This window comes from Lutjanus erythropterus, chromosome 13 (assembly GCF_056507025.1).
Source record: "Lutjanus erythropterus isolate fLutEry1 chromosome 13, fLutEry1.hap2, whole genome shotgun sequence".
Taxonomy (NCBI): Eukaryota; Metazoa; Chordata; class Actinopteri; order Lutjaniformes; family Lutjanidae; genus Lutjanus; species Lutjanus erythropterus.
This window is the reverse complement of record NC_139329.1, coordinates 13683062-13827240: the sequence shown is the minus strand read 5'-3', so window position 1 is coordinate 13827240 and position 144179 is coordinate 13683062. Positions and strand designations below refer to the sequence as shown.

Genomic DNA, 144179 nt, shown 5'->3' with positions numbered 1-144179 from the left:
CACATTATCTTTCTTCCTATGTCTGTGTGTGTCTGTGGGGCTTTGTTTTGTCTTTGTGGAGACTGTGAACCGGATGGTGCTGATCTGAACCCGAGGTTGTCACAACACACCTCCTGAGATCCATTACACACTGTGACTCCCTCCAGAAATAGTTGTACCTTCCCACAAGCCGGAAAAACAAGGAAAACAGGGACAAGTTGGCTACTGCTGTTCAAACTCAGCAGTCACACTATGTGGTCTGTGAAGTTTTTAGCGCTTCAGTTCAGCCACTACTGTCATCGTCTACGTGTGTGGAAAGCATATTGAAAGGATATGATGTTGGACAAAACATTTCATTTAAAGAAAAATGAAGATGTACTGAATTTGAGTCATATTTTATTCTTATAGCCTATATAACTAGTGAGGCCTACTGTTTACATGATATCTATTACTTTTTTCCTCAGGTAAATAAATAATTTGTTTTAACTGAAAATAGAATAGAATAATTTTTTTAAGCTGACTGAATTTGAAAAGACAAGTCAAGGTGATTTTGTAAGAATTCAAAAGAAATTTTCCAGTCAATTAAACTTGATATTGATTCAGTTGGACTGCTTACAGTATTTTAATTTTTGTGAAAACAAGCAACCACAACATATCTTTAAAAGGTATAACATGCAACTCTTTCCTATAAAAAATACAATGTATAGACTCACATAAACATAATCTCGAAATCATCAGTTATGACCTACTAGAAGTGACTTATCTTCTCATGTTTTGTTATGTTCAGAATGCTTCTGGCCTTCAGACCCCAGCTGATACAGCACACAGGTTCTGAGGTCAGAACTCTAAGAAAACAGAGCAACCAACGGTTACATTGCCTTTCCTCTGCTCTCTGTCTGTGAGAGCTGCAGGAAGAGTTTTACACAGACACACACACACACACACACACACACACACAGGCAGGGCAGACTGAGGTTCACTTCAGCTGTACTCACACTCACAAAATCTGACATTTTGCAGAGGTGTGAGTATGTTTATTTGTGCTTTAGAACATAATCACAGTGAAACAATAAGAAAATCTTTTTTTTTTTTATTTCTCTGATTCACTGCTTTTTTTTTTTTTTGCTCTTTTAATTCACACGCTGTGTCTCTCGCCTTCTCTCTCATTCACTGAAGCTGGGAGGACAGGCCAACTTTGTTTGTTTTTACGTTTTTAACTTCTGAAAGGAAATACCAGAAATGTTAAGTTTAACTTAAATAAATAAAATGTGTATGTTTATATTAAGTTAATGAAAATAAGATTGGTTGAGATCACTACATTCCCGTGTGATTTTTTAAAGTGTAACATTGACACTGCTGCAGATAATTCGTTATTCTCCAACCATCCTCAAAGGGAAAATAAATGATGATTCTTACATATGCACTTGAATAGACACAACATATTTATCCACACACACACATGTGCACACAGTCTCTGTCTCACACACACTTGGCCCTCCTTTGGCAAACCCCTCCAAAGTAAGGCGCCCCACCACATGCTGAGTCACTGCCTGGGCATGTCTCTCAGTCTTCACCGCAATATTCCCTCAAATAAAAACCTATATATGCACACATGTACACATCACACACACATGCTGCCTGGCAACAAAGAGAAAAAGCCCCTGAAACAAAGAGGCTGGTAAAGAAACGTTGGTGAACATCCTTGTTCAACAGAAGCCAACATGATGTTTGACTCGGCGCACACATGTGGTTTCCTTTTCTTTAAGATCAGAGGATTTAACTGGTCGCTACATCACGCTCCACTGTCATGCAGGGGTTTCTCAGCAGTGCTAATTTAAAGTGAGTCACTGTGGTTACGCCTTTGGTGCTGTCAAATGTCTGTATGATCACAGTAGTGTTGATGTGTGAAGTCTTTTGGGTGGTTCTCTCTAACTCACAGGGACACAAAGTGGTTTGATTTCCATAAGGTCACCCAGTTATTTGAATAATTGCTGGAGAACACTGGAGAACTGGTGCATTTGCCAAGGAGGGCTGGGCTCCACAATGACATTTCACTTCCTGAGGGGGATGTTTCCAACATGTCTGTGAGAGGAGACTCATAGTCAGGCAGACGGGAGGGCCTGAAGTGGGTGCTTGATGCATGTTCGCCACTGTGCACACGAGTGATGAACCCCAGTTGGTGTGTCTGAACTGGACTCTGAGGTCAAGTGTTCATGTGGGCGATGATCCCACAGCAGGACAGGACAGGCTGCAGGGGAAGAGTCGCTGACATGTGGCTTCTTACAACCTCCTCCTGCTGATCCACACAGGGCAGAGGTGGGCGATGCCACAGAATATAGTTTTGATCTCATACCAAGTAATACCAGGGCCAGGATCTTTAAAATCAATACCAATATTGCTTGTTGTTATTTTAAAAGCTGCTAATGTACTTCTTTTAATAACCAACAAATAATTTGCCAAAGAAATCACTTAATCACAAGACAGATTTTAATGGTAAATAAAGAAATTTCCATTATGTGAATGATCTCTGAAATGCAAATTTTGTATCACTAAGAAGAATGTTCCTGTGCTCATCTAAATTGTGATGTATCGATTCTATTGATGCAAGTATCAATACTTAAATCAATAGCGTCCAGGAGCTCAGTGACACACATCGTAAGTCTGAGTAACACTGTGGTCAGTATTTAATGAAGAGGATCAGCAGGGATGTGGCAGATGTGAGGTTGAGTTGGACACACCTATGCAGTGATATCAACGGTCATCTGACTCATTCATTACAGCTTTCATTTTTGGTCACACTCACCTCAGGTTGCATCAAAGTCATGTGACTAATCAGGTATTAACTGTAACTGACTTTTCTTTCTCCTTCTGTGTGTCATTCTTTAAACATGCTGTAACACAAAGTAATCAACTGAACTTTTGTCATTAACTTAATGTAAATAGACATGTTTTTTTGATCTAAAGTTAATTTAACTTGACATTTCAGATCACTTCAGAGCTAATAAACATGAGTCCACCTGACTTGAGTATTTTTAACTTGATGTAATTAGTTGAATTTGTTCTTCCTAGCATGAGTTTTGTGTGAGTTATCCAAAGACTGATTTTTTGTAGTTTGAAGAAAAGATTACATAAACTTAGTTTTTGTGGATGTGGAGGTAAGTCATGGCTGTTTCTTCTCATAATAAAAAAGCCATGTTTTCAAAATGAAGAAGGGTCAACCATGACAGTTCAGTCCCTACCCTCATACTCAACATAATTTAATACAGTCACAGGGAGAAGCATCGCATGTCTCAGTACGAACTTCAACAGTCTCAAACTGAGATAAAGAAAAGGTTACAACAACCTTGAACCAAATAATCAAGGTTAGTTCAGTTAAATCACATTTTGAAGGCAGCAGAGAATTTTATTTATATGTTGAACGAGCTTAAACATTTAAGAGTTTATTAAAAACACTGTTCTGGGCTCTGTGACTGCAGAGGAGCAACATATCTACCTTCTAAACCTGTCACCCATTCTCTTTTTGCTGCTGTTGACGTCAGATGAATCCTCCTCTGCTCAATGAATGGAAACTGAGCTCGTGGGCTGTTTGGTAGCATTTCAGCAGCTTGACATCTACAGCCAGGAATAGCAGAGTTTATGTAAAAACACCACTCAGATGAAACAGGTTTAGTCTAAAGCATGTTTGAAAGCAGGGTGGCACAGCACCTACTTGGCACAGTGAAGAGTTATAGAGGAAATGAATGACCAGGCTGTCGCAGAAAAAGTCTGGATCATGAGCCCTATGGGTAAATTCATAAACCCCTCTGAAATAATGGGTGATCTTAATGGTTTAGACATTCAACTAACAGCCTGTGGTCCGGATATGTCCCTTTTGAATTTCTTTTTTTCTTTTCTTTTTCTTTCTATGGCCCACAAGAGGCTGTCCATGAATCAGGCTGTGATATGATGAATGAAACAAAGGTGCATATCCCTGAGCTACCTTGATACATCTGAACCTTAGACTGTGATCTGAACTAATATTGTATTGGTTATATAAAACATGTGATTGGCTGTCACAGGATTACACTTGCCCCGCCCCTGCCATTCACTCAGTCAAACCTTACATTGCACTCTATGCACTAAACTTTCATACTATATTGAAACAGCAAAATCAAGGTAGTGTTGTTTCTCTCACCGACTCAAACAGGCTCAATAACACGAGTCTGATATGGTTCTATAGTAGGAAATCACCTGATTGGTGTCTGTAATGTTATAGTGAGAATGCAAATACAATAGATTTGTTTTATGATTCAAACAGGCCTACTTACTGTTAGTCTGAATACTGTTTTACTGTTTTCACCTTTAAATGTTGATATGGACCTGCCATAAGAAACTTATCTGAAGTGTGGATGAGGATATTATAAATGAGATGAATTATTGTTAGTCTGATGGATAGACCTGCTGTTATTGTATTCATCTACTTTCATATATAGATATAATTCCTCACCATAATGGTAAAATAAAATAAAATACTTGCATCAATGCATCTTATATCAGGTGAACAGTATATAAATCTAAATACACAACACCAAAAATGTCATGGTGGGGTTCCACTTCAAGGCAACATTTGCATTGTAAATTTCTATTCCTTAATTAACAAAAAAATAAATAATCAAAAATTTAACTTAAGTAATCTATTAATGTGAATCCTTTTATTGAAGATTGTAAAATGACAGTAATTGACAGACCATTTTGTGGAGGGAGGTGATGGAGCTGAACCATGTGAGAAAAGGAACAAAAAAAGCGATTCGACATGTCATGTGACAATTTAAAAGACTACTATTAATTTCCTCAGTGTCCTGCCTGTTTTTTAAAGTATTTTTAAAGTACATATAACTGAGGATGTATAGTGTAAAGAGCCAAAAAGGGCCTACATGACTGGTTGACTGGTTTCGTGGCCATATAGTAACCCATCTATTACCATTACCCTGTAAGAATTATTTGAAGCCATTCAAATGAGAAGTGTTGTGTTTGTATTGTGTTATGTTATGTGTTACACAAACCCCCTGTGATATTACTTTGGGCCCACTTTCTACTGAAGTTGAGTATCCCTGGTTTGTAGTGATTTTTACGCATGCGCTCAGCTCCCTCAGCGCACATCTGTTAATGAACCATATTAGACTGAATCACTTGCTGCAGAGTGGGCAAATATTTGGACTAATCTCCGCAGCAGGATGTGGATTAGTAATTAACATGTCGGCGGTGTAATTAGGTCCACGTTAGGACTTCCTCTGCTCTGCCCTCTCCCCCTCCTGCACCGCAGCTTCCGCCCACGCTGCCTTGAATTACTCCACTGGCAACTGTTGATGCATTCCCAAATCATCTGACGTCAAGTGGGAAGGGCCCGAGCCAGAGTTGACTATAAAAACTCCTCTGCCTCTGTTCATTCACAAAGCCACTCTGGATTACCGAGCTTTTTGTGAGAAAGCTCTTTGCTCGGGTTCCTCGGGACGACGCAGCGGGGAAGCTCGGAGTTCACCGACCTGAACGATGAAAATGTCAGCGGAGGAGATCAGCCAGGTCCTCAAGGAGGGAGAGCTGGAGAAGAGGAGCGACAACCTGCTCCAGTTTTGGAAGAGGAAGACGTGCGTCCTGACCACGGATAGCCTCAACATTTACGCCGACACGCAGAAGCGCTCCAAGGGCAAGGAGCTCAAGCTGCAGTCCATCAAAAAGGTGGATTGCGTGGAGCGCACCGGGAAGTTCGTCTACTTCACCATCGTGACCACAGACAATAAGGAGATCGATTTCAGGTGCTCCGGGGAGGAGAACTGCTGGAACGCGGTGATCACCATGGCCCTGATCGATTACCAGAACAGGAAGGCTATCCAGGACTTTAAAACGCGGCAGGACAACGAGAGCGCGTCCCCCGGACAGCAGGAAAGACGCATGGCGAGGGCGCCCTGAGGTGCTGGAGGGACCCCGGCAGTTAACCACTCCTAATATGGTGAGGGAAGCACCATGACATCCAGCTGATACATGATATATGACTAAATATATGAGTAAAATCAACTTTGACTATAAATGAAGGCAGAGGGAGACTCTAATGTTTTTCTTTATCTCATTATAGTGTCAGACGTGGACCATAAAGAAATAATGCGCGGACCAAAAGGAAGACAGATGAGGTCATCCGGTCCAGAGATGAAGGATTGTTCAGGACTGAGCTCTCAGAGAGCGAAAGAGGACAGATGGAGAGACTTTCACATACAAGACTGAACCCTTGAATTGTCAAAACTATTTCAAGTTTGCTCTCCTGCAGGAGGAATGACTCCTAAAACCATGATGTTAATTTATTTGTTTCCAGGATATGGTGTTACTGTACTGGCAAACAGCTTGTCTTGTTTAAATTATTTACTATTTCAATGTGTGTTTGAGTGTATATTTATTTGAATAAATATTCATGCATTTTTGACATAACTTTATGCTCTCCTCTACTTTTTGTTTCATTTTTTTGAATAGAATTTTTTTTTATTGGGTGTTAAGGTTTGATAGTGTCTTATTACAGCATTACAGCCAGTTACAGTATATATGATACTTATTTCTCAGTAAATGCCAGACATACAGCGGTAAAAAGGGAGTGGAGGGCAGGAAAGTCCCTCTCCTCTCTGCTGTCAGGTGGAATGTGACTCTTTATTGTCGCTGGGAGGGTTTCAGGCTTGAGTCATACTCATATCTGATAAGCGGTGCAGATTTAGTCAGCAGCACAGGACACTTGAAAGACTCAGTGGTGCCTTTGAGCACACCTTAACTGCTACCAAGGTGTAGTAGGTTAAAGGTACATCCTGTTGGGATGGAAGTGCTAAAAAGTTGCACTTAAAAGGAGACTTTTTATTCTGTTATATTTTCCTGATGCAAGATAGATTTATTTAGCGTTATACCATAGGGTTGTATTGTGAGATTTAGAAAAAAAAACATTTAAAATTATATACAGTGGATTGGTTGAACAGAAAATAAACTAAACTATCTTACACTGGAGCAGTGCTGAGGACGAATTAAATTGTCTCACAGCCTGAAGGAAGATGCTGCTCTGTAGTCTCGTGGTACAGCAGTGGATACTTTCTGACTGTGAGCTTCACAAAAGCTAACACTGGTTTGAGTCGATATTCGGGCAGCTTTGATCAGATGACAAATTCCTCCACAGCGCCCTTATCAGATGCCTTTGTTCTCATCAGAGAAAACACACAGGAAGTCCACTTTACTGCCCTGTTATCATGTTTGAATGGATATGATGTGAAACCAGGTACACACCTATTTAATTACTGTTGTAAACTCAGTGGGCAAAGCATGGCGTCATACTCAAAAAACCTTGTAACACCTATAAAAGAGATAATGAAGAGATAATGACCTGAAATAGATGATGTGAAACAATTAGTTATTTTAAATTAGCTGTATGTAGGTTATGTTTAGAACTACAAAGACAGAACATTAAGTATAGGCAAACTTTATTTCTATAGCACCTTTAAATGAGAGTTACAAGGCTGAATAAAAAATCCACAATGTATTTATGTTAAAAAATATCTTTTATTAAATAATACAATACAGCATTTTTGTTCATATAAAATTTGTAATTTATTATATATGAATGCACAATTGCAAAACAAAAATGCAACAGTCCTTTTATAAAATAACATAAAAATAATAAAATAATAAAATAATTAACCATGTAATGTGACAGTAGATATTATCGTAGTCACAGGGGGAAGCTGTTCATGTTAGAGATCCACCCATTCAACAATGAGAAATACATAACCATAGAGAAATTATAAGAAAATAGAAAATTAAAAGCATGTTAAAAAAAAAAAAAAAGTAACAAAAATACCTCCATAAAACTATATAACAAATGAGAATGTAACAGAAACTTACAAAAAGAAATATATAGACAGAAAATAGAAGAAGTAGAAAACAAACAACAAAATAGGAAATATAAGAATTATGTCCTAAAATGTGCATCATGCTACTATATATAACAGTGTAAATAATAGTGGTGTATGTAGTGCTGTTTTAAAAGATTCAGCTGATCTGATATGATGTGGACATTTGATCCACAGTGTTGAACTGACTAACAATGTTTTCTTTAATGTCAGAACAAGAAAACTGAGGACATTTAAAACAAAAAAAAAAAAAGGTCTCTCTGCTCTGAATGGCCTCCTCTACATAAATACCTCCGGTCGTGGATCTTGTGGACTGGAAGTGTGTTATGAGCCCAAATGCCGGTCAGAGGTGACAGAAAGTCGAATCTTGGGGCCCACAGTAATGAAGTGTATAGTGGAGTCACACCCCCTCCACGTCCCATCCCATCCCAGTGTGCAGCTTTGAAGTAGGATCGCACTACAATGAACGCATCAAAGGGTTAGACTGATCTGAGGAGTATTACCGGAGCGGACGGGCCTCCTTTCTAAAAATACTGCTTCGCAAATTGGCACCAGTTTAATCTCACACACACACACACAGACACACACAGACACACACCTTTGGGCCATGAGCCAAGGGCCACACAGGGGGTTTTGTCACCAGTGCGTGCTCTTCTGTTCTAAACAAGTTGATGCAGAAAAGTGCTTCTTATTTATTCCTGAAATGCATATGACATGACTGTGAGCAGGCTGATAAAAGACATCATGATCCACATGTACATTTGGCACTAGTGGATTGAAAGGACAATGTAGGGAACCTTTCCGGTGGACAAAACATGGTAAAAATACACACAAGGTTGCTTTCCAGAGGACAAAATGTGTTAAGGTGGCCTTTTTTAACATTTGCCTTTCCAGTGCCATACAGGCTGCCCGACATGCTATAAAATTACTTGGCCTCTACATGCTTTTAAATGTTTTAAATAGTTGCCCATGTGTTTTTATTACAGAGGTGTCATACTTTAAGTGCATCACAACTTTAGCCAACTGATGCTTTGCTGTATAGCTGGTGTCCTTTTGGCCACAAAATGTAGGGTTTTCTTACATACAACAAAGACACACCACCACCCAGAGGGTGTCTTCCTGTGTCTTCCTCTCTGATGTCAGGCAGTCTAAACATCCTCTGACGCAGCACTGGCACACACTCAGGCCATACTTGTAGCCTTGGCGTCATCACTCTATAGGCTGTCATTATGCGGACGGAGTTACTTTCTCAAGATAAATGCAATAAATAGAGACGACCCATGACCCCTATACACATCTTCAATTAATCTCAGTTTTTTTAAACTGAGCAGGACAAAACAAGAGACTCAGAGGTTCTTTTTGTAAATGGTAGATGTTGTGCTGATGATCTGAGGCGTGTGTATGGAGTAACAGCTAAGCAGGGTGGTGTGAGGTGAAGGTTGGAGACCAGAATAAACATGTCTCACTCCCATTTCATAATCAGCACACCCACTGAAACTCCTCTCACATCCTCTACAGCATTAAGTCTACAATACGCAGATATAAATCTTTTATATTGTCCTCTTCATGGAGTAGTTTGCCTCAACATGAAAAATGAGCACAGCTGTGCTGTATGGAGAGCACAGCCAGGAAGGACAGAATGAAATCTGGGGAAAATTTGAGAAAATGTGATGGAGTTTTTATAGTGTTTGTGGAGCAACTTGTATGCTCGGAAAAGTCAGAGTAAACATAAAAAGTTGAGCAGACGTCATCTGTATCTTGATGTAAATTATTCCTTTCCTTCACAGACAGAGTTCATGTCCAGTCATGTCCTCAGTATTGTGTATCAGTATTGAGGGGTTTGGGTGCAGTTTACATTCATTAGTTGCACACAGATTACATTTTCTGGATATCAGTTTAATTGGGCTAATAGTTTTAAAACTAAATTCAAAAATAATAATACAATTTCTAAACTTGCTCTGTGCCAGAGAACATGCATAAAAATGTGTTAAAAGCCTTGAATATCTAAAACTAACAATATTTACTGATAACATGGGTATAAAAATCTTTTTTAATGGTTTGTTTGGTGTATGAATTTGACAGGTGGTCAATTCTTTGATATAGCTCCTTTAAAAAAATTAACCAAATTAAGACAATCAACACAATACATTTTTGTTTGCAAGAAATTTCCTCAGGTTCTTTCTAAAAATGACTTTAAAGCATGGAATGTGACTTTAAAGCATGGAAGTTCATCTCAGAAGCTTGGAAACAACATGTGTAATAAAATATTCTTGTCTCAATGGTCCACTTACTAGCTCTTCAAATATTTTTATCACATTTCATCAGCCTCCTTCACCTTTCTCACGGTCTTGTGACAAACACGGTCTAACCAAAAGTTAGAAACTTAGATTACATGATGCTCTGCCAGCTCCATTCTTTGATAAGATATAAGATGCAGTTGAAAGTTCTGAAAGGATAATAAGAGGGCACATAGACGATTTTGTTAAAGGTGATCGATTTACATAATCCCAAAGGATGAAAAGATCTAAGCATGGTGGAACCATCTGTCTCTGGATTGGAAAATGAAAGCTGGGAGGTTCAAACTCTAAATATACACAGGTTGTGATTCAGGCTGTGATGACACGTCTGTTTTTATGTAAAATCTTACCTTGTGTGGTCTTACAACTCACACAGAGCCTGTCTGGCCATTTCAAGGGATAATAACACTTCAAGGTTTGGTAGAACAGCTTGATGACATGTTAACACAACTTCTCTTCACCTCAGAGTGTAAGTTACGGGTTCAGGTATGCGTCATAGTTCGATGTTCTGCCCCACACTGAATGAGGATATCACGCTGTTTCCTGTAAGTCACTACAATATATGTAGCTTGTATTTTGTGTCATTTCCTCACCCGCTCTTCCCGTCAGAGTCCAATCTGATGCAATCAGGCCAGCAGGACACAACACTCGTGTTTCATATAAATAAAAAACCTCCTAAAACCCAAACAGCAGAGGCAATCAGGATGTTAGGCAAGGTCGTGGGAGAGTGTCATTACTAACTAAATCAAAGATCTGTGTCATGTGTCTCTGAGCACTGCAATCATCTCAAAAGGCTGGCAGTGTTGTAGCTTGTCTTTAGTTTTTTTTTAAGCCATAAGAATGGGATTATCTCAGAGAAGTGCTATTCATGGGCTCGTTTTACTGGAAACAAACTTGGTATTTCACTGTGTGACGCATAGCTCAGGTGAGTGCATACCTGAGCACATACCTTAGCAAAATACAGAGAGACGCACACCCTGAGGCTATAGATGACGTAACGTAGAGTCATCAGGTTTCTACAGTAAGCTGAACTTTCTGAGAGTCAAAAATGGGGCACAAAAGAGGAAAAATGAATCTGAGTGTTTGACCAAAGTCCATGTTTCACTGCTGTTTCCCATTTATCATTCCTTCATCCAAGTAAAGGTCATCTGATTCCCAGCTCTGGTCTTGCGGATAAATTGAACGAATTTCCCCCCTCATCTTATCCACAAAGGCGTCATTCTCCTAATCGTCTGTAGCCATGACAACGGTGTTTGTTTTTTATTGGACATCCATTTTTATCTGCTGAGTCACAGGAAAAGAACTCCCCAGATCCACGTCTTCAGGTCCACCTTCCCACTCGTGTTGATATTAGTCCTATAAACTCAGACTGAAAACTGTCTTAATATTGTCAGAAAATTTAGATTTAGTTTTAGTTGTTCTGACTATAATGGCAGTTATTTTGAGTTATATTTTTATCAGTCTGAATTGTCTTAACTTTAGTTTTTGTTTGTATATTTTAGTGTCAGACTAATCATCAGTGTTCTTAAAGTGTGAAGTTTGCGAGTGAAAAAAGAAGAAAAAACTGGCGTGCTTAGTGTGTGTCAAGAGTGAGTTTTGGTAGGACAAGGTGGGTATAAAAATAAAAAAATGAGCCAGCTTACCCAGTGAGTAAGGCTGAGTTATCTGTCTGTCTGGTCCAAGACACTTGTATAGAGAGGAAGGGAGAGGAAAGTTTGCATTTTGGAACAATTAATTTTCTATTAAGTAAATATTATTTTATGAGCATTTAGTGTACTTTTATGTCCAAAAGTGTAGTCGGTATTCTCAAAATATGTGGCTGTGTATGTACTAATACACATGCTTGATCAATGAAATTAAAGTTCACCTTGTTTGAGCTATACTTTTACTGTATACTCAAGTACAGCTTTAAATAAACACATTTACATAACATTTAATGTTTGTATCTATGAACGTCTCTGTGAAATTAAACTACATTTTCATAAATCAGGCTAATAGAATTACAAAGAGCTTTGAAATAATTATACTTTTCAAACCTAACTAACTTACCACTATAAGCATTTGTAATTTAGTATACTTTTATGTAGTACACTAATGTACAATTTACAACACAATTACAATAAAGTACACAGAAATACCACTTTAAGTATTGCAAAATGAGTTTATGTATTTTCAGTATATTGATATCTATTTTGAAGTACACATTTTTTAAAAGTAAACTAAATATACTTTAAATTAAGTAAAACAATTATAATAACATTTATATTCTTAGCATAACATTACACTGCATTTCTGCTCCTTTCCTCCATCATACATCTAACATTAAGTAGGTTTTACTCAGTGTTAGGCAAATTATTGAAATTTAGTAATTCATTACAATTACTAGTGATGTCTCTCAAAAGTAAATCATTTTACCAATTACGCCATATAAAAGTAATTAGTTACCTGGGAAAGTAACTTTTGTGTCACTTTTAAGTGTCTGCTTTAATTCTCTCATGATGATGAAGATGAAGAAGAAGATGAAGATGCTGGATGTACATGTTAACTAAGCTTTTCTACGTAGTGTAGTTAATAAATATTTATATGATGAACAGTTTATATTATACTATGATGAAAAGCAGCTCACATTGCCTGAATGATCTTCCACCACCATGACGTCCCTGATATTTTTGTCTTGTTTTTATTCACTGACGAACATGTTGATGGATTTCATCATAGTTTTTATCACCATAAATTACTTTTAATTTAGTTATCGTGTTGTTTTCATCAGTGAAAAAAAATGTTGATGAAAAATATGATGAAAATGATTATTCAACGAAATTAACACTGACTGAAAAACTCTCAAAGCATCTTGTCAAGAATCATGGGACCCTTCAGAGATTACGACACCAGAACATCAGCAGTGTTGACTCGTCGTTTACTGTTTATGAGACATTCCCTTGATGCAACCTAATCGCTCTCTACGTCCAGACCACATCCGCTCCTCTGTAAATATAGAAGAAAAACGTCTACAACCACAAGCAAACTCAACATATGTAGTAAGGCGATATTTTCCCAAATATAGACAGAGTCTCTCTCTTTGTAGGCCTGTTTTTCATTGAGAATCTTATGAATGTGGCACCTCTCATATCTAAGACATGCGTGTGTACTGGACATACACAACCACACACACACACTTGCTGTATATATACACACAAAGTGTCGGCAGGGGCTGAACTGCTGAGTGGGGATCATGTTGCTTAAGGCCCAGCTGTCCGGAGAGAAGCCTCAGACAGAGAGAGGAGACGCTGTCAGGAATGTCTACAAGGCAGTGAGGGGGCGGACGGCCAAAGATGAGGGAGCTCCACGTGCAGAAAGGAAGGCAAAGATTAATATCAGATAGAGCAGACTTAAAGTTTAAGACTTGAGCTGGACGTAAATGAGGACTTGAATACTTTGACTTGGGCTCTGACTTGAAAGCATTGATGTAAAACAGGACTGACAGCTTTGAAATGAAACTGTTCCACTGACATGTCATTTTAATGAGACCTGAAACAAGTGTAGCTTAACTTGCAGTTTGCTACTTGTGACTTGACTTGGACCTGTCATAAAGACTAAAAATCTGCTCTGATTGATACTGTAAGACAAGTAGTTTCAATGTAAATTTCATTAAATCTCTCCAGTTTTACAGATTTTCTCGGTTTTATCTTCCCCAGTTTTGAGATACGGATAAAATTTTAACTGATTGAATTCAAAATGACTTGCACAGTTTTTATTTTATTTGTCAATATTCATATTTACCTTGGCCTGGGTCACAAGATGGAGGATTAGAGCTGTACAAGGACTTCCAACAGGCCGGTTTAACTTGTGCCCACTTCTTCCCACTGTGTAAAAAAACTGAAGCTAAAATATCCTGGATATGAGCGCTGCCATTCTGTGTTGGTGATGTTATTTGGAGCCAGAGGTCTGTGCAGTAGTGATCAGCTTTGGAGCCACACTTTCAGATAGATAGATAGATAGATAGATAGATAGATAGATAGATAGATAGATAGATAGATAGATAGATAGATAGATAGATAGATAGATAGATAGATAGATAGATAGATAAAAATTACATGCAATAAATACAGAGACAAAATACAAAAATTATACATTACAAGTACACAGGATGCACAAGGTACGCCCAGTGGCAATGCAAATAAATAAATAAAAAAATAAATGTGGTGGCAAGTACGCACTGGAGATCAATGGACCTTGGACACTGTCCGAATGAATTTGGTGTGCAAGAGTGATACTGACAGCAATGATAATAATAAAAATAGTAGTAATAATGTAGTTATATATGATAAAATATATATAGAACAATAGCATAAGAATGTAATAAAATGTAGATGGTAATACCACAATAAACATAAATATATATTCTGATAATATAATACACACATATACTCATGACAAAAATATGAATACAATAACATTAGTAGCAGAGGAAGATAAGTTACAGTTAAGTCTATACAATTCACATAATCCACAGACCCTAATCTCAAGAGTTTTAATTAAAGCTAAAATCTACCAAAGAATAAAGTGACATGGGTGTTCTGTGGGTTATTCTGAGTTAACAGCAAAGAAATACTGCTTCTACAATTTAAATGTACTTTTTCAAGACGGGTATAATTCAATTAAGTGATTCAATTTTATTCTTATGTTGAAATGGAGGAAGAAATCTCAGAGGCAATATTTTCCAAAACTAGAAAACCAAGACCAAAACTATTTGCATGGCTGGACGTGATTTAATTTTGGTGAAGCAATCCTTTAACTTGTCAGTAACAGACAGATGTGGATCACAGCAGATGACGGGACGGTCTGTGAGCAGCGAAGCAGAGCAGCTGGGGTCCAGGGGTCTGATCAGTCTACTGTAACTGTGCTCCTGAGGGGGGGTTTGGTTACCACCACCTGCCTGAGTGGGTGTGTGAAGAGATGACCAAGAACAGATTACAATAACATTTCCCAGCCTGGAAATCTAATGTGAGACATTACACACAACTTCAAATCCTCAGTTTTTTTTATCTTAATAAATGTCTGTTTTGATCATCTCTGCAGACAATGCGTGTGTGTGTGTGTGTGTGTGTGTGTGTGTGTGTGTGTGTGTGTGTGTGTGTGTGTGTGTGTGTGTGTGTGTGTGTGAAGTTTCTGTCATGCACGGTGTCACGATGTCTGGAGAAGAGCTGAAGACAAATCCTTAGATGAGATGTTTGATTAACGACATTATTTCCTCATTTCCTCCAGATTCTATGTTCATTAGTACAACCATGTACTCTTATAAATGTACTAACTAGAACTAGGGTTCTTTGGCTTATCATCATAGGAGAACCCTTTTTATGTCTGGTAGAACCTTTAATGAAGGTTCCACTTTCAGAGGATTCTACCAAGAACCCAACATAAAGGGTTACATCTAAAACAATCTGTCACGGGAGGTTCTACAGAGAACTCTACTGTGGTGCAAAAGGTTCCACCCAGAATACTCAGAACCTTTCCACCTAATAAGGGTGCTGACAAGAAACCCCATCCAGGGGGTTCAAAAACCCTTTTATATTACAAGGGTTTCATAGAACCCACCCAGGTTGTTCTACTGAGATCCCTTCTATGAGGGTTTTATGTAGATCCCACCAAGGGTATTCTGCCCATAACCCCTTGATATTTAACGGGTTTCTTGTGGAACCAACCTGGGGGAATCTAGTTGTAAATATAGTTTATAATGGTTTCATGTCCTCTGACAAAGTCCTCCTTCACAGAACCATTTTGTGTTCTACAGATGAGGCCAGAATTATTAAATGTTACCGTTGTTTGAATGAAGAAAACTTTTAACATCTTTTACCATCCATGATTTCAACAATCCTTGAAGAACCCTGTCTTCCTAAAAGGGTACTTGGATAAAAAGGGTTCTTAATGGAGCCCTTAGTCTTACAAAGAGAACTTGAGGAACCCTTTCTTCAAAAAAGGCTTCTTCACTACACTACACTCTTCTAGGAGTGTGACACAATCAGAAAAAATGGTGTCTTTTGGGGATAAACAGCGAGAGCAGAACAAGAAAAGGGCAGCTGGAATGAGCAGTGACAGTTGTCGTGGCTGGATAAATTATAAAGAAACTCAGCAGGAAGTCTGAAAATATGAGGGCAGAGTGCTGGTTAAACCGTGTCATAGCCATGTTAGTTCTTTAAGGTGCCACTTAACTCCACAGACCTTCAGTCACATGAGTTACAGTAAGTTGCATCAGATTCTCAGTGCAGCAAATAAGCCAGCAACATGATCAACTTTGCCTGACGTGAAACTGAAGGTGAAACAAATGGCTGTAATAACCTGTAATGATGACCCCGGGTCCAGAGCCGCTATCAGGGCGAGAGGAAATTAGTTCACCGTAGATATTACACAAGAGGGAAGCGAATGAAAGAGAAAGAAAGATAAATGAGCACATAAAGGGAGGGAGGAAAAATTCCAGCACAGAGAATATTACAAGTCAGACAAGAAGAGTTTGCTGAGAGGGAGAAAAAATGATGCAGGAATTCCCCAGTGCTGCACCAAAGTTCTCGACTATCAGTCACAATCTAATCAACAGGTCATTTAACAGGGATACTGCGCCCTGCACAAACAGTCCACTAAATGATTTTTAATCTTTCGCGCTGTCTTTACGTTTGGGAAATAGTTTGACGTGAGCAAAGAAACTGCACATGATGAAGAAAGACAGGAGTTAAAGTTAAAGTTAAAACCGACTTAAAAACTCTAGTATTTAGTTTCAGAACACAAAATTTACAAACATGAATAATATCTTAAGCTTACTGAACATGTTTTCTTAAGCACAACTGAATTAGTATGAAGTTTATTTGATTGGAAAGGTTTATTTGTTTTGAATTATTACAAAATTACCTCAGTTTGACTTTTAAAATTCAGCCAACTTTAATTTTTAAGGCAGTTCAAACACTAACTTTTTAAAGTTAAATCAAATCATTTATTTTTACAGTGGTTTATTTGGCTCCAAACACTATTACTTGTCCGGCAGAAGCATCAGTATTTTCCATAATCTTATATTGTGACATTTTAAAGTTCAAAGTTAATTAAAATGTGACATTTCCTATGTGACATTGTTAATACAAAACAGCCACATTACAGGTGTAGTAAATCATTATAAACTTTGAAAGAAACCACAAACATCAGTTACTTTATTGTCAGTCTGTTTTATTTCTGTCTGGACAATGTTTTGTTAATATTTCCAAATTAAATGCTACTTTAGAAAAAAGGAGATGCCTACTTATCATCTACCTTTGGTCAGAGAGTTTTATGGGAAGCATTTGGAAAACGTTATATTTTACTTTGTCCAACAGGGAAATTAAGGCTGTTTGTCTGAAAATGTCTTTCTCAGTGTGATAGGACCACAAGGAGTAGGCAGAGGAAGCTGGAAAGTCCCTTTATAAGAGTACTGCAGGTTCTCACACAATGCATTCCTGCAGCCCCAGATCCTATGTATTGTTTCTCTGCTTGGCTCCCGCTCCCTGATCACTTCAGCAGTGTGGTATTGACCCAGCAACAAATGTCTCCATCAATCATAGCCGGACACAACAGGGGTGTATTGTTCAAAGACACAGCAGAGAGTGTTTAAACACGGATGATCAGGGTGTAGGCTTGTGTTTCCGAGTCTCTGCATACCTTCGCTGAGGTGAGGTGATCTCTCAGCAGCCGCCCAGGAGCAGGACGCCTGCGTGGGTTGATCTATGAATGGACAGATGGGTGGATGAATGAAGGGCAGGAGGCTCACTACAAAAAAAAATACACGTTTCATTTGTTCTTCTCTTATTCACTTTCTTCTTATCAAAGGTTGTAGCCTACGTTTTGAATAGAGTGATAAAAGAATAGACGGAGCAGATGGCTGGCATTATAAAAATAATATTCGGTTGGTGATTAACTGCAATTTTTGTTTAAAATAAGTACAAAATTAAAGTAGCTAGTATACTCTTAGAGATAAGGGTTTGAAAAGGGTTCCTCCTGAGGGGCTGAGGTTCTACTGCACATGCAAACGCACCGTGCATGTACATACACATAATTCATGCCATCCCTGCAAAAGTCAGTGGCCCACTTGGCCCATTCCAGTGAAAAAAGTCTAGAAACACCCTTCCATCAAACCTGCTGTTGTCCAAATCTTAATTTATGTGGTATAACAGAGCTGTAAGTGGCTGCTTTATAACTACTGTAAATCCCCTATAAGAAGGACATGGGAAGACTGAAGCTTGAAATAGAGGAAATCCTGTTTGTCATGGCTCAAGGGTCTTTCCCAAGGAGCAGGAGAATTCACAATGGTCCCCTCTGTGCACATGCTGCCCCGACACTGAGCATAGTGGCAACCTTTTGCCAAATAGGCTACGGGTGTATTGGAGGTCAGCATTAATCAAATTAGACAGCACACTTAGAATGCAGCACGAGCACATTTCAGCAATGTAAACACAGCATTTACACAGACCATGGACCTATTATATCTATGGAAATATGGGGCATTATTCAGAAAAATGTTCCGTAATCCTTTATCTATCTTATTTTTTGGAAAATTATAATTTGGAAAAAGTTGTTTCTTTCATCACAACTTTAAAGCTGGCTTTAGTTTTGACTTAAGAGCAAAAATGTGTGTACGCACCACTTGCAAAAGAAGTTTGAAAGCCTTGTCAGTCACAAAATGTGACATTCTCCTCCCATGCAGTTCACAGCCGCCTCACTGACTCCATTTGTTCTCCACCCTGTTTCACAATTCACATTGAATTAGTCTGAAAAATTGGCACAGTCAGTGAGCCACTATGCAACGTATTTAAGCTTATTGGAAACATTTTCCCATGAATGCAGAGGCAAATTATTCTAATGCATTGTGAATTGCTGTGCATTTGAAACTGTAATTCTGCTCTTTGCACTCCAGACAGGAAGACCAAATGATGTCATCTCCTACAGATGTCATCTTTAATGAACACACTGTATAGAGACACTCAGCAGTATGTTAAAAACATACACATCTCTTGGACCAATGGCTAAAACATGGGCGCAGATGTCTGGGTTTGTCCCCACGAGGTCTGCAGATGTGTGTTCACACACCAGTCAAAGGTGGGGGTATGACCAGTGTGAGCTGTGGGAACAGGAGTTTGTGGTGTAGGTTTACACAACCCCAGAGGAAACATGAAGAAATGAGTCCAGCAGGAGAGATGGAGGCAGAGATTAGGATGTCAGGTTTATACATGGAATATTTGAACATTAAGGTTGAGTTGCACCAACAGGATTCACTCTTAACCCTGATTAAATCATGGTTTAACTTTAATTTATGTAATAAATTTTTAAACTAACATAAGAATAAGAAAGATTACCTTTAACCTCTCTTTAAACTTCAGTTTAATTTATATTTTCAAACTTAATTAAATTTATTAATTCTGTTGCACCAACTTTAAACTCTAACTATGATCCAGTATTAACTTTAACTTACATTTGAGGAGGTTTAACTTTTAAAATGACTGTCTTTTTTTAGATGGATTGAGCAAAAAAATTAGCTGTTGAGCCATCATGAGTAGGCTAACCAGACAAACCAACTGTTTAGCTAGCAAATAAACAATCTAACGTTTAGTTTTTAGTTAGCAAACAGCGTGATGTTTTATTCACTTTTCTTGCTAGCAATAATATGTATGCTAGCAATGTAACATTATGTTAAATTTCTAAATTTCTACAATGTTTTGTTAAGGAAAACAGAACACCCACCTCTTTTATATTTTCAAGATCAGACAGCACTGAATTTAATTTTTTATTTATTTTAATTTGGGTAAGCAAACATCTCCATAATTTCAGTTTACATCAATAAACTTGCATTTGCTAAACTGAAATTTGTTGTGAATTGTGCAACAGACCTCTGCTTAATCTTAAATCTGGATTTACTAATTTTAAACCTGCTTTTGCTAAACTCTGATTTTACCCAATTTTAAATTTGATTAGATTAAATTCATATGTAGTACCACTCACTCTAAATATGAAAACAGAGAACTGATCCAATTCATTCTACATGCTATTAAAATTGAGAAATAATAGATGAGCTGTTGCTCCCTGACATACAATGCAACATACACACACACACACACACACACACACACACACACACACACACACACACACACACACAGAGGAGTCTTTCATGGCGGTTCGGTCCACACAATCCCTATTCCACTGAAACAGAATCTCTTTTCTTCAGTCAACGATCAACTAGTGTGTGTCTGTGTGTGTGTGTGTGTGTGTGTGTGTGTGTGTGTGTGTGTGTGTGTGTGTGTGTGTGTGTGTGTGTGTGTGTGTGTGTGCCAGAGGACAAGGGGCTGGGGCTGGGGCGAGGATGGAGATGTTTGGGGGGTGTAGAGGACATGAAGGGTGGGTGGATTGTTGGGTAATGAGTCACTGGAGCCTCCTTCAAAGCCTGCTCTCCAACCCCAACACCCCCTCCAACAACCCGAGCAGGGAGGTCCACTGGAATCTGGGCCCATGGATGGAAGAGCTGAGTGGGCAGGCCACATACAGTGTGCATACACACGGACAACAGCGTGCACTCACACACACTTCTAATCCCTCTAACTAGGGTCAGGATCCTGCTGCAGAGGATGTGGCCCAAACAACAAAGGCTTCTACTGTAGAAAATCAGAAGGGTAGATGTACAGTGTGTGCTTGTCTGTGCTCTGTGTAAGTGCAATGCAATATATTATCTTTCCATAGTGAGCTGCTACACACACTGTGAAACTGTGGCTCGTATGTCTGTGTGTCGAGTTTTTCATAAAGTCATGAAGAAATAAACTAATTATAAGACATGGGATGTAACAAAGTACAAATACTTAACAAATGTCACGACACCTGTCATGAAAATAAAGTCTTCATGAATTTTTATGACTGTTGTCATGAAGTGTTAATCTGTCAATGATATCATTTTTAATGCAAAGTTGATTTGGTTGTTTGAAATGTCTTAGTTACAACTTGACATTAACCAAGACGACATAACCTGTCAATGTTTTGTCATGACAACGTAACATTATCAAACTTAAAGAAACGTTCGTGGTACATTTTGAAGTTGTCATAAAGATAAGTAAGGAAGTTAAGTTGTATTAGACTGTCAATTATTCATAAAACTGTTACAAAAGCATTTGGACAGTGTAATATAATGTTAGAAAATAAGGCTGGTTTAATTTTGATAATGTCAAGTTGTCAAAACAAAGACATTTCAAACAATCAAATGTCTCTGGCTTTCATTCTGTCATGTAATGTCTTTTAATGTGGAAATTCGACCTGGGGACAGAAGTGTGTTTGTTCACAAAAACAACAACAACCTGCTGGCAACAAACTCCCCTGTGTCACATCTCTGTGTTAATGCAGCAAGTATGACGTGTGTATAGGATTTCAAACACACACACACACACACACACACACACACACACACACACACACACACACACACACACACACACACACACACACACAAACGTATACACACACCAGCTGTGACCTCATGTCACAGCTTTCACTCTCCTGTTTATTAGATCATGAGCAACTGTGTGACTGACGGGTGGAGAAGTGAAGAGAAGAGAAGAGAAGAGAAGAGAAGAGAAGAGAAGAGAAGAGAAGAGAAGAGAAGAGAAGAGAAGAGAAGAGAAGAGAAGAGAAGAGAAGAGAAGGCTTTAGTCTTTATTAGAGGGTAATCAGAGACGTGTCGTCATCAACAGAACCTGAAGTGAAAGCACATTTCTGCTACTTGAGACACAGCTTCTTTGGCTAGTTCTCTCTTTGGCCAAGATCAAACAAGTTGTTTCATCAGCTCACACTATCTGCCTGCCAAACTCAAAATATTCCTCTACTTCTATCATTTGGGCCTTTACTTTGTAGATCTGGTTCATACTCTGTTTTTAAGGTCCTCAGGTATTTCTCTCTTGGTTTTTCCTTGGGTTCGGTCTAAGACCCACAGCGAGGCCCTGAAGGGAGGAGAGAGTGTTGATATTTTTTAAAAGAAAACTTAAAATACACCTTTTTATCCATGCTTTTATCTACTGTCATTGACTTTCACTTGCACTTTACTGTGTTTATCTCTTACTATTTTTGTTTTATTTTTGTCTTGTTGTTGAAATATTTTTATGTGTGTTTTATAGCTCTTTTTGCATTAAGCTCTTGTATTTGATGCACCATTTATGACACATAAATAAAATTTGATTATAGTTCTGTTCTAATGTGTCCCTAATTACCCTCTAATAAAGTCTAATAAAGGATATACTATTGTTTAATAAAGAACATATATCTTAGTTTTTGTCTAGTTTCATACAGAGTATGACTTGTTATGTCTTATTAATGTACTGTAAAATAAAGTGTGACTGAGAAGAGTAAAAAGTGGCTTCCCTCACCTGCAGTAACTGACCGACGCTTAGAGGACAAAACAATGAGACACAGACAGGAAGCAGGAAGCAGAGATCAGTCAACAGCAGCTTTTAACATACATAAACAAGACATACAGAGGAGCAGGATCAAACACAAATGTCTTGGCACTACATTCAATATGTAGATGCCATGACTATATTTAGACACCATACATCCTCCTGCAGAATGGCACGCATGCTGTATAGGTCAAAGGTCACTCCTCCAGTGACAGCGCAGTTCATAAATGTTTAGGAGAAGTGATAAAAATGATCGATTCAGAGTAATATATGCCCTCTCTTTGTGTTTAAACAGACAGAATACTATGGTGTGTTTCTTCCAATGAGAACTGAAGTGATACTGAGGTGGTGATGGGTGTGTAGTGATAAATGTCCTCAGAGCGTGTTTGTCTAATAAAACTGTGGGACGGGCAGACTGAGTGCAGGGACAAGACTCGACAAGAGCAGCAGCTCTGTTTGGAAACCCGACAGGCGGGCAGCGCTGCTACCATGGCGACAAATCACAGCATTACACTATACAACTAGTAATAACTGTGTTTGAAAGTTATGTAATTGCTGGTTAGTAGTGATTTCTGTACATTAGAAAAGAGAGACTTTTCATTATCACAACTCTCTGGTTTTGGATCAAGATGATGTATCCTGGGAGGTAAAAGAAAAACGAAGATCCTCCTGTCTGAGTTTTAACAGGTCATGTCTACCTGTCTGCACAAGAAGACCACCCTGCTCCCTTTTCTTCACAGTTGCACCACATGCTGTGGGTGGATGGCACGGCAACAGACAGGCAGGGCATGACTACAGCCATCCCGACAGATCAGTACTCGCCTTAAAGAGTTTTCCTTTTTATAGCGAAACATAATGATTCAACCTTTGAATCATCAAAGGCCAGGTTTAATGAGCTGATTTAAAGGGAAACAAAAAGTTTGAATTTGGTTTCATTATCTCTTCAAGGGAAAAGGGATGGTGAAGTTCTGGAAATACAAACACAGACAAAGGTTTATACCACATAAATTACTTAAAATGAGTACAGAGTTAAGTTACATCATAAACTTAAGGGCTTTGTCGTGGCTCCGACATGAGTCATCCTAAACAGTTTAGGTGAGAGGAGATTAAAATAAAAAACAATTAACAGAGTTACGAACATCAAAAACATTGATCTACTGATTTGGAACACCTGATCAGCGGTGGAGGAACTCATCAAAATTTTAAGTAAAAGTAGCAATACCACACTGTTAAAATACTTTTTTACAAGTAATAGTTTAGTAGACGTAGACACCAACATTGACACTTGACTTAAAGGTCCAGTGTGTAAGATTTACTAGGATTTATTGGCAGAATGTGGCCGAAATTAAATATGATATTCATATGTTTTCATTTGTGTATATTTACTTGAAAATAAGAATTCTGTCTTTATTACCTTAAAATGAGCCGTACATCGTACATCACCGTAGTCGCTCAATACAGACAAACCAAACACACCCTCATCCCCACAGGACAAGGTGATTGGCAACTACTCCCAAAATTACATAAATTATAGGTGGACAGCGACACTCTTACTTAACCTTAACTATGTCACATAAGTCATGTAGCTTAGGTCACATGTGTTTCACACTGGATAACACTGCAGTTTGGTTAGTTTCAGTCACAAAACTTGTGACTGTGGTTTTAAAGTAAGCACATACGTCACGTGACGGAAGTCACTTTCATAATGAGACTTCAGTAACTTAAACGTTTAATGCTGACTTTTAGTTTGACACAGGACTCAGTCCAGAGTCTCCTGAGTGAAAGTCCTGTGCAGGATGCCACTAAATCCTAAATATTTGAAAGGGACTTTATTTACATGAGCTTTGACCCAAGCTCTTGGGGCTCTGTGTTTTGCACTTCGACATGTGAATCATTAATAATACATAATACTTTACAATCTGATCATTTTGTACATATAAAACATTATTCTGTAAAGTAACTAGCAACTAAATATAATGGAATATAAATGTAAAATACAATATAAAGACATTTCAAACATTGTTATCACCATATTACAGTAGGCTGAAAGCTCCTTGAGTGGAGATTGAACAGTCAAGTTTTACTTGATGCCAACAATCATGAGAAGTCCTAAAAGTACTCATAATGAAAAGTTTGTTTTGTGGCATCTGTCAATCATAATCTGCTGATGAAGACCATGTGTTAGGGTATAAAGCTCCTGAACAAGCATACAGGAGGAATTTAAGTGCAGAGTGTTTTGTCAAAAGTATAAAAGAGAGATACTCAAGCAAAGTACCAATACTTGTATTCCAGTATCTTAGTTACTGTACTTAGTTTCCACCCAGTTCAAAGCCAGACAGTTGCTGAGAGACGGAGTTCACCTACATAACAGGACTTCTGTTCTAATTAAGATCTGAGCAGTGATTTACTGGTTTACTCAGTGGTTAACTTAACGGCTTCTGATCTCGTGCAGCTGAGATAAAGGAACAGACGCATGACACACACTGGCCTCAGGCTGCACCAGACTGCCAGACTCCCTCCCTCTGTTCTCCATCTTCCCTTCTGCTCTCTGAAAGGCAAGTCCAGACAAGTCCTCTGTCTCTGCGTCCCTTCTGCCTGTTCGGGACGGCTCTGAGCTACAAGAGAGCCGCTGCAACCCACAGAGCAAACATCCGACCTGACTCCTACTGCCCTTCAGCCAAAACAAGCAGGACACACCTCACTGCAGCTGGTCTCTCACTCACTTACCTGGGGAGAAAATACAGGGGAAGAGAGGGCGGGGAGGCCACGGATCATAGACAGAGAATAAAAGGATTATATTTGTCTAAGTTTGGCTCGGTGATGTTGAAAGTTGGAGGAATAAAAGCTTAAAAAAATGACTCAAGGACTCAAAATAATTTTTTAAAAAGAACATTATTCCCATTATAGAAAAACATTTAAGTTATTATTGGACACCTTTCATATTAGATAATATTATCAGTGTCACATTTTAAGCTTTAGCTAATAGCTGGTTAGTTTAGCCTAGCATAAAGACGGAGTTGAAACATTACAACATAACAGGCATTTTACTGTATTTTTGCAACAGTTGCTCAATGACCTCTACATTGCATTTCCTGTATTTTATATAATAATGTCCAAAAGCCCACTGTCCCACTGCGAAAATACTGACCGTCTTTGCAGTTGTTGTTTCAGTGACAGTCCTGTCTAGCTTTCTGACCTTACACTAAATGACATTTGACATTCAGAGACGAATTTTCCAATGTTGGAAAAAAGATCATGAGAGTTTGATCTCACTTGGTACATGACCCTGTCTCTCGAGTCATTAGATTGGTTCAAGTTAGCAACTGCAGGTTTGTATTTTCAGACAAAGGGCTGTCTGGCATGGCAATGAAACTTCCTGTCTCCACTGATCATGTGGCAACTGTTGTTTAGATACAGCATGTTAATTAATGGGCTTCAGAGGTGCTGGTGGGTGGATTTTGTTATTTCGCAGAGCCAGGCCAGCCGTTTCCCGCTGTTTCTGTTTTTTTCTGCTTCGCTAACCAGTGCTAAGCTAATGGCTTCCTATGCAAGAAAGTAAAAAAACATATTTCCAAAAATGTGGAACAGTTCCTTTAAAATGTTCAGCAACATCAGAAATGTTTTTTCCAGGATATATGACAAACATTTTGACTAACATTAGAAAAAAGAAATGTTTTGAAAAATGTATCTCGTCTGGTTGAGGTCATACTCCTCCACTACCTCCTGTGACTCAGTGCTGTTTAAAAGTTCCCCTCAGTGTGTTCAGTGATGCTGGGAGTATGTGGGTATCTGACCGGAGAGCTGTTTACACCCCTCACTTGTCTGGTGCCAGGAGAAATAAACACACACTGACACACATGGAGACAAAGACGGAACCAGAGCAGGAGAACTGTTACAAACTCAGTCACACACTGAGAGGAACCTCCTTTGAAGGAGCGCCTACTGCCTGGAAAATAAACACACACACACAGACACTCTCCTTTGGCCTAATTTGGACTGTCGCTCCTTCCGTCATCCGAACACATACAGTCAGACAACACAATGGTCCAGTGTGCACCCACTCAAACATCCACAAACAAGCCTTGATCTTTACTCTGCTACCAATCTGCCCACTCTGCTGCTTCAGTCCTGTTCTCCACCCTGTTAACCCCACGAGTTCCATGTTTTATAACAGAAAACAAAACATGATTATGTTGCTAAGATTTGGGTAAAAGGTGGTAGAAATGTGGATTATCTGGTTTAGATCCACAGTTAGTTCTGAGCTGCTGTTGCAAATATCTCCAGGGTGACACGGGGTAAATTTTGGGTTCAGTCCCCTTATTATATCAAATATCTGCCCTGCTTTAGTCTAACTGAGCAGGACACTGAATCCCTGCCACCTTCATGTACTTTTTCTGGTGTTAAACCTGTACTTCGACTGTGAAGGTGGAGAGCTGCAAATAAAAACCTCTGCAAGATCAATAATTTTCATCTTTTAATGAGATGCTTCCAGGTTTACAAAAGCAGAGTCAGGACATCAAAGGAAGGCATTGATCAACTCAACATTTGCTTTCATGGTGACTTGAAGACAAAATCTATAAGATAGTACAATGTGGCATTGTCCAAAGAATCATTATAACCCATGGCACAATACAGAATTGACAGTTTCTAACAACTGACTGTTAGTAACAGAAAGGGGCAGTTAAGCTGATGTTGAGTGACACATGAGTCTCCAGGTAATTACTGCGCACACTACACCACAAACACATTCCACTTCTGCAGATTAATGTCTGTTTGGATAGATCTGACACTCTAATATGTCGGGTATTCACCGTATCACACTTCAAAGGCTTTCTCCGTGCAGAGGATGTGAACGAGACTCTGCAGTGCTGTCATTCACATTGTCTCAAGTAGAAGCAAGAGAAGCTGAGAGACACAAGAAATTTAATTTGTGATTAATCTTAACAATGGAGTGTGTCTCATCTCATCTGTGTCACTGACTGATTTTAAAGACAAAAAGACAGCCCTGCACTGTTAACCTGAGATTACAATTTAACGAAAACATGCCAGCAAAATACCTTGTCTGAGAAAATGTCTCCCTTTTACTGTAATTCACAAGACTTTTTTTCTGGTGCTGTCTGGCCAGTTTAGTCAGGTACATGGCTTTTACTTATGCAAGGAATGTAGTTCAAATGTTGAGACATTTCTTAATATAAAAAATGGTGCGGTAAGTGATTCTGATAACTTGCCAGGCAGTCAAATACCAACGCTGTGGGTAGCGTTGGTATTTTGACCTGGAAATGAGACTCAGCAATCAACTATCTTCCTCCCGAATTACTCACCCCACTTTAAAGCATCATAAAGTAGACAATCCCAGGGTAATGTACAGTCATAGATTTCGGGATAATGAAGGGGACAGGTCCAGCTCAATATTTACAAAGTGCATTTGTCCCCTCTAATACAAATATGAAAGTAGCAGAGGACTTTTATTTTGACAAGTGGCTTGCCTGAGACTTTTCCTGAATTATATTCCATTATACTTCAAATTGTCACCAAGCACCTAAATCCTGTTTTCCTTTACATAAATGAAAATGTTACCACTAAATTTGTGCAGGAAAAAATCACCAGAATGCCTTGAAGGGTCTCTTTGGGCTGTTTCTCCTTCTCTGAATCTAGGATCTAAGGACTGAAGGTGTCAAATGCTGAACAAACTTCTGAGTACCTTGAGACAAATTTGTGATATTGGACTAAATAAATAAAATGGACTTTATTTGTGAGCATTATTTTGTACTTTCCACATACTGAATCAAGTTTGAATACATGTATTAGTATACAACTCTCATCTAAAAACTGCCATGGGTACTTTGAATTCTTTATGAAGAAATAAGGTCATCTTTACATTCATTAATATGTTTTTTAAAAAACATAAGTGGAGTAACATAGTGTAGATATTGTATGTCAACAGTGCTTAAACATCAGTCACTCTAAAGGACTTGTACATTGTGGAGAGGCTCCTAAACCCAATCCAGTCACCCTCACAGGGGCTTAAATCTGTGTGTGTGGCAGAGATGTTGATCCATGTGGTGTCTAACAGGAGATTTTCACCCGCTCAGGTTCAGCTGCAGTTAGTCTCAACCACTCATCTTAGTTCTGGCACAAAAATGTTGCCACCAACATCGTTAAATCTTGTGGGCTACTGTGGGGATCTTTGTCACCTGTAGCTGCCCTCTAGTTTTATGTAGTTAAGCCATTTCCAAACTTCAGAGTGCCACGGCCCAGTTTGAAATCTGAAAATCTTCAGCAGCCCATCCAAACCTTTAATCATAATAACTTATGGCGAGATATAAGATATATTGCGGTGTGTGACAGGTCACCAAATATGGTGTGACACCTGTTAAACTACATCAGATAAATGAATAACAAGTAATTTAAATACCATAGCTTTGTTTGATTTGTTCTCATTACTTTTTAAAAATGAATCATAAATACGTTGATTTCAAACTCATAAAACTAAAACTTATGTATTTGTCAAGACCTCTCAAGGCCCACCAGTGAACTGGATCCCACACTTTGAAGAATCACTGACCTATGCTAACATATAGGAATATTTTTCAGTTCCACCGCTGCAGTCTAGTTACGTAAAGAGAAATCACTTCTCACATGTGATGAGCAGCTGAAAGTCCCAGTTTAGAGCCCTGACTTTACTCACATCAACAGCTCCCTCTGGTGGAACATTTGACTACAGAGGAAATCATTTTTGGTACCACTTTACAATAAGACTACCATTATATAAATTGTTTATAATTGGGTTATTGATTAAGTTGTTCACACTTTATCAAATTATTAATAAACATTACAAATGAGTAACAACAATTTTCATACATTGATCACCATTTGATTCAGTTACTGTTGACCAGCAACTAATCTTACTAATGAGTTACTGCCATTTATAACAAAGGGAGATTTATCGTTAAGTGTAAACATCACAATATAACAATTTAATATCAAATGTGCACAACAACCTGATGTGACATTTAATAAACTCCTGTGATCATAATGTGGAAAGCTGCTGACAGCATGCTGAAAACATCAAGGTGAACAATACAGTAACTGAAGATTAAAGCAATGGAAAGCAACAGGTCACTGTTCTCTACTTTATGTAATATGTTGCAACAACTTAGTAATAATTTATAGTGATTACAATCTAAATATTGGCCCGCTTATAAACCATTTACAATGGTAGTGTTACTGCAAAGTGGTAACCAGTTTTGTCTCTGAAGTTTTTCTCACTGTTTTGAAAACTGCTGGATACATTTTTCTATTATAAAGACATTAATGAGAGCCAAAGGCAGTGTCAGGGTTAAAATGTTTTACTGTAGTGCTACAGTACGCAACAGGTATGAATGAAAACATCGGCCAACATCAGGTTCTCTGTAGTTTCGTTCCATATTATGACAAAAATATCTGGCATGTAGATTCCCAAAGACATGGCAGTAGAGTAGAAAACAGGAAAATAATGAAAAGAATAAACAAATTAAGTTGTAAATAAAAGCATTCAAAGAGTCGACTTCCTTCTTTGTGCTCCCCGAGTCTCTCCCATTGGGTAGATCAGTACTGGCAATGGAGAATGAAATGGTTAAAAACCAGTATAAGCCAAGATCACAGACCTGGCTTTGTATAGCACAACCATAATGGCTTACTCGCACACATGTGCTCCCTCACACTGAGACACACACACACACATACAAACATACAGAAATATGACGAACCCACACAACCTTGGGAGTGCGATTGTCACCCCTGGTCTCCGTCCTCCAAGCTGAATTAGATTAGGAAAGTCAAGGTTAATCACCCAATAAATACATTCTGAAATCTCTTTTTGAAACACGGACCTCCAGACAAATATATACAAATTGATTAAAAGAAAAAACAACTCATTACTAAGTGTTTACATCTTAAAACAGTCACTTGAACATGTTGTGGACCAAGATGCACAAACAAACCCCTTCTATTAGGCCAAAATAATTCAATTGTTTTCTCATTTTTTTTCTTCCACTCCGTCTCTTCCTCCACACGCTGTTTCTCTAACTGATTGTACACACTAGTGTCATGGTCTAGACCAGAGCAGTGCTATGCTATTATCCCTTCTGTTACAGCACTACAGGCACACAAATAACAAAGACACTCTGTTTGGCTCTCTGCCCTGCCTCATTCCCATTATCCTTCCTTCCTATGTGTCACTACAAACACACACAGTGCTCCCTGTAAACAAGTACTCTTTGTCCTCTCGGATTATAAATACTGTTTTGGTAAAATCAACATCTTTAAAAGATGAGACAGAGTGTATTTGAGCGTACATCGATACAAAACACACAGAATTGCACTGTTGGAAGATTATTCCTTCTTCGTTTGTATACGTCATGTTTTTCTTCTTCCTTCTTCTTCTTCTTCTTTTTGGCTTCAGCGTTAAGGCCCAGAAATCTGTAGTGGAAGGGGAGTAGGAGATCTGCCTGTGCCCATAGGGCCTACTGTACTGTAGGTACGAACAACACACATACAGGCACACTAACATGGAGACAGTATTGCAGGGCAATATTATAAAAAGACACTAAGGAATGGTGAAACATCCTCTCTGTCATTTCTTTTTGCAAAAATCATTCTTCATCATACATTTCATCTTTTTAAATTCAAAATCTTTTTTTGTTTTAGCCGTGCTCATCCCTCCTTTCCTATCCAAAGTGCGTGGGTGCCGGTGCTGTTTCAATCTGGCTACACTAGGGGGTGCCGTTCCTCTCTGCAGATGACTGACAGGCGGTGGCTGTGGCTGTGTTTATTGCTATAATGTCTGTGCTCCTCCCCTCTTAGAGGAAGGGACAAAGTTCCCCTCCCAACACTGATCTGTGGTCCTCTGATTAGAGTCTGTGCTTTTTGGAAGGGGCTAACGCCAGATCAGTGCCGGAGAGAAACACCCCCACCCCACCCCACCCCCTCTCAGGAGCGGGGCTCAGGTAAAGACATAGTTGAGGAGCAGCTGTGAGAGGAGCAGAACACAGAGGATGAGACAGTGACGGCCTGTTAGTGACACACCATCGTCTGTCGCCCTCTGACGAGCCAGCTGACGACTCAGGGCCACCAGGTTCCTACAGGGAGAGAGATGGGTCACAGTCAACACGTGTTTGATGATGCTCAGCAGGAATCAAGTCTAAATTACGGATGCATGATAAATACTGGGGCTGGTAAACTACTGGCTGATAATGGGAAATTTGTTGAGTTATTTATCATCCCAACAATGACATTTTAGTTAATAAATATCTGCTATAATAACTTCTAATCTGACAGACTGTCAAACATTTAATTTGAATTCTTTGGCAAAATGCTCCACATGACCCAAAGTTTACTTGTGAAGTTTTTTATGGAATATGCAATATCACTATATAATAGCAATGTCACTTGGTTTGGTAAGAGCTATGGAATATTAAATCATCCATCTTTGCTCACTACATCTCAGCCTTTTTTACACTCAGGTGTGTATAAACTACAGGTTATATAAAAGTCTTTTTAAAATACAAACATATGAAATTAACAGACACCTTATTGTACTGGCCATGAGAAGCAGGCAAGTATATGTTATTGGTATTCACTGAAAAAAATCCATATTTGGATGACTGACATTATTAGGGAGTAAAATGTTTCCAATATTGATATGTTGGTCAATATTCTTCAAAAAAATTATAATATACAGAATATAGAATATATACAAGGACAAAGATATGTCACGGTGGCAGGGTATTTTACAGTTTAAAAATAAACTAGTCCAAACTGATGAAAGAGCAGTGTAACAGAAAACTTTGACTGGTAATTTTAATAATGATTCATAATTATAAAAACAAAAACACAAAGAGAGCAAAAACACACAATAAACAACCCTCTGTCTTTGGGAAAAGTGTCTGTTTTCACTGATTGTGAAAACTGTTTCTTTAAAACTACAACAACGAACTTTAATATTTTGTAAATTTTGGGAGCTCCTGTGGACAAAAGGGGTGGTGTTTTCACCCTAATAACCACAAATTATCCAAATCTCCTGCTTCTCTTTAATGGGCCTTTGCCTGGGAGACACAGGCTCGTTTCATCTAATTTCAAAGAGAATCTGACCCAGTGGGAGGCATTAAGAAAATCTGTATACAAGTAGCTGATCTTCTCGCTGACCGTCTCTTTTGTGTCAGTCTGTCATGTAGAGCCATCAGGATTAAATTGAGACCATTTCATAACCAGTTAAAAACTCCTGGTAGTAGCTTTAACTTCTTAAACTGACACTGATATGAACCAATTGTGGATATTATTTTTTACGAATGTATTGATGCCATTTTATATTGACACGATTCATCCAGTATTCAATCTGAATGTGCTATAGTTCTGCTTTTGAATGAATATTATAAAATCTAAAACCTTACATCATATCCTTACCCCATAACTTATACATGACTGTTTTAATCTGTTTCTCCACACATTAAAAGTCCATGTGAAGGCACTGTGCTATACTTTTCTCCCCAAATATATGTGAGTTCAAACACAAGTGTTATTCTCACCTCTGGATGTCTTGTTGCGTTTTCTGTATGGATGTAATGGACGCTTCTATCAGGGCGATGTCCTTCACCTCTTTATTGCACCGTGCACACTGGTTTGAGAACCCTGGGCACATGACAGGAGAAAACGTAAGAGTTAGGTAGTGCAATTTCAGATTTGGTTTGTTTTTGAGTGTGTGTGTGCGCATGCCTGACCTTCATTGTCCGAGGACTCGTGTGTGGGCTCTGGTGTGGTGCTGCTGCTCTCTGTGTTCTGGCTGCAGCTGGATGGCTGGCTGCTGGCCTTCCTACGTTTCCCATTCACCTCAGCCTGGAAGAGGCAGAGGAGTTTTACTTTAAGTTATTCAAAACTCACTGCAGACAAACCGGCTGTGAGCTGCAAGATACAAAAAGCTAACAGTTGAATAAAGATGGGGTTTAGCTGTCTGGGTGTCTGCAGTGAATAACAAGCGAGAAACAACATGTCTGATCCTGCTTGTCAATGGTTTTGGAGCAGGCTTGAAAGGAAGAAGTGCCACAGCCATCAATAATATATCAATATAGCTCTAGTTTGGAGGCGTGTGATTGGTCTTGCTAACCTTCTGTTGGCTGGCCCAGCTGTGGCTGTAAGAGAGTCCATTGTGTTGCCTCTGGCTTTTCTCGTGCGTCTGAATCACTCCATCCTTCTCAAACTGAACCAGACAGCGCTCAGGGTCCCACGGCTGCGTGCTGCCAAACACGACAATTTATTAAAAGCTGAGGATGCAGTGTTATATAAATCTGAACATGTCATTATTTCCATGTTTTTCCTCTTAATTTACGGCTCAATCCTTGTTATGCTGACCCAAAATCTAAACTAAAAAGACTACAGTGTGAGAGTGTATTCATACTCCATGTGCCTGTACGTCCACTCGGAGGTCACAGAGTCCTGATGGAAAAGTCTTGGGTTCCAGGGTTTGTCTCCTCTCTCCCTGGCCTCTCTCCGCTGAGCTTCCTCCAGCACAAACTTCTCCTGGGTGGCCCGCACCTGGTCCCGATCCATGATGGCACTGGTCACATGCTGCCACAGTCTGTCAGGAGCATAATAGTATTACAGGAACATGATGGGCAGACATATTAGACAGGTAAGACTGGACATTTTTACCAAGTCAAATACAGGTGTAGCTAATAACTGCAGCACTTCAGCTGTGGAAGGTATACCACTTCCACAGCCCTGATATTCTGCATGTTTGCTCACTGACATGACATCGTAACACACCTTGTTGAATGCTATTATTTATGTTACTAATTACGGCTGTGTTTTACCTAAAAAATATATGCCATTCATGAGATCTTTAATCCTGTTTCCTCTACTTAACAATGTTCAAATGAATATGAATATGAATATCTCCATGCATAAGTGACATATGAAATAAGTTTAATTTAATTATGAAATAAGCATGTGCAGTTTACCGTTCAGACTCAAACTCCCCCTGTTGGTCTATTTGGACCACTTGTCTCTTGAGGCGGCTGCTGCGAATGTCTGGGGTTGGATTCCACAATGTCTCCTGCTGGCCCGAGCGCTTCTCATGAATGAACACCTCACTGTCCTGAATACAACAAAAGGCAACTAAATGTCAGTCCCAGCAATCAAAGTAATTCATCACAGAGCCTCTCAATATTCATATCAATGTCGATTAATCATGTATTAAGAATGTATAGATGTGATACTTTGAGAAAGTATTTTTTCTGTTTTCCTCTTTACAGGGAGGCAACACAGGAAAAACCTACACTTTTGTTAACAATTTCAAGAACGTGACAGACCAAGTACACTTCAGACCCCTGTGGAAGCCCTCTTAATGTTGTCCTTCACTTGCTCTCTCTTCCTGCTGCTCCTAAACCTCTAATTACCAGTTCTGCCTCGAATTACTACAGAGAGTCACTAACTACAGAGTGGCAGTGAGTAATTGGCAGGAAGGGATGCTGACAGATGAAGTTAAGAGGGAGATCGACAGACAGGCGACAGAGACAGGGATAAGGGATAAGCTGGGTCAAAGTTCTCACCCAGTGTCCATCAACAGTGGCCACTAGCTCTTCTCCCACAGAGATCTTCCCACTGATCTGGTTCACAGAACAGGAGCCTCCGAGGAAAGGCTGCAGTGAACAGAGTCACATCTTTATTAAAATTACTCTTGTCTCAGGATGTGCAGTATTAACAGCTGACTTATCAAGCAACTATGATAACATGAGAAAAAATAACTAGTGTAGTGCATAGTGCATTTACAAAAAATACTGCTGTGAACAAATTCTTTAAGTTCAAAAATATACCTTGAGTTTGAACTCCAGCTCTGTGAAACATTTGGTTTTCTCACACTCGATGGTGACCTTCCCACCCAGCTCTAGTGTCATAGTGCCATACAGGATACCTATAGGAGGCACAGAAACAGTATTACAGCATCTGATCTACAGTACATCAATGAACAGAATGCAGATGATCCTGCTGGAAGTCCATAAATAAATTATACCATTCCCTGTGTTAATGTATGGTTAGGAGAATAATTTATGATCTAGACACTCACAGTGAGTGCATTCTCTGACTGGACTGTGACGCAAGGTTAAGACATTATTTGCAACATATTCATGTACACCCAGAGAATAAACAGAAACTTCACTCAGATTCCACCAATCATCCATCTCTAATTTGTGCCATGTGAGACTTCATGATCAGAGCAGAGTGCTGTCTGATTTACAGTAGCTCAGACATAGTGGCTGCGACAGATGGCTGCAAAAGTTACAGCCCACACATGATTTGTCACAATGTTTGCAACCATGGTGGATGAGTTTGCGCGTTAACCTCTTGTACTAAAGCTGTGGTTGGTAATTTCAGTGTGAAAATAGAAGCACAAACTAAAATGATCCAGGAAGGAAAACAAGAAGGACCAGACATGGTCTATGATGAAACTGTTGTAACTGTTTACACAGGATGCGAGACTGCTATGTCATAAATCCACAAAGAACCCCATGTACTCATTTACTCACAATATCCTATAGATCATCATAATCTAATCCTATCTGTAATATTCAGTATAGTGTGCTTTGATTTGTGTGTCCTTGTTTTGATTTGCTTACTGTACTTGAATAATCTACAGCACAGTACTTAACATATTTTAACCATGTAATTAGCTGGGAAATGGATCCAACAGTAATTAATGGGGCAGTGAAGGTGACTGTTCAGCTCTGAATGAACAAAATTGGCTTGTTATTAACATTACAGCATTAGCAAGGACGTCACTATCAAAATTAACCCTTTGTCTCCCCTTAGAGTGTCTAAACAATGTATGGCAACAAAGCCTCTACAAAATATTTTTTTTCCAAAGAGATGAGATCTTTTACCTTTGCAGTGGGCATAGGGCATGGTGATGACATACTCCTCACCCCTGCTCATGAACAGCAGCCTGGCTTTGCCGTCTAGAATAGCTGACAGAGAGTTACCTAAGGACAGAGAAGCACTTGATTAAAGAATACAAGTATCAGTTTTCTTTGTAGATCCATCTTAAAAAGCTTATACTGCCATTTGTCGCACCATGAAGCAAGGGTGGGATTTTATCTTGGCATGCATGAGCAGCTATGACAAAACAAATTATATATTTTAGTTACTGTGTACCATAGAACTTGGACTTGGCCAGGATGCTACCACTGATAGAATAACCGTCCTTCCTATTGCAGACATAAAAGGCAGAGATAGGCGGGTGGTGGGACACCTGGCAGGGGAGAGAGAGACAGAGACATCTGAGCATCAGAGAGAGAAAAGGAGGTGTCAGATACCCTCTGGCATGCATTCATTTTACACTTGCTGCATTTCACAGGTGTGTGCTGTGTTTGCTGAATTGTGCAAAATATTTCACGCAGGGGGTGAACTGTGCATTTACATGTTGTAGCTATGAGCCTGGTTTCACCTGTTCAGCTATGTAGAAAGTGCAGCTGTCGGTTTGAGGATGAAGCCAGCAGCAGCGAAATGTTTCCCCCAGGATTGGATTGTAAGGCTTCTTCAGACCCTGCAAAATGCAAGCACATGCAGCAGTGTTAGTATTACTGTAAGCTTCCTCTTACACAAACAGTTAGTCTCTGTTAAATCAAATGTGGAAACAGTTGAGTAACATTACAGTTTCTTAACACTTAACCAACACCTCTTGTGGAGGAACAATTACATTGCAGATGATCATTGGAGCAAACTGGCCTGAGATTTAAAAAGTTAACTCACAGATAATAACTATCACTATGGAACACTTTACCATCTGTCTAAACTCAATAATTCAGCAGGAAATAATGCACAACGTTGCATGCAGAGGTGTAGATGTCACAATAATGATAAGTTTCTACCATCCAGCTCCAGTGAATCTCTATGAGGTAGTCAGCTCAAAAAGTGCCGAGTGAGCTCAGTTTAATCTACAGACATTATCTGCTGGCTCATGACGGGTGTTTTTCCTCCCACTGAGGAAATAAATTCCTAACCAGAGGAAACAGCAAGTGTCTCCTGATGCTTTTAGTGCAGAAATAGATGGAGGACAGAGTCATTTGTCAAGTGACCAAGAAAGTGTCACAGAATGTCATGTTAGAAGATGGTGGGCCCCAAAGGACAATCTGAAAAATCCTAACACTCAGAGAAAATCTTCCAGTGCTCCCAAAATGACTGCTTTCAATGTGTGTGAGTATGCAACTGGACACCATGGAGGAATGCTCGATAGCTCTGGCCATTTGAAAGAGGAATAAGTTATAGTTTTTCATGTTTACTGTATCTTATCAATAACACTAATTAATTCATTTGAAAATGTTCACTGTTCAATGTGGGGAGAGTAAAGATAAGAGCCGTAACACAAACACAATCAAAGTTGACGGACAATGTCTTAGGTCAAGAAGTCAACCATATTATAATCACCATCTTATTGCTGCTGTTTACATTCAACCTGATGCAAAATTTAAGAGTGCATAACAGGATTATTTACCAGGTGAGTATGTGTATAGGTATACAGCCTATGTAAATGACTGTATGTATTGTTTTATTTTATTTTGTTTTATATTTCATCTTATTCCATTCTGAATTTAATTATTATCTGCATATATGTTGTATTTTGTGTGTAACATGAAGAAACTAATTTTGTTGTACAACCCTGTTTTGTGTAATGATAATAAATGTCCTTGATTCTTTTATTCCCTGATAGATTCCTTGAATGAGCCCTATATACTATATGTGCTATAGTACTGAACACATCTTACTGTACCTTGGGTTTCTTGTAGAAACCAGACAAGTACCATCTCAACACCTGCTTGATCCGACCATATGCACTTTCCTCCAGTACAGCTCTGTGGTGAAGGAAACACATACAATGATTACAAGAAAAGAACACAAATAATACCTCCTGTCTTTCTGTGACCTGAGACACAAAGAGTATAGTGACTTTAAGTTACGGACTGTGAGAGAAGATCGGCGTGGTAGTAGTAGTCAGACAGCTTGTCCAGGAAAGAGCGTGGTTCCAGGATGAAGGTGGGTAGCACCACCTTGGACAGGTCCATGCCTGGCCGCAGCTGCTTCAAAAGTCCCCAGATCAGACCCTTGTTCTCTTCTGATACAGTCTCCACCTGAGACGCCTCCCCAGCCTGAAGTAACATGCAGAGATATGAGTGAGGTCAGCAGAGAGTCACGTTGGTGAATTTTTGGGAACTGTAACTCAAGCAAAACAAGGCAGAGCTCCCTTCATAAACACTGTATCTGTAAGCTCAGCGCCTCACCTCAGCCATCTCCTCTGTGCTCTGCTCTACATAGGCTGTGGCCTGTGGCCCGGGGGACAGCTCGTCTGATTGGTCCATGTCGCTCTCCTCTGTCAGCCTTCCACCGTTCTCATTGGCTGTGGTGTCCCAGTCATCATGAGCCTCACGCTCTGATTTGTCTGAAAAGCCGTCATGCTCCATGTGGTGATTGCCCAGCAGCACGCTGTCATTTAACCTGATAGTAACAGAGGAGAAATGAATGGTTAAAATAAAGTAAGCAGTGCTGATTTTCAACCATTTTATTACTACTGCAGGATTACAGAAAAGGCACAATCACATGATTTAATGAAGTGCTAACTCTGTGAAAATCTGTATCTGAGTATATGCTTATCTTTATCTGATGGTTGTCTCCTAATAGATTTGAACTGGGCTAATATGTAACTCTCACAATGACAGCAAGTCATTACCACAGATAATCTAAATGAGTGTGGAAGCTTGAGGCCGTTTTAATAAGCATGATTAGGCATTACAGATGAGTAATGTCACATGACATTACAAACACCTTCTTCAATTTTACTTTGCTCCTGCCAACGCTTTGATGATTGCATCTCCGGGCAGGCAATCTACAACATCTCAAAAATAGAAAGCAGAAATTAACTGCTATGAACCTTAAAGGCTCTGAAAGGTGTTTAAATGTCTGTTGATTACATGATGTTGTCTTGTATTCTCCTCGTCATGGCTGTGACTAGTAAGACTACTCTGTTAGAGACTATCCACTATAAAAACCTGGCTGACCTGGAGGGTCTGGATGTGTTTAAGAAATCTGATATGTCTAGTTGCTGGGACAACCAGACCTCACCACACCACCTCATCCTCATCCGCCTTCACTTCCTACCTCCCATTCACCGGGTCTAAATGCGACCATAATCTACAACAATACAAATGGCTACAATTGGAGGACACAAAGTTCCTATTGTCACCTGGAAGTCTGAACCACGATTAATGTTTTTGTTACATTTTATACATTTGATTCGGTTAGTTTTAGTTTCACATTGCAGGAGTGTGCTTAAGAACTATACATGATACACCTATGTCCTGTCATCATCTTTAGCTTGTTTTTAGTTTCAATTCATCTCCTTGGTACAGGACTGAAAAGTGCCTGAATTTTTGACCATTTTTCCAACTCTATTGTAGTTCATGTTACAGGCTTGTATTTATTGACACAAAAGGTCAAATATCAGAAAGATTTGTGGTGGTGGCAAAGATTTTTATTAATGTTGAAAACAAAACTCAACTTTTCATGACCACTGTCTTTTTCATTTAATTATGGATTACGGAATAGCTTGACATTTGAAGGATAAGACTTGAGACTTTCATATGTGTGATTTACTCCCACCTCTGCTTTCTATACACATGCACTTTACACACAGTGCACATACACTCATGCTTTCATAGATATGTGTGCATGCACAAAGTTAAAAAATAACTAATTCAAACTGCTTCTTATGCTGACTAACCATTTTCTCAATATGGAATTTTCCAGTCTTGAACACATCAAACTCAGACATCTGTCAGCACCTCTAACAACCAGAACAAAGTAGAAAAAAAGAGAAATACAGAGAAGAAAGTCACGCATCAGCTTCTAAGTGGTCAAAGAAAGGAGACGCGAGAATGATAGAGAGGGAGAGAGATGGGAGGGTGAAATCGATAGTTAAAAAGGAACATCATGGTTTCAATCCTACAGCCATTTTAAAAGTCAGACAGTGGACGTCTGTGTCCTCTGGTGGTCCAAAAATACATTCAGACTCACAATCAGACAGACAGAGAAATTAAAGCAGGTCTTAATGATATGCATACTCTTTTAAGTCAAATATTTCCCAAATTATTCGCACTTGGGATCCTAACAAATACACAAACATGATGGCAGTGGAAGATAACTATAGTTTGTCATATGCTCTCAAAACCACATGCAGTGAGAGGATAATGCTCACAGAAAACAAGGAAGAAGCTTATTTCCCCAACAACCATGGGAGCTCAATTTTCAGAACGCCAGAGGGTTTGACAGACCAGAAGAGTCACATTCCTGCACATTCTGTGAATCACTAACCAGCCAGTAATGTTATTTATTAACCCAAACACGCCCTGCAACAGAGGCGGCTCTCCTTACCTCAGAGATATACAGCATACACACAAACTCTTCCTCTCGAATCAAAACACCATCAATGATGTGAATCGAAGCACAGGCGCAGTCTGTCCTTATCTCCTCTCGTCTCCTGTGTGTGCGTGTATGTTTTCAATGGAGTGGCTAAAAGGTGCAGGTTTGTTTCCTCGACCCCGGCACGCCTGCTTCCTGAATCTGTGTTTGCATATTTCTGTCTGTGTGCCAGTGTGTGTGTGTGTGTATGTGTGTCTATGTGTGTGTGTCTGCAGGCTGACAGCGGCTGTGTTGCTGCCGTCTCTTTCTGGGCGGTGTATGGTTCACTCTCTATTCCATCTTCCTGCTCTTCTTGTCAGTCATGTGATCGAATGGGCTGCTGTGGTTGGCTGGGTTATGAGCAGGAGAGGAGGGAGAGCTGGGATGGATGGCCAGGGGGAGGGTTCAGCCGTCAGGGGAGGTAATGGGAGGGGGAGGTGGGGAGGAAAGGGATGTCTACTGTAGAATCTAAACACGAGCAGCGATTCAAGAAGAAATGGGATGATGGATAAATACCAACATGTATAAAGAATATAGAAAAGTCACAGCCATGTAAACTCAAATGTAGAAGCACACAAACAGGTTTTTAAATAATTAAGATAAATAATGTCACAATCATTGTGGATGCAAAACGAGGTAGGATTTCCTATAAACAGAGCTATAAATAGAAATGATATACACACTCTGGGTGGAGTGCAGGTTGCATTAAAATAATGTGGCTGATTTATAGCTTTCTTGTTACACAACAGTTAATGGATTGCCAAACTGGAGCACACATACAAAAAGATCCACATTGTCTGACTCCCTTGTAATTCTCCTAATCACATTCATTTGTAGCCACATTCAGAGCTCAGTACAGTCACAGTCTTCTACAGTCCACCACCTACAGTAATGGATCTTAGCTGCCTTACTTAAGGGCACGTTAAAAGCAGCGACTGAGGAACAACTGCTTACACTTTTCCCATCAGCACTGCCACTATTCAGGCTACTATTTCACAATCTATGCCCAATTATAAAGCTGTATTTTTCATATTTTTATGGGCAACATATAATAAACATATAAATGTCAGCACAACATAGGTTCATCAAGTTTTAGAAGGCTTTAAAAAATGCAGTTTGTTTGACAACACAAATTGCTGTTTGGCAGACCTTTCAACACTAATAATCTATAGCCTCTTTCACACATGGTTCCGGGTAAATTACTGGGATCAACAATCAAGCACCGCTAGGGATTTTCACTTTTCACACATGCAGCTACATTCAGGAACATTTGCACCTTTTAACACATGTCATGGCAATGCTGGAATACAGAGGGAAAGTCCAACAAATAGTCCAACAACTAGCAGTAATGCAACACTTACGGAAGCAAAATGCCATACACCTCCCGCAGAGGAGGAAGATGGAGCAAAGCCACATGTACATGTACACAGTGGAAGATTATTTCCAGGAATACGGTGGGCAAGAAGCTCTTTTTATCCGGTGCTCATGTAATGTATTTAATAACAAGGTTGGGACAAGCAATGTTTTCTTGTGATCTACTAGAATCAGGAACACTTCACTGTGCATCAGAAAACCATTAGTCATGATGATGGGACATTTGTTGGGGTCTTTACCAAACAAACATGTTTTCTTACAACTGAAAAATGAAAATTTATAGGGCAGGGCATCTCTGCAGCACTAAAGTACTTTATTTTAATATTGTTTTGTCACATATTTTTCCTTCATCAAAAAATTGCAGCTTCTGCAATTTGGATCTTATACCATTATTATTAAAACTCTTTACATGCTTGTCCCTGCAGTGTTGCTGATTTCATTCAGAACATGGCAAACCACCAGTGAACCTGAAATGTTACTAGGTCTTGTAAAGCAGATTTTTAACCAGTTTCACAAGATGCTACCTTATAAGCTAAAAAAAATCAAAGGTGACTACCAAATATTTGCTGGTTAAAATGTACAAATGTAAAAACAATAGGGTTATATTACACTGTTCCACCACTGCAGAAAAGAATAATATTGCTTCTTTGTAATTATAGGTCACATTTCATCAATGAAAAATACACACAGCAAAAAACACAGGTACGTAGTCTTTATTACTTCTTCTCTTCGGTCTGTTAATCAAGGCTCTATTGCCTCAAGTTTTTAAAAGTTTCTAAACCAAAAGCAGATACAGCTAATAATTTTTAAGGCAGGAAAGGTTTCAACATGGGCCACAAGACTAAATGAAATGTTTAACAAAGGTCCAAAGCCTTAATTTTTTCATCACATTGTTACATCATGTCATAAAGTTATGTTTGAACACTCTATACTTTTTTACACTCTTATTGTTCATGTCCACAACTACATATGACTGCCTCAATTATGTATACCTGCGCCTGATTAGAGGTTGGTGTGGTTTCAGGTGCAGAGTTACACATATATATTTCATATATGTGTGTGTGTATATATATATTTCTTTGTTTTTGTTTTGACTTAAATTCCAAATATGATAGCGTATTGTCAGCAATTGCTATGTCTGACTGTTAGTTACAATTATTTGAATTAAGTACGACACAGGGATTATTTTTTAAATTGAGAGAGTAGTTTGCAGTGATGTTTAATTGAATGTATTTGTGTTATTATAACACATTTGTTTTTTCTTTTATACCTTTTTTATATTTTTAATGGTTACAGATTAAACTTGGAGACACTCAGATACAACTGCTGATGACCAGAAGTCACAGAGACTGTATTTCAGTCACAGACGCACCATCTGTGAATTTCTGACCACTGCATACGTAAGACAGCATAAACATGTTTGGCAGAAATGCCAACAGTCTTCTGCGTAAATTGGCAAGTGCAACAACTTGGGAGTGTGATTACAAGAATCATACATCATCCAATAACAACAACTAATAAATGTAAGATGTGTATCGCTTACTGTAGCAGCTCTGTATCACTGAGTGCCGTAGACTGCAGTAGGTGGAGTATATGGGAGGACTCTGAAGACGTGCTGATATCTGCTTCTCTCCCAGCTTTGGCTGTCAGCTTATAGAGACTGGAGCAGCTGAGAGCAAGCTCCAAGGCATCCATCCAGCACCGGCCTGGAGATAGACACATTTTAGAGATGGGCACGAGCACCTACAATAAATTTTACTCATAAAAATAATCAACAACCACAAATAAAGCTCACCATCAGACTCAGATGCTGCTCTGAAGATCAGGTAGTTGCTGGGTAGAGGCTGTGTAATGGAGCCAACATTCTCTCCTTTGGGACCCTGAGCATATGGATGAAACAGTGACTCATGCTTCATGCCATTTAGTTGCATTGTACCAACACAAACAAATGGCTCTCTCAAGGGCTATGAGCATAATGGAGTATCGAAAATAATACTTAAAAATTAAAATTAAAATAAACAACAGTGCTAAAAACAACTACTACTGTGTTGTATGAAGTGCTTATTGATAGTGAGTGTTAGCCACATCGGCACACCCCCAGTTAGGAGAAGTGGAAAGGGACACCAGCACAGACACTTTGCCTTACAGAACACAGGGGTTACTCGTTTATCACTACCTTTACTTGTTAGTTTGTTTGTACTATTGCCTGACACTGGTGTTTTAAAGGGGTAGTTCAGATTCATCACAGTCACAGGGTAACACAAACAAAATGAAATATTGAAGAAGCCATACACGAGCAACTCCCCTGTTCTGTGAGGTAAAATTACAGTCTGACAACCAAGTAAAGCAGTGAAAATATACCTAATATAGCTTATACTTAACCTTTTTATTTGATTGCTAAAATACCTTAGGCTGACCCTGTCCACAACAGTTCATTCCTTAGCTTCTGTGCTAGTAATCCTCTCTGCTTCGCCAAACTGGGGGCATGCTGATCAGTATCTTCTGTGGGTAACAGACTAGCAGTACAAGTAAACACTGTATTTTTATTCCGCATTGCTAAACCAAATCTTAATTAAAAGCTCCCTTGAAAAGCTTTTTTTTACAGCATCAGTGCTAGTAAGACCATTGCATAGCTATTAATTCTAATTACTATTTAATTTTGATGTGCTTTACTAGGAGCCACAGTGTTTTTTTATACTAACACTAGATGGCACTAAACTGCCAAAATCCCAATCTTCCCCACAGAGGCATTATCAGTGTTTGTATAGGCAAAACATGTATTGTTTGTTGCAAAAAAAAGGGGAAAATACTTGATCAATACTAAAAAAATCATATTTTCTGGAAATATTCTGGTACTGAGTGAACAGTTTTATTTTTTAGATCGTAGTCTGAAGTCTTATGGATCATCAAAATACCAGTGATCATACAAAATACCAGTGATCATACAAACCTTGACAGCCCAGATGGATTTGTCAAGTGGGTGGTAGAGCTTGAAGCAGAAGCCGTCCTTCTTTGAAGGCCTCTCAATCAACTTGCATGCACTGAGCAGGATGGTGCCCACCCAGTGGTCTGTTTTGGGGGTCTTATAGATTAAAAGAACTCCAGGCTTCAGGGCACACCACAGTTTGGTCCAACTCTTTAAAGAGCCACGGATCTACAGAAGAACGAGGGATGATTAGACAGGAGTGAATTTTAGAACAAAATGGGGGCACAACTTTTTTCCCCCCACAATTACAGATATCAAGAAACTACATGCGAGGCAAGCTCTGCCTTCTGAGCTGTAGAATGTTCCACTGTTGCACAATTATTTGTAACAATGAATTTGCAAACTACAACTAGGACGATAATTAGCAAAAGGTGTAAACAACAAATAGCCTGTTGTCACTGTGACAGAGATATCATGCTGGGAGTCATTTTAGCAGCTCTGTGTAATATACAACATCCTCAGACCTTTAACCAGTTGGACATGATGACAACACTAGGATCCTTCAGTGCGCTAAACAGTTCTTTAGCTGCCCTTTTCTTTTCTTGTCTGTAATTCTGCTTTTGGACCTGTCAAACAGAATAAGAAAAATAAAACACACAAATGAGTCATCAGTCCTACTTGTCACAAGACTGATCTGAGAGTACAAACACTAGGTGGAGGCAGAGTCAAACAAATGTTTACAGACATACAGTTGTCTGAGGTCATCATTAACAGGACAACTGCTGATCATCTGAGACATAAAAAAGGGTACAAATTTATATAATTAGCTCCTGAAAGTTTTCCCCCTAAATGGCATGTGTAGGCTTTATACATATATATGTGTGTAATTTGAACATGTAATTTTGGGCTCCAGGAAATAGTATATTCTGATTTTATAGACTAAATGATTAATCGATTAACTGTGAAAATAATCTACAGCTTAATTGATAATGAAAATGATTGTTGTAACCTAAATATGTTCTGTAATAAATTATGTTGTATAATAAAACTCAACATTATGCATGACTGCAAGTGATGTATACCTTGAGAGACTCCTTCCTGGCCAGCTTCTCTGTAGGGGAGGGGCATTCCTTCTCAAGACCATTAAACATCCTGGACTCAGACTGGAGGAGGGAGGAGAGGAGACCATCAGTGAGGATGAAGAGAAGGGAGAAGAGAGATTTAAAATCGGTTTCGGTTACTGTTTACTATTTCAACCTCTGTATCTACCAAAATGAATGATTGGAATGATGACTGACTTGAAATGTTCAACTTGGTCCCACTCTTAAAAGTACAGAAAAAAGTTCTGTCTTAACAATTACAGAAGCATTTTGAACAAACCTTTGTGATGTACTGCCACAAGAGGTAACTGACTTGACTTGCAATAAACGCCACGTTATTTAAGTGTAGCACATTTGATCTGCCACAAGTGTGTATAAAGCAGGTGGGTGGTCCTTTCAATCAGCAGGACAACTAAGTTGACTGCCTGCCTGGTGTTGTGACCACAAACCCACCTTATTTAGACAGCAAAGGGCACTGACTGTTTGATGGTCTCCTCTGATCAGTAAACAGAGATTAGCTTCTCAGTGGTAAATTATGCTGTGATTTCACTGCAATATCTAATTACATAACCGCTTGTTCTGTATGCACGACCAATATGACTCACAACATTATTTAGGGAACCCACACAAGCCCTTAGACTTATCTAGGGCTGCATAATCAACCAAAATCACAATATGGCCAAATGCACTATTCTAATAGGAGAAGCTGCAATTTTTTTTTCATAAAGACAAAATGTATGACCAAAGAAAAAAAAAAAAAAAAAAAAACATTATAATGAAGCACTGAAGTGCTTCAGAGATGCCCTGGCTCACAAATCTTGTTCTCAGGATGTAAGAAAACATGTTTGTTTAGTACAAACCCCATCAAATGTCACATCACCATGATTTTGATTGCTTTTTTCATTAAAAACAACATTCTTCTGCAAAATGATCATGCCGACTAATCATCAATCATCACAATTGCAGAAAGTGTCAAAATAATCGCAATAGGATTTTTTTTTTACTAAAATTCACAGCCCTAGTCTTATTGTACTTGTGATAACAGAAGCCTCTCTTAAAGCGCAACACACTATTCCAAACCTGTATAAATGACAACATGCAAGGGCAAAGCTGTGCTCAGTCATGTCCAATACGGGCTTTCAGGATGGACGAGAGGGCAAAAGCTGGGGATGCAGCTGTGCCTGTGAATTATTTCACATATAAAAGGGCGATATTGTGAGACGAGACGAGACCAGACGAGGTGAGGAGAGGCGAGGCAGAAGCGACAAGAGGGGAGACAAGACAAGATGAGATTACCCGGCTGCCATAGGAAACATTTGCTGACCACTCATAATTGGTATTACTGAAGAATGGAGACAGATTGTTAGGACTAATACAACTTAAGCAAGAGAGGCAGCACCAGGACCATAAAGATCTGGGTTGCCTAATAAATGGCTTGTTAAACACACAGTTCCCACCATGGCCCCGACAATCGAAATCCCACAGCTTTTATTTGACATAAAGGGATTGTTTAAATTATGTTAGTTATAAATTTGAAGTTGGGTTGTTTAAGGTTCTTATCAATAGTCAGTGTATTAGCTACAATAGATGGCTGTTGGCATGCTGACAGCTTGAAGAAGCAGAGAGGAGTACTAGCACGGAAACTAAGTGATAAACTGCTGTGGACAGGGTCAGCTTAGGGCACTTAGAAAGGTCCACCTCAAAAACAATCAATATCAGTTATGTGTGTGCTATATTTAGAATATTTTCACCTTGAAACTACCATTATAAAATATTGCTCTCTCCAAATGGGCATAATCAGTAATTTTACCTTGCAGAACACTGGAGTTGCTGATTAACTGCTGCCTCTATCGGTTATTCTGTTTGTTTTGCATGCTTTAAAAGGATAGCAGTGATACACTAAAGTCAAACAATAACACAAAAAAACTAAAAAAACAACAACAACAAAAAAAACTAATAGATGAAAACAGTGATAGGCAAGCAAAGCCTATGTCTTACCTCTAAGGTAAAGTTACTCATTTTGAGTTTGATTGGTTTGGAGAGAGCAATATTTGGCTTGTATAAAGTCGGTTTCAGACAAAGTAAACCAATGAAAATATTCTAAATATAGTGTACTGAAGCTGACATAGATTGTATTGTAACCACGTTCAAAAAAGGTCAACCACAAAAAAACAAAAAAAAAAAACAAATCTGACGGACCCAGTTCATTTCTTAGCTTCTACACTGATGCTGATGCCCCTCACTGCTTCTCCTAAGTGGGGGTGTGCTGACTAGGATCTGCTGTAGCAAATACACAACTATTGACAAGAAATGCACACAGTGCCACATCAAATTATCCGACCTATCCCTTTAACTGCACTGATGCAGTGTTGTGACTTAAAAATATTATTTATTCCTGGTTTGTTCATGCTGATTTACCCAAAAGGTAATACCTCAGGTTTCCATTTCAAATGCACTGAATGTTTGAAACAAGAGATGCATTTCTAAAATTTGACTTGTAAAAACAAGGCCTCGACAATTGCTAACACTGCAAGCAATCAGAAGAAAAGAAATCGTCACAGAATAGAAAAGCAAGCAGCTCACCTAATAAGTCAGAATGAGCTGTTAGTGGAGCTGCCCAATCAGGAACCGTGTTCTTACCTTGCTGCTTGGTGATTGGGCAGGACTAAGTTCATTACTCAGCATGGAGAGACCGTTCCTGTCTGTCTCACTGCCTGGTGGGAACCCACAACACACAGTCACATACAAATGAACTCGGCAAATAAACCTGCTGACAGACAGTTAAAGCATGACAGCCCCAAAAGCAGCTAGTAAGCAGCAGCTGAAGTTTGCTGATTTGTACAGACTACAGTAGGGTTAGACACACACACTGGAGTCCACTAACACGTCACTGAAATATCATATTTTGTTTGTAATATTCATTTTTCATTTGTTAGCTTTGACCTCTTGGCCTTTTACCTGGGCTGAGGTTGTAGAGGTCGTTGTCTCCTCCATAAGACAGGTTCCGGGTGAGGGAGCGGGGGTCGATTTTGGGTGGGGAGGTGGCATTGGGGCACAGAGAAAACCTCCGATGAAACAAATTCTCCTCCTTCATCCTGACAACCTGCTCGTCCTCTGCAGGGGGAGAAGACAAGACAAGAGGGAAGGGATGAAGAAGGAAACAGAGCAAGAAAAAAAATTCTCATTAGAACAAAATGTTACTTTCAAGATTTTTGTATGCATGCATTTATTGTTCCAACATTAGAGAAACAAAAGAAATGATTCATATCGCCTTTATAGCTTTACTTCTTTTGAATATGATCTTACTTGTTTTCTTTCCCTGCATCACTGGCTCTGAGCTGTTTAACTCCATCCTCACTCCTTCCCTTTTCTTTATATCTATCGGTCTGCACAGACCCCTACCCTCTCTCTTGTCTCTCAAACTAACAAAGATCTACTGTACCAGGACATGTCAGCCAGTCCACATAATAGCACTGTGCGTGGCAGTCACAAACAGTTCAGACTGCACATTGTCAGTGTAAGTGACAGACAGCATCTCCAACAAAGTGCAGTCACTCTGTCCACAGAGACCCACTGTCCAAGACGACCCCCACCACCACTACCACTACTCCTCCATGCTCTCTGCCTACATGCATCAACAGGCTTCAGACTACAAATTGCTTTGCCTGAGTCTGTCCCTTAATATTCACACAGCTCCCATCTACTAATGAGATGCACAGCTTTGCACACAAAAGGGGACAAATGCAGCTACTGCAGATGCGTTTCAGGATCAAGCTGTGGCTCAAAAGCTTCATGCCGTCATTGTGCTGTTGTTAATTTACAGCACTGAGTCATATTTTCAGGCCACCATGCCCACATAAAGAAAACAAAAATAAGCAGACACATATAAGAAACCAGACATACATACATATACTTACACAAGTCTGCATGTAAAGAGAAAGAACTGTGTCAAGACTTATAATTCCTTTTACACTAGACAGCAAAACCCACTAACACCTACTAACATCTGGCTTTTGGTTTCGATGGTAAAGGGTACAATCGGCATTTACACTTGGGTCAAACGACTCTGCAGTAGTCATGGATATTCATCAGCTTCAGCTCCAATAAAACATGATGTAAACATGACAATCGGGAGGACATGCAAGTTTTTTTGGTAGAGGCAGTTAAGGCGTTTTGCCTTCATCTGTAACTTCTCCAGCTCTTTTGCTCCTTTTTCATACAGGTGCTGCTTGACTTGACTCAGTTTGACTCAGTGTGTCTGCCCAGCACAGTGGAGTCTGAACCTGCTTAAAAGGTGCATGTATATATATGGTGCACTTTTCTTTCGTTAAGTGTCTGATAGGGAGAAAAATATTTTATTTCCTGTAAATTCTTTACAATAAAAGTTATGTTGTTACATATATGTTTGTATGCATGACATGATTTTTTTTTCCTGTGATATCTAGAGACACTTAGCCTCACTTTGCCTGTTTTTTCCATCCTCTTATGCCTTGTTTTCTCCTCTACTGAGCTCTGTAACTATTGACAAGTTGCAAACTATTCATAGCATGTTATTAACAACTGCTTGGGGTCACTGCTGTTTCCAGACAGATCGTTATGCCTGTTCAAACGGGTGGCGAGCTGATCATAGCAAATCAGAGCTGACGGTAAAACACTGAAGTAAATGGAGCGTAGCTGTTACCACCTGGGTCTGTCTGGATGGCCACACTGTGCTCTGCTCGGATCAATATAATCCCATTCATTTTCTTTCAGTGCACAAACACACACAGTAGACAAGACCCTCTGACTCCCAGCCTACAGAGCAGTCTCGCCTACAAGTCCTCAATTATGACATCCAAGAACAGCATGTTATATAAAATTCATTCATAGAAGCTTTTCACAGACTGATTCATCTTTTAACCCTCCCACATTTTTCAACTGTAATTACACTGCTGCAGGAAGAAAATGCAGTATGTCAAAGTGTATATGCTGGTTAAGTGACAGAAGGTAAACCTGTGGGTTTAGAGTGGCTTAGAATGAAAACCACATGTAGCACTGGAGGAGTCTTGGTGGTTAACGAACTGTACCCTCCCTGTAAAAGTAGATATGGTGTGCATATTAAAAAAACACAAGCATACTCACATCCGTATACTCATCACACCACTCCCAGCCTCCCTCCGTTTTCTACCCTGCCTCTATGACTCATTCTCTCAACCTCCTGACTTCTCATTTCTGATCTTGCAATCTCTTCTGTGCATTTCTTCCTCCTGCCCTCCGCTCCTTTGTCCTTTCAAAGCGCCAGCTATGAATGACCAAGATATGATATGTGAAAAGGTAAATTTATTCTTCCTGAAAAGGAGCCTTATTTGTCCTTGTGGGCCAGGTCTATAAATAGCATTCTGTTGCTGCAGTGCATGTGTGTATGTGTAGTATAGTGCTGAACCCTGAGTGTGGTGCAGGCTGCATGGAGAAGACCATGAAGCTTTAGCACAAAAGTAAACACAATAGACTTTTAAACCTTACCAGGACTGCCACACACACAGAATTAATAGCACTTACAGTACAGGCCCTGAGGTGGGTCAAGATGTGGGCAGACATGCAGACTGACAGGACCAATCACAGCCAGTTCTCACAGCTGCAGGGTGGGATTTGTTGGGAGAAAGACTGTGTGTACGAGCATATTACGCAGTCTAGACTAAGCATGGGTGTGGAATCCATGCATGCTTAATGTGTTTGTGTTGTGTGTGGGTCTGTCAGTTGAGCATATAGAGGCCATTCCCTTAGTGTTTGTGTGATGAATGACGTAAGTGTAAAATGAGTGTGTGGCTGTGCATACGTGACCGTGTGTGTGTGTGTGTGTGTCTGTGTGCGTGTGTCTGTGTGCCTGCCTTGTTGCTGCAGACTGAAGAGAGGATTACACATGCACATAATGTAGTGCCAAAGGAAAAAAAAATGCTCTTCTCCAACTAGCCAATCCAAGCAGCAGTGGCAGAGCAGGCTGCATTTAGAGTGCATTACTCACAAACATATATATATATATACATATATATATATATATATATATATATATATGAATACAAAGATCACACACACATATACAAACTCACAGACACATTGTGACACATCGTGCTGTGAATTAAAGTCTTACTTTACCAGAGATGGTACATCTTATGAATTTAAACTATAGGTTATCCAATATGAATTGTTTTACCCTAATACTGATATGCATCAACACATTCAGACCACGATGCACCCACAAGGATTAATTTTTAAACCCGATTAAATCTTGGCTTAACTTTAAATTATGTTGCACCAAACTTCAAAGTTGGCTTAAAATGAAGAAAAAAACATTCAAAATCTCTCTTTAAATCTCTGTTTAGTTTTAATTCTAAACCTAGATTAAATACAATTCTGCTGCACCAAAATTTTAAACTTAAATTTAAAACATGGTCAAATAATGACTTTAAACTTAAAATTGAGAAGGTTTAACTTCTGAAATAGCTGCCTTTCTGACATGGATTGACTAAAATAATCAAGTTCCTTGAAGAAAGTTAAGTGACAGTCAACTCAGTTGAGTTTTATCACACATCACCTCTTTCTCTTATCTCAGTTGATGTTGAGTTGATCTGTTAAAACAGTCTGCTCTCATTTCCTTACTGTGTTCCTTCCTGTTTTTAATCTTCTATTATTTGGCCATACTGCCCCATTAATTCATTTAGATATAGGTATCAGTGGAGCCAATATCAGCGTGAGAAAGGACAAAATGTCAGAGAAATCTATCCAATGAGAATTCAAGGGGAAATTAAAGCATAATTTTGCTCACTGTGAGCAATCATTCTACCCTTTGACTGACCTTGCATTGCATCATGCAATCAGGCAACTATCACAACACACTGTGCACAGTACAATACGGTTTTCCAGGCTAGGCTAACATTAATCTACCACAGTCATGCTACACTGGCGCTAGACTAATATTTACCCAGTGATAGGAACATCTTGTGGAAAAGGTAACGGTGTGATAGCTGCACCAGGTCAATAACACACATTCAGTAACAAACATTCTTGTGCCAGTCATTAACCTTGAACTATGAGAACCAGAACAGACAACAACAACAAAAGCACCTGACCCACAGTTACCTTGTCAAGGGAAAAGCACTTGTCTCGCTGTCACATGGGGCACACTCATTTTTAGTAATCATTACACCAACCGGGAGGAGGAGGGAGGGAAAACAGAGGGAGGTGTCTGGAAGGGAACATGTTGACATGTTCCAACTTGTGTATTGTATGCTTGACTGATTTAACTAACAAAAATCTCAGTCTCTCTCAGGGCCACACAAGGCAGATTGGGCTGTCGATGTAGGCCTACTGGCTGATGGTAACCTTCTGCTCAAACACTGCATTAGATTCTGCTGAGAAACTGTTTACTTAATTAATTGAGCAAACGTATATAGCACATTGGAGCAGCGGGGAACATGATGTCATGCTGGGTTTTGGAAGTAGCCTGAAGGATGTTTCGACACTAACAGCTACATTTGAAAACGCCTCCTGTCCATTTTGGTCTTTCCTTATCAACACCACATCATTATTTTTGACACCATAAAACTCTGTTTTTCAAGAATAATACCAGTGGATCCGGATTCTTCAGTCTCATGCTTTAGAATACAGATAATGTCATGACATAAACTTTGTGTCATCTTCAACAATCTCTGGAATTGGTAATTGACAAATTGCCTAGAGTCAATCACACGATACACATATTGTCATTACCTTATAGTGTTGAGATAAATTTACAAACCAAAAATACTGATTAAATCAGCAGTTCCAATGCAGTGCAGGTGCCACTGCAGGTTAACAGTTAATGTTACTAGCTGCAATCAAAACACAGTTGTACTGGTACTGTGTATCAACTGAAATAGTTTGTGCTTGACCATATTGAAAGATAGAGATTTGGAATCTCACAGTCTCTCAGTATCTTACAAAACTGAGACCAAGCAGAGTAACCATGCTGTGTCTTTCCTATCCTTGTGAGGTACAACTTTGTTGTTTATCAGATGAAAGAAGTTGTTGTGTGTTTTTTTTCCCAGTTAAATTCACACTAAAAACAAGGAAACCTTTTTGGTATACACAATGTCACTAGTGACCTTAAATTATACACAAACGTCCAATCTGTCAACACTACTGCTATTTAAGGCAGGAAATGTCATATGGAGTTTAAGTTCCCTGATTTAGCACTCATGGTGGCCATTCACCCTAATGTCATTCTCCCACAATGTCTGTCTGCAGACACACACACAGAGTCAAAACATAAAAAACAGATGTTCATATGACAGCTCCGATCAGCTTCACTCACTGTTTTCTGTTGCTTTACTTGTATCTTGTAATCCTAGGGTGGGATACCAATACTTATATGGCACAGGCAGATTTGCTTCAATTTTATCAAGTACTGAAAAATGCATTGCCATTTGGTACCAAATTTCAATACCTAAGGAGCAAATCTCATCAGTGTCAGTGAGCCATTAAGCATTTCTCAGCATCATCTCTTCTTCCACTATTTACCCTGACCTACAGCAGACTCTTGCAAGAAGGATATAATGTGATTCTGCAAAAAAGATGACTAACAATTACATTACTTAGGCTTTTTTGTTGTAATTAACATTAACTTTGCAGTCTGTCTGTGCTACATCTTTACTAATGACTCCAAATAAAATGCTGATTTCAAACTACAGCAGCCATCATTCCATCATCACCTACTCGATCTGTGTAGCCGTGTCCCTGTGACTGTTGCAACTACCTAGCTTACATTAGCAAACAACAAAAACACTGAGAAAGCTTGACAGTTTCTTCAGAAAAAGAAGGGAGATAAAAGGCCTTATGTGTGTCGACCTACTTTTAGACCTTTATTTCAGTCTTGACCGCCTTCATGCTGGCAGGACCATAATAATTCTGTTGATATAAACATGGTCTGGGATACAAAAGAGGTTGGGAAGGGTTGGTTACATATCTTGAGCTAACCCACTGCCATTTGCTACTGCACTGCCAGGAGCTATATGGGATGATATTATCCTTATTAATAATTCAAAAACTTCTGCCCTGACTGATGCACTTAGAAAGGCTACATTTTTAAAAAGTGTGCAGGCATCCGAGAGCATACAACACACATTTAGTCTCTCACATAGGACCTGGGAACAAATGTGCAATGTAAACATACCTAATCAAAATGAGAAAACATACATCCTCCATAACTACAACTTCAACTTGATACAAAACAGTTAACCACACAAGAGCTGTAAATGATAAAAATAAGAAAAAAAGAAAAAAGAAAGTAGGTATAGTAAGTATAGAAGTATACCTGTTTTGATTAAAGGACAATAGGCCTAACTACTATCAGAATCTTAATTCTGTGTGTGTGGTGTGCTCAGCTTGTGCGTGGGTCAGAAGTGTGACAGCCTTACAATACTGACAGCCAACATCAAGCCAGCTGTTGCTAATATGATGGCACAGATTAAGTTCAGACACTCCCTCCATCACTGCATCACTCCATCTGTCCTCCTTTCAGCACCCCTAACCCTGTTAACCCCCTGTCTCCAATGACGACAGGACTAATGGATGGCCATATGACCTAGATATACACCAATGGGCTGACGCCAAGTACAGTATGTGCATCAACAATGCACACCACAACATACTGTAAGTGGTATGATGGTGAGAGTGGGCACACATATACAAGCAAGATCTGCCATTTGTTATTCCGTTTGCTCATTTCAACCATCACTGCTACATGATTGCTCACAGGCATAGTTTCCATCCTAACATCCTCTGAGAAGGAAAACGAAAACTACAAGTGCAAAAACATGTGATGAACACAGCTCCACCAAGTTGTTTGAACATTTGTCCTAACAATGAAATTGATAAAGAAGTCTGAATATTTCATTGAAAATAACTAAAAATTATCTAGCTAAATAAAAAAGAAGAACTAAAAAAAAAAAAAAATCAGTAACAACTGTGTCTAAGAGGATGTGAAGAAGGCAGAAGTAGGTCTGCTGTTAGACAGGAGGCACACAGGAGGCTAATTTTGTGGCACTCAGTGGGAGGATGTGTGGTTTAGTTATTCTATTCTGAGTCTTGCGTGGGTTGCAGGTATATTTTAAGGAACTCACATGGAGAAAATGCCTTCCAGACAGACTATCCATTTGATCTTACTTAAAATAGGAAATCCCCTTTGTTGTGTGAGGACTGTGGTGGTCCATAGACACATTATACTTTATTATACCATTGCAACCAAAATCTCCACCCTGCTTTACCCGATGCTACTATGGTACTAATGTCAAAAACTGTACACCAAGCAACTAACCTATGACCATTTAAAACCTCCTTCTCGTTGATGGAGCATTTCAGCATGTATGCAGATCAGGAAAGTTGTCAGAGGTTATTCAAATTCTTGCTCAGTGGTGACTTGAGCAAGAGAGGTGAAGGATTTGTTAAAATGGGCAGAGTATCTCCACTGTTTCCTCTGCTTCAGGTTAGACTAGCTGGACACACAACCTCCCTTCGTACACAGAACCAGCCTTTGAGAACAGAGGCTTCTGTCAGGAAGAAGGGAAAGCAGCAAGGTAAACATAGCCTGAAAGTGAGACCTAGGTTTCTGTACAAGTGGGTGAGAAATGAGCTCACTTTCTAAGGGTGAAAAGTAAGAGTGCAAAGATAAACCAATATCTATCTGAAAACAGAGCCAGGGATATATAGATACAGAACAAACTGCGTATCAAGTATCCCTCTCTCTCTCTGTGCTCCTCCGACTCTAGTGTCTGTGTCGTTGTACTTTCTCCGATCATGCTCTGAATCCTCAACTTATTGATTATCACCGCATAATAAGTTAAACAAAATCATAGACATTTTGACAGATATACATTTATCCATATCACTTTTGTGTTGCACCATGTGACATCTAGATAAATACCAATCATCTTAAAGTAATACAATGAAGAAGTCATGTTCCTTTTCATAAACCTGAAACCTCTGCAACTCATCCATCCATGGTTGCACTGGAACCATGTTTGACCTGGTAGACAGACAAAGCCAGCTGGCTGTCTATACGATTGGATCTGGGCCAGGGATGGCTGTGTGTGAGAACCAGCCTAAGGCAGGCCTTGCCAGGCTGAGCTGATGAATGCAGTGGTATGAAGCATGGCCTATTTGTTTACACACAAGTGCCTCAAATGCATACACAAATGCACCTGTAATGTTTACACACAGAGACTACCTGTACATTTTAAGTATCAGAGGACTTCAATAATGTTATTTGAGAGGCTGCAGCCATGACTATGACTTGTACTGACATATCTTCTCTTGCTTTTGTTCATGTTCTTCCTTCTATAGGAGCATCAGGGCCACTTTAGCATCGTTACATATCACCACAGTGTCAAAGAAATGATCTGGACACAGAAACAGATCTGACAGTATTTACTGCATGAAAATCAGTATGTGAATATTCCTACATACAAAGACAAACTGACAAGGACCTCTACTACATCCAGGAGCCAGATGAGGTAAAAAGGTCATGACAGAGGATCAACAATACACTGGAATTTCTTGTCAATAAACGACAGGGCTACAGCTATCGGTATTCTGTAGATTTTTTTTTTGATTAGGCCTGATCAAGCAATCATTTGAGAAATTTAGTATGGTCATTATAAAATCAAAAGAAGTTGTTATAAAAAAAAACATATTATAATATTTGCACTAATTATTGAAGATTGCACAAAATATTAAAAAATAAAATAAAAAAATAAAAACAAAACAACCTCTATAAACAAGCCTTCTTAGAAGACAATACCTGTGTTTTTACAAGTTTTGGAAAGTACATATTCATCTTCTCCTATGCAGGTTAGCTTGAAATTTAGTTATTTTTTAAAAAATAAAGCCTACATATTTTAGTGTTCTTTCTGTGGCATATGCTAGTAAATTTGGTATGTGCTCTACCAGTCATCCTTTAACTAAATCATTATTACACAAAGTCTACAGAACTGGCTCAACCACCATAAAATTCTCTTCTCATCACAGGTGAGATAAAACAGAAAAGTAGTGGACTGTGAAGACAATACTAGCAAAGGGACATTTGACATAATAGCTCAAAGCAGCATGACAACTAAAGAAAGTGGGCCAGTAGCATCAAAGCTGATGAACAAAATCTCCTGCCTGGCTGAGAGAGTCTGATTGGGACAGGTACAGAGGTAACCTTCTCTCTGTCCAACTGAATTTCTAATGAAGTGTCCTTCAGCACGGTACTTCAGCCCAAACTGCAGCAAGGAAAAAGCAGGGCTCAACAGTAATTTACTGTGCAAGGCCACCTTTACTTTACACTGAGAGCATAGCTGGATGCTGCTTCAAGAGAAGAAGTGCTAAAGGAATGTGCATTTAAGGGCTATTTGTGCAGTTTTCAGGGGCTCTATTCATTTTGGCCTTACTTTTTATTTATTATTTTTTCATGTCATAGCTTGACAAGCAGGAACAGCTTAAATTTACCTTAAAAAGTATTTTATTTCTCACATTTATATGCAATATAGCAATGATGCAGCTGAAATGAAACTCAGAAAGACTGACATGGGATAGCCATTGTTTTCAAAAGTATGACTGACAATATACAGGCTCTCTAAGTGCATGATTCAATTTTTCTTGCATGGTCTACCGTTTAAAAAGTAAACAAAATTCACTTTCTCACTAATAATCATTCATATCAAATCAAAATACTAGTAGAATCCCAATACATATCAAATCTGTACCAAGTATCGTCATAGTTTCAAATCAGAATATATGCCTTGGTAACACATGATTGTGCTCATGTGTCAATGGAGCTGTTTTTCTCTGAAAATACCTATTGAAGAGTTTGACTATATCAACAAATTTCATGCTGAGGCAACCCCCAATGCCATATCTACTTTCCCTTCAGTTCTAATTGCCACTCCCGCATTTCCACTCCCAAAGCTGGAAAAGTCAAGACATGAAAAAGCAACGTATCAGCCAATTATACTTATCACACTGCACCTTAAATTATATATAAGGGCTATGCAAATTGGATTCTTTCTCGTGCTCTACTTCAAGTCACTGCAGTGATTTTAAGGCCCTGTTACATCATGACAAGGCCTTTTTATAGAGCTGAAAACCTCTGTGGCAGAAAAGGAAATAATAAGCTGCGGAGGTTGCATAGAAAAAAAGAATGGAGCAGTAAATGAGCCTGTGTCTGATTAAGCCAGCACAGACTACAGGCTGGGCCAAGTGTGATCCTCAGGGGAGTTAGTGTGGTGAGGGCAGGGCCTTTTCTGTCTGTCTGCTAGAGAGTCAGGAGGTGTGAGGGGCTGGGAGGAAGATGTCTGCCGGCAGAGACCTGGAGGCTGCTGATCATGACTGGACAGAAGGAGGATCATTAAGTAAGGGATGGTAGATGACAAGGAGTCAGATAAATGACTTTAATTAATGATGCTAAAGCAAAGAGCAGAGGGTAGGAGCCCATTATACACCTCTCAGACTGCAATATACCGCCCAGCTGCCAACGATGAATAAATTATAGCTAATATATTTCTAAAATAACATTTTATTAGGGCATTTTTAACTGGCAGCTTCTGTATATCATGAGTCCAGAAACATGCTGCTTGTACCTTCCCATAAGCTCATGAGCTGGTTGTTCTACAAACTCTATAAGAAGTGTTAAACTTGAGCAAAACCTGTGGCCTCTACTGAAGCTCCAGAACTTTATGAATGAACAAACTAGAGAAAAAAAGCAGAGAATCTAGGGGAAAAATGCAAGAAAAAAAGAAAAAAGAAAATAGAGTTCCTGGTAAGGTTTGAAATGACTCAGAGTCTGAACCATCACACACCCACATAGGTACATTTAGCACACACAAGGCTGGTGAATTTTGCCAGCTAGATACAGCTAATGTCTGTATTTTCAGTGCACTGTCAGTTCATAAAAATAAATTTGGATACCAAAAACACTTACACAGTCAAATTAGTGCCAAAATCAAAATAAATCATCAAATGAAACTGAAAATAGGCGTGGGTGATATGGCAAAAAGATTTTTTTTCAAGATGATTTTTGTTTGTATTTTAGCACTGCCAACCTATTAAACATAGTTCCTTTTCACAATGTCTATGTTTATTGTCTTCAACATTTTCACTTTCAGGTTTTCTCTTCCAACAAATAACATAGCCAAGTGCTTTTTCTGAACCCAGCTTTTATAGATTCTAGCAGTATGTCAATACAGCATATGAGCAGATATTTTAAAGAAATCCACCCGTGTAACTGCATTAACTGCAACCATCTTCAAAAATACTGAGCTACTGGCTGAAATCCATGGGCTGCTATGATCCTCTCCCACCTCTGATCTCAAAACAGGACTCCTGCAACTCTCCCAGCTAGGGATGGTGAGAGAGGGAACAAACCAACTTCACACCACTTCTCACCAAACTCAAAGCCTCTCATATCGGGGGAAAAAAAGAAACTCTTACAAAAAAAAAAAAAAGTTGGCTGACAACTCTGTATTGGACTGCTGGGTGCTCTCACACCCAAGATGAATGGATACTTCTACAACAAGACTTGCTCATGATTTGTAAAACAATGAATGGGAAGTAATTGGGTCAACCTGCTAAGAGTGCAAATTCTGCCCTTTGTCCAACCAGTCACTTGATAGTCGTGTCACAGCCAGCCAATGAGCTAATTTAACATAATGTAATGAGGCTAAACTTTTCTATAGATACAATAACTGAGCAGTCATTGTGTATTATACTCCTGTCTAGGTGAAATTACCCCATTCTTATGGACCATAACTAATCTTGTACTAACACCAGTGCTATTCTGACATTTTTAATAAAAATACACCAAATAGACTGAAATGTTTGATAGAGTTTGTTATATACAGGCAGGTTATAGTGTTCCACAGCCCCCAAACACAAGGGTTTTACCAGGGTTTTCCCTGGATTTTTTGAGGCAAAAGTGTCAAAGGTTAGAGAACGTGCATGGCATGTGCACTGTACCCAGTTTTGGCGCACACCTTTAGAGTGCCCTGCACTTAAGTGGGAAGAAAAACACCATTTCCCATTTTGCCTGGCAACAAAGAAAGTGGAAAGAAAAGGACAAAGGGGCACAGAGTGTGATACTGAAATAAAATCACATATTAATATGATAAAGAAGAAGCACTAAAATGCAATAAAGAGAGGTGTTTCCTATTTGTCCAGTGTAGTAATACAATTCAGCATTGACTTGGAGTCAGTGGCGCACATAACATTGAAGCTACTGAAAAAATTGCAATTGTTTTCTACTCAAATAATTACTTAAGATAAATGAATTACACATTAGCAATCAAAACAGTCAACAGTGTGCCACAAGACATAGTGAAAACCAGGGATGCGCGCAATTAGTTGACTATACAATTAAACGTCCCCATCCACACTAGTCAGCACCAGAAATACTAATCATTTATCAATATTTCATTCATGCACGATGCTAATTATCTGTTGCCTCTAAGAGTTTATGCAGCCATCCACCACTAGTCGGGGCTGCGGCACTGTCAGACAGCAGCCCCTCTTGCCCAGCACGTATGCCCCGATCGCCCTGGCAACCCAGATGTTTATATCAGCAAAGTCGGACAGATGAATGTAGACTGTGACAGAATAAGCTGCCCACATTACACACATACACAAACATAAACCTGCACGTGGAGCTGCTGCTGTTACTAGCACTGCTAACGTTAGCCTCACTGTGTCAAGCTTGCAGCTAACGTTAGCTCTGGGTCCTTTACCTGCAGACACTGTGACCCTCTTCAGTCTGAAAAGGTGAAGCATTTATTGAGTTGTTGTCATGTTTTGTACATTAATGTGTAAGGCTTGTATTGCACAGCGCAAAGTAGCGTGCATTTCAGCTGCATTTAAAGTACGATTAGGCGATTGTAGACTGTGATTAACAGTTTCAAATGGCTCTTAATACAATAATAATACTATTTTTTTCGGACAGTATTTAACATTATAAATTAATAAATTCTGCTAAATTTTAACTGCTTTCTGAGTGTTTTCTTTGTGTTAGACTAGTCGACTAGTCTAAATTAAATTTTGAGTTTAATCGACAGGGAAATTAGTCGCCAGGAACATCCCTAGTGAAAACTATGATTTAAAAATTATACTAACATGGGCAAGTCAGCATAAAGGTATAAAAAGAAGATTGGTGTCAAGCCGAGGCAATTCCCATGGTGAAACACCTCACTCTGTTATCAAAGAACTGGGGATTACGTTAAGTAACCAATCGTTTTGTGCCATTCAAAAGGTAACTTATTGATTGTCCATAAGTGACCTAACAGAAGTTTTTGGGCTTCTGGGCTTATTACTGTGGGATCACTGTCACACACTTTTTAATGGGCTTGATGAACTGACAAAGAACTCAGAGTAGAATGAAAGCACAGCAATGTGAACCCCTTTGGATGTATTAATCAGGGCAGATCTGCACTAATGTGCATATGTGTTTTAGAAATGATTTGTCAAGTACTGGCAGTGTTTATTTCTGTGACTTAAGTTTTTTTTAACACTCATCTGTTTGCCTTACGGTTACATTGAACTTCAAGGCATTATGAATGTGTTATTGTGCCAGTGCATCCACAGTCAAGTGCCGCACGAAACATGTACATGCTTGGTATAAGTGTACCAAAGCAGTTGCTGATAAAAGGCACAACAGTCTTACAAAAGTTTTTTTTCCATAAACTGTTTTAATAGAGCCTCTTTAGTACCACATGCCAACATGACAAAGTATGGTGTTCCTAAATAGCCAAAAATATCCTAAAAATAATTTATACCATGTCTAGCTGAGATATTTAGTGACTCTGCTGTAGGCCTAAGCTAGTAAACAAAGGGAAACCTGAGCAAAAACAGTCAGGTCAAAAAGAGAGAAGCAGGGGCCCCTATAGCTCAGTTGGTAGGGCGTGCGCACCATGTGTTGAGGCTATCAGTCCTCTGCAGTGGCTGCTGGTTCAATTCCCACCTGTAGCACATTTGCTGCGTGTCATCCCCTCTGTCTCTCCCCCTTTCCTGTCATGTCTTCAGCTGTCACATTCTAAATAAAGGTAAAAAGCCCAAAAAATAATATTTGGAAAAAAAAAAAAGAGAGAGAAGCAGATTTATGTGAAAGCAAGTAACCCAAATTTTTTGTACACCAGTGTTTTGTAAGTGTTTTGCGTTTTAAACTTTTTTAAGTGAATTTTGTACATATGATGTAATGGCAGTTTTTTATGAACTTTATGACTTTATGAACCGAGTACCTGTGCTCATTAAGGTTTTGGTCAAAAGATCAAGACTTCCCACAACCTGTTCATCCTCCGTCTTTTCTGTCTGCCACCTGCCCTCTCTCTGTCCCTTCATCAATATGACACTGACTGACACATTTATGCTTGACACTGGCAGCAGCTCCTGGGCTTTTCACTGACAGATACACAGGCTTATCCTAGCCGGAGTGCTAATCATTATACTTGAGTCAGTGGAGTACATAGAAGGATGCCACTTATAGCTAAGGATCATTAATAGCTATGCCCACTTATCCTCAGAAGGCTTGTGGGGGGGGCGGTGACTCCAGCTGAAACTGGGTGAGAGCTGAGGTCCATCGCCAGTCAATCACAGAGATAACACATAGAGACAAACAACCACTGACACCTATGGGCAATTTGGAGTCACAGAGATGGCTCTGAGAACCTGGAGAGAACCCACACAGGTACAGGGAGAACATGCAGCTCCACACAGAAAGGCCCCAGTTGGCAAAGAGTTTGGAAAGTAAAAATTTCTTCCACCAGCTGAAGCTTCAGTTGAACCAAATCTCATAAAACTTAATGAGTTCTCACTGTCTCTATCCATGCATATAGTTTTATTGATGTCTTAGATTTGAGATCTCCACCACCCTTTGATTTTCGATTTTAAGGTCATGATTCAATTTGATTTTTTGATCTAAACATTTTTATTTATTTATTTATTTTTTAGCATTGATGGCTATGGCATTGTTATACAAAAGTCCTGATTTCCTTTTATACCCTGACAACTGTCACTGACATTTTCAAATTCTTCTTTAAAAAGATAAGAAAAGTGCAGCTGCAGGCCAGCAGTAAACTACACCATGTCATCTTTGAAGAGTTGTTTTGTTTTAATCAATTTTTTATTTAGAAATTAAATCATAACACCCCTAACAGAGATCTGTATATCCATCGTGGTGTGTTACTTTGGGTGTCATTATGCTGTTTCAGACAGAATCTGAAGTCCAGATTGTTTTTCCTTGTGTCATTAATACAATGGGAGACTCTCCAACACAAAGATGGATATAGCCCCTCTCCAATCATCAGAAACACAATAAATAAACATAAATCTCACACTGGCTCCCTTAGTGTTCATCTCATTAAATGACACTTTGGTTGCTGATCAAAAGAGACTGCTGGGTACTCTATTTACTGTGAATGGACTTGTACAATACCCACTGCAGATCCTATTTAGCATTACTAGCACTCCGATTAATTTATTCTGTCTGACAACCAATTTAGACTTTTCCTTTTGATTCATTATAACAAGGTCAGGCCCTGAATGTATGACTAGTCTTTCATAAACCATTTTCCAGGCTACAATTAGGCAAAATATATACATCTAGGATAATTTAGGGTATAAGCCATATATCTAATTGTCTCATCATATTCCTCTCACTGCACCTTAAATCAAACATGTTATAGTATGCTGCATGAAGAAATTTGCTAATCAAATCATAAGCATTAGACCCTTAGGAAAGCATAAATACATAAAGGACTTCCATATTTCTATGCACTCTATAGAAAGTCAAAGACGAGGTAAATCAGTTTTTAAATTGCAATTAAAGAGACTGCAGCACACTTCAAGATGTTTTTTGAGCTGTAAACTAAATTATATTACTGTACTGTAATGAAAAACACATCAATATGGTAGTGTTAATAATGACATTTCTTGACATAGAGTCAAGTGTTGGTGAACTGTTATACATCATGAAATCTATATTTAAAAAAAGGTTAACACCCTTTAATCAGAGTTGAGCAGCCCACCTCCCCCAGTCCCCACTCTTCAGTGGAAGTTTGTGAAACTGTCCACATTTTCAAATATGCTGATAGAGACTCATCATTCACAGGAGTTTACACAATATTTTGTTAAGCCACTACTTGGTATTTTTCAACTGTGGCACTTTTGACAGCTGTAGAAGCACCACCAGACAGCATTCTTTCCCTTGCTGATGATGACAACAGTGCTACAGCTATGTACTGACACACACACACACACACACACACACACACACACACACACACACACACACACACAATGAGCTTCTGGTGACTGTCAAAGCATCAGCAGACTCAGTTTTTTTTTTTTCTTTTTTTCAAAATTTTCCAGAGGGGTTAGAAGGTTAGGCTCAGAATTGGGGGTGCAGTTGCTCTTTACCAGTTAGACATAAAAGGTATCATTTCGGCATTTCAACGTATAGCTAGCAGTATCTCTTTCTTCCAATTACATGTGGAAATATGTAAATAAAAAATGGTTAAAATTTAGTTGGTGGATATACTGAATACAGAATATGACAATTTTCCGCTTTCTGTACTTTCCACTTGGTGGTATAGACTGACTAAAACACACAAGTCAGATTTATGGAGACAAAACTGTATGCACAATACTAAGCCTAATTAATGGAACAGAGAGCAGATAAGGCAACTATGTGAAAAGTCAGTCAGTTGCCCGAAACATAAACTATAAAGTGTTTATAACAATTATCTTAACATCGTAGTAAATCAGATAGTCTGAATGTGTGTGGCTTCTGGGGCAGACAAAAAATGAGGCAAGAATAGCCAGGGTGTAAACTGCTGGGTACAGGTTGAGCCATTTTTCCTGGTTAATGTGTAATTTGCTGTTAAATCTGATACGTCTTTGTGCTGCGAACACGTGCCAAGACAAACAGCCTCGGAAAGGCTGAATCCAAACGCTTCCTGACTGATATGAGCAGTCAAGGGGCGTGTTTTTTTTCTACCATAGTACAGTCTGTTACCATCTTAAGGTTGTACGCAATAGCAAAGCAAAATTTGATGTTACACACCAACACAGTTTCAGGATACCTAAGTAGTGACAGTAAGATAACTGTGTTGTTATTCCATTACACCAAATGGAACTTGTTTACAGCAAGAGGGCTAAATTCATTTGCGCAAGATAGGAACACCTGCTTTCCATCTTTACATCCAATGGACAGACTGTCTCCTGTATTGTTTATACAAGCAACCAACATGCATGGACAGTGGTACATTTATCCAACCAGGAGAGACCAAAATACACAGTGTATGAAGGATGGGAGGCTGAAATAAGAAACAGTAACTAGTCATTACACTTCCTCAGCCACTGGATGAAAGATCAACATGTACCTCAGGCAAACTGCCTGATTTAGGGCTTTGCATATCTCTGAAGTATCATTCTGTAGCCAGCTGTCCTTGTGCAACCCCAAACATTTACTCCCTTCTAACCCAAATGAATCTGACACACCCTGTAAGCTGCTGATCTCACTTCTGTCAAACTGTTTCTCTTCTTTCAGTGCTGCACTCTGCTCTGCTTTGCAACACTGACACACAACTGCAAACATGGAAATGCAGAAGTCACCAAAACAGCACAAATGTAAGCTCTGCAGTACTAACTGACATTTAATCAAACGCAACTGCATAAACAGAAACTACATCCACTTCACACCTTAAGAGACATGCCCTAATTCTCCGTTCATCTCAAAAAGTGACTTATCCCTCCTGGCAATGCTGGGTAAAAATGTACTTGCATTTGTGTCAAATTTGAAAGTAGAGTGACGCCTGAGAGAAAACAGGTTCACAAATTAAACCATATCCTTGCACTGTAGTATATGAACGGCACACACAAACCATTTGATTAATGGAAGCTACAACCGAGGGTTAGCCTATTTAACCGAGCATATGTATTATTAAGACATTAAAGAGCGGGGCAGAGGGTGAGAGCTCAGCTTACCTTTCACCTGAGCCACAAGAGACACTGCATCCAGATGCCTTTGTTGGAGCAGCCTGTCTCACCTGCAGACACACAAAAGTTAGAGTAAGGTTTCACTTTAACTCACACAGTACAAACAGACAAACTGGCTCACTCCCAGTTTCTCTCCTTCACATGCTCCTCCTGGTCACACCACTTTGCTAAGGAAGGCGGAGCCCCACCCCACCCATTCCCAGTCCTGAGGGAGCTGCCAACGTTTCTCTGGGACGAACGCACAGTTTTCCACCTGCACACACATCACTGCCAGTCAGATACAGGTAGTCTCCAGATACTGTAAATTTGGGGCAAAACAACTACTTGAGCAGTCTATCATGGAGCCAATCCAATAAAAAAAGTAATTCAAAGTAACAGTAAATCTGATAGCACTCTACCTGCTTTTTCATGGAAAGAAACACTATAAATACATGAGTGTGTTTACAAAGTCAACAGACACACAGCAGCAGTTACAGCTAACCATACTCAAATACACACAGACACTAACACACATAATATTCATGGAGAACTAATACACTTGTATGAGACAAATACACACCCTAATATCCAGGATCCAGGATGGCAGAAGGAATCTCACTCCTGCTGATTGTACAGTGTCCATTTTAAACAAACAACCTCCTTATTTTAAGTTAAATTCTGACTCTCATCCTAATTGGGCATACTTGACATATTATATGTTGTATTGTTTACGGCTAAAAATGCTGTTTTCAACACCCCATTCTAGTCTGACTTTTGTTTTTCCTTGAAATGCCTCTTAATCCTGACTGCACAAAGAACAATGCATTCTCAAACAGCTGGGATGTGTGATAAGAAACAAATCCAAAAACCAAAACAACACACACACACATCAATTCACACAGCAACAAGCATGCATACACACATATCCCTAATATACAGTAAATACATTAAAATGATTCCTAACATAGGCATCCTCAAATGCAATATCGTAATCACTCAGCCCCAAACAATTCAGGATCGCACCAATCTTGCTGCAGGGAAACAGACATTCGTACAGTAGAGGTTTGTCTCAATGAAATCTTAATCATATTTTCTCCACCATTCATGAATATTGTGTTGGATCATAACCATTTCAACTTCCCTGACTAGAAAAGACACAGTATCACAAATCCCCACACCAATTCCCTAACTTTCCAAAGGTTTTCAGTAAAACCTGCAAAAAATTTAACATACTAATTCAGCAATTCAAAAACAGAATTTGGCATGAATCTCTGCAGACAACACCTCTGCTAATGGTCTACTGGCAAACCACCAACAAGTGTAAAATGGTTTGGACAAAGATAGTATCTTTGCCTTTAAAATGCTATTGCTGAGCAATGGAAGAAGCCATAACATCTGAATACATAACCTAAATAAGAAGTGAACTGAGAGAGAATCCCTGAGCTGTCAGCAGTGCTTGAGGGACAAAGACAAAGGGGGTAGGCAGTGCAGAGGAGATGGAAGCCAAACACAGACAGCAACTAGAAGAAAACAAAGATATGAAGAAGAAGGACAGAAGGGGTAATTTAGGAATGTCTCAGAGGAGCGTGGAATCCTCAAAATAACCAAACAGCGCTAATTTCTATTCTGTATTCATTTTGTCCAGCACAAAAAAAAGATTTGTATGTCATGCAAACATATGGCACAAGAATGACAAAATGTACAAAGTGTGCATGTACAAAGTGTTAGAAGTGAAGGAACACACTGCGACCCAGAATGTGGCATGGTTTGGATGGAAGGACTCCAGAACTACACTACCTTCTAATATACCCTCCTAGCTGTCCTACATTTCCTCATTCAGACCAGACGTTAAGTATCTGTTCTTGAGAGCAATTCAAGCACAATAAAATAAACTACAAGCCACGTAGAAGTTATACTGCATGATTATGAGGCTGTATTCACCACATGACCTGTATTGTGTTTCCCTCTACCTCCACCATGCTGTCCAGCAACACACCAAGAAGTCACAAAAAATAAAATTTAAACATGTGAAATGGTTGATATATGATCATATATCACTGTCAAAATGACATGTAGACCGTGCTTGCTAATGTACAGCTTACTGGCTTGTGGGAGTCTTTTACTTCCCACTCATAGTTTCAAATAACTGGGCTAAACTACATCAAGGGGACAATTAGCCACACTAGCCCTGCAATTCAAATCTATATGGTAATGGATGGGTGAAACGTGGCCACATGCATATTGTATAACCAAAGCTCTGCAAGCTTCTTTTCCAGCATACAACTAAGTAACATTTACATAAGAACACTGTGAGCTCGCCAACTTTCCCAGCAGAGAGCCAAGACTGACTCATAGGAGGGGTCCAGGCCAGATCCTGCCCACTGATTTATAGTTGTGTCTCTGGTTCAATTAAGGGAAACAATAGGAAGGGGATGAATAATAACTTGAGGCTAGGGGTAGACATGCCAACTATATTCTATATAGTATGGCTAGAAATTGAAGTAAAACTGAGTGATAACAAATTAGCACATCACTATTCAGATTGTACCTTTAGAACCTGACTCTTCACCTCCTTAAGCAATCTTATTCAAAAAATGTTTTTTCTTTTAATATTTGTCCTTTACCTGTCCAACTTCTTCACAGTTCTTTTACTTATTAACATTTATTTTCCTAAAGTGCACACAGTTATCCCTCCTTCTCACTTGTACCTTTGGGCTGTTTCACTGATAATCTCAAAAGAGACATGCTCAAACACAAAAGATCCGGCAAAGTCAAAGTTTGGACTAGTGGTATGATGGTATGGACTTTTTCTTACTGCTGTGAAAATGCTATGTATCCCCACGGACAACAGTTTACCGCTACTGCCCAAATAATTACATTTCACTTGACTTTATTAAAGGATACTGTCATAAGGGTAGCATAACTCCTTAAAGGAACAGGGTAGTGCATAATGTGTCTGTGGTGCTGCTAACAGAGCAGAGGAAAAAGTTAGCCATAAGATTTCAATCTGGCAGTAAATGTACAGAGGTTACAATGTGTCAATTGATAAACACTGCATGTTCTCAAGAAAAAGAAAAATCTTGTCTGTTAGGCGTATTTCTCAACTGCTGGAAAAGTGAAGAGGGTTAGCAGGAAAGGCTAACAATAATGTTACAGTTGTGCCTACAACATTTGCTCCAATGTGGTCATATCCCTTTCTCAAGCTTTGTAACCCAGCCTTGAACTGCAGCTACTCTTTCAGGACATGATGAAAAAAATCTATGATGATAAATCCAACACTGACTGCCGTCTGTGACTATTTATCATTTTTTGCATGTTGAAAGCAGTTGTTGTTATGGTCAACTTTCCTCTGGCAGTTCCATCAACATATCCGAAGCTGTGTTCCCAACCTGTCTTGTGTGACAGTGCTACTCTCAAACACATTGTGCAAGGGAATAAAAAGAGACTGACCCTACAAAAACTTTGCAGTGATGATGTTAATGAGCTCAACCCCACAGCAAGCATCACATGACTGCAATATTTCCTTATAGCCCTAGTTTGGAATGAGTGGAATGGAAAATGGAAACAAAGTGTACAGACACCTTGACTATTTTTTTTAACATCAAAAACCCATCAAAGGTCAAGCAGCTTATCAACAACCACCTCCACTTGCTTCTCCATCCAACTTCATCTCCATCCACACAAGCCCACTTAGCTTAATGTAATCTTAGCCAAGGCTGAAGCAGGGTACACGTGGCTCTGGTAGACTGTCATCAAATGTCAAATATATGAAGTCAGTGTCTGTTTGGAGAGTAAGCATTTTTCAGTTAACATATTATTAGACAAAGTCCTTCATCTGCTCCCAGATCTGAGATTCTAATCGAAGTGGATAGTGGGGGCTGATATTTACAAGTGCCCCTAGGTACACAGGGAGTGTTTGTCACGGTAAGAGCCAGGGCACACAGATAAACAGACCATAAACTTAATCATTCTCCTTGCATGAAGGCAGGAAAATCAGGAGCATGAGATCCAGTCAGGGAAACAAAGAGAGCACTCATCGGTCATAATGAGAGCAGATTTTACAGACTTTACAGGAATGGCACGGAGTTTAGGGGTGCTTATCATTAAGTGCACTCAAATGCCTCACAGACTAATTAGTGTTCATCACATGCCCTCCTACCCTAGGGTTGTTGGTGCCATTAGGTTTAACTCTGAGTTGGCACAGCAAGATTGGTAAAAAAAAAACAACTGATCAATGGGATCCAACAACATTGGTTCAAGAGTCAATAGCAACCATCTAAAATGGGCCCCATGTCCCAATAACTTGTTTGGGAACAAACAACTGCTTGTATGGAGTGTTGCAAGAATGAATCCTAAAACTCTGAAACAGGTTATCATATTAGCACCTCCGGTTCCCTCATCTCAAAGTTGAACATATTTTCAAATGGGTTTTTCAGATGCCAGAGATAAAATCTGAGGTTACTGCAAGCTTAAAAACACCACATTTTATTCTAGAGTACAAAATCAGCCAGTGGAATGACAATGGAAAAATCCCATTGCTTTTTTAATCAAAGGAACCATAACTGTGCTAACTTCTGTGTTAGCCTACAAAAATGTGTCATCCCTGTATCAATCTATAATGATGAAGATGCAGAACAGACAACATAAATAAACATTATAGATAAAGTTTATGTGGCTCAAGCAGCAAACTACACTGTAGAAAGAAAGTTGTAGCTGTAGAGGAGTGTCTTTAACTGGATGTGTTTACCTCTGAAATTGTAAGTAAATTGTGTAAATTGTAAAAGTGCATTGCTCTACACTATTTTCATAACAGTTTTTAAGTATTGTCTGAGTATCTTTTGCTCTGACAAAACACAGTAGATTTTGTTGTAAACATATGCTCCATTGACATTAGTCTCCTTGATGTAGAGCCCAACATTCTGTAAAATAATAACCAACATATTATCCACAAAGTGGCGATTTATTTTCATAAGTGAACAGTGGTTGTGGGCGGCCATTTTTAAATTAGACTGTGATCACCAGGTTGTTTATTAAATGTTACAGACCTGAAGCGCACTTGCAAAGCAGTCTGGTAAGAATTATGGTCTGCAAGGAGAGGATGGGATGTCTTTCTACTTGTTTTATACAGGAGACACAGGAAAATTACCAGGAAAATACCAAATAGCTTTTTGTTCTGGTTCTCTCTATTCACTTGGTCTTTCATGCTTCCCCATTCATGCCGCCTGCCTTTCCACTTCCTGTGAGTCGGTTAAATTACATTTTACCATAAATATAATTGAATTAAGCTTCCAGCCCTAATAGAAACATCTGATAGTGTCTGACCAGCATTCAACTGGGACGGGAGAGAAGCCGTGGAGTGGACCCAATCAGATCAGCCATCAAAACGCCTCACTGTGTTGATCTGGAGAGGTTAGATGAGGTTCCTTTTTTCCGCTGCACTGCTGTGCACCCACTGCTTTACAATTTACATGTGATGAGCAAAGAAATGTTATATATAGGATACATGTAGGCCACAGATAAACAAATGTACAGCATGTGGGTATTTGTCTCCACATTGGTGAACATTTATATTTGAATGTCTGATTAAAAGAACGATATATATGTTGGTGAAAAACAAGAAACACCATCACTATTTTACACAAAGCTTACTGAAGCAGCCATTTAACCACAACCAGCTTTATTGGCTGTGTGTCAATTAGCCTTTAAGCATGACTGGAAGATGACACTGACCAATCACTAAAATAAGCTTACATATTATATATCAGCTTCAGAATATAAGTGGTGCTACATCAACAAAACCACCATAACCCAGCATAAAAGGAATTTCCCTGACATTTTAGAAAATTCCCTTGTTTGCTCCCATGCCATGCATTAGATGAGAAGATCGATGCCAATTTCATCTCTGTAAATTCAGTTTAGGGATCAGACCAAGAGTCTAATCTAAGTACAAAAGAGCGGAAGCGGGGGGGGGGATGCTTGACGCAGGGAGACACAAACACAGGAGGGAGGGAGCACAGAGAAATGAATGCTGCAGCATTGGTGAAAGGACTTTCTATGAAAATATTTGATTTATTTCCTGCGTGACACCTTGTCACTGCTGGAAACCACTGTAACAAACATAGTTCAAACTGTCCAGGGCCACTACTATTGGTAAAAGTCTAAGCTAAAACCTTTTTACAGTAACCTTGCCTATGCAGAGCAGAGTATTGAATACCTAAGAGATAGACCTGGGAGAGAGTATCACTTTAAGACTGAGTTCTCCTGTCATGGAAACCATCCATGCTCTGAAACCTGAGGTCTTTCTTAAAGGTTAAGGCCATGCTTGCTTTCTTGGAGTTGCTTGGCAAAGAAATCTATGCCTGAGTGTCACAAGTTTCCTTTTAGTGTAACCAAACACAGTGTCACTTTCTCCTTTCACCTGACTACTCCATTAGGAAAACAGACTACACACACTACACAGCCTCATAAATACAATGTTATAATTACAATGTAGTTTTTAACTGATTTGTCTGCAGTCAATGAAATGCCATGACATGAAAACATCAGCAGGCAGATGCCAAAAGTTTGAGCCAATCTGTCAGATTCTGTACAGAGTACAGTGATGACCCTCCAAAGAGGGCTTTATCAGGCTGACGTTAAAACCATGACATAATCAAGCCTCTCAGCGACATATCTTTCATAATAATACACTCAATGTAATAAAAGGATGTATAAAAAAAAAGAAAGAAAGATAAGGAAAAAAAAAAAAAACCTACACAACCCCACTGTAAACTCAACACAGACGCTGGAGCTTATCCCATGAAACTGCAGATTATCAGCATTTGACATGGGGTGTACACAGTGCCAATCATTTTCAGGGACCAGACCTAGTCCATGTGCAAGGCCTGCCGCTCAGAAACAGCTTTAAAACAAATGTAGATTGTGTAAAGAACATATGGGCTAGCGCCTCATATTTGTACTGCAGGTAATTTGCAAAACAATAAAGTATATATTCCATGTACACAAAACATGCAAACACAAGTCATATACACACAAACATAAATAAAATTCATCTTGTTGTGCATTTGTAGCTACATTTTCCCCAAAGTAAAAACACTGGGTCCTGAGTAAAGCTGGCAGCATTTACACTGCAGCTCCATACATTAAGCCAGAGATGAGTGAGAGGTGGATATCGATTGCAGAGGCACTTGCTACCATGAGAATACTATAGCCGCTACTGCTTCTGTAAAAAGAAGAGCGGTGGGGATTTATAGTGTTAAACCTGCTCTACAAATACACACACATCAGCTACCCAGCAGCCTAGGAACAAACGTAAACTGGTCAGAAGGTTAGTTGCAAACTCTTAATTTGTGTGTGTGTGTGTGTGTGTGTGTGTGTGTGTGTGTGTGTGTGTGTGTGTGTGTGTGTGTGTGTGTGTGTGTGTGTGTGTGTGCACGCGCGTGTGTGCGTGCGTGCGTGTTTACTGGATATGGTAAGCAAGAGACAGAAAGAATGAGGAACCGTGAGGTACATTTTTTTCTGTAGTTTAATGAACAGAGATGAAAAAAAGGTTATGAGAGTAAATTCGATGAAACTAAGACCTTAAAATAAGCATACATTAAAGAAATGAGAAAAAAACTCCTCTATTTTCAACTATTAGAGCTATAGAAATAAATTGAAAAAAATTGCAATTTGGGGTTTTTAGTAAAAAAATAAAAAAGAGAGAGAGACGAAGATTATTAGTTATCAAGTATTATAAGAGACACTATGCCAACAATATTACCATTACCCTGCTACCTTCATGAAAATAACATTTTAGATGAAATATTCATCTAAAATGCACAGGAGTCATAGATGGGTTTTCAGAGAAGAGTAATTATTCGCCTCACTTTTCGTTATGATAAAAGGAAAAGCTGCTTCCCCAGATTAATGTGGTACTAACACAGCAGAGTACCATCTACAGGCACGAGTATTATAACACAGTGGTCATCATAAACAACAGCTAACATTATAGCAGGAATTAGCATCTCACAGACAGGTGTAGGCTAACAAAGTTCACAATGATGTAATGTGGCTTTTATATCTGATATCTGCACAAATAATCCATCCATTTGATTAAACATCTTTCTACATTGTATGGTACCACACAGCATACAATACACTATGCTATATGTAACTTTGTGTTCGCTCTTCCCCTTTTTAATGATGCAGCTATATCATAACCTTGAGAATGTCAGCACTGCTGAATTGTATTCACACAGATGAGTTTTCTCTGGGGGAAAAAGTGACATTCTGTGAGAAAGGGACCTGTTTTTAGACATAAAGGCCAACTTACATCTGTAAAATAACTTGGGACAAAAAAACTGCAAAACCATGGGAGGAGAAGGGAATCTTGGCACAGTAGAGGCTGCTAAAAGTGCGCTGGCTCTCTGGGGGCAGAGAGACAGATTCAATATGGAGCAGTATTAGCCTAGATTCCCCCACTAGATGTCGGGGAAAGCATTTGCATCTCAGGGGAACTGGAACGGCATCGAGCCACTTATCAAACCCTAGAGTAGGAAACTTCCATTGTTAAGAGCAGTCATATTGAAACTAACAGTTTACAGCTAAGTATCTTTTGGAAAATTACAAGGAGGAATATTCACACTTCTCACATGCTGACCATCATGTGGAGCACAAGTTTTTCTTGTTTTTTTATTTTATAATAGTTGGAAATGACACTATCTTTTTGACCATAGAGGCTGCCCAGAGACTCTCACTAGTCTTTCCCCCTTGTGCTGCCTATGTTCCATTTTGTAATTCTGGCAAAAGATTCACTTGGCTGTCAGGTCTCCTTGTTTAGTCTCTTGTCGGCTCTTAACACTTATTAAAATTAATTATTTTTTGTTGTTTCACATCTTGTTGTTGCTGCTACTATTAATGTAAGGCCACCACAATATATGTAAGCAGTGAGACGCACCAAGTGCAGAATTGAATACTGAACAAAACATGACAACAACAATTCAGAACAGTTAGCTTTAGGTCAAGACCCTCATTAACACTTTTCTGTCAGTGAAGCAAAACTTCCTTACAGCTCTGATTCAACACAGGAGCTAACATAAAGCAGTGATGCTGCAACCTGTTGAATGAACAGAAAGTTCACTAAAATAAAAGTAACACAGAGGTGCTTTGTGCAAAAAAGATGTTTTATACTAGCAAGGTGAAGGTCTATTAATGGAATCTTTTGACTGACATTTGTGTTCTACTATTTATGATTCTGATTCCACGGATAACCTGAATCCCCACTCTAGATGACTACACCAGCTTCAGCCTGCCTGTTTCTTTGAGCCACTAAACGCTTGTCCAAAGATACACCTGAAGATCCAATGGGGTGGGCATTCTGATAGTTAAATGGTTTAAGGAGTTTACCATCAAACGTTAACAATGATGTGCCAGACTGATTACAGCCCAGGAAGATCCCTCTTGTCACATGACATTATCATCTCTCTGTGTTTCCCCATCTCTCTATAGTGTCATACTTCCAACTAAAGGCAAAGGAAAGGAAAGTCAAAGTGGTCATTTAAAACAATGAACAATACTGGTAGTGCTCAACTAAAATTCCAAAGAAAGATTATTTAAATGTCTGAATTTTCACATAGGGTGTTTATTAATTGGACTGGGTATCAGACAATACTCGATACCTGTAAGGTATTTTGGTGAAATAACTCAGTGCAAGTAATACTGAAACTTCCCCAGTCAAACGCAATCCCTTTTTACCCAGATCTAGAAAAAATTAGTATTTGCATGATTTTGCTTGCAGCCAATCACTACAAGCATTCTTTGAAAAGGAGTATCCTTAGAAAAATGAAAAATGGTATCAAATGACAACTCACTTAGAGGGTATTGGCATTTGGGGCTGCAACTAATGATTTATTTTCATTATTGATTAATCTGGCAATTATTTGAATGATTAATCAATTGTGTAGTCTATAAAATGTCAAGAAATTGGGAAAAATGCTCATCACAATTCTAGAGTCCAAAGCAATGCCTTCAAATTGCTTCTTATATCCATCTAACAGTCCAATCCTCTTCAAGACTCTTCATTTACTAGTATGAATGACAAAGAAAAGCAGAAAATCATTACATTTAAGAAGCTGGAACCAACAAGCATGAGACAATTTTGCTTTAAAAATTACATGAAATTAAAAACGATTAATTGATTATCAAAATAGTTGGCAACTTTTTTTTTTCAATCAATCCATTAACCCATGAATTATTGCAGTTCTATTTGTACTGGTGCTGGTTGTTATTTTTATTTTTACATTTTTTTCTCTGAACAATACCAAGCCCTAATTCTTATAGTGCACAATCGAGATTAGATTGGAAATGAGAGGGGGGAGACAGGAGAGATGACATGTAAGAAAGGTCCTCACCTGGACTTATACCAGGGACACTGCAATTACACGGTCCGTGTCTAAACACCGTAGGCCACCAGGACGCCCTTGGGCAGCTACTCCTATAGTTAGATCTACAGTATGTGCTCGGACATGAGTATCTTCCAGCACAGCAGGGGATATGGGACATCTGTTGCTGTGTCTTCCTGCTAGAAAAAGCAGCAATAAAAAAAAATACAGCACTAACCTCCCACAGAAACAGCTCTTCACATTCTCACCACCCTTTTCTTTCGTTCTTTCATGACTACTCTCTCCCCATTTGTCATTCATGGCAGAGCAAAGCCACCGTTCTAGTTGATAGGCTTAGGGACCAACACCATTAAATATCCCCACCTGATTAGTGCAAGGTAGACCGTCACATGGCATGACCAGACTAAACAGATCAGCACAGAAAATCTCCATCATTATAAAAGCTAAGTTGGAAAAACTCAGAGAACATGGAATAGATGTTTACTTTTATGGTTATAGGATTTAAATTCAATTTAATGAAGAGCATTAGACAGAGTATTTAAAGCAGCACAGACTTGATCAAACCCAGATATAAAAATAGCAGTTGTTTCATTTGTTATTGATCTTGTGACCTATGTTCAATGACGACGCAGTATTAATGACCTTCAAATGCCTATATGTTACCATCCCTGCTATTGACACCACTTGCAGCCTGACATTTTGCGGTCATTCAATAAGAGATCAATTTTTGTTCACAGCCAGTCTGATAGAGAATCCTAATACTGGATATCCGGCCTTCATTATTCTGTATAACCCACTCTGAAAGATGTAGTCAACTGAAAGTACAGACAGATCACAGAGGCACTGAGGCAACAAAGCAAATAAGGACTCTGCAGAACTTTGACAAAATGAGAAAGTGCAGAACAAGAGACAGACTGTTAAACTGTCTTTTCTCACTCAGCTGCAATTTACCAAATGCCAGCCGACATTTCACTTCTAGTTCTCTGGTAATCATTTCCTCTTGTGCTTAGATTGTCCTCTTGAGATTATTTTTTTTCCAGTATTTTGAGTGACACATTCCAGTAACCCTTTTAACTATTAACTAAAGTGCACTTCTGTGCTATTCTCATCTCTAGTAAAGCCCAACTCCACATAATACCACACGATTAAAGATGATGAGCTCTTCTATCTTTGTCTACACTGGGAATAGACAGAGATGAATGACACTGTAAAATCTCCACATTTAGTCATTATCTTATCAAGATCAACTATCACAAGTATGGTGGCCTGGTGGCTCAGTTAGTGGAGCATTCACCCCATGTGGTGAGGCCGTGACCCCTCTACTGTGGCCATGGGTTCAGCTCCCTCTTGCAGCCCTTTGCTGCATGCTTTTCCCTGCTCTCTCTCACTCTCCATTTCCTGTTATATCTTCAGCTGTCCTATAAAGGCATAAAAATAAATAAAATAAGTGTAGGGCAACTCAAACTGGATTTTTGATGCTGACACCGATATCAGCAAAAAAAAAAAAGGTCTGCCAATGATATATTGGTTGATTGATTGTTTTTATTCTTAATAAACACACAACAAACTTTTTTCTAAGAATCCCTTATTCAAATAACTCCTTTCCTTCTCTGTCATCACCAACAATCCACCAGAAGTGTGTGACAGCACCTGCATCCACAAAGACCCCATCTTCTGCCCACACTTTCTTATTTTCAGGGTTTTCCCCAGTGTATTGCAAGCCCAGTGGCCCACTGGGCCTAAGAATCAGGGAAGTTTATTTTTGAGGATGTATTTTTTGAGAGTTTTTTTAACAATACCTATAGATGGGTGGTTTGATAAGCAACATTGATATAATGGTTGGAGAGCTCATATGATGTTAGTCCATTTAAAAGATAATTTTACAAGTCAAAAAAGTCAGAAGACTAAGACTCTACATTGTCATTTGTATTCTTTGTAAAACTCTACTGCTGTTGTTGATTTGTTAAAATGTGTGTTGAATAATTCACTAATTTATTGCAACATATTATGTATTATCATTTTCAAATCTCCACTCAGCTTGAAATCAGCAATGAAATTTGTGTTACGGATCTATTCCGCCGTTCCAGCTGTGTTTATGTTAAGGCTCTAGCTTAATGCTGCCATCGGTCTGTCGCCTGCCCACGCCGGACTGCTGTCAAAGGAGACACTTGTCATCAGGTGTGACAACTCTGCTGGGGAAAAAGCCTGATTTAGCCGTGCTAATCAAAAACCTCGGTGTCTGACATTCTAGAAATGACACTCAAACATCAACTGTCTTTCTGGTAAACTGCAACTTACAAATCCTACTTATTCTACCTTTAAAATACCTCAAACATATATTGGAATTTCTGTTATACAATTTCTTGTTGCTTAGTGGCTGGTATATTGCCAATATATGCCAAATTCTCTTCAATAATGTAAGGTTTACTGGTCTAGTTCTAAACAAAAACAGTACATTTCTAGCCAGAAAACATTCAAATTATGAAGGCTGTGTCATGAAAAGAAAAATATTGTATAATCAAAAAACAAACTTCAAACCTACCTAATGATCTGGGCTAAATATAAATTGAAAGTCTCTCTGTAGAAAAGGCTGCTGACAGTCATAATGTGCTGATTGTGGAAATATGTCAGAGGTTACAGCTATGGCATTACAGCAGCAACACTGGACTTGAACCATGCTGAAGATGTCTCGGCCTGCACTGCATATACAGTATTTGACATTTAGCTAAATGTCTCCCAGCCTCACCGCTGTCCTTTGAACCATCTCGAGTGCCACACTGCATTATGTCTTCACGTTATGCATGCACACACGCCATCAACACCATGTTTATGATTGCTTGCAGTGATGGGGTTGTTTATAAGTACTATTAATCGCTATGTTTATTCCTGCGATGACTGCTCTGCCACATGCCGTTACACAGTCCATCTATTTTTTTTATTCTGTTCAAATTTACCAATCCAGTTCAACGTAGCATTTCACTTGAAGCAGGTGATAGTAGAGATGAAAAACGAATAAATATGAGGAAATCACAGAGATGTACTTGCCCTTGCTTGTCACCTGAGCTAGGTTCATGGTTGCCATGCAAACAAGTGACAGCCGAGCCGCAACCGCATGGGGCAGGTCTGCTAACGTGGTGCTGGTGATGAAAAGGGTTCACTCTGTGGAGCTAGCTTGTACCGTTAGCCAATACCCAGCCAGACGACACACCAAACACACACACATACACACACACAGTAAACATTAATACCACCACTGACCGAATTCATACAAATATTGCGGTGTTATGATGCTAAAAACTACCGTCTGGACGGTGAGAAAAGCCAAATACTGTTCATTCCTGTCACCAGTAAACGCTATCTGAGCTCCGCTAGCTAGCATAAGTTAGCATATAAAACATACGTTAGTTGAAGAAACACAAGAGGCGCTCGCTAAAAATAGCAAGTTATGCGTGTGTCCGTGTCGGCGTGGTGTAGCAGACAGCAGTGAAATGTAAACTTACTCTGTGTCGACCAGCCTGCCGCTCATACAGTTGTTTCCAAGCCTCCTTCCCAGTTCAGCGACATATCACGGGGCTGTGTGAGACAGCTGGGCGGTAGGGGACGGTGGGAGTCGGCTGGAGGAGAAGTTGCTCTCTTTCAACATGGAGAGTGAGGAGTGGACTGGATCCTTTTGCTGCTGCGATTCATCTGGCTGCTGCTACAGGCACAGGAGGAGGAGGAGGAGGAGGAGGAGGAGGAGGAGGAGGGAGCTCTGGCGACACCTGTGGCCACAGCAGCGTACAACACCTGCTGCATGGTAACAGTGTACTGCAGATGTGAAAGTAAGAAAGTAATCATTAGGCAGTACAATGGCCCCTGTCAGTGTTATTTATTGGATTATTATTACTGATGCATACAGCTACAACAGCAAAATGCTGCTCACATATTATTTTATGCATGCATGGGCTACCGAAAAGTAACATTTTGCTGTTGAGAGTTGGTTGAGATGAAGCTAAACTTTAAGAAATGACACTGCTGATTATTTTAATCTATAACAAAGGACTGTATATTATAAGGTCATCATATGTTTTGTATCTCAATGTGGCCTAATTAATTTCAGTACTGGATTTTTGGGGCCAATGCAATTAGAGCTGCACCAGTTAATTGATTACCAACTGATTATTAAATTAATCATCAACTATTTTGATAATCGATTAATCTTTTTTTTTTTTTTTGAGTAAAAAATCTCTGATTTCAGTTTCTCTGATGTGAATATTCTCTGGTTTCTTTGGCCTTCTCCGACAGTAAATTGAATATCTTTGTATTTTGGACAAAACAAGACATTTGAGGATGTTAACTTGGGTTTCGCAAAGCTCTTTTAACCATTACAAACCAAACTACTAATTGATTAATAAACAGTTAATCAAGAAAATAATCGACAGGCTAATCGATGATGAAAATAATCATTAGTTGCAGGCCAATACTGATATAAGGGAGGGAAAAAAATATGATAAGTTATACAATATACAGATATATTATAATAATCAGAGACACAAGTTTGTGGTTTCTGTTCTCTTTTATGACAGTAAGCTGAATATCTTTGGGTTGTGGACAAAACAAAATTTTTGAGGATGTCAATTTGTGCTTCGGGAAACACTGATCAACATTTTTCACCATTTTCTAACATTTTATTGATCACACAGCTAATTAATTAATACAGCTTAATGGAATGAAAATTATCATTAGTAAAACCTTGCACTAAGAAAAAGGATCAAATAACCAAATATACATAAAATGTTCCCTCTCAAGATTAAAATGAAAACATCTACATATGTTATGTAACAATACTGTAACAAGAATGCTTTAAATTTAACAGAAACTTACGGGCAGCAATTAGCTGGTAAGTTGCTGTAAAGACATTTCACAGTATGATTATTGTAGATCTAATCGCAGTACCACGGTACTGTAACTGTTAATACAGTAATAATCATGGTACGGTTATTACATTAATAATCAGCATGGTGTTTTTTTTAACACTAATTCAACTACTGTAAAAGGCATCATAGTATTAATTTAATACTATAAATTAATAACCGTAGAATAATTACATAGTGTAAAATGATGACACTTATTTAATCACAAAAATATTTCATCAGTTCATTGAACTTTTAAATACTTAAATACATTGTAAAAAAAAATTGTCCATTTCACATTAATCAGAGTTCAAATTAATACTGAATTTTCTCTGAATGAGTTAGTGTCATATGACTCATTCACGAGTCATAAGAAATCATTCATGATCTTGTAGAAGACGAAGATGTTTATAACAGTCCACTCTGAAAATACACGCTTTGATTTCATGTGAAATTCCAGCAGTGTTTTGTGGACTAACAAAATAAGTCTGACCCTGAGTGAGTAGATAATGACTTCATTTTCATTTTTGGGTGAACTATCCCTTTAACATCTGACATTTTTCACAGTTCTGAGGTTCCCTACTAGACATCACAGTGAAAATGGACCTTGGTTCCAAAAAATGAAAGCTGGAATATCGCTCAGCGAAAATCTGCTATTGATGTGAAAGCTTGTATTGTCTTACCTTTTTTGGGGGGTCTGTGGCAACCTGACCTGCTTCAGCACAAACAGAAACTGTCTGTGTTTTAAATGATGCAAAGTGTCCTAACAACAAATGCAGATTATTATGTGACTCTGCTGTAAAAATTCCACCAGCCACTGTCATATAAATGTTTAATTTAATCACATGCTCAGCAATAAACCGTTATTTGGTGGCTGATGCTAACATCCCACCCTGGATACATACAGTACACATAGTGTATATGTAGTGGATTAAGAGAGAAATATATTTTCTGAAAAGCAGTGAAGTAGATAAAGTTTTTTTTTTTTAAGTATAGTTAAATCAGTAGTTTATACATGCCTGAAAATATATATATTTAAGTGGAATACTTGAATAGTTGTGCTTACCTGTTTCCCATCTCTGTCTACAAGAGCAAACATAATTTTTTCATTATCACAATAAATACACTGTATAAACACTATTTTTCATAGCAAAATAGCCAAGAATTTACATGTTGTCAAGATTAACTAATAATTCAGAAAATGCTTAGGCTCTGGCTCTACTTCAGCACATTTCTCCTGTTGTTTGCAATTTGATGATGAACATTTGTTTTTGTCTTTTTGCTCTAATTTGTTTGGCAGTTGTGTCTCTATTGTGTCTTGCTACAACCTGAATGTCCATCATAGCTTTACTGTAATAAACACTGTGTGAAATGACTAAAGCATACTAATATTGCACCACAGGTCAGACATCAACAGCTACATGTACAACAGACGTCTTGTACAGTCATGTCTGAAAGTTTTCATACAACTATAATGTAAACTTATACTTATTTTTTATTTATTTAGGTTTTACCTAAAAAACAGTCATGTGTTCCTCCACTTACTGTAATAAGGAACAAATCCTCATTTGAGACTGTTTTTAATGCTTTCAAAAAAAAACTATTATCGCTTCAATCAGAAGCTGAAATATCCTGGTCTAATCCATTATGGTGGATTTAGTGGCACATAAGCATTTGAGCTCATCATTAAATTTGGATCACCCAGTTATCTTTTGTCCTATTTTAATTTGGTATTTGCAGGTTGGATTGCAGTCATAACGACTCCAGCTCTCTGTATAGTTTCTACTGCAGCCCACAGCATGGGAAACTAGAAATAGGCATTCAAATGCAGAATCTATTTTTAGAACTAACTTTCAGATCTGAGAGACATAATACAAGGCTGATGCAGAGGAGGGGAAGGGAGCGATGGAGAAATGGGGGAACAGTGGGGTTCTGGCATACTGTATAGGATGTGAGAATAAGATGTGAGCTTACTGAAAACAACATGCTGACAAAGTCTTATATTACCACCCTGCCAGGAGAGCCCTACTCTGTGTGAAAATGATTGCCCTTAAAAATACCTCCATAGTGTACAAAATCCCCAGAGTGGAGGCCTTGTGTGAGCTGTAAAATTAGAACTTAGTGTAAAAAGCTTTTTCTCCATGAAGAAAGAAACAGAAATGACATAATTTATTCATCCTTTGAGGGTGCACTTAGATACCTGCAACCTCAAAGTTGTCCTGAATAATGCAGGGGTGTGCCAGCTCAGTCCTCCTGTGCAGCATGCAGCATTCTCTATTGTCTGCTTCTTTTGATCTTTCCATTTGACTGAAACAATTCAGAATCTAGTGGCATAATGAATTTATCAGCAGTGCATAGTCTGTTGTAGTTGTCAGACTGTTTTTTTTTTTAGCTTATAATAGCTTGTGAAATGTTACACAACATAAAAACCACATTGCTGGTTCCAAAAAGGTTATGACATGTGTGAATCATAAATAACCCATATTCAACTGAATACAGTGCAAAGACAAGATATTTCACATTCAAACTGATAAGCTTCATTTCTAAATATACATTCATTCTGAATTTCATGCCTGCAATACATTAAAAAAAGTTGTTGACTCAGTAAGAATTTGGGTACTGAGGACACTAATTGCTTTAGTTTAAAAAGTGAACTTCCTGCTTATTCTTGTTTAATCTATGGCTTTAGTTGTTAACAGACCTGGGTCTCTGTTGTTGTATTCTGCACTTCAGTCTCAGCATTAATGGTGACTTCACAGATGTCACATTTACCCATGATGCCATGGGCACTGACACACCCCCATACCATCACAGATGCTGGCTTTTTAACTTTGCGCTGGTAACAGTCTTGATATGAATATACAATCTGAAATATGAACTTGTCAGGCCAAGGCACATTTTCCCCCTTTGCATCAGTCCATCACAGATGGACCAACTTCTTTGGGGCCTGTCCAAAGAAGTTGGTGGCATTTCTGGATGTTGTTGATATATTGTCCCCAAACTCATTTTGTATCCTTTATACAATTCTGTTGGTTTTTAATGCAGTCCTGCCTGAGGGGAGTGAAGGTCATGGGCATTCAATTTTGGTTTTCAATTGAATATAGGTCAAAAAGGATTTGCAAATTCTTGCATTCTCTTTATAGTTACATTTTACAGTGTCCCAACATTTTTGGAATTGGGGTTGTAATAAAATCTGAATGACATCAGTTTGGAGATTCGTGACATTATCAAAATGCATGATTGTAACTGTTAATAACATTATGGTGAGAGGTTGGGGCTACACTCACTCGCATACTGATTCAAACACACACCACATAGCCATATACAAATGTGAGGTAAAATGTAATAACATCTTTAATCCCATTTTGTTTTACAGATCGGAGGATATACAAATATTACACGCTCCTTGCTCCTTTGACATTATTGCATTGTACCAGCAAGCATCTCATAAAGCATTTCAAAAACATCCTAACACTTTGTGACTATTTGCTATTCTTGTTTTCATTTAGAACATAAGTGCTTTCAATCATTAAGTACAGTATGATATAATACAAATAAAACATGAACTTAACAATATCCACAGGCAATCATCTTTTTAAAGAAACAAATGTACCTGCCTCACGGAAGATTGTGTTCTTTAGAAGCAGAAAATAAAGGTTGTGTTCTGCTGGTGATTTTTACATCACAGGAAAATGTCTGTATGCAGCAGGAAGTGACATAACATTGTTGTTTCTTTGAGGAATGTACAGTGTGGAGAAGAAGGACATTAACAACACAAAAACAATGGATGTGACCTCTAAGATCTTCAAAGTACACACTGTTGCAGATTGGATTTTCTAATGCCATACCTCACAGTAAAATGTTCAGTTTTCATTGTTTGAGTTCCTGAGTTTTTGTTAAATGTGATCCGTCACTTTAATCTTAAAAAAAGAAAGTAAAACTGTAACAATCATATGTAGGGTGAATAGCAAAATGTTGCGCAATGTTTCACAAAGCACTGGCCAAAATATAATCAAGATACTGATGAGAAAAATAAACATCTCTATAGTTTAAAAAAGTGGACAGTGTAGAAAGACAAAATGCATCCAGTGCATCATTCACAACAGTGCATACAAATACAAAAGTCTTCATAACAAACAACAAAACTCCTTCATTAAAAGGCATTGCACAGTTCAAATAGGTCTAAGAGGTGCAAAAGTAATTGGCTGGATAATCAAACTTCAATAAAATATCATAAATTGAGAATCTAATCTTAAGGTTCCTATAGCAAGGTAGCATAAAGAGTAAAGAGTGCCACCTACTGGTATTAATGAATCGAGGCACACAGTATTCACACCAGCATTTTTTTGTACAGTTTCAAGGGGTCAACTAATTACAGGCTTTTCTGTGTCCAAAGTGTCTGTAACAAATAACTATACTATACAGCATCCAACATATTACCTGAGCAAATCAACAGTAAGTCATATACAGTAGTAAACAAGCAGAAATAAAAACAACAACTGAGCAATACAAAAATCTGCATTAAAAAGAGAGAATCCAACTCTAAGTTTACATATAAATCCAAATATTTTTGGTCAGTGATTATGCCTACTATTGTATCTCCATATAAAGCCCCCTCCTTCATCAAACATTCAACATTTTTAACAAATAAATACAACAAAATAGGAGTTTAAAACTAGAGAGCTACAAGATTCTTAACAAAAGCCTGACAGGTATAAAAAATAAATGGAGCATAATCTGTTAAAGGTGTTCCCTTCACAAATGTCTGCTCAGTTTCTTGATAAGAGTAAAGCGAGAAGCAGAACACCTGAGCAGTCTCTCTGACTTATGCATTGTGGTACCCATTTTTGGGATAACCTTTCTTTGGTTCTACATTCTCATAAATAGAGAGCGCAGCGGCATTTTGGTAGATCAGATCCACATTGGTTCCAGTTCTTGATCTGATGATGTCCATGGCACACTGGTTTAAGAACACATACTGATCCTGCAGGGACATCACATAGAAAAGTCCTTTAACTGTATCCAAGTATACACAACACAGTTCAAGCTGGAGAAATGTGGGGGAAATAATGCTGACTGTGCACACATATTTTCTACATGTAAAAAAATTACAAACTTTTTGGTCAGAGGTTTTATGCATAGGAGAACAGATGTGCGGGGAAAGTGCTTTATCTAAAAAAAAAAACCTCAATATATTTCTAGGAACATGTCCCAAAATGCAACAAAAGGAGTAATTATATCTTTGTTGGATTTTGAGAATTAAATAAGAACAAATAAGGTTGGAAAAAATTGGAACCTCCCAAGGTAAACAAGTGGCTGGAAACAGTAGATGACGTATATATTATGGAAAAAGTAAAGATGGGCTCTTTTTAAATTAAGTAAAGGCAATTTACCAACATTATGTGAATGTGGATTCATTATTACATGGATTATATTCTGAGAAGATGTTTTTCATGAAATTGTAGCAGAAAACTGTTGTCTTATTTCTAGGGATAACAAAAAGCAAAAAAAAAGTGTCAAAATGTTTAAACAAATGAACAAAGATGTATCAATGATATCTACTGACACAAACTATGAAAATTACTCCTCATTTCAAATAAGCTGTGCTGTGAGATGATTGTGACAGAAGCCACAGTGTATGTGACTGTGTCCTACCTCTGTCTGCACCATCAGGGGTCGGTGCATGCGCAGATCGTGGACGATGCCGTACACGTCGACAATATTTTCCCTTTCGATCTGGAAGAGCAAACGGTCGATGGCTATGAAGGTACCTGTGCGTCCAACACCAGCGCTGAGTGTGGACAGCGTAGACACACACACAGAGGGAGAAGAAGAGGAAGGCAGAATATCAGATGTTTTGTCATTCCTGAAACAGTTTTGAATTTGTGGCCAAAGTGTGTGTGTGTGTGTGTGTGTGTGTGTGTGTGCGTGTGTGTTGTCTGTCTGACCTGCAGTGGACCACAGTAGGCGAGTGTCTGGAGTATTGGTCCATGTGCTCTCTGACCAAATGTCTGAAGCTGATGAGGAGCTCAGTGGTTTCTGGTACCCCGTGATCTGGCCAGGCTGTGAAGTGGAAGTGCCGCACCGAACGGGTTTCTGCTGTTTTCACCTGAACGACAATCAGAACATGAACACAACCTCAAAATCATTCCAACTAAAAAAAAAAGTATATGATGTATGGAGTATATGATTTCAACTTGGACCCTATTTTGCCATGTTTCTGTGTCCAAATGACTAATGTAGAAAACATTTTTTGAAATCAATGAGGTACTGATGAGACAACGTGCAACGTCATGGCTGCATTTAGTCATTTTGGGGCCTCAGGCAAACACAGTAACAGGGCCCACCACATCCGTTGTTCTCCCTCGTTTTAAATCCTTGAATAAACAATAAGTCATAAAAATAAACATTTATTCATGGTGTGCAGTGGATCAATTAGGGAGTCTCACAGCCTGTTCTGCGCCACTGGGGAAGTTTTGCTTAATTTTTTACCACCTGTACACCATAGTGCTTGTTTTCACAAATTGGCTACTGTCTTCCTGAATAATTTCTGCAGAAGTGCATTGTAATCCTTACGGATTATACTAAAAGTGCTAGTTTCACCACTGACAAGATAAGTGTCTGACATCATGTAAAGACTCCCTACAGAGAAAGACCTTTCTGTTAAAGAGTAAGATCCTGAAATCTCCCTACTTGTTATCCACATTAGTTAATTTGAAACAACAACATAGGGGACATAAGGTCCAGGTTGAAAAATACCAAACTTTAATTAAATTACAGACACTGAGATAGCTAAGATGCCAAGAATTACTGCCAAGTTAGATCACAGCTCCTTTGCTCAGAAGGTACCTGGAGCCCATAACTTTTTTAACATTGTTACTGGCTGAAAGGTTTTATGTTTTAATGCACTGGGCCTTTTCATCAGACTCAGACTTGTAGTGCTGTATGATTACTGCAAATTCATTAGACTATTTTGAGTCCCAGTAAGCAACAACCAGGATTTCAAAGTTGATTTCTGGTTGAAAAATGTTTTTAATTTGGTCTGAATGTCTTAGGACCTCTTTTTCTCATCTTTTCAACTGGCTAGAATGCAGTCACATGTGACAAAACACAAATCAGTCCTTTCAGTCTCATAATTTGTCCAGTTTTAGGTTGAAAGAGAGATGATATTGAATAGTGTGAAATTATTTAATTCATCCAAAAGTCAGTATTTCACTGGTAGGTGAAATGTGGTCCACATGAGGATGTAACTTCAGCACATTTAATGTTTCATATAAAATGTCATAAAGAGTTATACAGGCAGTGTGCTGCCTTCCAGGATGTTATAATGGAAGAAGTTCTTGATGTAAAATAAAGTAATTGCTGTTCTTGCTGTAGCCTAAAGTGCATGAGCAAGTTTTTCCTTTGCCCATGTAACATCTCACTACTTACATTTTTAATGTCAAAATCCCTGATGGTCCAGTCTTCAAGTGGTATTTCAGAGGTTGTTGTCACAGTGATGTTTTCAAAGTGCTTGGTGCCACGATCCCAGTATTGCTCACATTTTACCTGGAAAAGAAAGACAGAGTTCAGCGAGTTTTCAGAATTCATATTCTGACTATAGAAATTATCCGTATTTAAGCTACACAATTTTTCAAATATTTACTGTAAAGGTATTTTATATATTTTAAGGGGAAAACTTCTTTCAACATTTTTTTTAATGTTATGAGGTATTTTCAAACAAACAAGGCTTCACCTCCCACATCATCACACAGATATCAAGTGCAGCAGGAAGCTCATTAATATATAAAACACACAATGCATGTATGTACTGTTATCACACCCCCTTCCCTGATTTCATCTGATTCTAGTTTTTATTCTGTTAAAGCGTTTGGTCATTTTTATTTTTCAAATCTTGTTCATTTAGTACTTTTATTCTTTATTGTACATATGTCTGTGTTATGTTTTTATGTGTTCTTTTGTTGCTATGTGAAGCTTTTTGTAACTTTGCTTTTATAAGGGCTATATATGAATAAAGATATTATTATGTATAATGTTTCCCAAACTTCTTGTCTTGGGACTCATTTTTTAAAAATGACAAACCATAGAAACCAGAGTCACAATACAATAAATTCTGGGAGGAGATTTTTGCATGAATGAACTTTTCTGACCATTTTTACTGCCATTTCTGCCTCACCTTAGATTATCTTGATGCTTTATTTAAAATCTTCAAACACGTTAAAGTTTTACAAATCAGAGAGTTAACAGGCCTTCTCATTGTTCTTCTTTCTTCCCATCATAATCCTCATCCATAATCCTTTATTTATTTGAGGGCCCCAAATAAAATCTCCTGTGACGCACCTGTGGGTCCCGATCCAGTGTTTGAGAATGACTGGCTCAAACAAATATGACATAATATAAAACACGGTGCAAAATATGGACATTTATTCTGCTTTTGCTATATTTGGTTCTGTCTTCTGTAGTATCTGGTTTGACTTTTCAGTGTACAAGTCATCCATGTTTTGTGCATGTTGTTCAATCCATCAATCCAAGCTCATGGAGATTAACTTCTTTATATTCAATAAGCATATATATGATAGTTAGTATTAGTTTTTTGTTTGTTTGTTTTTTTAACATGAAGGATGCGTTTCTGATGACTGTATTCAGGATGAGACATTCAGTGCTCAGGTACAACAGTGTTCTGGATAAGGACACGGTGTTCCCATGTATGTAAGCATGTTGCTGCTGGGCGTTGTGTTTGTGTTGGTACTCACTCGTCCCTGTTCATTACAGCGTGTCAGCATGACCAGAGTCTGTACATTCTTCTCCCAGATCATCCTCCAGAACTCGTTGACTGTGGCGGGCAAAGGACCCTGAGCTGCAATAAATTCCTTCCTGGAGTTGTAACCCTGCCAGAAAAAATATCAGCCCAGCCACAGAACACACAAACATCCATCCTGTTCAGTTTTCTTGAAGTTTTTTTCACACAGTGATGCTGATGACAGTGGAAAAGTTGATAAAACACAGCATTAAGAAGACTGATGTGTTCTTGTGCAATAGGATGTTTACTGATACTGAAGCAATGAGTGAGGCAGAGCGCTGCTTTCAAGAGTGTCAGTACGCACCGGCATGTAGTTAGCATTGATGTAGTCATCAAATGGACTTCCATGGATAATAGAAAGTTTCACCCTAGAAGGGTCATCTAGGAGGTGAGAAGAGAGGGGAAATGAAATGGAACTGAAAGATGAATGATAATAATGTCTATTTAAAAATGGGGTAATAGTAGTAGATACAGTAAGACAGGCAATGATATAGTTTATTAAAGACTTATGAGTGTTATAGCTGAGCGCAGCAGAGGTGGATTTGTTAAGGTGACTCACATGGAAGCACGTTGTTGTAGCGGTTCTTGGGCTTGTTCTCCACATGTAGAGCATTTGTTTTTGACTGACCTGTACCAACAAGCTTCAGGTCCTTTAAAACAAAGAGGGAAAAAAAAGAGTGATTCATGACTGTGTGGCTCACTTCATGGTCCAAATTTGGTGTGGAGTCATGATGCACAGTCATTACGTTCTTTTAGCTCCATTTACTATGACTTGCATGATCATTTTGGTTTGATCATGATAATTCTTCATTCTTCATTTTAAGCCAAGGCTCATCCTGTGTCCACAAGTTACGTATTAACAGGAAAAATGTGAAACTGATATTTGCAGCAAATGAAAATGTCTTTTAAACAACTTTTCATTTGTAACAGTCATGGTTTATTTCTGGACACGATACCGTTAAAGTGTTTCACATGTCTGACAGAGATGATCATATCACAGTTGAAACTTCTTAATGAGGGATATAATAAAATGTTTTAAATCTGTCAAGAATAAACTTCAAAATATTGGACTAAATATTTCTTAGCAAGTGCCTGCTATCAATTATTAATTTATATATCAGTAACTATATTTCACCTCAAACTCTTCAGCAAAGCCACAGTTGGAGTCTGCTTTCTGCTTCCTGTAGTAGGCCTCATAGTCCTCCACCCTCACAGCCACACTCCTGCTCAAATGGACACCACGAGTCAGAAAAGAGTTGTGAGTTTTGTCCCCTGATTTCAGTAAAGTTCAGCCTGTTCCTGACATAATGTTCAATATTTGATCATAGATTATGATTTAAAGGATTAATACTTACACTTTGGCTCTGGAAGAAGAAAGAGGAAATGTTGACACATGGTTATAAAAACAATTGTAAATTGAATTTAAACTTATAATAAACATGGCAAAAAAAAAAATTAAAACCTCACCTCAAAGAATGAATCTGGATGTCTGATGATTCCTTGTTAGATAACCTACAGCACATTTATAGGGAGTTTAAAGGTTAGGCCAATAGTCCACACTGACTTAATGCTAAATTCTATTAGTGATGACCATGACAAACCTTTTCCAGTAGATAATGAAACCAATGAGGATGATGAAGAGAACACAGAAGATCCCCAATGTTACTCCGATAGCCATGGCAATGACAGCTAAAATGTTGAGACAATTTTAGAACACAAAGACAAAAAAGAGGGCAGTGAGCATTTCTACACATTATGTATTTGATAGCAAAAATAGATAAAAAAAAAAAAAAAAACTTGGGTTCTGAGTGTAGTACCTGGGTTTGCTGGGAGTTTAACAGAAGAATAGAAGTTTGTTGCTGAGACCAGTGACTTGGTAACAATCACAACGTTGTTTTCCACAGAGACTTTTGTGAACAACACAATAGCATATCTGCAGGATTAAATACATCAGTTAAAAATGTGTTTTTATATACACATTTCTGATACTTTGACAGAGTAATTATCGGCAGTTCATCTACTAATGACTGACACAATACTGCAATAACATTTTGACAAGTTATTCTATTATCGAGAAGTTATTACTGTGTATTATCTGTTATTTATACACAATACAGTCTGTGTTCTTACTTGTATTCTCCATAGGCCTCGAGAACACCATTAGTGTAGCCGTTCCATGTGGATTCATCTCCTATTGTTATGATCAGAGAGCTCTGTTCACTGCGTGATTGGATGTTGTTGTTCGCTCTGACTGTTGCCAGGTAAACTGGAGCTTCTCCAGCCTTCCACTGACTGTAAGTATTCGCCAAGTACTTTGTCAGATTAGAGGTGATACCTGAGAGGACAGGAATTACCGAAAATGGTCACTTCAGCACTAATGGGTTATGACAGCATGACATAATCACACATCTCTCTAAAATTTACCAGAAGAAAAGAAATGAACCTACCAGAGTCGGCATTTGTCACCAGCACCCCAATGTCTGTGATTGGCCCATTGGTGTTGTTCAGCAAATCAGTGTGTATGGTAACAGAGAACTTGTTGTGACTTCTGTCAGACACTGCCAACAGTGATTCATCGTGCACTGGAATGGGTGGGTCTTTAAAAGAAAAAAAATATAAATATGGAAAAATTAGATTTCGATGTCTTTAAACTGCTGGACTATTTGCCCATACAGTTTTTAACAAAGTAGTGAACCTCACCCCATCCATGCTTGTGAATGAGGATGCCCCATCATACCCAATCATAATGTTATCATCTGTCATCATTCAAAAAACACCTGTTTGGAATATTCTACAGGTTCCCCAGTCTTTTGTTGTCCCTGTCCCAACTTAGTTGCAGGCATAAAATTTAGATATGAGTGTATATTTTTACAAAAAACAATAAGGTTTATAAGTTTGAACATGAAATACTCTATTTTTGTACAGTATTCAACTGATTGCAAGTCAAAAACTATTTGCCAACTTTTACAGAATTGAGGTTTGTAACTTAATTATCTCGAAAATAACAAAATGATAATTAAAAAAAAGGTTTTTCAAAATAAGCTGAAATAACAATGAAAAGTATCCTGTTGTACTTGTACTGGAGATACTGTCAACTACAGATAAATTGAGGAAACTGCCACAGACAGCATGTAAATGAAACAACTGGACATCTTTGTGCAATGATGTACAAAAAGGTTCTGACAAATAAGGCTTGCTATATGTCTCTCAGACTTTGTAAAACATGCATTTTAGGGACCAGTGTGTAGGATTTAGTGGCATCTACTGGTGAGTTTTCAGATTGCAAACATGTTGCCTCACCCTCTCCTTAAAAGCATGTAGGAAAACCTACTGTGGCGTCAAAATTCCCCCAAAAATGGGAAAAGCCCTTTCAAGAGCCAGCATTTGGGCTACTGTAGAAACATGCTGGTGCTACTATACTATGAAAACATACATATGAATATTATATTCAATTTCTGTCACATTCTTCCAATACATCCCCATATCTCTTACACACCAGACCTTTCATTTCATTTCATACAAATGTAATTATAATCGTCACAAAGCCTACTTGTGATGCCTGTCGTGCAGTTAAGAATCGCAGGAGTGCTGGGTTCTCCGCAGCTCAGAGTCGTCACAGACAGGCTGTATTTCGTGTTGTGTTTGAGGTTGGACACAGTATGATCACAACAGGTGTTTGTCGTGTTGATGATCTCGTTATCGTTTACAGTGACCCGGAAGCCAGACTTGTTGCCTTCGGGAGCGGACCAGCTCAGGATGACCTCTGCGTTTGGTTTGTTTGGACCTTCACACTTTAAGTTTGTCACTTGGCTCGCATCTGCAGCATAAAAGACAAGTGAATGTCAGGGAAACACATTGCACAAACAACATTTGGGAATACTGACCAAACATATCTGTCATAAACCAGAATTTGATTAACTGTCCAGAGGATTCACTCTTTGATGAATAAATAATTTGGTACCTCTTTACAATAAGACTACCCCAGGGATCTGCAACCTTTACTCTCACAGGAGAAAAAAGATATTCATGGAACCACAAGTACTGAATTCCGTATATTCCTCTGAGAGAAAGCTGCAGGCCTACAAATACGATAAGTGGACAATGACAGGGAGCCACTGGAAAGGGTAAAAGAGCCACACGAGTTGCAGACCCCTGGTCTACCTTTATAGATTTTTGAAGATTTATAATTAGGTTATTAATTGGCTTTAAACACTTAAATCATTAACAAACAACAATGAACAAGATATAACTGTTTTCATGCACCGATGTGGGAAAGATTCACTCACTGCTTATTACTGATTAATCTTATTAATGACTTACTAACATTTATAACTGACAAAAGGGAGCCTTATTTTAAAGTGTAAAACCTATCACCATTTATTAATGACTTATTTCATATCAGCATCTGTGATAATAAGGAGGACGGCTGCTCACAGCGTTCTGAGAATGTCAGGGTAAACAATACTGCCAAAGCCTTAACGTATGAATCTGGTTATTTGGTATGTAAATCTGATATACCAAACGAAACTTTCTGATGATAAAGATATGCTGATTGTGGATAAATGCAGTGACTTGTTAACAAATTTCTGATGAAGGTGACAGGTATAAATGTTGCTGATGGAGAAGACAAAGTAAGCTAAGTAAACAATGATATCTGAGGGTTAACAGTACTCATTAATGTGGGCTCACTATTTGGCAAGCAACAGGTCACTGCTGCCCTTTTTATCTAACATGTTGTAGTATGACAGTGTTTACAACCTAATCAATAACCTAATTATAAAACATTTATAAATCAGGGTAGTCTATATAGTAAACTTGTACCAACAATTCTACATAGCGACTGTATTCTTATTATATAACGCCTTAAAACTCAGAAAGCAACACTCCTTTTAACCTGAGATCACTCCTAAAATAAGATTCATATGAGCACAGTTGAAAGACAAAATTATCTAGAAAATATCTGAATCTGAATATGAAATCAGTCTGTTATGATCATACTTGTGCAGCGGGAAATCCATTCTGGATGACTCTTTGTCCCATCAGAGGTCTCTGTGGTGACACTTAGGTGATAAGGACTGCCAGGCACCAGGCCATGGATTATATAATTTGTTTCCGGAATTACGACGCTCCTGAGTGTTTCACCTGAACCTTGCCAGGTCAGATTGTAACGATAGTCTCCCTTGTGTTCTTTAGGTTTGTCCCACATGACCGTGATGCGTTCTTCTTCTGTAGAAGCTTTGAGATTCTTCACACTAAATGGTCCTGGTTATTTAAAAGAGACGTGACAGGTGTAAATGTTGCCAGACATTACAGATGGAACATAAAAATGCTTTCACATTGCTCGGGTACAGAAATAAAACCCTTACTTGTGGTTACAGGGGCGATGTGACCCATCTTACTCTGGAAACCCATGACACCCACTGTTGCTATAAAGATGTTGTAGGAAGTTCCAGAAAGCAACTGGTCAAAAGTATGTTTGGTGCTGGTGCTGGTGCTGGTGCTGGTGCCGGAGACTTTTCCCTGGGGCGATATGTTCAACCAGTAGTGGAATAATGCCCCGGTCATTGCAGGAGGTATCTCCCAACTGATGTCAATGGAGCTGTTTGTCTTCTGCAGGATCTTAATCGGCCCAGGAGGATTCGGGACTAGAGGGGGGGTGTAAATACAGAATGTCAACAAACAGAGTAACATCAGTCTAAAAAATCATCAACTGCTCACTAGAATATAAAGCCCTAAAGGGTCAGTCTGATAGTGTTGCATGTTTTTTTTTTTTTATTATTGTGTATAAAACACAAAGATTTATTGGAAAAGTGGTTCCCAAACCTTTTCCTTAAGGGTCCTCTTTTCTATCATGATGTCCCCTATCTAGGTGATTTATTTGTATATTTCATATTCTATTCAATGCATAACAATAAGAGTACAGAATAATTAACTGCACAACCCAAATAGTGAATGCAATAACTGCAGGAAGTTTGAGTAAAAAGACAGATTTGGATTAATTTTAAGAAGAAGAAGATTATTTCCTCTGAATATTACATCAGAGATGATCTTCCTAATATTTTTAGTAAGTTTATATTAAATCCTCTGTCAGTATTATGTATTTTTAACATTTTTAGCATCATACATAATTAATAGACTTCTTTTTTTACTTATTCAGTGTTTCTTTTTCCTGATGCTTGCCAATTGTGCTATTAGCTCTTTGACTGTCTACTATTAGAATGCAGGATGAGGTTGTTTAGCAGAGAGTGACAGCACCTTGAATGTTTAGGTCTTTACTGTGCGCTTATGCTGTTATGATTTTTCTTATATATTAAATAATTATCTAAACTTTAAAAATAAAAATTTCATCTAGTTGTCTTCGCAAAAATTAATGAAATGCTCAGATATAGGCCTACAAAAACCAAAAACAAACCAAAAAAAGTTTTCTGACACCCCTTAAAATCAAGAATGCTTTGCAACTTCCTATGAAGCTAGGGCGACCCCTAGGGGGCGGGTCACTATTACAAGATGGCAGCGCTCATATCAGGGACATTTTGGCTTCATTGTTGTGCAATGGGAGGAAGAGGGCATGTGTCGTCCATCTTTATCTGCAGTTAATGTTCGATTCATTAACTATAAATTACTGAATATGAAACCAATGAAAACTTTAAAATGTAAATAATGTATCATACTTACAAGTTGCATTAGTAATGGATTCAGATGTTGCATTAAAGGGTCCACTAAATGTGGTTACCACTGCCGTGTAAAGCCTTCCAGCAGATAGGTCCTCAAACAGAATGGAGGTAGAGTTCGGCCCTTGTGGAGTTAGGGAAGTGCCGTTCAGAAGAACCTCATAACGCTCCACGTTCCCAGGAGGTCGGGTCCATGACACCAGGATTGAACTATTGGAGCCTTGGCTGGAGATTTCTGGCTGCACCGACTCAGGCTCTGTTGATGTGCAGAGGAGAAAAGGTTTAAGCTGATAAACCTGCTTGTCAATTTGAAAACAAAGAAACAGAAATGACAGGTAAGAGTCTTACTGGTGTACTGAGAGGTGCAGTCTGCTGCCCCTTCAATACCGTCTGCTGCCCTGACAAAAACACAGAGGGTGCAGTTTGTCCCAGGAGTGAGCTCTGAGATCACTGTATCCTCTCCTGTGAGGGTTTCATTATTTGTGTCTCCACAGCCTGTAGTCTCAACCCGATATGTGTACTCATTCTTGTACTCCAGTGGTTTCGTCCAATTCAGATGGATAGCAGTTGAGTTTAAGGTTTCAGCTGTCAACTGTGTAATATTAAATGGACCTACAAACAGAACAGAAAGTAGTTTCAGTAACAATTTATAATTACCATCATTAATAAATGGTGTACTGATAGTACTTGAAATGTTAATAATTATTTCACTGTTACCAAACAACAAACATGATTTGCAAACCTTCATACATAGAGACATGGACCAGATATTTGTGATGCTTCATACAAATATTATTTGGTTACCTATCATAAAGTTGCAACTGATGATTATAAAAAACCTTATGTACTACGTGACTATCTGAAAGCAAACCATGATCTTTTCCTAACCCCAACCAAGTAGCTGCTGTGTTTTTGTTTTTAAAGTTTACCAGGACATTGAATATATTATTATGGCTAATCTGACCACCCTGCAAGCGCAAAACATCGCTAGAGGGGGACCTACATGGTAAATGATTAATAAATTTGCACGCTGCATCTATAAACATGATCAGGATGGCCATTATAAAGCTGCAACTGATGTTTATAAAACTTAACAATTGCTTAATAAAAGATTTATAAAGCATAGACATTATTTGGATGCTTGTTAAAAATAACAATAACCAACTCAACTTAATTAACAATCAATTTACTATTTATTAATGATGGTTATTATAAGCTGTTACTTGGGATTCTTAAAAATAAACATAAAGCAGAATTCATATCTTGCCAGCCTATCAAAAAAATGGAACACTTTCCTCCATACAAAGGCTATAGAGAAAGCTAAAACTTTAAGTAATAAAGAGAAACTAAACTTGTTTAATTGTTATTTACAAAGGTTGTTTTCCACAGTGTACAGACACCATAGTGGACAGGACATATACATACGTGTAAAGTAAGACACTGTCACAGATTCTGCCCGAGTGCCATCTGCTGTCTGTGTAGTGACAGTGAAGCTGTAGTTGCTCCCAGAGACAAGTTCTCCAACCGTGATGGTGTTGGTGTTACTGGCTGTTTCAGATTTTGAAAGAGATCCGCCGAATGTCTGCACAAAATATGAATAGTGAGATTTGACGTCCGGCTGCTTCCACTCCAAGGTCACTGCATCTGTGGTGATTTCTGCATATCCCAGCTGTTTTACAGGATACGGCCCTGAGAAAACGAGACAGATGAGACCATGGATATGCAGAGCAGGTGTGTGTTTTTTACACATTATATTTGGGAATAATACCATAAATAAAATCTGTGTGCTTTGTTTTTTTAATTTTGTTTTTCTTCTGATATGATAATGTCCACCCAGGCTCACTAAGAAGTTAATATCTTTCAGATTTTCTACACATCAAGGATACTGTCATGATAAAAAACTAAGATTAAACTAATAACCAAAACCACAAAACTCAAAGTTCACATTTCTATATACAGTAGTGGAAAGAGTATTCCGATCATTTACTTTGGCACTAATGCCACACTGTGGAAATACTCCACTACAGAAGTATCAAAACTAGAAGTACTAATTCTGCACTAAAATGTTCCCTGCAAGTGTTACTGTAAAAATGATGTTTTTGGATTAACATTACTGTTGAATAAATGTGTATGTTTATATTCTGATGGGCAGTTTAATCTAGTGTAATTCATCATATTCATCTGTGAGGTAAATATGTCTGTGAGAGCCACATATCTCTAAAATGTCAACTTTTTTATTTAGTTTAAGAAGTATGAGAATTTCATCTTTCAATTTATCAGATCAATTCAAATTCAACATCACCAAATTTGGAGATAATGGACAGGAAGGGTATGAAAAATCTGAAAAGCAACTAGTAGCTAATGCTGTCATACAAATGTAGTGGAGTACAATATTTGCCTCTGAGATGTGGTGGAGTAGAAGTTACATAAAATGGAAATACTAGGGTAAAGTACCTCAATTTTGTACTTAAGTACAGTAAGTTAAGTTTTGTTCTTTCGGCTGCTCATGTCAGGGGTCACCATAGCAGATGATCTGCTTTTTGATGCCCTTCCCAATGCAACCCTCCCCATTTATCTGGGCTTGGGACCAGGAATGTAATAATGGTAATGCAATGGTTTATGAATCCCCCAGTGGCTGGAGAAAAACCCAGGACACAGTGTCTCGCCCAGCAACAAAATGTGGGCAGGTGGAGATCGAACCACCAACAATGCTCTAACACCTGAGCCGCAGCCATCCCAAGTACAGTACTTGAGTAAACATATTTTTACATTCCACCACTGGATTTACATTAAAATATAAACTAGAAACCCACAAAAAATGATTGAAATAAAAAGTAAAATAAAAACAAAAAAGTCTTGAAAATAGTAGCATAGTTAATAACATCCACATCCTGGAGTGATTGGGAGTATTTTAATCATACTCACTGGTGTAGTTTTCTGCGTTCACTGGTGTGCTCTCATAGTCCAACATGCCTACAGTCACAACAGTAATATTGTAGAGGCTTCCAGACTCAAGGCTGTCCAGCAGGAACCAGTTGTTTTCTGTCAGACTGGTGCCTCTGAAGCTGGACACGCTGAAGTTGTACTGCTGATGGTCCATGTCCTCTGGAGGGGACCAGGTGAAGTTGATGGAGTTCACAGTCTGAGACTCTGCCGTGATGGAGCCAGGAGGGTTGGGAACTGAACAAGAGGAGGAAAACCATACAGGAAAAATACATGAAATATATTGCACATATCATTTGCACAGACAGGTGTCTAATATATGATGTTACTGTAACTCACAAGTTGCATTGCAAACTCTTGTACTGTTACTCTCCGAAGGTCCACTCTTGGTGACAATCACTGCACAGTAAATCACTCCTGGTTTCTGGTCCACAAACAGAGTATTTAGAGTCCTGTTGTTCAGACCTGTGTTGCTTTTCACCAGCTCATTGCCTCTGTACAGCAGGACAGTGTAGAAGTCCACCTGCCCAGACACAGGTGTCCAGCTCACTGACAGGTTAGCAGTGTTTCCAATGACTGTGATGTTATTGACTGATTCAGGGTCTGTAGAAGACAATGTAATAAACATTTAGCCTAAGCTAATGAACACATATTAAATTAACTTCAAGAAATTTAAGATAATAAATGTACTCTGAATAAAATCACAGAGAATAACTACTGAGAGTTCATAGAGAGAGAGCGAGAGAGAGAGAGGGGTACAGCAGTTACAGCTCTATGGAATGTGAGTTTTTATCATGTGAGTTTTTGCATCCAGGGGTATAGGTGTAATGCTTAAAGGGTAAGTGAGAACAAGCCCTTCGTTGACAAGAGAGATATATTCATTATAGAGTACATGTTACGCGTATGAGGGCATTCAGTCTCATTTGTGTTACATTCCTGTGGTACTCAGCCTGTGTGTTTTACAGTGTCCTCTGTGGCTCTGGAGGGAGCTTTCCAAAGTTTGAAAAAATAACCCTGATGATGGGCACAAGACTGAAAAAGCCTGTAGTGGAGTTATGTGGGCATGTAACAGGAAGGGAGGTAAAAAATAAAAAATATAAAATAAATTACTCTCACAATTAATATCCCTGAATAGACATACCTTCATTGTACTGTATTGTATTTGGACCTGTATTGTATATTTATTTTCTTGTTTGTCTTCCTTGCATTTTCTTCTTTCTACACAGCATTTTAACTTTTAAAAAAAGTCTCCAGTGTATATTGCATAATTAGATCCATGTCAAATGTAATAAAATTAAACTTAAAATTGTGTCTTCCTCTCCTGCTTGGATTTTGACTCTTTTTGTTATATATGTCACTCACATGTCCACCAACTTTAATAAAGTATAATACTGAATTGCTAGAGTGCCAATTTAAAATAATAAAATATGACTGAGTTTCAGCAGTCCAGTGGATAGTGCCACTGATTGCAATGTTGATGTAAATCCATATTTTTAGCTGGCAACAATACAGAAAAAACTCATCTCAGAAGCTTTGAAAACATACTTGTGTAAATCGACTCTCTTTCCACTTCGGACCTGACCCCGTCTACGACTGTAAACACCTCGAAAGTGTAAAATTTCCCAGGGTCCAGGTTGAAGAAGGTGTAGTTATTCATCATAGTTGAGTCATTCTGAACCATCATGCCGTTCTGAAGCGCTATCACCAGGTAGGAGTAGGTGGACTTATTATCACTTTGGTGCCACGTCAGTTGGATGACCGTTGCGTTCACATACTCCATTGTGATGTTAGACACTGCGTTGGGCCCTGCAGTAAATACAGTAGAGCATTATGTAAGACCACAGACCACAGTAGAAAAGGGAATTTTACATTTTTGTGCTGTCCTTAATAGTTGTGAGTAAATCAGCTGTTTCAGCAGTGTCTAAATGCCTTACTTGTGTAACTGAATGTCTGTTCCACTGTGGATTCACTTCCTTCTGCTGCTATTGTTGTAACATTGATTTTGTATCTTGTTCCTGGTTCCAGGTTTGGTACAACAGCAATGTTACTGCTGACTGTGGTGTTAGACACTGCTCCCATAGTACCGTAGGTTTGAACCAGGTACGTGTAATATTGACGGGCCCCCTGTGGGTTAGACCACTTCACTTCTACTGAGGTGGTGGATTTAGGGCTGGCTACAAGGTTCAACACAGGGTTGGGCACTAGGAGAATGACAAACAAGACAAATGTTAATCAAAAAGTAATTTAACAGGACCTATCGTGGTCATAGTGTGGTAGATACACATTATGCAATATTGTTTGTTCTACCTCTACTGAAATAAAAGACCTGATAATAAAAAAGGAATTACACAAGAAAAGATTTATGTCACATATAGCACATTTATAACTGAGCCTTCCTAAGTCCCGGCCCATTGCTCTATGCTCCAATAAGAGTTGAGCAAGCTTGGTAACTCAACCAACTTTCTCTTTTCATGTAAAAAAAATTTACACCATCAGTCAGCTAATATTAGCAAAATGCTAGCTAGCTAGCGATTGATGCAGATTAGTAAAAAGTTGACTGAGGTACCAGGTTAGCTCAGCTATTAAGGCTCAATATGTTGTTATGTATATAGTGCAGTGTTGAGACAAAACAATAGGTTGTTTTACAAATATTACAAGATGCACTAAATTAATTCTCATGTCCTTTGGTTTCTGCCTGTTGTACTTACGGGTGAAAGTAGAATTGTGGACAGGCGTGCTCCTTAGATTTTGGGGTCCAACTGTTTCTACAGTTATATTGTAGAAAGTTCCAGAGGAGAGTGGAGACAGAGATATCTGACTGTCTATGGTGTTTTTATTTTGTACTTGGCCATCTTTCGGCTGGTAGGTGATGAAGTAGCTGATGTTTGGAGCACCAACCATCAAAGCAGGAAGGTCCCAATTTAGATTGAGTGAAGAGTTTGACCTCTCCCCGATGATGATGGGATCAGGAGGTGTTGGATCTAAGAGAGATGAATAGCAGGCACATACACACACATCTATGATTTTAGATTTCTTGCTAAAAAACATACTGTCAAATGGGGAAGTGAAACACCTATTAGTTGCAAAAGAACATTAGCTTTTTTCACAAAATATCACATAAAGATTAAAGGGACACATCGCTCAAAAATCAAAAATATAGTTTTTCCTCCGGCCTCTAATGCTATTTGTCCATCCATACTGTTTTGGTGTGAGTTGCATAGTTTTATTATCCGTGGAGGTTTCTGTCTTCTCTCCAGTATGAAACTAGGACTATGGAACTAGATGGCACTAGTCCTGTGGTACTCAAAGATTTGAAAAACGCAACATTTGTGTATCTTTCCAGAAATCATTCTGCAGTAGAATCTATCAGATTGTTCACAACAGGGTCAGTCAATTAACTTGACGAAGGCCTTGAGGCCAGGGGACAAATATGTATTGTGATTGTGGGGTGTACTGTCCCTTTACATCAAAGTAACTAGTAACTTGAACAGTACTAGTACTCATACACAAGAAAGTTAGTTAAGTCTGATTGGTTTTAATGGTTTAAAGTAGTTTAAAGGACCAGTATGTTGGATTTACTGGCAGTGGTTCACAGATTGCAAACACTTCGCCTCAGCCTCCCATTCTAAGTGTGTAAGAAAACCTACAGTGACCATGAAGTTGGGCTTTGGCAGAAACATGTCAATGCAACATGGCAGCTTCTGTGGAATAGGGCTGGCTTCCTCTGTAAATATATATAGCTCACTCTAAGGTAACAAAAACACAACAAATTTTATTTTTAGGCGATTATACACACACATACTTATGAATATTATATTAAATTTCTGTAGTCCTGTAAATTTTACACACTGGACCTTCAAAAAAAAAACTACATTTACTTGCAGAACATTATCAGACATGTAACTCGTATATTGAGCTGCACAAGATGTAAAAACGAAATGATGAAAACAATTACAGAATAGAGTGTTGAACTTACACGTGGCAAGTGAAGACGGGTCAGATGTGGCACTGTAGGGTCCAGCCACAGCGGTCACTGTGATGACATATATTCTCCCCGGATTTAAACCGGTAAATTTGGCTGTGGTGGCTGAGGTTGTGCTGCTGCTGAAGTGGTGCAATTCCACATTTGAGATATTCGAAACATAGTGATCAACCTTCCCAGACGGCAAAGTCCAGTCAATGCTCAGGTAATCAGTTCCTCGTGTCGATATTGTGATATTCACAGGCTTCTCAGGCTCTATACAATAAAGAAGAGGAAGTTGTGAGAAAACATAATATTCATTCATGATGACTGAAATAGCATAAAGTACATATATTTGCTATAAATACCATTTTAACTTAATATTAGATAATATAGATTGTTATAATATGTATAAGAAATACAGTCGGAAGTTGCAACTGGATCAACATTAATAATACGCAATACTTCTAATAAATAATTCCTACATTTCTAAACATGAAGGTCTAATGTTTAAAATGGTGCCAACATACAGACAGAGAAACACAATTACCTTTAACTTTGTATTAAACGATATTAGCCAAACACTACTTGGTCATCTAGGGCTAATTATTGTTTAATATACAAATTATTTTCTTGGTTAGTCGATTAACCATTTGGTCTGTAGGATCTTAGAAAAAAAGTGATAAAAAACTATCATTACAATATTTGGGAAATAAACAGTCCAGAACTTCGTTTCTTACAGTCAGAAAAAACAAAGAAAAGCGTCAAACTGTCACAACAGAGGAGCTGACCTCAGAATGGCCCTTGAGCAATTAATCAAATATCAGCATAGTTGCCAATTACATTTCAAGTAATTGATTAATCCACCAAAAACAGAAGTGACTTCAGGATTTTAACCTTTGATTCTCAAACTGTGGTATTTGTACCACCAGTGGTTCTCCCTCTAGTGGTACAGTAAATTATGAATATTTTAAAACATTCAATCAAATTATTACAATTTTTCAAAAATATATATTAAAGGAAATATTTAAACTCTGAGATCACTGAAATATAATTTAAAATGACTTTTTTTCTGTAATATTTTTGTTTTAACAGGATCGTACAGTCACATTCACGCTCGTATCACGCACAAACATCATCCATAATTTGTTACAAACTAAACTGTGATGGCCTTACTGTGAAGACAGTGTGGCTGACACCAGTATACAAAAATAATATTTTTATTAGGAATAACCCTGCCTCCTGCATGAATTGTTCATAGCTGAATTGTGTCGGCCTGTGCTACTTTAAAGGTCAACCATAATTTGGAGGTGGTACTTGGAGAGCCTGATATTTTCTGAGGTGGTATGTGACGTAAAAAGTTTGGGAAACACTGCTCTAAACTGTTTGTAGGAGGGTTTGCTGAAACAAAAATGCACTTTTCCCAAATTATTATTTTAAAAGGATTTTTTTTTGGAAGGATGGACCTACTTGTGAAGGTAGTTGTTGACTTTATTTCTCCTTGGTTTTCAGGATTTTCAGCTACAGCAGCCACTATGATGTTGTGCTTAAACCCAGGCTTTAAACCTGTGATAGTGAAGGAGGTTTCATGTGTTGTCTTATTAAGGGAGATCTCTTCTGTAGTCCACTGAACTATGTACCCGGTAGCATTGCCAACTGGTTTAGTCCAGTTCAGAGACACAGTCGTTGTTGTGACTTCAGTGACACTAAGGGACGTGACCGCAGCAGGTTCTGTGAATACAAGTAAAACACAAGATGACAGGAATACATCCTCTGATTTTCTAGCACCATGTGTAAATGGGAACTTCCTGAGTGACATTTATCACAACTGTGCGTATGTAATTAGGAGATGTTAAACACAGAAAGTGCAGCTTACTTGTGACTGAAGAAAATGTAGTACTCTCTCCGCTTGTCTGATTGTCTCCAGCGACAGCAATGATTGTTATTGTGTAACTAGTACCAGGGATCAGGTCTGACAGCACAGCAGAGGAATCATTTGTGTATGTTGTCATCACTGCTCCACCATTATCCCACTCCACTCTGTACAGGAACACCTCGCCAGGAGGTGCTGTCCAGGTCAAAGAGATGGAGGAGGTGGTTGTGGACACATCATGATTCCAAATTTTCCCAGGTCCTAAAGAGGAGAGGAGAGGAGAGGAGAGGAGAGGAGAGGAGAGGAGAGGAGAGGAGAGGAGAGGAGAGGAGAGGAGAGGAGAGGAGAGAAAAACAGCAAAAAGTAAATAAACAAAACAAACCTTCAAATAATCCTCATGAAAGAAAAGCAAATAATTTTAATTTAAAAAAAAAGGGTTTGACTACCATCATCAGCAAAATCATCTGTTGATTATTCAGAGTCAGAACAAAGATCCAGCACATTACAACTCTGCGGTAACTTACTTGTATGTGGAGTAACAGTGGTACTCTGTCCTTCAGTAATGTTGTCACCTGCTACTGCAGTAACAGTTAAATCATACTGGACACCAGCAGTCAGGTCAGTAATGTTTATATATGTTTGAGTCACAGTTGCACTCTGATTGAAATCTCTGTGACTCCACTGTACTCTATAGAAAGAGCTATTTCCATCTGGCTCAATCCACATCAGAGATATAGATGAAGTTGTGATATCAGTGATGTTGAGGTTCCTGACTACGTTAGGTTCTGTGAGCGACACAGGGGTGAACGAAATGGAGAAAAGATGACAGTGAAACATACTTCGTCGAGCACAAAGCACAGGAAAAACAACAGAAAAACAAGTTCAACATGAGACATGAAAGGCATTATACTGGACATGAAAATATTACTGCCCATCTTACTTGTAAACAGTGAAACTGTCTTTGCCTCTCCTAAAGTTTTCTGATCTCCAGCCACTGTCATGACAGTAAAAGTATACTGTTCTCCTGCAGTCAGCTCAGAGATGTTTAGATATGTTTCAGTGACATTCTTGACCCAGCTGTTGGTTTCATCACTCCACTGTACTCTATAGAAAGAGCTCTTTCCCATTGGTTTAGTCCAGTTCAGAAACACAGAGGATGTTGTGATTTCAGTGACAGCGAGGTTTCTGACTGCTTCAGGCTCTGTGAGGGAAAAGGTGTTATATGGGGAAAGTTGTATTTTATTTGTTTAATCATGCTTTGTGCATCTCTATCTTGGATCTAGTCATGTCTTATTTGAGTCAAAGTCATAATAGAAGCAGACTCAGCAACATTGGCAACTGCTTCCACTCTGCCGGAAGTTCATCCAGGGTAATCTTTAAAAAGTGACCATCTGAATTCTGATATAACAGACAAAAAGCAGTTTGACATGAAGATTTCTCTGTATCATCGAGCCTCTAGTCCTAAAATAAAGGTGTGAGACAAACAAAAAACCCAGACATTTGCTTCACAGGTGAGCTCTCTTGTAATCATCACAGTACAATACAATGACAGCATCACAGTATCACTGCAGACAGTCTCCTCTGAAGTATCTGACGTAAAAATGGCATATCCAACCGTGTCAAACCATACTGAGGACATGTGTCATCAAAAATGTCCAGAGCTACAACCCAAGGAGGTCAAAGCTGAAATGACTGCAGAGAGTCCTCTCCACTACGTGTCCACAGCAGACTTCCTGACAGTATGAACCACATGTAAAAGCTCACTTACTTGTATGTGGAGTAACAGTGATACTCTGTCCTTCAGTAACGTTGTCCTCTGCCACTGCTGTAACACTTATTTCATACTGGACACCAGCAGTCAGGTTAGTAATGTTTACATGTGTTTGAGTCACATTTTCAGTGACACTTCCATCACTCCACTGTACTCTATAGAAAGAGCTATTTCCCACTGGTTCAATCCAGTTCAGAAACACAGAGGATGTTGTGATTTCAGTGACAGTCAGATTCCTCACAGCTTCAGGCTCTGTGAGTGCAGGAAAAATGTAGGATGAGGGAGGAATTTAGAAAATTTAGAGCTCACAAAAATACCACAATCAAAGAACAACTAACTGTGGCAAGTACAAATCCTACAATTTCCTGTTTCATGACAGGAGAGCACAGTCGCTCATCCAAAAAAATACAAATGACAAAAAGCTGCAATTTCAAATGAAACCAAATTGCATTACTTGTGACTGAGGTTAACGTTTGACCATCTCCGCTTGTCTGATTGTCTCCAGCGACAGCAATGATTGTTATTGTGTAACTAGTACCAGGGATCAGGTCTGACAGCACAGCAGAGGAATCATTTGTGTATGTTGTCATCACTGATCCACCATTATCCCACTCCACTCTGTACAGGAACACCTCGCCAGGAGGTGCTGTCCAGTTCAAAGAGATGGAGGACGTGGTTGTGGACACATTATGATTCCCAATTTTCCCAGGTCCTAAAGAGAAGAGGAGAGGACCAAACCAAGTGGTACATTTTCTGAGTCAAATCTGTAGCGCTTTGTGTTATTGTGTTTTAAATAATCCCCATACATCCATAAAATGTATATTAAATGTAGTTTGATCAACTTTTCCATCTTCTGCTCTTAAAAAAAGGTTATTTGTTTTAGTGATGCAGTAGTTTCCCCTCAGTATATAGGAGAGTTACAACATCAGAGTAAAGATGAGGCACTGTCATCAGTAAAAGTCTAATTTATCTTACTTGTATAGTGAGAAATCTGAGCCTTTTCACTTTGTGTTTTGTTATCTCCCGCCACTGCTAAGACAGTAAAATTGTACTGCACTCCAGCAGTCAGCTCAGTCACATTTATTTCTGTTTCAGTGGCACTGACATCCAGATTAGTTGTTTCATGATTCCACTGTACTCTATAGAAAGAGCGCTTTCCTTCTGGTTCACTCCAGTTCAGAAACACAGAGGACGCTGTGACTTCAGCAACAGCGAGGTTTATGACTGCTTCAGGCTCTGTGAGTAACAGAGGCATGGACGTAATGGAGAAAAAATGACAGTGAAACATAATTTATCTATCACAGGGCACAGGAATAACACCATCAGAAGAATAAGTTATATAGTTTGACTTGAGAATCTGCTATTATATTTACTAATGGGCATGTAATATTAAATGAAGAGAGCAAAGTACTGCCCATCTTACTTGTAAACAGTGAAACTGTCTTTGCCTCTCCTAAAGTTTTCTGATCTCCAGCCACTGTCATGACAGTAAAAGTATACTGTTCTCCTGCAGTCAGCTCAGAGATGTTTAGATATGTTTCATTCACTCTGTCACTCTTAGTTGCATCTCCATCAGTCCACTGTACTGTATAGACAAACATCTGTCCTTCTGGTTCAGTCCAGTTAAGAGACACAGAGGAAGTTGTGATCTCAGTGACACTGAGGGTCCTGACTGCTTCAGGCTCTGTGAGTGGCAGAGGGGTGATACGGCAAAGATAATAAGAATTACCATCTTAGTTTCGCATGTTTGCATATTAACATTTACCAATGTACAGCTGAGGCTAATGAGAACATTATTAGTTTAGCATGTAATAAGCCATAAACCAAACTATCGGACAAACTGAAATCTTGATCCAATGTTGGTGCTAAAGGAAAAGTCAGAGGATCACTAAACTTAATAAGATTTATCCTGACGGGGGCACAAAGATGTGTACAAAATCTCCTCAAAACCTCAGGAGACTATGAGTGTCTGTGCAAAATGTCATGGCAAACCATTAAGTAGTCGTGGAAATATTTCTGTAAGTGGTGGACAGACCGACAGATGGACATTAACATACCAAAAGTCATGGCCCTGCTTGGCTAAAAGTGGCATATCCATCCGTGTCAAACCAAAACAAATGCTCTTGAAATCTGCATCATACTGAGGACATGTGTCATCAAAAATGTCCAGAGCTACAACCCAGATCCAGAATGTTCAGTGCAGCTGAGGTCAAAGCTGAAATGACTGCAGAGAGTCTCTCCACTACGTGTCCACAGCAGACTTCCTGACAGTATGAACCACATGTAAAAGCTAACTTACTTGTATGTGGAGTAACAGTGATACTCTGTCCTTCAGTAACGTTGTCCTCTGCCACTGCTGTAACACTTATTTCATACGGGACACCAGCAGTCAGGTTAGTAATGTTTACATGTGTTTGAGTCACATTTTCAGTGACACTTCCATCACTCCACTGTACTCTATAGAAAGAGCTATTTCCCACTGGTTCAATCCAGTTCAGAAACACAGAGGATGTTGTGATTTCAGTGACAGTCAGACTCCTCACAGCTTCAGGCTCTGTGAGTGCAGGAAAAATGTAGGATGAGGGAGGAATTTAGAAAATTTAGAGCTCACAAAAATACCACAATCAAAGAACAACTAACTGTGGCAAGTACAAATCCTACAATTTCCTGTTTCATGACAGGAGAGCACAGTCGCTCATCCAAAAAAATACAAATGACAAAAAGCTGCAATTTCAAATGAAACCAAATTGCATTACTTGTGACTGAGGTTAACGTTTGACCATCTCCGCTTGTCTGATTGTCTCCAGCGACAGCAATGATTGTTATTGTGTAACTAGTACCAGGGATCAGGTCTGACAGCACAGCAGAGGAATCATTTGTGTATGTTGTCATCACTGATCCACCATTATCCCACTCCACTCTGTACAGGAACACCTCGCCAGGAGGTGCTGTCCAGTTCAAAGAGATGGAGGACGTGGTTGTGGACACATTATGATTCCCAATTTTCCCAGGTCCTAAAGAGAAGAGGAGAGGACCAAACCAAGTGGTACATTTTCTGAGTCAAATCTGTAGCGCTTTGTGTTATTGTGTTTTAAATAATCCCCATACATCCATAAAATGTATATTAAATGTAGTTTGATCAACTTTTCCATCTTCTGCTCTTAAAAAAAAGGTTATTTGTTTTAGTGATGCAGTAGTTTCCCCTCAGTATATAGGAGAGTTACAACATCAGAGTAAAGATGAGGCACTGTCATCAGTAAAAGTCTAATTTATCTTACTTGTATAGTGAGAAATCTGAGCCTTTTCACTTTGTGTTTTGTTATCTCCCGCCACTGCTAAGACAGTAAAATTGTACTGCACTCCAGCAGTCAGCTCAGTCACATTTATTTCTGTTTCAGTGGCACTGACATCCAGATTAGTTGTTTCATGATTCCACTGTACTCTATAGAAAGAGCGCTTTCCTTCTGGTTCACTCCAGTTCAGAAACACAGAGGACGCTGTGACTTCAGCAACAGCGAGGTTTATGACTGCTTCAGGCTCTGTGAGTAACAGAGGCATGGACGTAATGGAGAAAAAATGACAGTGAAACATAATTTATCTATCACAGGGCACAGGAATAACAAAATCAGAAGAATAAGTTATATAGTTTGACTTGAGAATCTGCTATTATATTTACTAATGGGCATGTAATATTAAATGAAGAGAGCAAAGTACTGCCCATCTTACTTGTAAACAGTGAAACTGTCTTTGCCTCTCCTAAAGTTTTCTGATCTCCAGCCACTGTCATGACAGTAAAAGTATACTGTTCTCCTGCAGTCAGCTCAGAGATGTTTAGATATGTTTCATTCACTCTGTCACTCTTAGTTGCATCTCCATCAGTCCACTGTACTGTATAGACAAACATCTGTCCTTCTGGTTCAGTCCAGTTAAGAGACACAGAGGAGGTTGTGATCTCAGTGACACTGAGGGTCCTGACTGCTTCAGGCTCTGTGAGTGGCAGAGGGGTGATACGGCAAAGATAATAAGAATTACCATCTTAGTTTCGCATGTTTGCATATTAACATTTACCAATGTACAGCTGAGGCTAATGAGAACATTATTAGTTTAGCATGTAATAAGCCATAAACCAAACTATCGGACAAACTGAAATCTTGATCCAATGTTGGTGCTAAAGGAAAAGTCAGAGGATCACTAAACTTAATAAGATTTATCCTGACGGGGGCACAAAGATGTGTACAAAATCTCCTCAAAACCTCAGGAGACTATGAGTGTCTGTGCAAAATGTCATGGCAAACCATTAAGTAGTCGTGGAAATATTTCTGTAAGTGGTGGACAGACCGACAGATGGACATTAACATACCAAAAGTCATGGCCCTGCTTGGCTAAAAATGGCATATCCATCCGTGTCAAACCAAAACGAATGCTCTTGAAATCTGCATCATACTGAGGACATGTGTCATCAAAAATGTCCAGAGCTACAACCCAGATCCAGAATGTTCAGTGCAGCTGAGGTCAAAGCTGAAATGACTGCAGAGAGTCTCTCCACTACGTGTCCACAGCAGACTTCCTGACAGTATGAACCACATGTAAAAGCTCACTTACTTGTATGTGGAGTAACAGTGATACTCTGTCCTTCAGTAACGTTGTCCTCTGCCACTGCTGTAACACTTATTTCATACTGGACACCAGCAGTCAGGTTAGTAATGTTTACATGTGTTTGAGTCACATTTTCAGTGACACTTCCATCACTCCACTGTACTCTATAGAAAGAGCTATTTCCCACTGGTTCAATCCAGTTCAGAAACACAGAGGATGTTGTGATTTCAGTGACAGTCAGATTCCTCACAGCTTCAGGCTCTGTGAGTGCAGGAAAAATGTAGGATGAGGGAGGAATTTAGAAAATTTAGAGCTCACAAAAATACCACAATCAATGAACAACTAACTGTGGCAAGTACAAATCCTACAATTTCCTGTTTCATGACAGGAGAGCACAGTCGCTCATCCAAAAAAATACAAATGACAAAAAGCTGCAATTTCAAATGAAACCAAATTGCATTACTTGTGACTGAGGTTAACGTTTGACCATCTCCGCTTGTCTGATTGTCTCCAGCGACAGCAATGATTGTTATTGTGTAACTAGTACCAGGGATCAGGTCTGACAGCACAGCAGAGGAATCATTTGTGTATGTTGTCATCACTGATCCACCATTATCCCACTCCACTCTGTACAGGAACACCTCGTCAGGAGGTGCTGTCCAGTTCAAAGAGATGGAGGACGTGGTTGTGGACACATTATGATTCCCAATTTTCCCAGGTCCTAAAGAGGAGAGGAGAGGACCAAACCAAGTGGTACATTTTCTGAGTCAAATCTGTAGCGCTTTGTGTTATTGTGTTTTAAATAATCCCCATACATCCATAAAATGTATATTAAATGTAGTTTGATCAACTTTTCCATCTTCTGCTCTTAAAAAAAGGTTATTTGTTTTAGTGATGCAGTAGTTTCCCCGCAGTATATAGGAGAGTTACAACATCAGAGTAAAGATGAGGCACTGTCATCAGTAAAAGTCTAATTTATCTTACTTGTATAGTGAGAAATCTGAGCCTTTTCACTTTGTGTTTTGTTATCTCCCGCCACTGCTAAGACAGTAAAATTGTACTGCACTCCAGCAGTCAGCTCAGTCACATTTATTTCTGTTTCAGTGGCACTGACATCCAGATTAGTTGTTTCATGATTCCACTGTACTCTATAGAAAGAGCGCTTTCCTTCTGGTTCACTCCAGTTCAGAAACACAGAGGACGCTGTGACTTCAGAAACAGCGAGGTTTATGACTGCTTCAGGCTCTGTGAGTAACAGAGGCATGGACGTAATGGAGAAAAAATGACAGTGAAACATAATTTATCTATCACAGGGCACAGGAATAACACCATCAGAAGAATAAGTTATATAGTTTGACTTGAGAATCTGCTATTATATTTACTAATGGGCATGTAATATTAAATGAAGAGAGCAAAGTACTGCCCATCTTACTTGTAAACAGTGAAACTGTCTTTGCCTCTCCTAAAGTTTTCTGATCTCCAGCCACTGTCATGACAGTAAAAGTATACTGTTCTCCTGCAGTCAGCTCAGAGATGTTTAGATATGTTTCATTCACTCTGTCACTCTTAGTTGCATCTCCATCAGTCCACTGTACTGTATAGACAAACATCTGTCCTTCTGGTTCAGTCCAGTTAAGAGACACAGAGGAAGTTGTGATCTCAGTGACACTGAGGGTCCTGACTGCTTCAGGCTCTGTGAGTGGCAGAGGGGTGATACGGCAAAGATAATAAGAATTACCATCTTAGTTTCGCATGTTTGCATATTAACATTTACCAATGTACAGCTGAGGCTAATGAGAACATTATTAGTTTAGCATGTAATAAGCCATAAACCAAACTATCGGACAAACTGAAATCTTGATCCAATGTTGGTGCTAAAGGAAAAGTCAGAGGATCACTAAACTTAATAAGATTTATCCTGACGGGGGCACAAAGATGTGTACAAAATCTCCTCAAAACCTCAGGAGACTATGAGTGTCTGTGCAAAATGTCATGGCAAACCATTAAGTAGTCGTGGAAATATTTCTGTAAGTGGTGGACAGACTGACAGATGGACATTAACATACCAAAAGTCATGGCCCTGCTTGGCTAAAAATGGCATATCCATCCGTGTCAAACCAAAACAAATGCTCTTGAAATCTGCATCATACTGAGGACATGTGTCATCAAAAATGTCCAGAGCTACAACCCAGATCCAGAATGTTCAGTGCAGCTGAGGTCAAAGCTGAAATGACTGCAGAGAGTCCTCTCCACTACGTGTCCACAGCAGACTTCCTGACAGTATGAACCACATGTAAAAGCTCACTTACTTGTATGTAGAGTAACAGTGATACTCTGTCCTTCAGTAACGTTGTCCTCTGCCACTGCTGTAACACTTATTTCATACGGGACACCAGCAGTCAGGTTAGTAATGTTTACATGTGTTTGAGTCACATTTTCAGTGACACTTCCATCACTCCACTGTACTCTATAGAAAGAGCTATTTCCCACTGGTTCAATCCAGTTCAGAAACACAGAGGATGTTGTGATTTCAGTGACAGTCAGACTCCTCACAGCTTCAGGCTCTGTGAGTGCAGGAAAAATGTAGGATGAGGGAGGAATTTAGAAAATTTAGAGCTCACAAAAATACCACAATCAATGAACAACTAACTGTGGCAAGTACAAATCCTACAATTTCCTGTTTCATGACAGGAGAGCACAGTCGCTCATCCAAAAAAATACAAATGACAAAAAGCTGCAATTTCAAATGAAACCAAATTGCATTACTTGTGACTGAGGTTAACGTTTGACCATCTCCGCTTGTCTGATTGTCTCCAGCGACAGCAATGATTGTTATTGTGTAACTAGTACCAGGGATCAGGTCTGACAGCACAGCAGATGAATCATTTGTGTATGTTGTCATCACTGATCCACCATTATCCCACTCCACTCTGTACAGGAACACCTCGCCAGGAGGTGCTGTCCAGTTCAAAGAGATGGAGGACGTGGTTGTGGACACATTATGATTCCCAATTTTCCCAGGTCCTAAAGAGGAGAGGAGAGGACCAAACCAAGTGGTACATTTTCTGAGTCAAATCTGTAGCGCTTTGTGTTATTGTGTTTTAAATAATCCCCATACATCAATAAAATGTATATTAAATGTAGTTTGATCAACTTTTCCATCTTCTGCTCTTAAAAAAAAGGTTATTTGTTTTAGTGATGCAGTAGTTTCCCCGCAGTATATAGGAGAGTTACAACATCAGAGTAAAGATGAGGCACTGTCATCAGTAAAAGTCTAATTTATCTTACTTGTATAGTGAGAAATCTGAGCCTTTTCACTTTGTGTTTTGTTATCTCCCGCCACTGCTAAGACAGTAAAATTGTACTGCACTCCAGCAGTCAGCTCAGTCACATTTATTTCTGTTTCAGTGGCACTGACATCCAGATTAGTTGTTTCATGATTCCACTGTACTCTATAGAAAGAGCGCTTTCCTTCTGGTTCACTCCAGCTCAGAAACACAGAGGACGCTGTGACTTCAGCAACTGCGAGGTTTATGACTGCTTCAGGCTCTGTGAGTAACAGAGGCGTGGACGCAAAGAGGAAAAATATGGCAGCACAATATACTTAATAAATGACAAAGTACAGCAATAACAGTACATAGAAAAACCACAATGTCTACACATGTCCAACCCACAGAGTTTGACATTAAGGACATGATCAATCACCCTACAGTGTAAGCCAAACATGTACTTACTTGTGTACACAGAATCACTTGTTTTCTCTCCTTCAGTTTGGTTATCCTTTGCCACTGTAATGACAGATATATCGTACTTGACCCCAGGAGTCAGGCCGGTGATGTTTTCAGATGTTCCATTCACATTTACAGTTGATTCATTGTTTTTTTCACTAGTCCACTGTATTTTATAGAAGGAGAACTGTCCATCTGGTGCACTCCAGGTCAGAAGCACAGAGGACGTTGTGCTTCTAGTGACAAGATTCGTGACAGCGTTAGGCTCTGTGAAAAACGGAGAGGTTGTGGAGTAAGGAGGAGAAGAACACAGGCTGCTGATACTGTAGATAAATCTGAAGTCATATGAAAAACAGTCAGACATGCTCAATCTGCAGTAATGCTGTATACTATCTACTGTATAGAGTCATAGCTATAGACACGGTTAAGATCTGGAATATAACTAACAACATAAACAGACTTACTTGTTGTGACCTCTTGGCAGCAGTTCGAACAGTTATTGGAGATTGGATAGACTTTTCCAGGAGCCAAATCAGATATCAAACCGTTTCCAGAGATACTATTCATAATCGTTAAGTTGCAGTGAGAGTCCGATTCTACTGTTGTATTTGTTGTTGTTATGTTTAATGCATTAGTGCTGTTACATCTGTCTTCTAAGAGATAGAAAAAGAAGAAAAATATGATAAACAATTGGAAATGTGCACAAACAGTTTTTAAAAGCAAAATTTCTGCTAATCATTTTCAGGAGTGATGTAATTAACAAGTCAATATTGAACCCAAAATACGGCACCGCGTGAGCATCTTTTGAACAATGCAGAGACAAATGAACAGAAATGTACATAAAACAAAATAAGAAGCAGCACATGTGTACTTACTGTCGCATTGTGCTTGGGAGATCTGTGGAGGCAAGGACAGAGAACAGCAAAGTAAATGATCTTTCACCAGCAGAGGTCAGCATTGAGTTTATAACAGCTTCAAAGCATCAACTAGAATCCCAACCACCAGTTCAATATCACAGGCCTCCAACACATTTAGCAACCACTCATAATACAAGCCAGTTGAATTAAAAGGACTGAATGGAACTACTGTTACATAGGTGAGTTTCCTTAGTTTCTTGAACACCAGCATTTTGTAAGCCTAGGAACATACTTTGATAAACAGGCCTAGTCCTTTATTAAATCATTTTGGTCATCCAAAAATAGTCAACTTCAAGTTGAAGCCCAGTCAATATAGGATTTCTAAGACCAATATCAAGAGGGGAAGAATTCACTGATTACTGAAATGGTGGCCAATACAGTAAATTCTTCTTAACACCATTGTGCTAAATCTAAATCACTCAACTATCTTTATGCATTATATGTTGGGTAAAATTAAAAAAAAAACATTCAAGGCAGTACCAATATACATGTGACAGACCCATATCAGGCCTACATTGGGCCCATATATTTCTATATCATTTGCCCTCTGATTTAAGTATATCACGTCTGAACATACTTAAATCAGCCTGTAAATATGACCACCATGTGCAGGTTTTAATTATAAAGTCAAATAAATGATCTACATCTAATTCAGATAGCTATTAACAGAAAAAAAGATTAAACTTTGGGGTATTCATCAAGACACTTCCTTCTCAGTTGTGCAAACAAACACACAAAAGCTCAGTATTGTGTGATAAAGTCCCATTGTAAGTGATGAAAAGACATTTGAGTGCCAGTTAGTACAAACAAGGAAGTAAACCCTGGTAAAACCTGACCATCGGCTATTATGGGGATATAATCATTCTCAGGTAATGTTAATGTGGGGCACTGCTTTGAAATACCTCTACCAAATCACAATGTCATCTCTTGTGTTCCAAAATGACTACAAACAAATACTGATCACAGAAAACACTAATATCACACACCCATGCGTGTCGACACACCACTTCTTCAACCCCAGCTCTGTGTTTCTGCTGTGGTTATCATCTGTATCATGATTCCACATTACTTATTAGCCAGAACTTAAACAGGCCAGAGTTTCCCGCTGACAAGTCGCCTTTCAGTGTGTTTACCACATAGCTAAAGATTAAGCACATGGCATCATTGCTCAAACCTGCATTATTTTCTCACCCACAAATGTGGTGGTCAATCATTTACTACAAGCAATGACACAATGGTCATTACACAGTCCTTCATCACACAAGATCATATGATGACAAGTTACATTTCTGCATTAAAATGTCTGAAAATACTAGACCAAATGTTTCCAACAGTTTTCAAACCCAGGACACACACCATTACCTTGAACAAATTACAGATTTTTCTGGTTTGACCATTATTGGAGACTCAATTTGGGTTACTACAAGTACACAACTCAACAAAAAAGATATAACATATGTCCATTTTTAGATAGTTTAATGCAGAAATGTTACATCTATGGCCTTAATATTAGAAAGATTGGTTTGTATTAACACAATCCAGTGAAAATGACCAGGATGAAGAACATTTAAAACAGGGATGCAACTAGCTGCTAATCTGTCACTGTCTTTTTCAGGTACCTGTATAATCATTTTGTCTACAAAATATAGGAAAACTGTGAAAAAGTCCTCTTCAGCTGTCTTGTTTTGTCTGACTCAGTTTAGAGGCAGTTATAATTGGCATTTTTGATTAAATAATGAATCAATCATTTGTTTTCTGAAAATCGATTAATTGATGAACTATGATGAAGGCAGAATTTTGATGAAGGCAGAATTTATTATATTACAGCTATTGTGCTGGACTGCATTAGTTCAAGCTGGATCTACCTCATCAAATATAACAAGCAGCTGAGTGTATATAATTTTTCTTTCTTTTTTTTTAAACAATTTGTTTGCAACAATTTGTCTTTAATTATAATGAAGTGATGTGCAAATATATATTTTATTTATCTTATATTCAGAATTATATTTGCAATGTAAATCTTGTGCTTTGGCAATGTTGTCCTTCATTACAGTCATGACGGTAAAGTTATTTGAATTAGACATTTTACATAGATTAGAACAAAGTAGACTAGGAACTGACCAGGAAACCGAGAAAGAAATGCATTAAATGTTGCTCTGTTCACCCCTCCCTCCCTGAAGACATGTCCTCTCCTTAACTTTTCTTTTTCTGTTCACAAACAGTGACCCTTCCCTTCCTTCCACTCCTCTGACAATCTATTCTTCTTTAGGAAGTCCAACGGTGCCACACAGTGGTGCATGACGAGTTGAAGGGTTCAGAAATAATAAGTTTATTTATATGCATGTTTCAAGAGCAGCCATCAAAAAAGAAAACACAGCAAACATTAGAAAGAGTCCGGTGAAGTGTGTTTACATAGAGTGTGCTGAGAAAAATCATCCTTGGTCTAAATCTAATTCATATATGTGTGTTTTTTTCTTTTACGGAGGTCAGTATTGATTCTTGAAAGTCAAGTCTTCTTAAGATCTCAAACATTAACAAGTCACCCAACCATTACTTTGAATTCTCAGGTTTAAAAAAATGTTGTCACTTCAAGTGTTTTTATGCATTTACAGGAAGAACAGCCTGTATGAAGAAGTATTTGTCTGAATGCGTGATTATACTTCTGCTGTTGGTGCTGGGTGTGAGCGTGGCTGACCTTCACACAAACAACCTGTCACGGAGAGCGTAAATGGGTGTAACAAAGTTTCTCACTATCATAATTTAGTGACACACTTATACTTTCACTGCTGTAGTGGATGTTTTTTATGTGATGAAAGAAGCTTTTTCCACAATGGGTTCAGACTGACAAGTCAAAGATACCCACCACTGCCCCCGTCTCTTTTCTATACTAACAATTTGTTCTCAAAAATGTACTTACACCTACATAAAGATATTATTATAAAAAAATGTTGAAAGCAGTGCATTCAATAGATTCAATAGGATGACAGGGAGTGTTTCTAATAGGGTGAAATCATTTGGATTTAATGACTAAATTCAAAAATGAAACTTAATTTGTATAGCATTTCTCTTTGGTGCTTTTCTGAGATGAGAAAAAAATGCTAACAAGCCCAACCATTAGCCTGACTAGGTTCAGGATTACTTAAAGCAGTAGATGGTGTACTGAGCCATTTTTAAACCATGAAATGACATTTTTTATAAATCTGTAAGATGTGTCATTAACATGTCATTAAGACATTAAGACCATCTGGTTCTGTTCATGTTGGTGGTCTGTGCTTTAAAGGACCGCACATATAAACATCTCCTAAAGGAGCATGTATTAAATAATTTGATAATGCGGGTATTTCTCACTTTGTCATGAGTCCAGGTTTCTTTCATCTAAAAAACACGATTTTTAGGACAGGGCATCCATGTACCACTACAGTACCTCATTATAATGCTGTTTTCTCACACATTTATCCTTTTTCAAAACACTGCAATTTGGTTCTGGTTCTGTGATACGGATATTTCACTTGGCCATATTGTGATTCCGATAATGTTGCGATTAATTGTGCAGCCCTAGTTCGAAAGGTGTTCACACCAGAAATTAACCCCTGGTGGTGGATCAGGGAAGGGATGTTTGGTACGCACTGGAGTTTGAATCCGGCTTTCACACCGATCCAAATGAAGCACGCCAAGGGGGTAAAACGCTCCAGGGTTCAGATCAGCCAGTCTAAACAAGTCTGGTGTGAACCCGCCCCCCAAAAAATTAGGAGTCAATGTATAAATCAAAGTTAGATCAGACAGTTTTTTTTTTTTTAATTTGTAACTAGTTAACTACACAACAGATACTTTTACCTTTGAACCTCAGCTTTTGAGCAAACATGGATAACCTTAAAGTAGAAAAAAGTGAATGTGAACTCCTAAAATATCACGACAACTTGGAAAACTCTGTCTGCTGGTGAAGATCATGTGATATGATCAAACAGCTACCAATGGGGTCTTGTGGTGAGATTTCTCAACTGCTGTTTCTGAAGTCATGAATGAACTCAAAACCTCAACAACAGATATGTTTAGTATTTGGTAGAGATATATATTTAGTAAGCTGTATTTAACAAGTAATTTGTGTGGTGACAGACATTTTAATTTAGTGGTACATAAACTTGGTAAACACATTACAACTAAAACAGCTGTTGCTGGCTCCAGCTATAAAACTGCCTGCTTCTGAGCAGAATCTGACAAACTCCACGTCTTTAAGCTCCGCACGAATATGTTTAAGGTCACATACCAGAATGTGACAGCTGGATCTTGATACTATGACAATCTCATGTTTTCACACAAATATTCATGTTCAGCTGACCTGCGGGGCTGTGACTTCTCTGAACAACGCTTCTCAAATGTTTTATTTGCCTTGGCGCTCTCCCTAAGTATGACTTATTTTCTCCTGACTAAATAAACACAACAACGTCTCAGGCCATTATGCCTTGGCACTGACTCAGAGAGCAGAAATAACCCAAGCTCAAAGTCCCATTTGGGAAATACTGCCCCAGAAATACTGAAGTTCAAATAATGGACGTCATTTTTAACCATCCACTGGGACTCAGCTCCACCCATCTGTACATCCTCCCTCTCTTCTTAAACCCTCAGCTCTAGTCTCAGTCTCATGCTATTTTTTTGCAGGACTTTACAGGATTATTGTGTAATTCATTAAAGGAAAAGTTCAGGTTATTTCAAGTGGGGTTGAATATCATCAGATCATGGTCTGTACGGCCCCTTAGTTTGGAGGAGGAGAAGAGATTCACTGCTGTGAACAGGGTCAGCAACAAAAACTATTTTAGCCACTTTAAAAGGTCCACTTAAAAAAAATCAATATCAGCTTAAAAATATGCTTTATTTAGAATATTTTCATCGTTTTACTTAAAACCACTGTCATAGAAGCACAGGCAAAATCACTAATTTTACTTTGCAGGGCACTGGTGTTGTTGGTCTACCACTGCCTCGGAGTGTTAGTTTGTGTTAAATTGTGACTTTGGTGTTTTAAAAGAATAGTTCTGATTCAAAGTCACACAATAACAAACTAACTAGAGGCAGAGGTAGTCCAGCAACTTGTGTGTTCTGCAAGGTAATACTGATTTCACCAGTGGAGTTTGGTTGGTTTGGCAAGAGTGATATTTGGCTTAAGTAACAGCAGTTTCTCGGCAGAAAAGATTGTCTGACAGGAAAGTAAAGGGGTGAAAATATTCTAAATATATCTTACACTTACTTAAGTTAAGTTACGACTTAGGTGGACCCTTTTTAAGTGCCTAAAATATGTTTCGTTGCTGATCCTGTCCACAGCAGTACATTGCCTAGCGTCTGTACTCCTCTCTGCTTCTCCAAACTGCAGCTCTCTATTGCAGGTAATATACTGACTATTAATAAGTGCCTGATACACATGAAATAATCCAGACTCCCCCGTTAAGGTTGTCATTCTTTCTATTTGATATGTGTTACATATTCTAACAAGGCAGAGTTTGTATAAAATAACTAACAGTAGCAGCTTAGTCTTCAATTGAAGCCACTAAGAGAAAAGTAGAATAATAACTGTGCTGTTTGTTGGTTCTAACAGCTCAAGTCTGAAAATATCGAACAGTTCTTAGAGGCTCTCCAGGGTTACTTCTTGTAAGTGACTTCCACTTGAGGAGCAATATTTAATGTTCCTTGTGAAACATATTTGGCTGGGACTCAGCCAATGACCCTTTTGCCCTGTGTACGGTATCTGTGCCCTTTGACTGGGCCTGTCTGCAGGAGGAGGAGGAAATGGCTGTACTGACCACTATATAAACATTACATCAACCCTAAAGGCAGCAAGTCTGCCACTCTCTGATTCCATTTCATTCCTAACAGGCTGCCTTAGCTGCTTGCCTCCTGATAACGCCCCGGTTCCTTCCTCCATAATAACACTCAGACCCAAAAACAATCAAGAAATCACCTTAAAAGCTGTGTGCTCAGGGATCAGCCTATTTAACCTTAGCTCCTCAGAATCTGATAACTCAGTACAAAAACATGAAGAAAAAAAAAAGGGAGAAATGCACAACACTTCATTTCTGCTGCTTGAATTACGCAAAGCTGCAGAAGGTTGAGGAGTTGCTGCTGGTGCCCTTTTTGACTTGCTGAGTGGAGAAAGATGATCCCTCTACAGCTGTAATTTCTGCAAAATCATGTCATCTGAGTCAAACCCCCAAAAAAGCTGTGTCCGTGTGTGTGTCTCTATGGGTAGCATCATAAAACACCCAAGGTTCACAAGGAGAAATGCATGAAGTTGTTGAATTTCAGTTAATTTTCCCTAGTATTTTGTCCTTTACTCCAGCGACTTAATTCTTTGTGTTTTTTTACTCTATTCACTTGCAGCATCTGTGTGTTGACTTCTATCTTCAACTTGATTTTTTTTTGTTGTACATAACAGCATGACTTTTTTTTTTAATCTAAGCTGCAACAGTTAGCCAGGCTGTGTGGCACATAGTGTTTTCTATGAGTGTCGAATGTGTACAGCAGCTGCAAATATTAGACTCCAGTGCACTTGTAATGTAAGTGGTGGAGTCAAATTGAGTAAAATAAAGCAGTGAAAAAAGTGTGTGTTTTTGGGTCATTAGCTGTTTCAATGGACCCTTTTAGCGCCGAGGTCGTCATTACGCCACAGTGTAGCTGGAGGCAAAACGAAGGAAAAACTGGACACATGGATCAGAGTAGTAAGCCATAACCAAGCGAAAATGTCATCTTTCTGTGTCACTGGGTGGCAGAATTGAAGCAATGTTGTCTCAGAATTTAGGTTTTATCGCATACCAGCTGCCACTTCTGGTCAAAGAAACCAAAGATAACTGTGGTTAAACACAATAGAGGCAAAGTCACACCCTTCCAGTGTGCCACTTTGTAAAAAATATGAACATAGTGTATAACAAGAAACACATTAGTTTTTCATCCCATTTGAACAGTGCCATGAATTATTACACATATGTTACGTGTTCATTTAAAACATAATTTTACAGGGCAAGAAAGGTGCAGATTGTGGCAGGTTTGTTGTAGTTTATGTTCTTGTCTCACACAACATGCCAACACCAGTTTGCTGTCCTTTGTAACATGATCTTCCCTGACATGTTTTATCCAGCGACTCCTGGTTCTTTTACCAGTCGTGAAGAGAAAGAACAAATAAGACCCACTGTTGTGTGACTACATCCCAGTACGAAAATACACAGGAATCGTAGCTTCAGCAGCTAAAGTTAGCTTTTGGAGGGTATTTTTGTCACTCACACACAAAGGAATGTTCACTAGCAGAAAAGGTGTCTATACATTAGAACAAATGGTTCATTTCCAAAAAAGCTTATTTTAAAGGTCACACATTTTTCTGTGTATTCTGCTTGGAAGATCTGTGTGTGGGTGTATCTTTATGTATATTTATATGTGTGTGTGTGTGTGTGTGTGTGTTCAAAAGTACATCACAAGCGAGATCCACTGCACTAACTTTTCATTTCATAATGCACAACCTCCTGATGCAAACATCATGTAGGCTGTGTGATGAGATCTGTAAAAGTTCAGCTTCTAATGAACTGGCAGCTTGTTCTCTATTTAAAGTTCATTGCCTCAGTAGCTCATGAGTGACCTGCACATTGTTTCTGTTCTAACATGACTTCCTGGCACTTCCTGAACCCACCCAGAGACCCCTGATAACAGATCTGAACAACATAAAGGAGGTTTAAGTTAAGCATTGTGCTGTAATTCATACCTGTAGCTCATTAAGGTCAAATAAAGGAAGACAAGAGCCGCATGACATTGGTTGATAAATCAGTGCTTGTCTCTCTTAAAGTGGTCTAAGTTCACTTAAAGGCATCATAAAGCACTGCTGTTGCCAAAACCATCACTTGACTGTTCCTGTCTGATTTTTTTTTAACTTTTTTCATTGTAATCATCATCACAGGCCATGTATAAAAATTTGTTTTTAACTGCATCAGTGCACATGACTGATTCTGCCTGGCAATGTTCAGATCTTTGATTCTGATTACACAATTTCACAATGTCTCTCCACCGCTGACGTTGCTCTGGCTATGAGGCGATAAGAAGTTGACGCTTCAGAGAACCTGTACTGCAGTTGACCTCTTAAAGGGTCAGTTCACCCAAATTAGAAAAACATTTCCTTGTTAACCTCGATTGATCGGTACCTCTCTTTCAGTGGTCTATATTTATAAATGAAGGCGCGGACCATGCCCCCTGTATTAAAGGAACAATTCACCAAAGAAAAAAAAAAAAAATTCTTTTTACCTGTAGTGCTATTCATCCATCTAGGTTGTTCTGGTGTGAGTTGTTGAGTTTTGGAGATACTGGCCGTAGGGATGTCTGCTTTCTCTCCAATAAACAGTAATAGAATCAGATGGCACTTAGCTTGTGGTGCTCAAGGGGACAAAATAATGTGTTTGAAAAACTCAACAGCAGGGTCTTTTTCCAGCAATCATGACTCAGTTACACAAAACAATCCACAGACCTTGTTGTGAGCAGTTTAAATGAGGAACTATTTTCTTTCTACCGAACAACACCAATCGTATCACTGCACAGAATGAAAAGTATATCTATTCATGGACGAGAGACTTATACTGGAGAGAAGACAGACGTCTCTACGGCAGGTATCTCCAAAACTCTGCAACTCACAGCAAAACAATGCAGATAGCTAAAGAGCACTACAGGCCAGAGGAAAAATATGAATATTTGATTTTGGGCAGAATTGTACTAAATACACCAAAGCATGGGTCAAACTCTGGATTTTCTTAATTATCTACCCACATTTATGATGAACTTACACAGCATTTTTTTTAAAGTTTACATTAATATACAAGATAACGTTAATATACATGGATTTTGATTAAATAAGGGTTTTTTGGAAATGAATATATCTCTAAAGGTCTTTTTATAAGTGCCAAATCATAAGTCCTAGATTAAACTGCAACAACATAACTTAGTATTTAAAAAAAACCCAAATATCTACAGACTTTGTTTTTGTTCTTGTAATTTGTACCACATCTATTGTTGATTTATTCTTCACACAAAACTCCACAAGACAAATTCAACTGATCAATATGATCGCCCTCCTGTGGAATACTATAGGAACATGATTCATAAAAAAAAATGCCAAAAGCTTTGTCTAAAAATATCCTCCAAAAACTCCCCACACGACAGCTTTGTGTCTGTCTCCAGGTACGGTATCAGCCTCCCACACCACAGTCCTGCTATCACAGGCCACATCAGAGACTATGGAAATGAGTTACGTAGTGTTTACTGTCCCCGGCACTGTGCTGCGCTGTGCACAGAGCTGAGCTGCTGGCTGCAGATACACATCTGAGTACAATGTACTTGCACATTAGAGCTTCCTGCTAAAATGCTGCTGGCCATGCAACAGAAGGAAAATCTGCATGAATGCATACGGTACGTACCCACACTCCTAGAGTCTGGACACACAGGGCTGGAAATTAAAAATACCCAAGTTACTGTAAACAAGTAGCTTTTTGGGGTATTTGTGTCCGTACATTTACTCGTACTTCTGTATGGATCTCACTATGTAATTAACTACTTTTGAAATCATAATTGAGTACTGAGTACAGTTTGAATTAACATCCAAACCTTTCATCTGCACTTTTTCAGCAAATAAGGTTACCTGATCACAAATGGGTCAATGAGAATAATGAAATATGGAAGTGAAAAAAAAAGAGGTACAGGTTTGGAGAGGTTCTACCTAAATTAGCATGTTAGCTAACATTAGCCTTCATAACTTACTGGTCATACTAGAATAAATAAGGTCCCTGAGAGCACCGAACTAAGAAAGGGTGTTTTTTTTATTAATAATTAATGCCAATATGTAAAAGAAGGACTGTGGTATTTCAAAAGTTATTAAGTTATCATTGTAGTTTAACTTCAAATGTGATTGGCAATTGTCTCTTTGGTTGTTTTAGCTGTGCAGTTTTCTAATGAAGGATGAGGCTGTTTAGGAGAGAGAGGTCTTCACAGTGTCCTTATCCTGTGAGGATTTTTTTTTTTTTTTACATAAGTCTAAACTGCAAAAATAACAATTTCATTTAGTTTTCCTTACAGAATTGAATGGCATATACTTTTTTAAAAGTTTTCTTACAACCCTTAAAATCAAGAAGATCTTACCAGTGATGTGGAGTTTATAGTTTATAGTATATAGATACTGTACATTCTCTCATTTAACACACATTATAAAAGATTAAGCAAGACTGCATTAACTAATACACCTGAACAGAACAGTGGGAGAGTTGAGCATAATCTAGACTGAAGATTTGGAGAAACAAAAATTGCTTTCAATTGAAAGGTGCAATAATGATGCGACGATTAAAAAGTAATTAACACTTTAATTAATACTTTTTGAGTAGAAAACTGTATACTTTTACTTAAACAGTTTTCTAACACCAGTACTTTTACTTGTAAATGAGTTTCAGAAACGTAACAATACTTGCACTTGAGTACAGATTTTCACTTCTCTTTTCATCACTGGAAACGTGATCATGATGTCAGATCTGCAGGGTGTGTCATGTGTGCTGCTCTGTGGGGAAGGAACAGCATACTGTATGTTTTATGGTATTAGTGACTGGCTTCTTTGTGCTGTATAAAAGGGTGAAATTAACTGCCTTTAAATTATCAAATAATCTATACATGTCCAAATAATCTATACATCTAGACTCTGGACAGCAGTGTATGCTGGGATAGGCATCTGCCCCATGTTGTTCCTGACAATCAAAAATACGTATTGTTCCCCTGGCCTGTTGTGCCGTTTATCCATCGAGACTGTTGGTGTGAGTAACCAAGTTCCAAGATATCAGCCATAGAGATGTTTGCCATTTGTCCAATATAATGTGAGTATACTGGAGAAACAGATGCTCAAAACACAAAAGAACACTTGAAAAAACAAAACAAAACCAGTGTCTCTTTCAAGAAATCATGACCCAGTTCTTGAAGGTAATCCACAGACCCTGTTGTGAGCAGTTTCATGTCAGAACTACTTTCTGTCTATTAGAAGGAAAGTAGTTCTGATAGATTGTAACGCAGAAAGAAAGTTGTTCCTACATGCAACCGCTCACAACAAGGTCTGTGGATTATCTTGAGTAACCACTGAAAATTTCTGGAAAGAGACATTGGTTGCTTTTCAAAAGAACAATTTCTCCCATTATATTGGAAAGAAGGCAGACACCTCGGACAATATCTGCAAAATGAGGCAACTCACACCAAAACAAATCAGACTGATAAGGAGCACTAGAGGCCAGAGGGAAAATATGCATTTTTGATTTTGGGGCGAACTGTCCCTTTAAGCACCTCACTCAGGCCAGGCGCACCTCATTCAGTAGTCAAATGGGCGGAGCTAGCGAGAGACAGAAGAGGAAAAAGGGAAACAGCACAGGAGCACATACAACCGTAACAGCGGTGATGTCAAGCACGGAGTTGGCAGTTCAGTGTAAGATGAGTATCGAAGGAAGTACAGCCATCGTTAAATTAAATACTCTATCAGTATCATGATACCCAGCCCTGATCTCCAGCCAGGAGACAGAGAGACTTCCCATATAGTTCAGCAGCTACTGTTCATGACTGACTTATCAGATTATGATTGTTTCTCTAGCTTTTTCAGTCTTTTAATATCTTCTTAAGAAGGAAGTGAGATACTGTGTAAATCACAGCTGAGCAGCCCTCACTCACCTGTGAGACACTTTGAAAACTTCGTTTGTATATACATTTTCATTCTTAGAGCCATGTCTCAGGGACATTTAGTCAAGTGAGTCTTTTAGGATTTTTGGCACCTGGTTTTCATCAGTATACTGAGAAATAACCCTATCAAACTGCCACACGCTGCCTGTAAAACGGTCGTTCTGTACTAATGCGACGTTAAAAATCTTATTTGAAGCACCCTGGCACTCAATCTGAAAAGGCAGCATGACCGAGCGTTAGACAAGAGAAATAATCATTTTTCATCACCATTGCAGCCTTGTCTGGCCGTGACTCACTCAAGAGTCCAGCGGTAAAACGATAGTTATCAGCTGACAATAAGGCCTTTGAGGACCAGAGAGGAGCCTGCGTCTCATTTACATGGACTGGGAAACTGTGACTCTTTGTAATTCATCATATACATGCTGAGCTTTGAGTCGCAGCTCTGGTGGAAGGCAGCATGATTGGGGCTGTTAATCTGAAACCGGACCGTCCTGATACACACTGGTCTGGTGGAGTGGGTGGGCGGGGCAGCACTCAACAAAGGAGGATTTGACTTCTGACTTTTGCACTTTAGATCAATAATGAGATGCAAGACACACACAGGCTCATGCTTTCTAATTTGGATGCAGTGAGATGTTTCGGAGAGAGACAGCTGTGTTCAGATGCACAGCCCACGTCATCACATGTCACCCACATTTTACAGTAGTGCAAGACATTAGCGCCAGACGGCCAATCCGCAGCCGCAGCCGGGCCAGTTCTTGTAAGTGTTACAAAACAGCACATTTCCATATCCCAAGATGTTTCTCACTGATAGCAACAACACTATTCTCTTACTACTGCATGTAATGAGGAGACCACAGACAGAGACAGTGACAGAAGCAGATACAGGGGATGGAAATAGAGACAGGTGCCATACCAAAGCTCATGCAAAGTGTTGTACTTTTCCTGGGTCATGAGTGTGAAGCTGTGAGTTTTGCACGCACTCTGTCTAGACTGCGCCAAACAAAATACACTTTATTTTCTGGCCTATTTTTAATCCCATTTCAGGCAGGCAAAAGTCATGAAAAGCTGCTCAGTACAAAGAAACAGACGTACAGTGTAGTAACTACTGAAGGGACGTGTTTTTTCAAGCAGACGAGCTGTGTCTTTAGACTGGAAGTGTGCCTGAGAGGTTGCATTGATGCATTAATGATGCATTGCATTGACAATATATAACTTCAGAGATCCTACCAGCTAAAGGAGTTTGATGACCTGGCCTTAATCCACCATAGCTCAACTTAATCACAACCTGAGCAGAGGTTTAATTTGCTGTAAATGAAATCATCTGTGTGGGTGTGCAGGGCTTTTCCCTGCATTCATCAACATCATTATTATTATATTTATTTGTTTATTTCATATATGTTTCTTGCTCAGAAGTATTAGGTACTAGGTTGTAAGTGTCCTGATAACATGTCAGGCAAATCCATATTTTAGTGTTTTTTAGGAATGTACCCTGGGACAAAATTATTTTGTAATCTCAAGCTTCAAACTGTTTCAGCATACATAGCAACACGAATCTTCACTTTGAAGTTAGTATGTGTGCACGAGGAGAACTTTGGAGACGTAGGGCTGTATAGAAGAATCAGTAAGGCATGTCAGAAGTACAATAGTGCTTTATTTGATTGATCACCTGCGAGGTTTCTCAAGTCCTGACTGCAAACAATCTGTGAACAATCCCAACAGGTTCAACTGAGCATCGATAGAGTGATAGAAATAACACTGCATCACTGCATCATAAACGATGATATCTTTTACAACACATTCAAATCTGTTTTTGCTACTGCTCAGTCGGTCTGTCAGAGCATCATCTAATGACAGTGGGCTGAGATGCAGAGAAAACTAACAAGCATCACGGTGTAGACAAGTTTATCAGTCTCTGACAACTACATAAAAATAACACTTAAACTCACCAAAGCTCATCTACAATCATCAGATTTCTTGCAAAGGAGAACTGTGAGACTGTGACGTGTGTTTAAGTGGATTATTTTGGTTTTCGACGGTAGAAATGTTCCGTGTAGGTACAGTATAGAAAATGTCAGTATGCAAAAAAATTCCTCTCAGGGAAGCAAAATATTTCCCTTTTTCTGCTGCAAGTTCCTTTGTGCTCTTAGCCAGACTTTGTTTGCAAATTTACATAGTTTTGATGGTTTTTTTTAAGTCTGAGTATCTGACTGTCCAAAAATTCAGTCTAACATGTAATGCATTCTGAATACTACCAAATAATCCAGCAACTTGACACAAAGCATCTACTGTTTTTGAAAGACATGCTGTTGTCCCTAAATTGCTCTGGTATTAAGTATCATTTATTATTAAGTTGTGACCTGCAATTCAACAACAGTTACTTCAATGTCTACAAAGAAGCACGGGACGCTAGTAAAGTATTTTAAAAGGAGAGCTGCGAGAACAGAATACATCAACACGTAAATGCTGTGAGAAGAGAAAGGACTAAAAGAAGCTAAAAAAACCAAAAAGAGCGGAAAAAGATAACAAGGAGGAGGAAAGTGAAAAATCAATACAGGAAAAGAGAAGAATAACAAAATAATTACAACATGTTTCGTCCCTTTGAACCTTGGGGTTTGTGTTGCTCTGTTGTGTTGGTCTCCATCAACAACATTAGAATGGAAAGATCTAATCTTATAATGCCTCTCTCTTGTGGCCATGTTGGAATAATTTCAAAAGCCATTTGTTTTCCTTATCTAGGTTTAAAGTGTGTTTTTTTGTCTTGTATATTTAAATCAGAAGACACAATGCTTAAAAGTCACTAGAAGTAGACAAACCACACTAATATAATATCCTAATATAATGTCCAAAGGAGACAATCAGCCCTCTAATCTCTCAATCAAAAGACAAGTTGCTGACAGAGCGGCAGGTTTTGTCTCTAAATGAGAAAATCCTGACTGTCGCGTACCGAAGCTTTGGGAGAAATTACTTCTGATCACAGCTTCAGGCTCATCGATCTTAAATTTAAACCGAAACGATACTGGATTCTTTTTCTTAACAACATTTCACCCCGACAACGTCCGTGTTGTCAACACAAGGAAAATTCTATTTAGACTGAAGCTCACAGTGAGAGCCAGCCTGCCTTTGTCTTTGCCATATTAAAACCAGCTGTGTAGGTGGCAGCTTCGCATTTGCATGTACATTATGTGGACAGTGTTCATCTCTGATCATGTGTACCCTTCATAGAAGTGTTCTGCATTCACAGGCCATTTCACCTTTGCTTCCTTATTGAAAATGATGCAGTTATGTCATTTCATCACAGCACATCTTAGTCTTTCACCATAAGACTTAGAATTACCACATTTAAGAACTAATGCAACACAATAACCTTGACTAAGGTCTTCCACTTAATAGTTTTCATCATGACTATTCTAATATTTCCAAGGTCAAGAATGAACTGTCATGATAAATTTTAAAAAATCTATTTCTGTCCATGACAAAAATGAACCAAAACAGGACTGTTCTTCAGAAAAATAAGCGCCAATCAAAAGTCCACATTCACCTTGCAAAGCACGGCAAAGTGCAGAGGGAAGCTGTGTGTTCAATGAAGAAAACGCTTCAACAACTGTAGAAGTGACAGATTCACACGGCAACTTGATTCTTCAATAGTTTATCCATTTACAGTTCAACTAAATTCAACTTTGAGCCCTAAATCGGCTGATCTCTTCATGATGTATCAACTGTCAGGCGACAGTGGAACATGAAAGAATATGGTTAGAAAATGTATCGTGCCTGTAAATAGATATTACATCATCTCCTTGTACCAAAAAGCTGACAGCGTTTTCTAATCTGATGGAGAAGTTGTATTTAAGGTATAGCAAATATTTTTGAGGAAGTCATGACTGTGACTGCTGGTATGAGAAGTTACTCGATGCACGGTCTCTGGTGTCAAAGTCACACATTTTACATTTTCTGAGCACAAATATCCACCCAGACCTCCTCCTTCAGAGGTTTCGTGGAAGAAAACTATCACACCATTTCAACTGTTGCTTGAATTTGCGCAGCAGATGAAACTGTCTTTTATTGTCTGGTTAGCGGGTACCACATCATCAATGCCACTAGAATATCAAAGACTCAAAAGAACTTGCAACAATCCAAAACTGGCCCGGGTAAAAATGAAGGACACAAGAGTAGACATCAGTACACAGGACTTAACTTAAATCTACTCATGAATAATGTACAATGTGTTTAATATGCTAAGTACATATTATTAGTGCTGATAAAGATATAATAAAATACAATTAGGTGTATTTGACTGAGACAGAATTAAAGTGCTTTTAAATCTTTTTATACTAATGGTCTCCTTTCAAAAGGTGTTTCTTTTCAACTTTGTTTTAACTTGAATTATAGTTTATTAGATTTTACAATGTATTATCCACACATTTTGATTGAATTCTATACATTTTTCTCATATATTGTGAGTGTATTAAAAATTCTCTGAAAAATGGATTAAAATGTACTTACAGTAAAAAAATATTTTTATTTTTTTTTTAAAGTACAGCATCAGTATAAAAAGATGTGCTTAAGTATATTTAAGTGCATCTTAATGGTGTCTCAAGATAGTACACTTAATTTCAGTAAATCATTAGTAGCACAAATGATATATCATTCATATATTAAGTACAATGTAGAACACTTTTAGTGCACATGGGTTTATACTAAGAATACTTACATACAGCATACTTAGGTATGCTTAATTTTACCTGCGGATCTTATATAGTGGATCGGGCCACGATGTGAGGTTACACATTAAAAATTGTTTCTTTGCCAATATAAGACACTGTCCCATTCTCGCTGTCCACCCAGTGAGTTCCACACAGGTTTTACATGTGGGGAAAAAGGCAGTAACAGGTATCAGGAGAGGAAAGGTTGAAAAAAAAGATCTCCTGATGTAATATGCTTCAGCTACAGCCAAAAAAAAACAGCGCTTTATCATTTGTGGTGTGACAACCCTGAATCAGCCTAATAAGGAACACCTCAGATTATGAAGAGAACTTTATATTTGAGGTTTTTAAACTTTTTTTTCACAACTTTTCATTGTAGTAATCAATACAATCCAATACAATACTCCTCATCTTCCAGATTATCAGAGGTCATGATGAACCTCTCTGCTGTACTGGATTTCATCAGGCTGCAGTTAAGTTTGTTCGAGCTGTGACTGCAGGAGTGACAGGGACACTGAGCTGCACCTCATTCCATTCCTGACCCCTTTGTGTCGGCCACACACATCCTCACATGCCATTCTCAACCTCTCTCACCCTTTCTCTGTCTCTCTCCAGTAAGACCAGTGGGACGAGGACAGGTGGGTCTGTGGCTGCTGATGTCCTGTTATGTAAGCCTTTTACAGGTCAGGTCACTGATACTGACCTGCGCAATCTTGAATAAATAACTGACCAATAAAAAGATTACATACATAAAGCATCTCATTAGAGTGTTTTCATTTAATTATTACACTGTAAAAAAAATAAACTATTTGTTTTAACTTAAAAGAATTAGTGTCCAGGCTGCCTTAAAATTTTCAGCTGACCTAATTTTGAAAATATGTTAAACTGCTACCAGGGAATTTATTTCAATTTAAAATGTAAGCAGGTTGGGACTGAAACTTCATCATGGTTAGCAGTGACATTTTATCACTGTTAAAACACGTATGTGTATTAAAGACACACGACAGGTTTTCAACTTATATTTTTGCAAACTAGAAAAAAAAGAAGGGTTTCAGGAGTGTTTTAACTCTCAAACAATGCATGCTGGGAACTCTGCTAATATACTGACCATGTTTCTTTAGAAACTGAATGTAATGAGTTGATTGAACTCCGAGTCGGTCAACACGTCATTTCAAGTCAAAAGACTCAAAGTTAGAAGAACACATGCTTATAGGTACTTGAGATTTTAAGTTTAATTAATTTGAACAAATAAAACCTGTACATTTACATTAAGATAATGAGTTTTTTTGTTTTTCATTTTTATTTTACCTTTACTTAACCAGGCAAGTCATTGTAAATTCTTATTTACAATGACAGCCTAGCAAAAGGCGAGAGCCTCTTAAAGATTATTTGATTCAACTTTTTTTTTCTTTTTTTTTTTTTACAGTGAATGAAGTACTAAAAATGCATTTGTATGTCCATAAATAAGTCCCAGTGTCATTAGGACGAAAATATTCCCTCCACGTCTCCCAGTAAACAGCCCACCATTGTTACAGCTCTCTCCAGCTGAAGGTCGGTGTATTAATTACTTGCTGACATAAATTTGAATCCAATTAAAACTCTCAAAGGACCGTCATTCATGTTATAGCAAGACATGATATCCTCTAACTGCCACCAAACCTCCTCTGCTCACACCACGATCAAACTGTTTTGTGGGTAGATCATTTTCACCAAATACCTTGATATCAATATTTATCTACATTGCGATATTGTAGAGATGACTACTGATGCTTGGACAAATGTTTTTTTTTTTTGAGAAATGCGTATATAATGACTTAGTGGGTGAAGGGAAGTAAAAGAAAACCTCTCTGGTGAGTTAAGAAAAGTGCATCTCTTTACTGTGTTACAGCCTTTAAAACCAAGAAAAGACACTTTCAAATGTAGTCTCACATCGCGATAACTATATAATATTGACATATTGCCCAGCAGCACATTATTTTTCCAGAAACTTTTCAAAGCTCTGCTGCATCAACTAAACTAAGTCAGTGACCGTACAGCAGCAGCTACCTGCGCAACAGGTGCAGACACACCCGTGTGACAACAAAAAAAACGGACTCTCATCACCCAGACGTTATCGTTTCCCACAAACACAGCAATATTTCACCTGGTTTATTCAATTTTGTTCGCGATGAGAATGAATGAAAGCTTTGTTACCTTGAGCAGAGCGCTGAAGACCAGCAGAGTCCACAGAGAGACGCTGAAGCGCAGCAGAGGCTTCATGATGGAGGAAAAAGAGTCAACTTTTCTACCAGTCGAGCGCTTTCATGTCCAAACTTCTTCCTCGCTTGAAAAGACAAAACGTTTGGCTTCTCGCTGCTTCGACAAACTGTCGCTACATGAGGAGGGTTGAAAGTCAGAGGAAGAAACTTTCTTCTCTCCGCTGTTTTAACGGGGGAGGAGCGGAGCGGAGCGGCGGACCCGGCGCGTCACTTGGGGAAGTTTTTAGTGAAGTCTGCCACTCCTCTCTTCATCATCATCATCATCATCATCATCATCATCGCTTCACCCCCCCTCTGTTTCAGTATCGCAGTCCTGATCTGTGGTGGTGGACTATGAGGAAAGGAAAGGAAAGGGCTGTCCGGTCATGCAGAAATGAAGAAGAGTCATCCCACATTCTTGCCATAACTTGGATGGGGTGGAGGAATTCATCCGCGGGGTCCCTTTGCTGACTGACGCCGCACAGAGCCGAGCTGCCAAGTCAAATGTTTTGTGGAAACTTCCCTTCATGTCAGTGGCCTAGTTTCACTCATATAAATAAATGATGTCAGTGATGAGCAGAAGCGTAGCAAGGAATTAGGGGGCAAGTGGGTGTCCATAGGGTTTGTCATGTGACACCCTGAGGGTCTGTGAAAGAAAACCCTTTATAAAGCTGTTAGGAGACATTTGCTGAGCGTCACAGTCCAGCTGTTGGATGTTCAAAAACCGTTTTAAGAATTACAGTCACAACTAATGTAATGTTCTCACCAGTACAGACAGAGAACTGTATATTTGTATAATAAGAAAATACACAATGAGTCATAATTGGTTTAACTTGACTGAGCTCTTCTGAACTCTCTAAGCATGCAACATCAAAACAGCTGAACTTAACATGTAAAGGTCAGCTTGATTTATTATATTTGGCTACCATTGTTAGTTAAGTTGTTCCTATTGTGTCATATTTCAGGGCAGTGATAGTGGACACTGTGTTGGGCTGACTGACATGGTGCTTCACCCAAAAATGAAATTTCATTCAGTATCTTCTCAGCTCTGTGCTGATGTGAGGATGAAGATCTCCGGTTCACAAAACTCCCGGAGCTTCAGTGGAAAACAGCCAGATCCAGTACAACTGAAGTGAATGGTGACCAGTTTTAAAATGTAAAAAAAGAACACAAATAAAACACAAAATGTCTCCATACTGCTCGTGTGGTGTAATCTAAGTGTCCGTAAGCTGAGACATTAAAATTTGACACAAGAAGACACCATTTACACCATGTTTTTAGGCTAAATGTCAACTGTAGCCTCTCAGACCTGATCTGCGTGCACACACCTGAAGTGGGTACACAAGCTCTCGCCTAAGTGGCGCAACATGAGATATACAAGATCTCACGATACCTTCACGCTTGTGTTTACATGCTACCTGGAAGCGACTCAGACAACAGAGAGAGATCTGCTCAGAAATAGTGACTTGTTATGCGCACAGCTGACTTTGCAAAGAAAATGTCAGAGGACTTCGACATAGAAGAGGAACATCATTTCTTTGCTGCAGCCGCACCGCTTGGATGAGAGCTTGTGTACCCGCTTCAGACGTGTGCATGTGGATCAGGTCTGAGAGGCTACAGTCAACATTTAGATTACACCACATGAGCAGTATGGAGACATTTTGTGTTTTTTTGAAGTTCCAGGAGTGTTTTGTGAACTGCAGATCTTCACCCATCCTCACATCAGCACAGGGTGAGAAGATATTGAGTGAAATTTCATTTTTGGGTGTATGGTATGATATTGGCATTGTTCGGTTGATTGAAATCCTGTTGCAGCTGTAGATGTGATATGTTGATGACCTCTTTAAAAAATGTTTTTCCCTGCCCTTGTAAGTAGAGTAAAGTAGTCAAGTGAAATTATGTTGTTCTTTCTAAGTGTTCTGGTTTATACACTGATAGACTTGTCTTCAAATTTTCCCACACTTAAATCTTCATATCACTTGTGTCGATTTATAAGTATATATAGAGTAAATATAAGTGAGTTACAGTAGTCCAGACACTTTGGGGCTCCAGGTGGTAAACACATCCACCATACATGCCTATGGCACCCAGACACAGGACGTATAAAACCAGGATAGACAGTGTGAAAACTGTGTAGAGGATACTGAAAACAGTTCTGTTGAAATATTTTTTTATTTTTCAGCACAGAGGTCAGGCGCAACAGGCATGACATGAAATAGTGGGGTACATACAGGCGTTACTAATGATACTAATTAAGGTTCCATTCCATTTAGTGTACCAGAGACTTTCCAGTGAGCCAACATGTACACTAGCAGCATCCTGACTCTCTTTGACTTGAATAAAACCAAACTTTAATTAGTATCATTGATGACACCTGTGGTTACTCTGTTTCATGTCAAAATGACTGCTGCAGATTAGTGGTATTGGAGCTGGTAAAGTTTCTACAAAGAGTCCACAAAAGGGCTGACAGGACCCTTGAGTATCTTTGTTGAAGGGTGATTTTGAACCTGTTATTTCATTTCTGCAACTCTTCTGAAGAATCAGGAGTAAAATAAAATATCAGAGTGTGTGTGATATGGGCTCATCACATTAAAGTTTATTTATAGAGCATTTCTTTATCAGCGTTGTCACAGAACGCTAACAGGAACAGGAAGCAAACAGACAGCAAATAGACAGTCACTGCGCATGGCTGGCTGAAAAAAACAACAGGCAGTCCACCTTGTGATACCATGAAGAATGAAACTGGTGATATTTCAGTGGTTGAACATTAAACTGATGGAGTGTAATGTATTTAAAATGTATAGGCTATGGCACTCAATTCTTCAACATCTCCTTCTTTCACGCATTATTTTGTTTGTATTCCTCTCTTCATCTCCATCACTTAATGTTTGCAAGTTTTTTGTTTGTCTGTCTTATTTTTACATGTTCAAGCTTAAAGGACCAGTGTGTAATAATTACAGGAATTTATGTACATGAATGAGATATATTATATATAAGTATGTTATTTATTATTAGCGCAGAGCGGACAAACTGCACTAACAGTGAGTCTTGGGAAGCCCATGGCGACCTTACGTAGACGCCGCAGCGTAAACACGGAAGTAGATGGGGAGGATAGACGTGGGTGATTGCTGGCAGACCATTTAGCGTTGTGAACCTTGACTGGCACAGTTTTGACAAATGGAGGATCATACATACACTGTACCAGAACAAAAAGCAGCGGACAGTGAATCCCTGTCATCCAAGTAGCGGAGACGCAAAGAAAGTAAATGCAAGCATGACAGGAAACGGCAAAAACACGAATCAACATCGGCATAGCGTTTACACGATGGAAATCGCTGATGGACGACAAACGTTTTCACAGTGACGCCAAGGTTGCCTGTTTTCTGCTGGACAGGTAATTCATCCTACACACATAATTGTAGTTTGTTGTGAGATAGCTTTCGCTCGCCATTTTGTCCGCTGACAGCCACCGTACTCTTGGTTAGAGAGGGGCGGTGTCGGGGTAAATCCTCTTAGTTGCAATCTAAGGTTTGAATGCTAGATGCCACTGTAAATCACACACTTCTCCTTTAAATGTTCACACCACAGTCCCCTGCTATAACACTGTCAGCAGTGCATTTAAAACTTCTTCTGTCTTCACTTTGGCCGTGTTGTTAGTCTAGCAGTACAGACCCACAGCTGCTACATCGAGGAAGTGAAAAAATATTACTTAACTACTTGGCCCGTGAGACCAGCCTTCAAACTTCACATTATTTGCATTTTGAGACTACATTTGAAAACAGTGTCCGCATGACAGAAATTTAGTAGAAATGAGTTTTTCAGGACAGTTAAAGTAAACTTTATAGAACATGGCTGAACACCGGCAGACTCAGGAGGCAAAACTCACTGAACAAAGAGGATAGCAGTGCACACATGAAAAGTGATGGAAATAATCGTGTAAAGAGTTTAAAAAAAGAATTTTAGATAAGCAGGAGAAGTGGGCATGAAGGTTGAATTGTTGGTTTTGGAAAGTTACCCTTTCAATTGTTGGAGAGGTGGTTTACTTTTCCCTCCACGGTGACCTGCCAGCCTCGAACTCAGGAGGTAGAGTGGGTTACCCACTTATCACACTGCTGGCAGTTTGATCTCCAGCTCCTCCTGTTCACATGTCAGTGTCTCTGTGCAAGACACTGAGCCACATTAAGCTCCATTTTGCTCCCGATGGTCAGACTAGCATGTTGCATGGTGGCTCAGTGTGAGTTAATGGGAGGCAACTTGAGAAGTGTACTTAAATTGAATTTTATATTTAATAAAAATGGTAGGATTGAGTTTGGTGCCCTGTGACCTTCCACAAAAATTGGGACACTGGCATGGTTACAACTGTGTTATATCACCTTTTCTTTTAGTAACACTCAGTAAGAATTTGGGTGCTAGTTGTTGAAGTTTTAAAAGTTTTTTTCCCCCCATCTTGGTTGATATACAGCTTTAAGTGCTCAACTATCCTGGTTCTCCGTTGATGTTTTGTTCCTCGTAATGCACCACAAATTTTAAATCGGAGACAGGTCTGGACTGCAAGCGGGCCAGTCTAATACCTGAACTCTTTAACTATCAAGTCACGCTGTTGTAACATATGCAGAGTGTGTCTTGGCATTGTGTTGCTGTCTCTGAAAACCTGTGTGTACCTTTCAGTGTCAATGGTACCTTCACAAATGTGATAGTTAGCTATGATGTCATGCACATTAATACAGCCACATACCATCACAGATGCTGGTTTTTCACCTGTGTGCTGGTAACAAAGTGGATGGTCCTCCTCCTCTTTATTCCACAGGTCACTATGTCCATGATCTGAAAATTGAAATGTGGACTCGTCCACAGCACACTTTTCCACTTTCTATCAGTCAATCACAGATGACCTCGGGCCCCTGAGAAGTCGGCAGCATTTCTAGATGCTGTTAATATATGGCTTTCACCATGTAGTATTCTTTCTACAATTTATGAGGGTTTTGAATGCAGTGCCAAGTGAGGGGTCAAAGGTCACAGGCATTTAATGTTTGTTTTCAGCTTTGCCCCTTAAGTGCAGAAATTTCTCTGATTTTTTCTGAATCTTTTAATGATGTTATGAATTATAGATGGTGAAACTATTTGCCCATGCACTTTTTCACAAAGTGGTGAACTTCACCCCATCTGTGCTTGTGAACAACTGAGCCTTTTGAGAACGCCACTTTAACACCCAGTCATGATACTGTCACCTGTTACCAGTTCACCTGTTTACCAGTGGAATATTCCAAACAGGTGTTGTGGAAGATTCCACAGCTTTCACGGTTTTCTGTTTCCACTGTCCCAACTTTTTTTTTTTAAACCTGTTGTAGGGATCACATTCAGAATGAGAGAATATTTACAAAAACAATAAGATTTATCAGTTTGAACATAAAGATCTTGTTTTTGTACTGTATTCAACTGAGTAGAAGTGTTTGCAACTCGTTGTATTCTGTTTTTGATTATGTTTTTCATGATGTTGCAACTTTTTTTGGAATGTTTTTAACTACTGGTACTTCAAATTAGCGAGACAGCTTATCTAGCTGTGGATCACTCTGATGTGTTCATGCAACATCAACACCTCTCAATACTCGTGTTGTATTGCTAAAGATGTGGGTGATTTTCTGACCTTTAGATAGAACACTGGATGCCGAAGCTGCCACCGCTTTGTGACAGACAGCTTCATAATGGCTGCTGTTAAGCAGCCTGCTGATGATGACTAATGGAGACAGAGATAATATGAACTGGTCACTATGACCCTCCATTTTCGAGGAAATGTTATATAATCCTCTGGGGACTGTTTCAGTATGTCTGTTTTTTTCTGCAGGCCTGTTCTCTCTGTTTGTGCTTTTGTTGCCATATACAGTACATGTTTCTTCTGTGTTTGTCTCCTGCCATCTCCAGACCTTCCTCTGTGAAGAGATAGAGTTAAGTAGATTCATGGGTGAGATGATGCTGATAGTGTGCAGGCAGAAGGACTTGGAAGGAATGTTATGTATCTGCATGAATTCATAAACGTGCACACATCATCATGCTTCTTAAACAGCAGCGGTGAAAGTTTTGGTTTGGTGTCTGATGCTTATTACCCCACCATGATGCTTTAAATGACATGACTGTAAAATACTGCGGAAGTGGGTGTATTTCTCACCTAGTCTAGTTGTAAAATTTTCTTCACAGCTTATTTTGTCTCAACACTTTTTCACATATGCAGCAAATCATGAAAAGACACATCACTTATGAACTTTACATGCTTAAATTGGGACTGGCAGATTTTTTTTTTTTATGTAAACATTCACTGTTCATGCACTAGTCATCTGGTTTGCTTTTGTTGACTTCTTGAACATTTTCAGAAATAAGCCCAGCAGTCTACTCTCCAGAGCACCACACTATCAACTGGCCACTCATGTTCCCACATTATTCTCTAAATGTCAATGGTGTAGTTCAAATAATGGAGAGCATCATTTGTAACTGCCCCATCAGGAGCTCCTCTCATCCTGGTGACATTTTATCTTCACTAAAATCCCTCTCCTCTGTCTCTTTCTCACTTTCTCTTGAACTTTTTTTGTCCCGTTGCTTTTTGATACATGTTGAATCTCCAGTATTGATATGGATGCACTACTACTACACACTAAATACAAACAAACTAACCAGAAATCAACAACTCTCTTTAACAAATATACTAAGGCCTGCAGAATTCTATGTTTTAGCAATGATGTGGATGACCGGGGTTTAACCAGTTATAACAGCCTAGTATTAAGAGGTCAAATACTGGTTGGTGATATTACACCACAAGGACACTAGTGTGGTGCGGTATCATAGTTGGCGCCATGCCATTGTTCCAATGGCTCATTATTCCAAAACCCAAATCGGCTGAAAAATGTCCCATTGGCAAAAACCCATTTGTCTGACAGCCTGTTATCTCAAAAACAAATGCCCATTGCTCTGAACTTGTCACGTGTTAATTATTGTTACCATGATGATGATGAAGGTAACCTGACTATTGTTACCATGACGACAACAGTCAGCTGACAAAAGCCACGTGAAGAAGACCACCTGACATTTTTATATCAAAATACACTGAGGGCATAAACCTCCAGGGAAAACGGGCACATTCAAATGTGGCGGAATCAGAATATGTGAATTTACACTTTGTTATTATTATTTGTAATGCTGAAATAGAGAAACAAGAACAGTAATGACTAAGAGGAGTCTACAGCTATGCTAGCAGCTCTATGAACAGTGGTTTGAACTAAATCAACATAAACATTACGATGACCATATTAAAGGAAAACCTTGACCTTTTTGGAAATATCCGCTCATTCAGTTTTCTGCCAAGAGTTTGATAAGAACATTGATACCACTTTCTTATGTGTCCACTACATATGGAGCTGGAACTAGCAGCTGGCTAGGTTAGCTTAGCACATAGACTGAAAACATGGGGATAAAGCTAGCCTGCCACC

At 38.8% G+C, this 144179-nt stretch overlaps 3 protein-coding genes across 6 annotated transcripts; 1 reads left to right on the top strand and 2 right to left on the bottom strand.

The window, feature by feature from the left end:
- Positions 1-5389: 5389 nt before the first annotated feature.
- Positions 5390-6435, top strand: phlda2 (pleckstrin homology-like domain, family A, member 2). Its single transcript, XM_084734233.1, has 2 exons — positions 5390-5965; positions 6089-6435. The coding sequence occupies exon 1, from the start codon at positions 5509-5511 to the stop codon at positions 5923-5925; it is 417 nt and encodes a 138-aa protein (XP_084590359.1). The 5' UTR covers positions 5390-5508; the 3' UTR covers positions 5926-5965; positions 6089-6435.
- A 23527-nt stretch (positions 6436-29962) lies between these two features.
- On the bottom strand, positions 29963-81508 carry osbpl5 (oxysterol binding protein-like 5). 4 transcript variants are annotated; one of them, XM_084733506.1, is made up of 23 exons: positions 81401-81508; positions 67528-67589; positions 49468-49623; positions 49150-49223; positions 46492-46572; positions 45934-46035; positions 45434-45637; positions 44279-44363; positions 44027-44189; positions 38937-39150; positions 38620-38804; positions 38429-38510; positions 37106-37204; positions 36814-36910; positions 36543-36641; positions 35478-35575; positions 35214-35303; positions 34623-34759; positions 34061-34240; positions 33770-33899; positions 33387-33501; positions 33195-33297; positions 29963-31748 (listed from the first exon to the last, which is right to left on the bottom strand). In XM_084733506.1, the coding sequence occupies exons 3-23, from the start codon at positions 49601-49603 to the stop codon at positions 31613-31615; spliced, it is 2610 nt and encodes an 869-aa protein (XP_084589632.1). In that variant the 5' UTR covers positions 49604-49623; positions 67528-67589; positions 81401-81508; the 3' UTR covers positions 29963-31612. The 4 variants fall into 4 exon arrangements, with proteins under 4 accessions (XP_084589632.1, XP_084589634.1, XP_084589633.1 ...); XM_084733508.1 differs by lacking the exon at positions 49150-49223; XM_084733507.1 differs by lacking the exon at positions 67528-67589.
- A 4620-nt stretch (positions 81509-86128) lies between these two features.
- On the bottom strand, positions 86129-136900 carry ptprjb.2 (protein tyrosine phosphatase receptor type Jb, tandem duplicate 2). Its single transcript, XM_084733681.1, has 33 exons — positions 136661-136900; positions 118011-118032; positions 117600-117788; positions 115717-115971; positions 113414-113668; positions 111111-111365; positions 108809-109063; positions 106638-106898; positions 105183-105443; positions 103915-104187; positions 102752-103012; positions 101546-101809; positions 101189-101443; positions 99689-99952; positions 98612-98875; positions 98268-98519; positions 96959-97237; positions 96591-96854; positions 95143-95409; positions 94040-94189; positions 93723-93927; positions 93410-93525; positions 93194-93281; positions 93060-93104; positions 92948-92956; positions 92728-92815; positions 92152-92242; positions 91897-91973; positions 91546-91680; positions 90224-90340; positions 88741-88901; positions 88448-88583; positions 86129-87776 (listed from the first exon to the last, which is right to left on the bottom strand). Exons 1-33 carry the CDS (start codon positions 136724-136726, stop codon positions 87618-87620), a joined length of 6039 nt encoding a protein of 2012 aa, XP_084589807.1. The 5' UTR covers positions 136727-136900; the 3' UTR covers positions 86129-87617.
- Positions 136901-144179: the final 7279 nt, after the last annotated feature.

Excerpts from the sequence above, each read along its gene's own strand:
- phlda2 (XM_084734233.1), top strand. The coding sequence starts at position 5,509 with ATGAAAATGTCAGCGGAGGAGATCAGCCAGGTCCTCAAGGAGGGAGAG.
- osbpl5 (XM_084733506.1), bottom strand. The coding sequence starts at position 49,603 with ATGAAGGAGGAGAATTTGTTTCATCGGAGGTTTTCTCTGTGCCCCAAT. Across the intron at positions 44,190-44,278 it reads AGCAGCATCTGAGTCTGATG|GCCGGTGCTGGATGGATGCC; the intron begins GTGAGCTTTATT and ends GTCTATCTCCAG. Across the intron at positions 35,576-36,542 it reads GCCCTATGCCCACTGCAAAG|GTATCCTGTATGGCACTATG; the intron begins GTAAAAGATCTC and ends TGCCTCCTATAG.
- ptprjb.2 (XM_084733681.1), bottom strand. The coding sequence starts at position 136,726 with ATGAAGCCTCTGCTGCGCTTCAGCGTCTCTCTGTGGACTCTGCTGGTC. Across the intron at positions 118,033-136,660 it reads TCTTCAGCGCTCTGCTCAAG|ATCTCCCAAGCACAATGCGA; the intron begins GTAACAAAGCTT and ends TTGCCTCCACAG. Across the intron at positions 88,902-90,223 it reads GGGATTTTGACATTAAAAAT|GTGAAAACAGCAGAAACCCG; the intron begins GTAAGTAGTGAG and ends ATTGTCGTTCAG.